Here is a 121,896-nt window from a genome sequence, read left to right as displayed (position 1 = left end):
TCTGCCCCTCCTCCCCCCCCAAATAAATAAATAAATCTTTCAAAAAAATCATTGTGGGGGCACCTGGGTGGCTCAGTCGTTAAGCATCTGCCTTTGGCTCAGGTCATGATCCCGGGGTTCTGGGATCAAGCCCCACATCGGCCTCCCTGCTCAGCGGGAAGTCTGCTTCTCCCTCTCCTTCTGCCCCTCTCCCCTGCTCGTGCTCTCTCTCTCTCTCAAAATAAATAAAATCTTTTAAAAAATTAAAAAATCATTGTGTTTAATCCACATGTCTTCACAACTATCCTAAGTAGGAATAGGATTATTCCCATTTTACTGATGAAGAAGTGGATTCTCAGAGCAATTAAGTATCCTTCAGTGATCTGCCCAGTGTCACCCGGCTAAGAGTTACAGAGCTGAGACACAGTCCAGTTGTCTTGACTGCAAATCCAGAGCCACCCCAACCACTGCGGCAGAGAAAGACTCAGCCTCATAGGTGCACACCCTTGTGATTCAGGTGGGGAAGCTGAGTCCCCAAGAGGCCCAAAGGGAAGTACTGGCATTTATTAAGCATCTACTATGGGCTTGGCACCATGCTAGATACTTCATGCGTGATTCAATGCTCACGTCAATTCAGGGAAATTTGAGTCTTGATCCCCATTTTTCCAGGTGAGGAACCTGGGGCTCGAGGTGGGAAGCGGCTTGCCGTGATCACAGGGCTCAAAGTCGCAGGACTGCTCGTCAAGCTGGTCTGGTTGCAGAGCTTTGTCCGAACTGCCTTGTCCCCCTCCCCCAAAGCTGGGTACGGTCAAGTCTGCTACCACTAACCGACTGCTTCCGGGAAAGTTACAGGCACGTTGAAGACAGACCACAGCCTCTGGCTCTTGAACCGCCCCTCCTATAGGCAGAGATGCTGCTCCATAAACACGTGTCTCCCGGGAGCTCTAGGAAAGGATCCGAAGTCTGAAACCAGAGGTAAAGGTGCTGGTGGCTGGAGAGGCCAAGTCAACCTAAGTGAGGTTTGGACTGATGAAGAAAGAGACCTGAAGACGATCAGTCCCCGCTCCCTCCCCATTTGTCCTCTGGGGCTGGGCTCTGAGCCCGGCCTTCCTTGACCATTTAGAGATGCACTGGACTCCACTATTGATCTGGTGGAGCTGTAAAGCGAAGGAGCAGATGGTCTAGGAAGGGTTGGGTGGCCCTCAAGATGCCTCTGGGGGCACACCCTCCAGGGGCCACCACATGTTTACAGGCAAATTAGTGACTCATTTGATGAGCCACCTGATCATCCTCCACTGGCCCCTCTCTGCGCCGTCTGGGGGCCTGTGGGGACTCGACTCGGGGATACGGTGTCCTACTCTGGGCTACACAGAGACATACTGATTAGCCACAGAGGGGAGAGGTGCCCCCTAAGTCAACTAGTGAGGATTCCGGGATCTGGCAGATGCTAAAAGAGAGGAAATTGTCCTGTCCCCAACTTTGACCCCTGCCCCCACCAGAAGGGCAGTCGCTGGTGACTGGAGGACACGGCATAGTGATTAAAGCACGGATGGGATGCTGGGAGCAGACCAGCAACCTCTGCTTCTCCGATTGTTCACTGTTTACCTTGAGCAAGTTCCTTAACCTCTGCGGGCATCGTGCGTGAAATGAGAACAATGATAATGACACTTACCCTTCGGGGGGCTAAGTCAGATGAAGCACTCAGCACAGCTCCTGGCCCATTGGAGACACTTGAATTATTGTTAATAATGTATATAATGATTAATAATAATATTATGAAATACTTTCGTTATTACCAGACAAATTGACCTCACAGGCAAAACTCAGCCTGGACCCCCAAACATCTACCCCATTCTCTCCTCAGGAGCAGGAGCACCTTAGAAGCTGGCAGTGAGGATCCCCAGGAACCCCCAAATCCATCAGGACCAGGCTCAGCTGATGAAACAGGCAAGAAGATGAAACTTTGGGAATTGTCTCCCCCCATCTAGATCTCAGCTTCATTAAGTACTCTTGCTTGTAAGTACTCAGTAAGCACTCTCGCTGTGGCTGCAAAGCCCCCCTGGGACGGGCAGGCAGGTGGCAGAGGAATCAGAGAATCTGAGACCCAAGTCACCGGGCTGATCTGATCCGGAGGGAACTGTGTCCTTCCCAAGCACCCAGCCCTCACGGCAAGGGCAGCAGCTGTCCTAAAATAGAGTCACAAAGACAGCTGTCTCAATCGAAAGCAATCCTTGCAAGCATTTCCAGACCCTCGGCCCCTGAGTCAGCCCGTCCCCTGGCCCATCAGCCCCGCGGCCACAGACGCACCATCTCTTCTCTTGGCAGCCGGTTTCTGCTTGGAGAGAACTTGAGGCCCTCCCTTCAGAGCCCGAGTTGACCTGCATGGCCTCAGAGGGCAAGGCTCACCTCAGATGCTCAGGGCTGACATGCCAGCCCTAGGGAGACAGACAGACAGACAGACAGACAAGGACAGTGTGGGCAGAGGCAGGAAAGGAAAGGACATCCCGGAAGGGATGAACAGCACAAGTTCCCTGAGAAGCGTCATCAGCACGATCAGATGTCTCTCCGTCAGGAACAAAGAAGACCCTGAGCTGGGAGAGCCCCTCGGAGCGGAGCAGAAGGGCGGGAGGGGAGAGCAGATGGGACCTGGGCAGGCATTCTGGACTCGGAGTCTGGGCAGCAGAACCTCCCCCCTTCCACGTCCTCTCCTTTTTCGGGACTTCTCCCTCAACCCAGGTCTGCCCCGAGCCCCGGCGCCCTCCCCCCGCCCCCAACTCCGGAAGCCACGGAGCTGTGTTCCAGGCTTGGCAGGTCTGGCCATCTCAAACTCCGAGGCTGGCCTGGCCCAGCCAGCTATTTCAGCATCTGGACCTCTCCCTAGTCTTGCCGATGTGAGCTGGACAGCAGGTGGAGCAGAGCGGGGAGTGAGACGACAGCGACAGCCTGACAGGGCTGACTGCCGCTGCGAATGGCTGTACCTCCACCTCCAGGCCCCAGCCTGCCCGGGCGCAGCCCCCCACGTGATAGGAACAGAGCAGAAGAGGTGTGCCACTGACCTGGATGAGCACCTAGCCTCTCAGCACTGGCAGGAAGCTTGGCCGTCTTTAACCCCTTCACATTACCAGTGAGGCTCAGAGAGGGCAGGACACGTAGCCGAGCACACACAGCCAGTCCGTAGCAGCGCCCAGACTACCCTTCAGACATTCAGACCCTCAATCTAGTGACCTCTTCATGACCTTCACACTGCTGGTTGATTAAAAATGGGCTTGGATCCATAAGTACTGATGTGGAAAGCTGTCCAAGATCTATTAGACAGTTTAAAAATATTTTGCCAATCATGCTGTAGTGTGCGATCCCATTTTCATAAAATAATACTAGTAACCCACATACTTACATACATGAAAATAATAAACCGGAGGCACATAAGTCAGATTTGTTAAGGGACTTTCACTATCTATTTTTAAATTTTCTCTAGTGTGTGGATATTGTGACAGAGCCCTGTTACTTTCATAAGCTAGGGGAACAATAAAGATGAACCTGTGGGGCGGGCAAAGGAGGGCCCCTCCATCCCACTTGCCCCGCGCAGCAAGCTGGAGATTTCTGATCCGGACGCCTGCCTGCAGTAAGGGGACTTCAGGGGGAGGCGAGGAGTTTGCCTCCGTGGGTGTCCAGGGCTTGAGGAGCAAAAGCCACTTTCTGCTCGCGCCGCACCGCACCCCTCGCGGGCCCCTTCGGCTCCGGGCTGGGCAGCGATAGGGGGCTGGGGCAGGCAGGCAGACAGCGCCCATGCATTATGGAAGACGCGGGCGCCCTGGCTTGCTCCCTGGTCCTTAAATGACAGCAAATGAGGTAAAGCCAGAAGGGTGGGGACGGGAAGGGGGCGGGGGGGGGGCAGAAGGAAGCCATCTCCGGGGCCCCCGAGCGTTGGCTGAGGACCGAGCCAGCCAGTGAGCGGAGCCTGGAAGAGGGAGGAGCACATCGTGATGCAGAGATGCTGCAGTGGCTCTGGGCGGGCGCGCACACACACAGGCGCCCTCGCCCGCCGCCGCCGCCGCCGCCGCCGCCCCCGCCGCCCCAGGAGCGCGGCCCGCGGCCGAGGGGAGCAGGGGAGGAGAGGAGGGCGGCCCCGGGGGCCAGCGGCCGGGCTGGCTCCGGCTCACCGCCTCAGGCAGCGTCCACCTGCCCCAGCCAACACCCTTCTTTCTCCCCAGGTAGGTGCCAACAGCTTTTGTCTCCCCCAACTCCGGGGGGGAGGGGAGGGGGGCTTCCCGGCGCTGCCCCGGCTCAGGGGCTCCGGCTCAGTTTCCTTGCAACTTGGGAGGGGGCAGGGGCAGAGCAGGAGCCCCGGCCCGCAGCGGCTGCGGCCAGTCTGACTTCTCGCCCAGCCCCTGGGGGGCCGGCCACCGGACCGGAGGTCCCCTCCACCCTGTCTACGTGGGTGGCATCCTCAGGGGCCTGGCAGGCCGAGCCTGGCCGGGAAGCTGGACCCCAGTGGTGTCCAGGTGTCCAGGAATTCCAGCCGGTACGGACACCTGCCTACAGAGAGGGCAGGGGCCCCAGGGCCTGCCCGGCACCCAGGGCCAGGACCAGACGGTCCATGAGGCCAAGCCCCAGACTCTGGCCCGCACACACACCCCCCCCCCCGCCGCCGCCTCCCCCAGGAGTCCCTGGGTGGAATTGAGCCTGACCATCCAGACCTGAGGTGGCCTTGGGTCTACCTCTGTGGGGTGACCCCTTTGCAAAGTCTTGCTTCAGTTAGAAGCTGTGGAAGAGAGAGGGGGGAGTGGAACTCAAGTTTGGGCAAAAGCTTGTCCAGGAGTGGGGACTTAGGGAGGAGAAACTGAGGCAAGTCACATCCCCAAGGGTGAGAAGCTGGGAAGCCAGGGCTGAAATTCCTTTTCTTCCCCACCCAACCTTGCCTTCTCCCCAGATCCCTCCCCTCCTCCTCACTGGTGGGAGGGAAGGATTGGCATCAAGTTTGCCTTTCCCTAGAGGAAAGGGGCCTGGGGAGAAGGGGGGAGGGCTCATCTTAGAGGGTCCAGAAAGAGAGAGTACCATGGGGCTTACATCACCCATCAGAGAGGTGGGGGAAGCAGCCTCAGCCGGTGTCCAGAGCTGAATCCTGTTGCCTTCCCCAGGAGGGATTCCCAGGTATGGGAAACAAGAAAGGGGGTGAGATGACACAGCGCCTGTGGAAGGGGACAGTCCAGGTGCTACATGGAGACAAAGTCGGGACCCTTCAGCCACACAACACTGGGGGCTGAGCCTGTGTCCCGGGAGGAAAAGCTGTCAGTCAAGGTTGTCTGGAGGTTTGGGAATCCAGGCAGACCAGGAGAGGGTGGCCCGTGAGAAGGGCAGGTTCTCTGGCCCCCAAAGTACTTGCCCTTAACGTTCCCCCTTCTCCAACAATCAGCCTGTGACTGGTCAGACCCCATTGCCCTTCCTTTCAGCCTGACTCCCCCAGAACCCCCAGCCCCCTTCCCAGCCCAGGTAGCATCCTTTTCCCTCTGTTCAGAGGGGGGCAGAAGAAGAACAGCCCGAATAACCCAGTCCCTCAGGGGGCTCCCAAGATCTCCTTCTGGGCTGCAGCCTGAGGCTCCTCCCCTGACCCTCTGGCCAGAGAGATGCTCTGTCCACTTAGCCTGCCGTTCACCCTCGGAGGAACCAGATGAGCCACTGGAGATCAAGGGCAGCAAAGAGTGGGCCACCTGTGGGAGAGGCTGATGGGACCCTGGCTCCTGAGGGTGGAGCAGGGAAATGGTACCCTGACTCCTGGCCTTGGGAGGAGGGACCTCTGCCCCCCACCCCCAGAGCCGGCAGCATCCAAGCCCCTCCCCAGGGTGCCTCACCAGTTAACCCCTTTCTAGCCAGGCTGCAAAACTACTCAAGCAAGGCTTTTGCCACAAGGTCAGAGTTATTCCTAATTTCCCATGGGATCTATCGGGAGTCCTCAGCCAGCAGAAGGGAGGCGGGAGACAGATGGGAAGGGGGCATCAAAGTCACATAAGGTTCACCCGTCCTTCTGGTGCTCCCCAGCGGGAAGGGAAGCAGAGGCACCCAGGCGGACAGGTGCCTGGAGCTGGGTCCCCTGCTCTTTCAACTCTTACAACTCGTTCATCTTCTACTCCCCACCTGGCCAAGCTCTTCGCTCACACTCCCTTCCCTGGCCGAGTGTACCCCTCCAGCCTCAGGTCTCAACCTCCCTCCACACCATTGCCCTGCCAGATTTCACTCCTTATGCAACTCTCTTCCAGCACCTTCTCTGCCGGCAGTTGTTTAAATAGAGACACATGTAGGTTAGGCTTCTGTGTTCAATGGGATGGTTGTACATATTGTCTCTGACTGACCAAATTTAGTCCTCAGGAGCGAGTACGCAGAATGGGGTCTCCCCAGGGCACCCTCTCGGACCCTGAGGCCATGAGGGAAGCAATACATTTGGGGTGGGTGGGAGGATGTATGTGTCCTACCCCCGCCCCCACATCCTCAAGCCAAATGTTTGTGAGAAAGCATATCTCAAAGATGATCTCTAAACCTGACCGTGGGTGGTATTTGTGATCTAGGGAAGATTCCTAGGGCAGAACCAGGGGGCTGAGGAAGAGGTGGGCGATACACAGGGAAAGAAGAACCAGAGCAAAGAATATGCCAGTGGAACAGGAGGGATTGAAGTCAGACTGCTATAGACACCTCCTAGCCAGGAAGATGAGCCATGAGGAGGAGGGGCAATCTCCTCTCCAGGGACTATTCAGAGGGTTTGACGACTGGGGTCTGGTCCACAGCTAGACAGCCCTGACTGGAGGCAGATGTGGGGTGGACAGCCCTCTAAATTCCTTCCAGCGTCGGGTTATGTTCTTTCAAAAGGTAACGGGGTGACTCATAAGAAGATAGACATCCTTTTCAGCCCCTTACGCAGGCCGGCCATCTCTCATTCTTCTGAACCACCCTAATCTAGACCAACCTCTCCCACTTGCCTCACAGGGGCGTTTGCGAACCTGGAAAGTTCATGGGAGTTTCTGTGGACTCTGTGCCCTGATGGTAACCATCTTGGAGTAGAGAAGTCCTTTCTTTGGCTTAATGACTTCTCTTGGTGCAAAATGAGCCCATGTTTCCATGTTTACCCAAAGATGATGCAAAGGTGTGACGCTGTCACCCAAAACTGAGCGCCCCCTGCCCCAGGACACGTGCAAGCCCAAGCGCACCTCAGCACCCTTCTCATCTAACGAGCCCGCCCCCACCCCGCAACCATCCAGATGAACCTGCTGGATCTCCTCAAGCCCTAGCCCACATCCTCTCAAAGTGTGCCGGCCTCCTAGACCAAGAGGCCCCCCATCCTGCGTTTGGCTGGAAGGCAGACTTCCTGCAGTACTGCCCAAGAGACACGGTTAATCTGGGCCCCGGAGCAGAAACCAATCTGAGGGGAGGAGCAGGTCCAAATGCACCCCCACCAGGCTTGGCTCTGAACCAGCCTGCAGGAAACTGTCCAGGAATTGGGGGGAGTCTCCCCTCTGCATAGGGAAATTGGTCCGCTGATTTCTTCCTAATATGGTTCTTTAGAACCAAGCTGAAACAATCGTCCTACTCCTGGCCTCTCAAAAAGGGATGGTCCTTCCAAAACCCTTGCTCAATCTGTCCCACTCCACACTAGCAGGGGAGTAGGGAAAATCTGGGTCTGGGTATGGCTTGCCCCTTACCATGAGCTCCTCCCAGGAGGATGCAAAGCTCTCCCTTCTTCCACTCCCCACTCTGAGGGGTCTCTCCAGGGGAGAGAGAGCCAGGGCAGGAGAGTCAGAGACTCCAGGCTGCAGAGGAAGGGCCAGACTCCCCTGGTGCTGAAAGCTCAGACAAATGCGGGAGCCTGGGGTCACAGCTCCCCCCAGAGGGCACAGCAGTGCCGTGGCTAGGGGCTCGGAACCAGCTGCTAGTACAAAGAACCTGCGGAAAAAACTGGGGAGTGGGAAGGGAGGGAGCACATAGAGGGGCCTGGGGAGAGACCCAGCTGCACAACTCCCCTGTCCCCACCCAGTCCCTGTCCCCCACTGGGGACTGAGGAGGTCCCCATCCCACCCAAATCTGTCCTAAGGACCTCCTCCAGTTCAGGGCACCAGCCTTTCCCACCGAGACCTTTCCACCACTACCCTCCTCCCCCAGCAGCTCCGGCCCTTCCTGGCCTGTGGCCCCACCAGGCCACCGCACACCCCTGTCCTTCCAGAGAGGTGTGGAGTGGTTCAGACGTTCCTGGAGGACGGTGACCTATCCCGGGTGGCTGTTCCCTCCCTAGGCAGAGTGCCCCTCCCATCCTGGACCCTGCAGGCAGGAGGTGGGGGTGGTCAAGGAGCAGGGCCTGCTGGGAGCGCCCATGTGCATGTCCTCACCAGGTGCCCTCCTGAACACACGCGCTCTGGGTGTGATTCTATGTGCTTGTGCCCTCGTCTCGGGTGGTGTGCTTGCAGCTACCTGCCCGGGCCTGTTGCACGTGTGGGGCAGAGCGGAGGAAGGCACCTGCCCAGGGAGACTGTGGGAATCCGTCAGCGTCCCACACGTTTGTGAGCGCCGCCCGAATGTCATGACCGTGTGGGAGTGAGTCTGCCTCGGGCGGCGTCTGTGTGTGTCCCTCGGTGTGCCGGGGCCCATGCTGGAGGTCCCGGGAGGGTTCTCAGCGGTAAGATCCGATCTTCTGAGTACTCGCTATGGCCAGGCCTGCTGCTGACCTCCCCAGGGCCCCTTCTCATCCCCATTTTGCAGGTGGGGAAACTGAGGCTTGGAGAGGGTAGGTAATGAATGTAAGAGGTAGGGTTATGCTAGTTAGTTGTATGCGAACTAGTAAGGGCCAGGCCGGTTGGCACAGAGCCCACGCTGTTAACCACTGTGCTGCACCGCAGGATGGAGGATGGTGGGTAGCCGACGGGCTCCCGCAGTACTTCTTGGCTTATAATAAGTCACTTAGTCTCTGCCCTGAACTGGGCTCCAAACTTCCCCTTATCCTACCAGCACCCATTTGAAAGTCGCCAAACCCCTCAATACTCAAATCTCCATTATCCAGGGGAAGAAGAGACAGAGTCAGGGCCAGGAGCTGGGTGTCCCAAGTGGTCGCATTCAGGCAGAGTGTATCTGTCATTTTCTAGCTGGTTCTGTGCAGGGGTCCTCAGCCCAGAAAACCCTGTCGCGTGCTGGAGTCTGGCTCACAGCTTTCCGTCCTGCAGCTCTCCCCCAGGCCCTTTGTTTCCTGCACACAGCAATTCAGCCCACTTCCCCTGGTGCCCCCGAACCCCAAAGCAGCCCATTCCCTCACGTGCTGCCGCCGCACAGGACCAGCCCCTGACGGTGCCAGCCTGCACCCGCCTGTGCCAGCCTGCGCCAGCCTGCGCCCCTGCACCCCTGCACCGGGGCAGCTGGCCTGGGCCAGGCTTGGCTGGCTCCGGGCTCAGAGGGCCGGCTCTGGGCCTGGCATAGCTCCACTCCTGCCTTGCTCCCGACAAAAAGGCCTCCTCCCCCCTGGGCATTCTAGAATGTGTCATAAGGCAGATGGTATAGGGAAATGACTGGGCCACTTAGTGGGTCAGGAAGCTCTGCAAAGGCTGTGTGTTCATCACTCTCTCCCCAGGGCTTAGCACCATGCCTGGCACGTGGTAATACACGCTGGAAGGGAAAGGGATGTGGGGCAAACCTGGACGCCGGCTGCGTCACCTTCAGGGAGGCAAGAAGCTCAAACTTTGACCCAGGTTCCGTGTGTGTGTGTGTGTGTGTGTGTGTATTCACACAAGTCCTTGGCACACAGTGGAGTCAATGTACATCTGATTGGCCTGACTGGTCTCTAGTGCTCCCCAAAGGCAGCCCCAGGAGCTCCTCTATCCCAGCCCCTCCCCAGGCCATGTCCCTTCTGAGGCAGGTCTCAGTCCCCAGGGGGTGCCCAGGGCCGTCAGCCCAAGGTAACTGATAAAAGTCTGGATTAAACTGAAGTGTAGAATGAGCAGTGGGATTGTGTTATTCATGATGTACGCCTGTGGTAAGAGCTAACAGGTAATTCTGACCACTGCGGTGAGAAGTGCTCCAGGGTGAGTGGTCCTCCTGGCAGGTCACAGAGAAACAAGGCAGGAACTGGGTTGTCATGCCCCGTGCTGGGGACACACACTCACACACACACACACACCAGACATACGCGTAAACGGACACAGACCCACGCATAGACACAGAGACCAAACCACACATATACGCAGGGACATCGAGACACAGCACACAGATGGAATAAACATCACACACCTGCGTGTGCTCACATGTGCACACCCCCCACACACACACTCGCCAGCACTGCTTGTGGGCAGCACCGGACTCCTGCCCCGGAGCCCCCAGCCCCAGCCCCAGCCCCAGCCCCAGCTCCCTCGGTCATCTGCTTCTGCTTTGCTCGGGCACACTCAGGATGAGCGCACACTCAGGATGAGCCCGGAGCCCAGCCCAGGCTCCTCCCCGCGCGCACCCTGCCCCCTCCCTGAGCTCCCAGGAGTGGCAGGCAGACAAAGGGCAGGAAGCAAACGATGATGGAGCACCTTCTCTGTGCCAGACCCCAGGACGCGCCGCACCAGCACCGAGGGGCGTTTTCAAACTTTTTGGAACCAAGGAACCCTTTGTTTAAAGGGAACTTCCAGGAGGTGAAGCGGGTACAAGTGGACCTGCTCTGGCTGAAATGGGGAAGGGATCTGGAGCCCCATCCTCTCTCCACTCCCCCATCCGAACCGTGACCCCAAGGCAAGTCCAAACAGCCCCGGACTTCTGCAGGGCGCTCCATCACCTCCTTTCCCATTCAGAATAGCTCTGGAACCTAAGTGTTAGGACGTCCACGTGGTAGATGAGCAGACCGAGCTTCCCCCGGGAGGAATAACGTGTCCGGGCTCACAAAGCTGTGAGGAAAGGAAGGCATATCACTGACTCTTATCTGTGGATTCCAAAGCCTGTGATGGTTTGCAGTGCCCTCGTGGCTCCCTATCAGGAGCATAGCATCCAGGGCCATACTTCTAGATTCTTCCATGACAAAACACCCTGCTGACCTTAGAGACCTGAGTGTGTGTGAGAGAGAGTGTGCGTGTGTGTGTGTGTGTGAGGGTGTGTGAGTGTGTATGTGAAGGTGTGTGGGGAAGAGAGTGGGAGTATGTGTGAAAGTGTATAAAAGTGTCTGAGAAAGTATGTGAGACGAAGAGACGGAGTGTGCGTGTGTGCATGTGAGAGGGTGTGTCCGAGACAGAGCGAGTGTGTCCGTGAGCCTCTGAGTATATGAGAGAGAGAGTGTGTGTGAGGGTGTGTGGCCTGGGGAGTTGGCCCTCGGGCAGCCCTTGGGGAGCATGAAGGCTGGCGCCCCCGAATCAGCTCTGCGGAGAGTGGGAGCGTGCGACAGCTGCGTCCACTGCTGGAGGAGCTGGTCACAGCTGCTCGCCATCAGTTAAATGTGACCCACAAGTCACACCTACTGTTCGCGGGGCACTTTGCTGGGCACCGGCCATACCAAGATGAAGGAGCCGGTCTCTGCCCTTGGGGAGCGACAGGCTCTGAATGGAGGCAGCCGCACCTCCACGGGTGGGCGCCAAGGGTCTAGTCGCGAGCAGAGCTGCAGTCTGTGTGCCTGTGGGGGCCTCTGAGGGCCTCTGAGGGGCTTCCTGGCCAGTGCAGAATTTCTGTGCTCCAGTCTGGAACTGAAAGTGGCGAGGACAGAGGGGGTGCCTGGGCATGGGGAGGCGGCACCTGGGCGCCTTCCTGACAAAGGGAAGTGGATATGAGGCTGGCCGTGGGGCAGAAGAGGGAGTGCCAGATGTTTAAACAGCACTGCCCCACTGCCACCCCCACCAACACCCAGCTTCTCAGCCCACAGCCTCCCTGACTCCCCCTCCCTCCCCCAGCCTTGGCTGTAAAGGAGGCTGAGAAAGGCTGCAGGCGGCCAGATGTTGAGGTTTAAAGGGGTTTGGGAGCCCTTTCTTTCCAAAGGACTAGAGCATGAAGTGAGACCGGGAGATCCTGGGCTTGCCTTGGTCTTTAGACCCTGCACTGGCCGTGGCGGCAGACTCTGAAGTCATCTGCAGCCTGCCTTCCCCTTTCCCCGCCGTCCCCCCTTCAGGGGACAGCATCCCAGGCCCTCAGCCACACTGCATTCTCTGGGGGCACTGCAGTTTCAGAGCCGGCAGGGACCTTAGAGCACCCATCTTACAGATGAAGACACTCAGACCCAGAGATGGTGTGGATCTTGCCGCCGGGCTCTCCCCCAGTCTCAGCCCCCTCCCCCTTTTCAGGCTTCTGGAAAGGCACAAGGAAGAGAAACAGAATCTGCATCTGGGTTATCTGCTCCCCGTGGCAGCTCTGACGGGGAGCCCTGGGAGCCCAGTGACCCAGGCTCCCTCTAAAACCGAAAAGCAGACCCCTGAGATTCCACACTAGCCCCAGAACTCAGAACGCCAGCCTGGAGATGGGGAGCAGATGGAAAGGCTGGGCCTGCCCGCCCCTCTCAGGATGAGGCCCCATCTCGCTTCGGGATGGAGGGGAGCTCTGACTTGCTCTGGGTGCCCCCGCCCAGGGAACAGGTTCTCCAGAGCTCTAGGATTTAACCAAGCCTCTGTATAAGAGGAAGGCTCCTCTGGGAGCCACATTAACTCTTGGATCCTAGAAGGCCTGTGGGGGCCCATCAGCCCTCCTAGCTGGGGAGCACTGCTGATGGGGCCAAGGCTAGGGCTCCATGGTGCACAGAACATAAGTGCCTCACCTGGGGCCCAGGTGAGAGGGTATGAATAAACCAGTGAAACTCCTCCTCACTGCTAGAAAAACAAGGAAGACCCTGACATTTTTTTTTTTTAAGATTTTATTTACTTGACAGAGAGAGACAGCAAGAGAGGGAATACAAACAGGGGGAGTGGGAGAGGGAGAACCAGGCTTCCCGCTGAGCAGCGAGCCCTATGCGGGGCTCGATGCGGGGCTCGATGCGGGGCTCGATCCCAGGACCTGAGATCATGACCTGAGCCAAAGGCAGATGCTTAACGACTGAGCCACCCAGGCACCCCGACCCTGAGAGACTTAATGCAGCTTCCAGAGGGGCTTATCACCCCCAAACCCTGGCAGCTGTGGGGGAGGGGCAGGGGAAACTGGGGCCCAAACCCTGGAGGAGGAAGATGCTCCCCACCACCCAGGCAGGGCCCTGTTCTCTTCTGGACCCTACATCAAGAGCTATTACCACTGAGGGGCAGGTGGGTTCTTGCCTCCCAATTAGTTACTGCTTTTACTTCCCGAGCAAAGCCCTGCTGGCTGCGGTGGGGGGGGGGGGGGCCGCATATACAGGGCAGAGCCAGACTCCCAGGGGGCCCCTTGTAGGCACGCAGCCCGGAAAGAGCTCCTCTGTAACAGCCAAGCCCCTTCCCCTGGGGGCTTGGGGAGGGTGAGTGCGGAGCAATTCCGGCCTCGGCCTCGGGGAGAAGCACTGCCTACTTACCGGGGAGCCAGGAAGGAGCCGGGAGGGGCTCTCCTCGGCTCAGAGTCCTCCCCATTCTCTGCCTCCTCAGGTCCTTCTCAGCCTCCAGCTGGACTCTCCCCGCGCTGGGCTGAGCCTCCTCTCCTCTGCCCCCCATTGCCGCCCAGGACACCCACCATGGGGACACCCACCAGGAGGAAGTCACACCTGCTGCTGCTGGTCGCTGTGGTCCTTGTCTCCTTTCCAGGTATGAGGGTTCATCTGGGCTCCAAAGCCCAGCAGGATGATTCTATTGCTCTATCATTGCTATTATTTTAGTGATGACTTCAGAAATCATTGACCCTGCATTGCTGTGGCACTTAGATTTTTGAGGCCATTTCCTTGCTAAAATTTTCCCATTTGTGGATCTTACCTTCCCTTCGAGGTCAGAAGGAATGAGTCTCCACCAAAATATAGATGAAAGAAGCACGATCCAGAGAGGCTGAGACTTGCCTTGGGCCACACAGCAAGATTATGGCCCGATCAGATCTCCATGATCTTGTCCTCCAGCAGCAGCCCCTAGCAAGCCGTGCTGTCCAATAGGGTAGCCAAGAGCCACATGGAACTATTAAAACCGAGATTAAATTAAATTTTACAATTAGTCCTTCAGTTGTACAAGCCACATTTTAAGGGCTAATAACCATATTGGATAGCACAGATTATAGAACATTTCCATCATCACAGAAAGTTCTATCGGATCCTCCCACTCTAGCGTCCTCTGACATGAGGAGACAGGGATCGATACCACAAAACTCTAGGAGGGCTCCCCAGGGCCACGCTGCGGCCTGACAGACAGACCAAGTGCAGGACGTGAGAAGACATGAGACAGAGCACGGGGCGGCCGAGGCTGAAGGCCGGAGGGACCCAGGCAAGAGTTCTCTTGCCAGGGGAGACGTGAGGTAGGGAAAGCGTTGGAGGGAGGCCGGCAGAAGAGGGCAGTTGGGGCCCAGACCCAGGCTGGCCGGCCCCTGGGGAGCATGCGGGGAAGGAGGCGCCGGAGACCCAGCCAGTCCAAGAGCTGGAGGGAGGTCCCCCGCTACCTACTCCTGCCCTGGGGGGCCTGTTGGGACTGCCTGGCCTCTCTGCCCTGACCCCCAGCCCAGATCAATAGACGCCTCTTTTCTCCGTAAAGACCTCCATGGGAGGAAGCGTCCCTGTCCTCCACCCCTTCCAGAGTTCTAGCTGCTTCCACTCCTCCTCCCTGCCCCACGCCCCTGCAAGACTGCGGCCGGCCCGTTTTAGGTTCTGTCTCACCCGGGAGGACTCCACTGGCACATTTCCAGATGTTCTCATTACCTCCTAACTGCCTCCCAGGCCTGCCCCCAAATCAGTGAGGCTGCAGGGAAATGGGGCTGACCCAAAGGCCGGAGGGAGCCTCCCAGCCCCTCCCATCCCTACCCAGGGCCAGAGGAGCCGCTGGGGTGGGGAGCTCAGGCTGCACAGAGCAGCAGACAGCCACCCCCGAGAGAGCAGAGGAGAGGCACCGGGGGTCCTCAGCACTGTCCCCCTGTCGGGGACAGCTCAGGCCGGGACCACATCACCTGAGGCAGGGGGTGTGGGTAGCTGCTGGGGTGTTAGACCCAGGGATGCAGGAAGGCCCAGGGAGAGGGGACCCGGTCTGCCACATCCCCGAGCCCCAGAGACCCGAGTGGAACATCCCATCACTGGCTCTCACCCCTCCCAGAAAGGTGTCTCCCCTCGGGGCTCCCCTCACTAACCTGCGCTGGAGAAGCAGCCTTGGGTCCCTGGCATCCAGGCCAGGAAAGGCAGCGAGGAGACCCCTCTATGTTCGCGTCTCTCTAGCCTCTTCCTCTGAGGCTTCCAGATGCCCATATTTGGGGGAGCAGCGTTGCCAGAACAGGGAATCAGAATCAGAGAGGATGTGGAACACGGGCAACAAGGGAGGGGGCGTGTGTGTGTGCGTGGTGGGCGCGAGTGCAGCCTCAGAGGAAGGTGTGGGGTGAATGAGAGTGTGTTTGTGGATGTTTAAGACGGTGCCAATGCCAGCGAGTTGTTGCGTGGACCGGGTGCTACATTTGGGGGGATGACGGATGTGCCTGGAAAACCTTCCAGCAAGAGTGATGGCTCTCCGCCCCCGCTGCCCTCCAGAGGAAGCGCCCACATGGCACCTCTGGGCGGGGGGGAGGACAGGCGCCTGATGGGGACTGAGGGGAAGAATCATGACCACTGTGGCTGAGGACACCGGCTACGGGTGCGGCTGGCCAGGATCCCAATCCCTGGATCTGCTCCTCCTCGCTGTGCGATTTGGGGCAAGTTATTGAACTTGCCTAAATCTCAGTTTCCACGTTAGGGAAGTAAGGAAATGTCAGTGCCTGTCTTGTAAAGAGGGTAAGAGAAGAAATACGAAGTGTGGCATCCGATAAAGAGCAAGCACTCAATAAATAGCACCTGTTTTTATCAGTAGGAATACGTGCATGTGTATAAATAAGCGCACGTGGACATTTGTAGCCGGGTGTGCGTGGAACAGATGTGTGTGTGACTGTGTATCTGACGGGATAGCTCAGAGGTGAGTACGTGTGTGCACGCGCGCGCACGCGTGTCAGGAAGTATGTGTAGGTGAGAGAGGTGTGGGCGGGTATTGGGCCGAGGATGCCGAGGACAAAGCTTTCTCAGGAAGAATGCCAGTCTTAAAGCCTCAGTGCGCCCCAGGCCCCCTCGGCCACCCCCCATCCCCACAGTTCCTGGAAGCGGCTATCATCCAAGGTGGCTTCCAGCTGCCCCCGCCGCCCCTCCTTGCCCGCCCATCCTGGCAGTCCCAGCTGGGGCAGGGGTCCGTCCCCTCCACCACCGTCATTAACTTGGGATTAAGCTGCGCTCTCCGGCCGAGATCATGCTGGCACCGCTGCTGTGGCCTCTGAGGCCTGGGGCGGCAGGGAGGGAGAGTGATGGGTGGGCGGGAGGGCGATGGGGGATGCCATTTCAGGGAGCCCTGCCTCCTTCCTCACTCTGAGAGCTGCTTAACAGCCGCCCTCATTCCCTGGGGTCCAGGGCTGGGCCTCAGCTGTGGCATGGGGTGCACCCCCCACCCCTGGAGCGGGGCCGGCAGCTGGATGCGCGGGGAAAGGAGGCACTAATTGGTTAATGGGGAGCCCACCCCCCCACAACCCACCAAGGAGGGCCTGAAACCAGCTGCACTGAGGGGTAGGAGCCAATTAGGGGTGGCCTGGTTCCTGCCCAGCACCACAAAGGCAAAGCATGACGGACCCCGCGAGTCAGCAAATGGAGCCCGCCCCCCAGCCCTGTGGGAAGGCAGGTGTGAAACACTGCCCTCTGTGCCTCAGTGTCCCCCCCGCCCTGGTGAGGTTGAACAATGGGGCCTGGAGAAAGAGGCAGCCGCCCTGGCAGGAGGCCAGGCATGAAAACTCCATTTGTACCAGGGATACCCATTTGCCCAGCAAACTCGGGAGACGGGAGTCTGGACCTGCGTGTGCCACAGAGTTGCCTTGTGACCACAAACGAGTCATTTCGTCTCCCGGGCCTCTCTTTCTTGAATTGTCCCACTGGCACTGTATAAAGATGCCTCCAAAGCAACCTGCACATCCCTCCTCCCCGCATAAAGCCTTCCTTCTTCCCCTACCCTCCACCCTGCCCCATGCTTGGGCCCCGCAGACATTTCCAGAGCACACGCCCTGTGCCAGACTGAACAGTCCTCCAGACCCAGGGGGGCGGGTTCATATTCTTTCCATTTCATAGGTGAAGCTGCTGAGGCTCAGAAGGGCTCTGTAACAGCTAGTAAGAGGCCGAGAGCCGGAGCACTTGCTGTTGGTCCAGAAGGAGCATCAGGCCCCAGGGACACACATCTTCTCTCCGCCTCTTTAACCAGTGACTTCGTAGGCCTCTCACACCCTGCAGATCAGCAGCTTCCGCCCTGAGGGCCCCTGCATCTAGAACATCAGCTGCTTTTCTTTTTTTTTTTTAAGATTTTATTTATTTACTTGAGAGAGAGAGCGGCAGAGGGAGAGGGAGAAGCAGGCTGCCTGCTGAGCAGGGAGCCCGATGCGGGGCTCGATCCCAGTACTGGGATCATGACCTGAGCTGAAGGCAGTCACTTAACCGACTGAGCCACCCAGGCACCCCCATCAGCTGCTTTTATAGCTCTCACCACCTTGTCCTGTCCTTCTCTGTCTCCCTCCTTGGACTGCAGGCCTCTTGAGGAAGAGGGACTGTGTCTTATTCATTTTTGCAACACAGTCTAGCCCGGTGCCAGGCATACAGCAGGTGCTCAATACCTGAGCGTAGGAGGGGTGATTGACTCAACTAACTTGGCCAGCTGGGGCCTGCCCGGCCTGCTGACATTCAAGTTTTAAGTAATTTAAATTAAATAAAACTTAAAATTTGGTTCCTCGGCTGCACTGGCCACATTTCGAGGGCTTGATAGCTGGGGCTCATGGCTACAGTATTGGGCAGTGCAGAAAATGGCATCTTGCCATCCTCACAGAATGTTCTATTGGACAGCACTGCCCTATCGGGCCCTAGGCCCTGAGGCCTCTGGTGGTGTCCCCCATCTACAGCTCAGAGTTCAGCCCGGGGAACCCCGGCCACCTTTGGGCCAGTCTTTGAAGATCAGCCCCTCGGTCTGCTATTCCCAGAGGAGTCCACGGAGGAGAAGGTGACGCTGGCGTGCCGGGCCCGGGCCAGCCCTCCAGCCACCTATAGGTGAGACCCCTCCCCCCATGGCGGGTGCTGGAGGCCCCAGGTAGCCGTGCAGCTTTTCCTCACTCCAGCCCTGCCCCCAGGCTGGGTCCAGCCAAGTAAGACTCAGGAGGGTCTCCCCTCTGCCCCCTGCTGCAGGTGGAAGCTGAACGGCACCGAGATGAAGCTGGAGCCAGGTTCCCGCCACCAGCTGGTGGGGGGCAACCTGGTCATCATGAACCCCACCAAGGCCCAGGACGCCGGCGTCTACCAGTGCCTGGCCTCCAACCCAGTGGGCGCCGTCGTCAGCAGGGAGGCTGTTCTCCGCTTCGGCTGTGAGACCCACGGGGTGCTGCACTTCAGGGGAGGGCAGTAGGGGGCTGGGAAGAGCGCCCAGGAAGGGCAGGTGACCACGTCCCGTGAAGGCTTGGAGGACGGTGCCCGAGTGCCTGGTCTTTATCTCCAGTTCTGCAGGAGTTCTCGAAGGAGGAGCGAGACCCGGTGAAAACCCACGAAGGCTGGGGGGTGATGCTGCCCTGTAACCCGCCTGCCCACTACCCAGGTGAGTCGGGGCCCTGGCGCACGGTTAGACGCAGGGCACAGGAGGGCCCTCCAGGCACGCAGGGATGGAATAAAAGGTAATGAGTGGCCCTTGGAAGCACGGACCCCTGGCTCCCCAGCTCAAAATGATTTTGTGTTTCCTTCATGGGTCTGTCATTTTCTAACTCTGTGCCCTGCTTCCGCCTTCAGACTGGGAGCACCCCGAGGGCAGGCGCCCCGTCACATCTTTCTTTTTTTTTTTTTTAATTTTTTTTTTTTTTAGATTTTATTTATTTGAGAGAGAGAGAGAACAAGCAGGGGGAACAGCAGAGGGAGAGGGAGAGGGAGAAGCAGACTCTCCACTGAGCAGAGAGCCTGATGTGGGGCTCGATCCCAGGACCCCGGGATCATGACCTGAGCCGAAGGCAGACGCTTAACGACTGAGCCACCCAGGCGCCCCGTCACATCTTTCTTCTAGGGCTCCCCTCAGGGCCAGCTCAGAGCCCAGGGCCTCAGGACTACGTCTAGAGATCCCTAGGGTCTGCATGCTGAGGGGCCCACCCACGGCTGCCCCCTCAGCCCAGCGCCCCGTGGTTTCCTCAAACTCCCCACGTCCTATAGGCCTGTCCTATCGCTGGCTCCTCAACGAGTTCCCCAACTTCATCCCGACGGACGGGCGTCACTTCGTGTCCCAGACCACAGGGAACCTGTACATTGCCCGGACCAACGCCTCAGACCTGGGCAACTACTCCTGCCTGGCCACCAGCCACATGGACTTCTCCACCAAGAGCGTCTTCAGCAAGTTCGCTCAGCTCAACCTGGCTGCTGAAGGTCAGGGTCGGTGGGCATGGTGCGGAGGAGGGAGCTGGAAGGGTCGGCGGATAATAGGAAAAGAGAGTTCCCCTTGGAGGTTGTGAAGAGCGGCTCACAGAGCCCGGGGTTTGGGGCCTGAACCCCGGGTCCTCCGGCCGCAGGGCCCCAGACCCTTGCCAGGCCCCCAAGGGGGAACAGGGGTCAAGAAAGAGTCGGCTCTGAGCTGGGCTGAGATCCTAAGCCCAGGAGCACCTGGCCTGCATCCCTTGTGTCCGATCTGCAAAACCCCTCTCTTCGCAGACACCAGGCTCTTCGCACCCAGCATCAAGGCTCGGTTCCCAGCAGAGACCTATGCGCTGGTAGGGCAGCAGGTCACCCTGGAGTGCTTCGCCTTCGGGAAGTGAGTGGTGGAGGAGGGAGGGGGCAGGCCAGGGCACAGCCTATCAGAGCCCCTCCGGGGCCCGGGTCACCCCAGGGAGAGGGCAGGCAGGGTCTGGCAGCGCGGTGGACCCACAGTGGGTAGGGACCACCCCTCACTGAGCACTGTCCCTCTGAGTGAAGGGGCCTGACACATTCTGGGTGCTCCCAGCAAGGCGGGACAGGCTCAGGGGGCTGATGCAGCACCCCAGGCTGGAGGCACGTAGCGCCATGCACGAATCCCAACCTGGCCGGCCTGGTTCAAATCCCAGTTCTGTCACTAGCTGGCTGCGAGGCCCTGGATAAACTACTTAACCTCTCTGTGCCTCTGCGTCCTTTACTTGTACATGGTAATCATCATAAATAGTACCTGCATCACAGGCAGGGGAGAGGCAAGAAGTGAGGTCAGTGGGGTAATACACATGACGTGCCCAGAACAGTGTCCGGCATTTAGTAAGTGTTCTATGCATGCTAACAGTTCTCTTTTAAAAATTGCAATAGAAATCCTGTTCTTCCAGAGAAAGGATTCGTTGGAACGGGGCTAAGCAAATAGCAGGTGCTCAACAAATGTTTGTAGAACAATGTGATTTGCACATTGGTCTCCTCTTCCCTCAGGTCTCCTGTGGATACCTAGGATGTCCCTGCTCTGTGAAAAGTTATTGGGCTTCCAGAAAATTCATATTTAAAGCATGTGGGGGGCGCCTGGGTGGTTCAGTCCGTTAAGCATCTGACTCTTATCTCAGCCCAGGTCTTGATCTCAGGGTCCTGGGTTTGAGCCCCATGTCGGGCTCCAAGCTGGGAGTGGAACCCACTTAAAAAAAAAAGAAAAAGAAAGCACATGGAAGGTTAATGTATTAATCCTTTCAGACTCACTGATACCTTAGTCCATTTTAGTAAACGAATCACTAATAAGTAGAGGCCTTTTGAAAAGTAAAGGCAAAGCCTGTTGGGGAGAGGGGGAAGGGGACCCATAGAACCGCAGGTCCCAGGCCATTGCTGAGGAAGGCAGTCCCAGACTCGGTGGCCAGTGCAGGGTGGGGGAAGGGAGGGCAAGCCAGCTTCAGGGTACAAACCACAAGGAAGTTCACTGGTGTCACAATTACTGCAGGGGAGACAAGAGGAGAGAGGAACCCTACTTCTAGCCTCTCCCCTACCTGTGCTCTGAGCCTACCTGGGGGAGAGGCCCCGCCCTTCCCCCTTGCCCCTCTCCCTCCCCCCCTCCTCCCCATCCCCACCCGCCCAGCACGTCAGGAGGGCATGAGAATCTTCGAGCAAGAGCTGCGGGGACACAGGAGTCTGCCTAGCGCAGCCCACCCGCTCTGGCTTTGTCTCCCCTGCCAGCCCCGTCCCCCAGATCAAGTGGCGCAAAGTGGACGGCTCCTTGTCCCCCCAGTGGGCCACCGCCGAGCCCACCCTGCAGATCCCCAGCGTCAGCTTCGAGGACGAGGGCACCTATGAGTGTGAGGCGGAGAACTCCAAGGGCCGCGACACCGTCCAGGGCCGCATCATCGTGCAGGGTACACAGCTGGGACACCCTCCCCCGCCTTCACTCTTACCCCTGAGGAAGCAGATCCAAAAGTCAGGGAGGGGAGGCCCCCTTGCTTAAGCCTTCCTGCCCCAGGATTGCACTGGGTGTGGAAACAGAAGCTCAGAGCTTACTCGGGGTTGCAGAGAGCACATGGAAGACTTTAGAATGCTTTCAGTTGCTAAAAGAGCCACTGGCACACACACCAAGTGCCAGCTTCCTTCAACCTGCTCCGCCCCCCCAACCCCGTCCCGGAACGCTGAGGGCGCCCTCTGCTGTCTGTCACAGGAACTGCAATCCCGGTCCACTCTGAGCGGGAGGCTCCTCCCAGCTCACCCCCGGCCTTTCTCCCCCTTCCTCCGGCAGCTCAGCCCGAGTGGCTGAAGGTGATCTCAGACATGGAGGCTGACATCGGTTCCAACCTGCGTTGGGGCTGTGCAGCGGCCGGCAAGCCCCGGCCCACGGTGCGCTGGCTGCGGAACGGGGAGCCTCTGGCCTCCCAGGTAGGAGACTTGGGGCTTCCCACACACCAGCTGTCCGCTGCTCACCTGGTTCCCTCACGTTCCAGACTCTCCTCCCTGACTCTGCACCACCACTGCAGCCTCTCTGGGACAATTAAGGCACCACGGGGCGGGTGGTTCTAGGTGCTTCTTTCCATCCCAGATACACACGGCCACAGGCTGGTCACCAGGATAGAGTCCTGACTGGAGGGTCCAGAGACCTGGATCCAGGCACAACTGAGTCACAAAATCACTCTGTGGTCCTGAGTAGGTCACCTTGTCCCTCTGGCTTCAGTGTGCTGATATGCAGGGGCCTGGGGAACCGGAGTCCTGGGATTCCAGGAGGTCCTGAGATGGGCAAATGAGCCCCCCCTAGTGGCCGCCTAGAGTCTCCACCTACCCAGCGCCCCCCTGCCCCCCGGCCCGTCCTCCAGCACTCCAGCAGTCCTCATGCCCCTCATGCCCCACCCCTGCTCTCTTGGGCACAGTCCCGTGTCGAGGTGCTGGCTGGGGACCTGCGCTTCTCCAAGCTGAGCCTGGAGGACTCGGGCATGTACCAGTGTGTGGCGGAGAACAAGCACGGCACCATCTATGCCAGTGCCGAGCTGGCTGTGCAAGGTATGGGCCCAGGTGGGCAGGGGCCGTCGGCAAGGACATGCAGGTAGGGGCTCCCAGCGTTCTGAGCTGCGGCGTTTCTAAACACACGAACACACGCGGGCAGCTTCCCGCAGTTTTCCAATGGCTTCTGAGCAGAACAGAGGGATCGAAGAAAGGAGATGAGACACTAGATTGGGAGCTTCCCGAAGACGGGGTCTCTGGCTTGTACCGTGTCTGGCACGGTTAAAGTAAGTTGTTGGCTGCTGTGAACAAGGGGGCGAAAATCATTGGCAACCAAATCAATTAGATTTGTGTTTAAACCAGCCCCTTCCGCTATGTGACCTTTGGCAACTTAATCTTTTGTGTCTCAGTTTCTTGATGTATAAAAGGTGGGCAATAACAGTCCCGCCCTTGTGCTGCTCTTTGGAAGAGGAGATGAGATAGAGGTAAAGCAGAGAGGACCTGTCTGTCACGGAACAGGTGCCCAATAAATGTCCGCTGGTGCTAGTGTTCTTAGTTATATGATTTGAGCTCACGGGGCCTTGGTTTCCTCATCTGTAAAATGGGTATAGTGATACCTACCTCATCAAGTTGTAGTGAGCTTAACTAAGACTCATTCTTTTATTCGTTCCTTCAACCAATATTTATTCAACACCTTCTAGGGAGTGAACATGAAAGATAAGGTCTCTGCCTTCAAGTATCTTACAATCCAGTGGAGAGAGAGGGACAATCACAAAATCATGTAATTAAATAATTTTGGACAGCCATAAGAAAATTACAGTATAAAGAAAATCCAGCAGAGTGGTAGGAGGAAGGTGGGCCAGTTAGACAGGGTGGCCACACCTCTTGGAGGAAGTCATACTTGGAGTGTGACCTGAGTGTTAACAAGGAGCCAGCCACGCAAAGATCTGAGGGATTTTTAAGCAAAATGTATGGCAAGTGCAAAGGTCCCGAGGCAGGAAAAAACGTTGGCATCCTCAAAGGACAGAAAATGGCCCAGGTGATTGGAGCATAATAAATGAAGGAGAGTGGTGTGAGAGGTGAGTGGAGAGGTGGGGTCGTATTTGTGAGCCCTTGTGAGGAGCTGGACTTCATCCTGAGTGTGTGTTTAAGTTTCTTAAAAGATATGCCAGGCTGCTGAGTGGAGGAAGAGATTGTAGAAAGAAAGTGCAAAAACAGGAAGACCGACTAGGGGGCTTTTCAGTAGTTCTGCAGGAGATTTGGTGGCTTGGGCCAGCGTGGTGGCAGTTGGGGGGGTGACCAGAAGGGGCTGGATTCTGGGTGTATTTGGGCAGTGCAGCTACTGCAAGTCACTCATGGGTTGGCCTCGGAGGGTACGTAAAGTACGTAAAGTGTGTAGCGTGGAGCCAGGGGACGTCTTCATCAAGGCAATGGGCAGTGTTAGGATTCCCTGGGTGACTGCAGGGCACTCCCCTTTCCTTCTAGCTCTGGCCCCCGACTTCAGGCTGAACCCTGTAAAGCGTCTGATCCCTGCGGCCCGCGGGGGAGAGGTTGCTATCCCCTGTCAGCCCCGGGCGGCTCCGAAGGCCGTGGTACTCTGGAGCAAAGGCACTGAGATTTTGGTCAACAGCAGCAGGTACAACCTCTACTCCACCCGGCCCAATTCCTGCTCCTCCTCATCCACCCTGAAGGCGAGTCCCCTTCCCGTGATGACGACAGTGTGACCCTAGGTTGGCCAGATCTGCTTTCTCCTTGCTGCAGAGTGACTGTAACTCTGGACGGCACCTTGATCATAAGAAACATCAGCCGGTCAGATGAGGGCAAATACACCTGCTTCGCTGAGAACTTCATGGGGAAAGCCAATAGCACGGGCATCCTATCTGTGCGAGGTGAGGGCTGTGGCTTGGCAGAGGGCAGGTGGCTCAGCTGCCACGGGGCGCCAGTCCCCCCTCACCACCCTGCTCTTGTGCTCCCACCTTCCTCCTAGTTTAGTTTTGAGGCTATCCCAGGATTGGACTTCATTTGGGACCACCCCCGTGCCACCATCCAGAATCTACTCCTGCCTCCCTCTCACACACTCGTGAGGCTCCTGGGAGGTCAAGATCCTGTTGGCCCTGCTGCCTCTTCTCTTTCCTGGGGCTTAGGGTCCAACCCTCTCACCCTGCCCTGCTGCCTCTGCCTGGGCCTCTTTCCTCCCCCATCCACCCCGGGACATTGTTTTGCTTGGCAGATGCAACCAAGATCACTCTAGCTCCCTCGAGTGCGGACATCAACTTGGGAGATAGCCTGACCCTGCAATGCCACGCCTCCCATGACCCCACCATGGACCTCACCTTCATCTGGACCCTGGATGACTTCCCCATCGACCTCGATAAGCCTGGGGGTCACTACCGGAGGGCCAGCGCGGTAAGGCCTGAAGCCAGAAAATTCTCGGCTCCTCCCTCCTTCTGACAGACAGGGGACCCAAGATGTCCTTCACTGTGACTACCCCCAGAGCCTTTCCCCATTCCCTCAGGAATGCATGTGTGGCAAGCTCATCCTTGGATTCAGAAGAACCCCCTACCTTAGACGGGCAGTTCCCTGGATCCCACCTGAAGGCCATACTTTTAGGAGAGGGTTAGGGACAAACCTGGAATGTCAGGCGCCCAGCAAAGCCTCCACTACTGTTCTTGTTTCCTGACCCCAACGCAAATGACATCATCAACTTGGACCACGTTTGACTGTCTCTGTAACAAACTGTTGTTTAGTCCCGCGTACTAAGAAAGGAGTAGCTGATTCCTCCCACTGAACAGACAGAAACCCCGAGATGCTGAGGGGTCCATGGACATAACGGAGCAGGGGACTCCAAGCCCTACCTCATGTCTCATGGCTCACTGCACTAGCCAGGGCCCCCTCCTCTGACCTGCCCCCCCACTCTCTGTCCCCCATGTGCAGAAGGAGACAGTTGGGGATCTGACCATCCTGAATGCCCAGCTGCGTCACGGCGGGAAGTACACGTGCATGGCCCAAACGGTGGTGGACAGTGCGTCCAAGGAGGCCACAGTCCTGGTCCGAGGTGATGGGGTTTCCCACCCCGCCCCTGCCCCAATGCCCTCAGGGGCCAGCTGGGCTACTCTGACCTTTCCTCCCTAACTCCCCTCCTCTCCCAGAAAGCTGTGCGGAAGGACTTCTGACAGAGAAGGGCTTCTAAGTCCCCGGAGCCGAACTTATCCCATGGTTTTTTGAAGGTCCCAGATGAATAGAATATTCCTCCTCCAGAGTCATAATTTTAAAGATCCACTTCCCTAGACAGGAGAACTCGGCTGAGGCCAGCACTTTTCAAAGCCTGGCGCTGGGAAATCTATACACATCTCTACGTGAGGGCCTCCGTGAGCCCCTCCAGCCTGGGACACATTTCTCCAACCTCCCAGCCCCCCATCTGCTGCTGCCCCCATTCCTGGCCCTCCCACCCCATACGTGTTTACTGCGCCCTCTGCTGCCCCCTCTGGGTACTGCACCAGCCCAAGCCAGCCGGGAGGAGGTTGGCTCAAATTTGAAGCTGCCCAGTTCTGACTCACTGTGCTCTGACCCTCTGGTGCAGGTCCACCAGGTCCCCCAGGAGGCGTGGTGGTGAGGAACATTGGCGACACCACCGTCCAGCTCAGCTGGAGCCGAGGTTTCGACAACCACAGCCCCATTGCCAAGTACACCCTGCAAGCCCGCACTCCACCTGCAGGGAAGTGGAAGCAGGTTCGCACCAGTAAGTGTGAGGGTCCACCCAGGTCAGTGCAGATAAGGCCTGGCTGAGCCGGGAACTTCCGAGAGGGACAAGCTTAGCTCCTCTGCCAGCAGGGAGCTCCCCGGCCCTTGGGGGAGGCGGTCCCATGGATGGCAAGAGAGTGGGAAGAGAGCAGGAGAAGGGAGCACTCAGTCTGTGCCCTTAGAACACTGACAGACCATCTCTGCGGCTCACACGGATGCACACAGCATCAACAGAGGCTCCCGGGCAGGGAAGTCTACTAGTTTTCCCATCCTTTCTAAAAGAGGTGCTGAGCACTGAGCGTATGGCAGGCACCAGCATGAGGGCCCGGATATGAGGTGGGTCAGGCCCAGTCCCTGCCCTTCCATCTAGACTAACAAGTGCCAGCACCCTGACTCCGGGTCCCTTGCAGATCCCGCCAACATCGAGGGCAACGCCGAGACCGCGCAGGTGCTGGGCCTCACGCCCTGGATGGACTATGAGTTCCGGGTCTTAGCCAGCAACATCCTGGGCACCGGGGAGCCCAGTGGGCCCTCTAGCAAAATCCGGACCAAGGAAGCAGGTCAGAGTCCTGGGGGTCCCAAAGAGAAGTAACGTCAGGGCACAGCCCCTAGCCCTCCTGAGAGGGAACCCCAGGGGAGCAGCAATTATGGGAGTTCCCACCCTGCTCACCAGGCTTCGGACTGTAACAAAACAGATGAGAAAGGGACACAGTCAGGGCAAGGCCGTTGCACCGCACGATGCATTCTGCCCTGGGCCATGGCCTGGGCCTGTCAGGGCTGGAAGAACCATCCGGTCCAAACTCCTCCTTTTAAAAAATGGGCCAACCTTACAACTGCATGTGAATCTACGATGATCTCAAAATAAAAGGAAAAATCAAAGTCTGGAGAAGAGAAGAGTCACATCGGCAGAGCCTGGACTTGAACCCAGGACCATGGGGTGATGGGCAGATGTCCTCCCTGGTAGTACATGAGCTGTTGAAATCAGTTAATGAGGAAGGTGTGTGTGTGTGTGTGTGTGTGTGTGTGTGTGTAGGGAAGCAGTCCGTGTCTCTAAATCCTTCAGAGCAGGTGGAATGGGACAATCTTCCCACAAGCCTCCCTGAAAGGCAGGTAGGTGTCACATCTTGAGTGGGGAAGGAAGGAGAGAGAAGCCAGGAGAGGCACCTGCCCACCCTCTGAGACTTTCACAGCTGAAGGTCCAGAATGAGAGCCTTGGGGTCCTGAGATGGGCAACATGGAATCAGGACCCCATCTCCCTTTCCCCCGCCACCCAGGCTTCCCCCCTCCCATGTGTAGTAAGGGTCTGCCTCCCTGTGTCCCTTAAACATGGTTTCCCATATGCCCCAGGCCAACTCTCCAATCAGTCAACATTTTTAACCGGTACCTCTCCAGAGTAAGGAATTCCAGAAAAAGCCCCTTCTTTGGTTGAACTTCTTAGAGAGACAAATGAAGGGAGGGGAGTGGTCTCCTTCATTCTGGTATCCCAGGAGTTGGTGAGCAAAAGACAGCTAGGGTGCAGAAGAAAGATGATGGATTTTGAAATCAGAAGAGTTGAGTTCAAATTTGAACTGTGCCATTTATTAGCTGTGTGACCTTAGGCAAGTCACTCAACTGCTCTGGGCCTTGGTCTTTCCACTTGACAAGGGTGATAAGAACGCTCACCTCACAGGATCACATGGGCAATGTGGTTAAGCACCCCTTGCACATTACAAGGCCCTAAACTACTGACATCAGAATCAAGTGGTAAGTTTCCCCTTGCTGGATTCTCTGTGGAACTATTTTGTCGCTCAGCCAAGTTACCCCCTGCCAAGACTCGTGATCTAATTAAATAGTCTTGTTTTAATATCAGTTTTGTTGAATACTAGAGACAATTAGAAAATTAAATCTGCCATGAAGAGAAAAATAATAATAAAACCCCCTGCAACCCAAAAGAAATATTTTTTGCATTAACTGCACTTCCAGATGATTTATTCCCCTCATTTTAGAACAAACTGGAGTTGGTCTCTTTTATTTAGTTTAAACTGACAGGAGAGAAGAAGACAAAGATCATTTATGGAGCATCAACTATTACGGAGCATGGACTGGTACATGAGCTAGGCACCATTGTGTTGGATTTTATTCTTCTTAGAGCCCTTTGAGAGAAACATTATTATCCTCATCTTACGGAGAGGGCACTCAGGCTCAGAGAGGTTAAGTAACTTGCCCAGGGACACACAGCTAGTAAGTGGCAGAGGTGGGACTTGATGTCAGGTCTCCCTTGACTCCAGAGCCCACGTCCAGAGAGCCTGTTGGAGGACAAAACTAGGGCCAGTGTGAAGGGGTGTCCCCATCCTAGTCTGCTGCACAGGCACGGGCGCGAGGCTTGTGCCCCGTCACGGTCCATTCACAAGCCACATCTGTGTCCCTTTGCCCTGACAGCCCCCTCGGTGGCACCCTCGGGACTCAGCGGAGGGGGTGGAGCCCCCGGAGAGCTCATCGTCAACTGGACGGTAAGCTGCAGGGACAGAGGCAGAACCGTGCCTCCAAGCTCTCTGGAGGGACACGTCCTGCCCCCCACCCGTCCCCACGCATCTCCAGATTTGCGCTGCGTGTAGAGAGGACCCAGACAGAGCCGCCGTGCGGGCCCGAGTGGGGACGGGCAGCATCCTCTCCCCTCCCCTCGCACTCACTGCAGGACTCCCCACCCCCCAAGCCCCGGGGCTGCGCCGCTTGGCCGAGGCTGCGTGGGGCCGGAGGCCGGGCAGGCAAACGCCCGGCGGCCCCTCGCCCACGCCACGCTCTTGCCCCCCAGCCCATGTCGCGAGAGTACCAGAACGGAGACGGCTTCGGCTACCTGCTGTCCTTCCGCAGGCAGGGCAGCGGCCGCTGGCAAACCGCCCGGGTGCCCGGCGCCCACACCCAGCACTTCGTCTACAGCAACGACAGCATCCGGCCCTACACGCCCTTCGAGGTCAAGATCCGCAGCTACAACCGCCGCGGGGAAGGGCCCGAGAGCCTCACGGCGCTGGTGTACTCGGCCGAGGAAGGTGCGCCCCTCCCCGGGCCCGCCCCCACCTCCGGGCCGTGGGGTGTGCGTGCGGAGGGTGCTGCTCACCCCAGGCGGTCGGGCGGGCCACTGGCCTCATTCCCAGCCCTGGCTACCCTGTCTCCCGCTCAGGCGGGGGGAAGGAGGAGGGGGGGGCTCTCTGGGAAGAGAAGCGGGCCTGGGGGATGCTGTGGGAACCCCCTCGTGGCCTTCATCCAGGGCCCTGCGCTCTAGAAAATCCTAAGCAAGGGCAGTCCCGGTTGGCAGCGTCTCTGTAGGACACAGGGAGGCCCCGGGGAATCCAAACCCATTCTGTATCGGTCCCCAGAGCCCAGGGTGGCCCCTACCAAGGTCTGGGCCAAGGGGGTCTCATCTTCAGAGATGAACGTGACCTGGGAACCCATGCAGCAGGACATGAATGGCATCCTCCTGGGGTATGAGGTGAGCACTGACCTGGGACCTGGGAGAGGAAGGGGGGCTGGGGCACCTCACAGCTCACTGGTCGCTCCTCCTGGGATCACTCATTCACTGACGTGGGGAATTGCCACAGTCTGGGCGGCCCTGGGGAGGCAGCCCTAGCCAAGCCCCTGTGGCTGACGCCCAGAGCCGAAGACTGAGCTGTGGACAGGCTTGAAGGGAAGTGCTTGCCTAGAGCCAGCCCTGCCTGGGCTCTCTGCGGGGCGCCAGCAAGCCGGCAGCGACGCGCACGTGTCCCTGCTGTCTTGGAGCTCATGACCTAGTGTCCGGGTTCTGAGACCCGAGACTGGGTCAGGAGGACCAGAGGGAGCAGGAGAGGAACAGGATGTCAGTGGCCAGGGCCAGGGTCAGGGTCGCCCTGAGGTGTGGGCTTGGCTGCTGACCCTAGGGGTCCCCCTGCCCCCTTCAGCTCCGCTACTGGAAGGCCGGCGACAAAGAAGCAGCCGCTGACCGAGTGAGGACAGCCGGGCTGGACACCAGTGCCCGAGTCACTGGCCTGCACGCCAACACCAAGTACCACGTGACCGTGCGGGCCTACAACCGGGCAGGCACTGGGCCCGCCAGCCCTTCTGCCAATGCCACCACCATGAAGCCCCGTGAGTCTGTCCCCTGGGGGTGGGAGGGCCTCTAGGACCACTCTCTCCCCTTTGATAAGACTAACGTTCTAGCCCACTAGCCCTGGGCTGGACAGATACAAGACAGCAAGACTAATGAAAATAGGGGTGCCTTGGTAGCTCAGTGGGGTGTCTGCCTTCGGCTCAGGCTATGATCCCGGGGTGCTGGGATCAAGCCCCGAATTGGGCTCCCTGCTCATCAGGGAGCCTGCTTCTCCCCTTCCCTCTGCTCCTCCCCCCACTCATGCTGGAATTCTTTCTCTAAATAAATAAATAAAATCTTTAAAGAAAAAAAAAAAAGACTAATGAAAATAGGGAGAATTCATGGCCTCTGAAGCACCTCTCCCTTCTCCAGCCTTTGGGTTTTCATGAGGTTTGTTTCTTAGGCAGCTGTGATAGAATGTTCTGGGTTTAACGGCTGTGGGCAGACACCTAGAAAAAGACCAGCTAAGGCAAGGGGGCGGCTGGGGAGGAAACATTGGGAACATTTCTCAATTTTCTCCCTCCTCCGGCAGCCCCACAGCGCCCTCCTGGCAACATCTCCTGGACTTTCTCAAGCTCCAGTCTTAGTATCAAGTGGGATCCTGTGGTTCCTCTCCGAAATGAGTCTGCAGTCACAGGCTATAAGGTAAGGAAGGGCTCCACCAGGCACTGAGTGGTCGGGCACAGCGCCTCTGAATTTCCAGGGGACAGAGGGAGCTGCAGTGTGGAGCAAGAGGGCTCCGAGTCAGACGTAAGCAGAGTTTGGGATTGTCGGAGACACAAAATATAGGTAGCTTGCAGCAGAGACAGAAGAAAAGGGGCTGAAGGGAGGACGGTGGGAAGACAGGGCTCAAGGGGGCGGCGATGGACTAGGTGAAGTCTGAGGGTCCTTCCAGCCTAAGGAGTCTGCAAAGATGGTTCAGCTGCTTGCAAGCTTTCCTCCCACCAGTGAGGAGCTTGCTCAAGAGCCTGGTCCGGGTCAACGGGCAACAGGAAAGGTGAGGACCAGCACCGAATGGGCACCTCCCAGTGCCCAGAGCTGGGGAAGAGAAGAATCAGAGGCTGTAAGTAAACTCTACCTTGGCTAACCTCCTCCCCACAGATGCTGTACCAGAATGACTTACACCCGACTCCCACGCTCCACCTCACCAGCAGGAACTGGATAGACATTGCCGTTCCGGAAGACATCGGCCATGCCCTCGTGCAGATTCGGACCACAGGGCCTGGAGGGGATGGGACCCCAGCAGAAGTCCACATTGTGAGGAATGGAGGTGCTGTCTCTTCCCCACCTTATCCCCCAGGAGCATCAGGGTCCATCCGGATGCTTGATGAAGGAACCATTCCCACCCAAACCAACCCCAACTCAGCCAGACCCCCAGGGGAAAGAGGAAGGGAGGCAGGAACTGAGTGTAACCGAGTCCTGGCACGGCCCTCCCCACCACCCGTCCCCCACCCCCACACATCCCTGAGGGCCAGGGAGGAGTGAGCTCCCTTCACGGGGTACAGGGCCGGTCTCGAGACTGCAGAAGCAAAGGTCTTACAAAATGCTGTAGGAGCAGGGCTGAGAACACCTCCCAGCCCTGAAGCCGCCCTCCCCGAGTCTCCTTAGCCAAGGTTTGGATCCTGTCCTGGGGGTGGGTCGGGGGCAGGCTGGCCCCAAGCCCAGGGGACACAGCCCCACTTTTCCACCTGCTGGTTTCAGGCACAAGCATGATGGTGGAGAACTCTGCAATCAGCCCGGCCCCACATCCTGGCACCATTCTCTCCTCATTGATGGCGATTCTGGTCCTCGCAGGCTACCTGGAGCTCTGATCTTGGCACCCCTCCCTCTCTGCCACAGCCGGACCCCCGCCTCTGATGGACACAGCCAGCTGGCCCTGGCCCCTTCCTGATGCCAAGGTGGCCCAACACAGGGCCTGAGAATGGCTGGCTTTCAGTACCTATTTTAAACAGTGCCCTTTTTTGTAGGAGGTAGGATATTTCATATTCTGCCACAGGATAGAACCCGTGCAAGGATTTCTTTTTCTTTAAATCAAAAGACACCAGGCAGTAACTTCCATGATGATACTGAACCCTATGCCTGGGCCCTCTGGGGCGCCTGGACGGAAGGAACAGGCCCATGGGAAGAAGGGGGTTTGAAACACGTATCGGCACATCGGGGAAGATGGCGCTCTGGTCCCGCAGACGCACTCCGCCCCCTGGGAGCAGAGTGCCTGGCCCAGTGGGAACACTGGACACCAATGGGCTGCAGTAGGACAAAGCATAAACATCAACGTCCCTTAGTCTAAGAATAGAGCCAGACCCAGGACCAAGAACTCCCCTACTTTCCCCAGGGGCCGCACAGCTGGACCCTGACATTGTCCTCGATGCCCCCTAGAGGCCCCTGCCACCTACCCACGTGGCTGAAAACCAGTGCGCCAGAGTCCGAGGCCAGGAGCCTGAGTCCCTGCAGCTTTGGGGGATGATACTCCAGACTGCTGAGGGTGGGAGCTCAAAGGGATTGAGAGGCTGGGACACTCGGTAGAAAGGGGCACCAGACTTGGCCTGAGGCATAGTCCCAAGGCAGGTGACGCTGCTGTCTTAGCCAACACTGCCAACCTGACCCTGTCACCCCCAGAGTGACAGAAGCCACCACCGGTGGCCGAGTGACTAAAGGGCTTATCTTGGGGAGGTCCCCCCACCCCACCAAGACCCATCCTGCACAGCTCCTCCAGGGTGTGGGCAGGAGATGGGAGACCGGGCTCATGCACCCACCCCCTGCCTCCCGCTGGGCCTGCGGGCCCCGGGCCGCCGCTCTCCAGCAGACTCGCGCAAGCCTGGGGACAGGGAGGCGGCCTCAGTTCTGTGCATTCTGCAGTCGGGAGTCTTCCCAGAAGGGCCAAGGATACCTGCGGCCCTGCCTGCTCCCAGGAATGCCCTGGGCCACCTGACCAGACCTGTCGCCCAGGCCACCTCCGACTGCTCTTTTGCATTTCCCCCGGAGAAAAAGGTATTAATAAATCATGCGCTCTGGGTACATTCCCAGTCACGGGACAACAGAGCTGGAGGAGGCTTTCGAGCTCGACCTGCCCTAGCCCCTCACTTTACAGATGAGGAAACGGAAGGGTGAGGGACTTCCCAAGGTCACACAGCCTGTCCTACCTTCCTATTCCGGGCTGTCTGTCCAGAGGAAGGGGGCAGCACCGAATGGCTATGGCCTGGTTAAGAAGGTCTTAAGAAAGGTGGTGGGCTATGACAATTCTGCTTCAGGAGGTTCAGGTGGGTCATCGTGGGGTGACCGGCATGGCTGGGTCCCCGCCCAAGGCATGGGCCAATGCCAGGAGACGTCGGTCCTTCGCCTTCCAAGCCGAACTTCTGCTGGGCCCTCGACATGCAGTGCTGGCCTGAAGCCCCCTGCTGCCCTTACCCTGGCTCCAAGAAAAGGGGCGAAAGCAAGGACAGGGATTCCCCAAACCCAGGCAGCAGTGGTGACACGACCAGGAAACCCCAAAGCCCATGCTCTGACAGGTGGCCCTTCACTTACGGGAGCAGCGAGACAGGCATCTCGTAAGGGACAGGCCCGTGGAGGACCCCAGAGCCTGGCTTCTGTAGTTTACAGTTAGAGCTCTATTTTGTTATGGGTTTTTAACTTTTAAGTCCTGCTCTGTTTTCCTGGGCAGGTTTCTGTTGATGTTTACCCGCTACAATTTTTTAAAAATGTCAGCTCACACCACTTCTCCGGGCCCCAGCCCGGGACCGCCTCCCTGGAGCCACTGACCAAACCCTCCTCACCTGCTCCTATCCATCCTCCCCTCCCCCTAGGCGAGGTGCTGGGGGCTCAGCTAAGTGACCACACGCTGAACACAGAGACCCCAAATGGTCTAGCACCCTTCCTGGTCCCCTGTGGCTGGGATTCCGCCTGTCCCCAGCTCTATCAGAAAGGGGATGCTGAGGGTAAAAAACAAAAAAAAAACCTTCTTCTAAGGCTTAGCTGAGTTTTTCCTCACTGCCTCGGGCTGTGGCAGGGGAAGCAGGAGGACGGGTGTGTAGATGCTGGGGCGGGAAGGATGAGCCGGTGTGCACGGGGCCCAACAGGGAGCGGGAGGCTGAGGTCCCTGAGCTTGCTTCAGGCAAAAGGCACTCGTGACTAAGAACCTTAGTTCTAATGAGGCCCCTTGGCAAAGGGGAGGAGAGCAGACCGTCTGGAAAACCTAGCAAGGGCTTTTAACTAGGAAAGCTCAGCCCAGGAAAACCTCACCAGAACTTGTCCGGGGGATGCAGAGCTGTCTGGAAACTCATGCACCTGCAGCCTCAGATGTCAGGCAGAGGACGGATTCGGGTTCAGTAAGACAGTGGGTGACTGCAGGACATGCAAGCGCATAAAATAGAATAGCCCCCAGCTGAGGTGGCTTACACAGAAGAGCCCCTTCCTGCCCGGGGGCCTCTGATTTCCACCTTCTCTGCTCACATAGGCTGAGTCTCGCCCCTGCTGTGGTCAGTACTCGATTCTGGATCTCTCCTCTCCCACACACCAAGCCCCAGAGGAGGCGACAAGAGGGACAGCCACAAAGAAGTCCTTTACCCACAGCTTAGTGGCCAGTAAGTGCCTTGAGGACTAGGGACAGAGACAGCCTGGAGACACGGCCTCAGGGCTGCGGGGAACAGTCTCTCCGTTCTGCCTACGTTTGGGCTCAGCCTACAGGGCCCTCTGCCCCCTGGTCTTGGCTACTTGGTCCTTGTTGCTCTAACAGTCTCGATGTATACCTTGCCCTCAGGCAGACAGGAGCTCTCTCCAGCTCAGGTCTTGGGGGCCAGCAAGGTCAGGCTATCCACTTGCATTCAGGTCGTCAAATGACAGAGATGGGCCGGGGAACGGAAAAGCCATGAGGAGGGGCTCTTTTTCTTTTGATAAAATAACAGAATCTGAGGTCCGACATCAGGAAGAGCTTCTGCAGGGAGAGCCCGGGATGAGGGATGAAGAGGCTGCTTCCTCTTCTAGGGGCCTCTGGGGAATTCTGACAGCTGTCGGTCTGGGGTCTAAGCCCGGTGAAGTCTGGAGGGTGAGGAGATGCTGTTGAGTGTCCTGCAGGACCACGATTCTGCGGTCAGCACAGGAAGAGTCTTGGCACTCCTCCCCACTGTGGCCCCTTCCCATAGGTGGAGCGACCACAGTCACTGTCACGAAGTGGGGAGGCTCACCTCGGGCACTCCTTGGCGGCAGACAGAGCCTCTTGGCAGCCCCAGGGGCCGTGGAGGCTCCTCAGGGCAAGAACCCAAGCTGGCTAAGGATGCTTCACTCCCTTTCATCTCCTCCCCACCTGGAAGACTCTCTTTTCTCTTCCTGGCTCAGAATGCGACCGCCAACCAGAGGGTAGTGCTGGCGGGCTAGGGGTAGCCTCAAACCTGGTTCCGAGGCCCAGGTATGGTGCCGTTTCCCCAGGTCAGACCTAAGCGGGGCTTCGTCCTGGGATGAACGAGGTTGCCCGAGAGGCTCCTGGAGGGGTGTGAGGGATTAGGTGGGCATCTGTAAGGGACTTCTAAAAGCTGCATGGAAAGAGGGGCCTGGTAGCTGTATATATGGTCATAGGCTTTGAGAAGGCAGGAGAATAAAGGGAAACTGAAGACGGGGGAAAAAATAGGCCAGATAAGTTTGCCTAGAGCCCCAGGGAGCCTAGCGCCCTTCGATGGGGTGCACCCTGCCTTGGCCCCCAGACTCCAACTTACCCAGCCCCGTCCAGGGCCTGCAGGCTCACAGGCTCACGGCTGGGCGAGGGCTCGGGCTCCATCAGACCCCCTGACTCGACCCCGTTCTTGTTGAAATGGAACCACTTCCACTGGCCTATTGTTCGTCTCCCTTGTACTTCTGATGGTAGTTATTTATTGACTCTGGTAGCAGGCAGTTCTTAAATAAAGATGATTTCTCAACGTGCTGGGCAGTGGGCACCTGCTGTGGGTGTTTATCATCAGGCTAGAGCGCACGGTCCGTCCTGTTCTCTGGCCCAGGCCGGTCGCCAGCGCCCGCCCCCCTTCACACGGTCAGCTCGAAGGAAGTCACAGCACACAGTCCCCTACTGCGTCACGCAGGCCTGGGACAGGGGAGAATGAGGCCAAGGACCTGTAAGGCAGGCCCAAGCAGAACCCATGCGGGCTCTACCCAGCACAGGGGCGCAAACGGGGCTTCAGGCTTCCCTGGCTTTTCAGACGTTTGACAGCGGTGACTCAACGGTACCAAAGGGAAGCCTTCCCCCCGCAGGGACACAGTGACCCCCACCTAGCAAGACGGTGCCAGGAGGCTGTGAATCCCTACTCACGTTTGACAGCGGCCACATTCTCTCCTGCACTCAACACACACTCATCAGGCCTCCCTTGCATCTGAGACACACGTGCACGGTGACACATGCGCGCAGCCCTGCGAGTGCTCGAGTCTCTCGGTGCAGAACAGGCAGGGTTCCGTGCCGACTGCGCCCTGGCGCCCCTGTCCGGGCAGAGGGAGACAAGGGTGAGCAGAGCCCCTGCCCCTCGGAGCTGAGCTACATGCCCAGAGCCGACCGGGAGCCCCCAAGAGGGGCCGGCCCGAGGGCAGCAGGACAGTGGGCTAATCCCTTCCACCTTGCACCCAGAGGGGCTGCTGGGAGCACCGACCAGTCTGGAACCCAAATTTTAGTCAGCATGTGGTTCACATCCAGAGGCAGATCACATGCACAGAATTCAATGAACTGGACGGAGTTCCTGTCTTTACTGACACATCGGAGGGTTTGGGGTGTTTGTTTTCCTCCTGCCTGTTCAATCCCTTTGCGGTCTCAGAGTCAAAATTTCAGAGCCCCAAGCACAGAGGGCTGTGAGCCCAGAGTTGCACAGGCTCCCATCGCACGCATCCTGCTGGCTTGCGACAGGTGCCGGCCGAGCTCCTCACCCCCTGCCTCGGGTCTGGCTCTGTGGCTGTAAAATGGGGAGCTGCCCCCGTCAGCGCCCCCCCCCTCAGCCATGCCGTACTGAGTTCATTAGATCAAAGACACTGCTTTATCCTCAAGACCAGCAAGTGCTCTCCCGAGTGCTTGAGCAAACCGCCCGGCCCTGAACTGAGGCCCTAGGTGATCCCCTCCCTCCTGCCCTTCCAGGCACAGCATCCTCTCGTCGCACCCTCCCACTCTGAAAAACAGAGACGCTCTGAACTCATGATCTATGTGTATCGGGGACACTGAAAGGGCCTAAGGGCATGACTCCCCAGTGGCTGTGAGCACACCTAGCACCCAGACCTTGCCTCCTGAATACTACTCCCCACACTAAAAGGGAACCAGAATCCCTTGGAGAAACAGCAGGTTTGGGTTTGGAGAAAACAAAGTCCAAATGTGGATCTAAGGCATCTTGTTGTTCTAGAAAGCAAGGACATGCTCCAGGTCAAATGGGACCACAACAAAAGGACGAAAAGAGCTGACTTGAAGAGATTCCTACCAGCCAAAATTGGGGACAACTTAAACATCAAAAATAGGACAACAGTCATGGATTATATATAATTCACTGAAAAAGAGAATCCATGGAGCATCCTCAAAAATAAAAAGAACAGCTGTTCTTTACAGAAAAATGCAGGCTAATGAATATAGTCAAGGAAGGGCATGTTAGCGTTGCCATTCTACAGTTCCCGGCAGGCAATAGGCAAGGATCATGAATGGATTCTAAGGCGTTAATGGTTATTAGGAATATCACAAAGTATCCCCCCCCAACAAATTACTAATTACAAGAGGAAAAAATATACACCTTTGAAGAGACCTGGCAGTCAGCACTGTAACCGAATCACCACACTCGTCAGCAGTGAGTCACCGTGCCACCGTGTGCCCGAGGTGATACAAGGAGCACACACCATTTGCGGGCGGCTGTGGTCAAAACTGTGGAAGATCTGTTCCTCAGGAATCTCATCGGGGGACAATCATGACAAACCTGGATGGTGCGTCACTATCCAAGACAACCGGCTTGACTCTTGGATGAAATCAGTGTCATGAACAACAACAAAAATGCAGGTCTGTTGTAAAATAAGACTTAAGAGAAACAACCAAATGTATCATGTGAAGCTTCACTTGATCCTGGATCAACAATGAAAAGGCTCTTAAGATTTTAGAAGCCAGGAAGATGAAGTATCAACCATACATAAGATTAGGGAATTGTTAATTTTCTGAGGTGGGATGAAGATACTGTAGTCCTACAGGAGAATGTCTTCATTAGCTGATGCGTACATCATTTTGGAGTAAAGGGTCACAAAGTCTGTGACTAACTCACAAGTGATTCAGTAAAATCAGCATCTATTTAGAGAGAAAGATAAACATAGAAAAACATTCACAACTGGTGAATCTAAGTAGAGGATCTATGGGTTGTCATCAAATTTTTCTTTCCACTTTTCTATGGGGTTGAAATTATCTTAACTGTTTTTTTAATTCAGTTCTACACCCAACATGGGGGGTCGAACTCAACCCCAAGATCAAGAGTCGCACACTCCAACTGAGCCAGCCAGGTGCCCCTGAAATTATTTTTAACAGTAAAATAATAGAGAGCCATTAGCCATAATTTAAACTGAGTTATTAGGATCCTCGGGGTTGGGGTTCAGGAATCTCATTCTTTAAAAGCTCATCCGGGTGATTCAGACACACAGAGGAAGGACCACTAGAGTCCAAGTCTTCACATCTACCCCACGTCTGCAGCTAGAGAAAAAGTAAGGGGAAGAAATGCTCCAAATTCTCTCAGAATTAGCTCAGCTGGTGGCCAAGAGCCTTCTCCTTGACAATCCCGAATAAGCCAATTATCATCTCACACAGTCTGAATGGCCCCTGAGGGTCTTAGGACTGATTTCCTATGGAGGTAGGAAGGTCTTAGTCCTTCCTTGGGCAGCCTTGGCTGCTCGAAGAAATTAATACACTTGATTCTCCAGGAACACATGCTTCAGGGCATTGGAAGAGCAAGGAGGATAGGAGCAGGGAGCAAGTCGAGGAACTGTTCCGGGGAAACCTACCAGACGTGAAGAATCCAGTGTTCCACCAGGAATCAATTTAACACCGCACACAGAGGGTTCGCCCAGGGAGTGCAGAAGGGGCAGACAACTTATTAACATTTAGTGACTGTTAACATACCCAGGTCAGATGTCATTACTAACAGCCCTGGCTCCACCACAAGAGGGCATATGCCCTCCTACAAAGCAATGTGTGCAATGTCTGTTCTAAGAAATCGGAGGAAAAGGAAAGCTGGACAGATTATGGGACAATTTAAACAGATGCAAGAGATTTTTAACTAAAGAGTAGAGAAGGTTAGTCTCCACGCAGCTACTATGAATGATTTTTATTGAAGAGGAAAAAAACGTTTCCACTAGAAAAGCTATTAACACGTCCTTCTATGTGATTATACTGCTCAGAAGGGACAGAGGTGGAGAGGCATCTAGTTGTAAGAGATAGCGAATGCAAACCCGGAAGCTAGAACTCTTCCCAGGAGCAGCAGCGGTGCCTACGGTTAGGCTTTCTGGGGGCCTAGTGGCAGGAAGACCAGGACGAGATCCATCTGGAGTACTGCCCATCGCGCTACCATGATGTTGCCCCTCTCCATGTGCCCCACTCACTCCTTTGGCAGTGGAAGCCCTCCCTCCTAGCCAGGCCACAATCAGACCACCAGATACTCCTTTAAAAAGCTAGCCTGGCTTCCTGAACGGGCCCAGCAGGTTCCTGGGCAGCCAGCCTTTCCGGAGGGAGGCTCTGAAGGACTCAAGGCCGGTACTGCTGTAGATCAGCCTCAGCCCACTGCCCAGGGCAATGATCACCAACACACCACCAGCTACTCCACTGGTAATCCCTATTCCCAAAGCTACAGCCACCTTCTTTTTCCACGGTGGGCCGTGAGGCTTAGAACCATTGTCCAGATTCACTTCCAGGCCCTTATCGACTAACTTCTGATGTTCAGTAAGGGACTGATGGAAATTCAGGTTCACCAAGTTAGGAGGAAGGACCCGCAGCCCAAAATAGAGCCTCTTGACAAGCCTCAAGTTTCTTAACAGCTGCACATCACACCGGTATGTCCCAGAGTCATACTCCTGAATAGACTCAAACCTCACGAAGTGCGAGCTGGCCCGGAAGGGTCTGAAGATTTCATCATCAGTTGAGATGATACCGCGAGCAAGTCGCCAGGTGAACCGGAAAGCTTCCCTCCCCACCTCCAGGATGTCTGAACTCAGGCAGCTCAGCTCGAATTCCTTCCCTATGAGAACGGTGAAATGGAGCATCCCACAGATCCAGTTGGTCAGACATTCCAAGCGCTGAGACGTACACTTCCTTCTCACGCCATCAGGGCCCACCTCGCAGACGGTCTCCTCCTTATAGCCAAGGCCACAGGTGACCGTGCAGCTGGTGGCATTGACAATAACCCTCCCCACGGCTTGCTGCAGTTTCTTTGGGATGGCCAGTGTTTTTGGTAAAGTCACCACCAAAGGCAGACCAAAGGCCAACACCAGGCTCCCGAGGAGGAAACCAGCGGCCGAGGTCCTCATGTCTCACCTCCGTCAGCCGGCACCCGAGGTTGTCCCAGCTGAATCCTCTATGGCGTCACTTCACTCCCTCGACACAAGCTCTCCTTCAGCGTCAAAACACAGGACGCACCCGTTGTCAATGAAACACTGCAACTCGATCAACACAAACCCAGTCCTTATGAACAGATGAGGCCACAGGCAGGGAAAAAGTCACCACGTTGCTGCTTTACTAGCTCTTGCTTGTCGGTGACCACCTCACCAGTCCCCATTCTGTCCACGCCCTTGTAATGAACTTAAATCCACCCTCTCGGGAAGACAAAGACGAAGAGATTTCAGCTTCTGAAGTCAATGTCCAAATTACTTCAAATGCATAGCAAAGCTATTCTTCCTCACCCCTGCCTCCCCTCTCCAAACTGTAGGATCCAAATTAAAGGGCTTCGAAACCCCAGTTAAATCTGGCCAAGAAATCAAATACCAGGTCTAAAAAAATAAATAAATAAAAGAGGATTACCTTGCATTAAGTTATTATTGACTTCAAAGGTTCCTAAACCCTTCTGTAAAAAAGAATTAAGAACTATGGACTGGAAGCCAAGTGATCAATCCTTCCTGAATTTCTATTTCCTCCTTTGTAAATTAAGACCACCTGGCCTACTTCAGGAGGGTCACTTTGGGCAATAAATGATAAACTGTACATGAAAACACTTTGTAAAGTGTGAAACACTGTTCACAGGTAAGGAATTTTAAATAGAAATGAAAAATTCATGAAGACAAGGACCGAGCTGCCCTTTTAGAATCCAAATGTTTACCCGCAAGAGGGGCGATACCCAATACAGCCCCTCTCCCCATTCTAGACACTCTTCCCTCCCAAGGGCACTGAAGGTATTTTTTGGTGGGGGGGATACATAATCCTGCCCACCTCTCGGCCTACTCCCTTACCTCCACAGAACAGAGGAGCTCATCAGTCACTTGGGTCAAGGTTGCTATGAAACAGCTATGACGTCAAAGACAGATTCTTAGTCCCAGAACAACAACAACAAAAAAAAATGAGCGGTAGACACTCAGATTTGACAATGATTAAAACCAAAGACTTAAATAGTCTTTGAGTTTGAAAGCAATTTAATCTAAGGGGAAAAAAAAAGTCAAATAAAGAGGAATTTAACAGTACTTACATTTTAAGAAAGATCCTTGGAAGGGAGGAATGCCCTCGAATGTGTTTTTGTAATATCCAGAATATCCCCCAGATGGCCTCTGCCGAGTACTTACACACACTTACGGAGTTAAAGAATCTGGAGAGAGATCATTCCTAGATGATCTTTGTGGTATAACACCAACTCTTTGCTTGATTCATTCATTTATAATCTTGTCCAGAACTCTGGACTCCCCGAGCACCCCCTACTCCTCCCAGGTCTGCATCTTTGCACAGAAAGATCTAACATCAGTAAACTGCATTTCCTGTCCTACAAATCAAAGGGGCTAGTGAGTTTCAGAAGCAGCGTCCACAAACCAACATCCACACCTATTCTTTAATAAACATCCGATTTTATTTACAAAGCATTAAAGCTTCAGCAAGAAGTAACCCAAGGCTAAGTCTCGTCTTGTACAAAACTATGGAACGTTAAAAAACGAAATGGCGGGATGGGGCGGATGGGGGGGAGGAATGACAAAAGAGAAGAGAATACGCATATATTGTACATATTGAGAAAAAAATCAAACTGGATAGGTTTCAGGAGCTGAAAAAAATTCCCAAAGCATAAATAATTATTAGGAAGTGCTGCCAGACACCATCTGGCAGGGCTGAAGCCGATCTTCTCAGGAGCCAGTCGAGGAGGTGTCCGGACATGGCAGAAACATCCCAACACACAGGCAGAGGACACGGAGCTACTCTGCCCCTGTAAGGAGGGCAGAGACCTTCCGTATCACAGTTTGTGCAAGATCGAGATCGCGGTGCATGTCCACAGAGAAATGGAATGGAAACAATGTGTGCAAAACAAAAAACCCATCCAGTGAGCCACCTGCCAATCTCAACCACTGGTAGGATGTGAAATAAGAAATGAAATTCACAAAATGAGCATTTAAGGAAAAAAGCCGAAAAAAGCCATGGCGGCTAAAAATACAAGCATTTTGCAACTGACTCAGGGGGAGCTCTTACTTCAACTACTGAATATTTTGGTTCTAAAAGATGGAGCAGGAGAAAGAGGCTCTTCCTGATGTAAGTCTACTTTGATTGCTATCCTAAAATCCCAAAGGTAACCCACTCGTGTGGGGCTGCCCACAGGAGCACCCAGCTGTTGGCGGGACTCTCCCCGGAGGATGCCGCACCGATGACAGCCCAGGTCAGCTAAAAGCTCTCTGCAGAGAGTCCTCTCCACACCTGGGACTCTGGGTTCAGAGAATTCTCAGAGAATTTCAAACACCTCATGTACACGTCCATCCTATCTGCTACTTTGTATATAAAGAACAGCAAAAGCAAGAAGCAGGAAGTAAAAAAATTTTTTAAAAAGCTAAGCAACCTTTCACAGAAAGGAAGAGACTGAAAACATGTCGTACGGAGGAGCGGGGATACAAGAAGGGGAAAATGTCACAACAAAAGGGAAGGGACAGAGATCCACACGCGATAAAAAAAAATTTTTTTCCTTGATCTTTGATTTGAACTGTGTTGTTGCTGCTTTGATTGTGGACGGTTTGACTTTAGTCCTTGCATAGATTCCCCCACCCCAATAAAAAAGAAGCTCGTGGAGAGACCCCTTGGTTTGTTTCCCTCTCTGGACACCAGCACAGGTGAAGCAATATGAACTACTGATGATTCTTTGCTGCAGATAGATGAAACTCGCTATCTTCAAAAACCATGATTAATGAGAATGAACCACTACCGGAGGAAAACATGCAATGGAAGGAAAACAAAGAAAAACCTTGACCCTCTTACAGCCCAGCTTCTTGAGCAAAATGGGGTATGTTAAGAAGAGGGGGCCTTTCTTATCTTTCTTCCCTTTCTGAAAACTTGAAAGCTTTCGAGCACTTTCTTTTCTGCCCATCCTCTGTACACAATAGGGAAATATAGGAGGTATCTGGTGAGAGAGTTAAGTTTAAAAATGGAAGACAGAATATGCAACAGAAGTTTTTCTAGGATACCGGCAGCAAAACTTCAGATGAGAGTAAGTCACTCGAGGACATGCACGGAGGATGGAAGGCAAATAGGATAGGAAATGTCAGGTCAAAATGATCCTGGGCACAATAGTTAGATGAGCAAAACTGGTCTCTTTTCTCCAGCCACATAACTAAGCATTGAAGTCTGAATGAGTCAAAACTCCTGTTTGATGTCTTCACAAATGCTCATTCCTGAGAGCCTATTTGGACTTATGCTTGAAAGGGAAGGGCCGTGTACTCTTCTTCCATAATTCACTTCGTCATTCAAATATACGATTCACTCCTTCCACCTCCTGGGTTGGAGGGAGAGGCCTTTGTTTTAAATTAAAGTCAATCTCAAATGACTGACCACAGTGTCCAGAGGCCACATGATGGCAAAGTGGGGAAGAACGAAGAACTTCAAGCGTCTTCATAACAGTTCTGAGATTGCTCCCCCTGCTAAAGAGATGAGACACAAAAAAGACGTCTTTTAGCATCAACCTGGACCAGCAGCGTGCATGACCAGAAACACTGACCGATGCTGGATGATGCCTGACACGCCCACATGCGCTAAGAATTCCCCCTTTAAGTTAAAACCAACGCAACTCCCATTTACTCTTTACTGAAGCAACAAATAATCCAAATCCCAAACTCCCATCCTACTACTTCCCTTAGTACTACCCCAAAGGGGAAAAAAAGGCAAAATGATCAGAGTTCTACACATTTTCTAAGCTGCTAACCATTCTCCAACATGTTGATAAATGCTTTATAATCCAAGGAGTGCAGTAAGTAGAGGAAAGGAAATTCTAGGGTGCTCCTTCTCTTCATCTTTCATATATTAGATTAATGAGTCACTAAATAATTAACAATGAGCAACAGACCCTTTTCCAAGCATCCCTGGGCCTTAACTGACATTCTCCTCACCTTGGAATCCCAATATGGTGAAATGTTAATGAAACCTACTGCCAGCATTTCTATGCGCCAATAACTGATCAGTAAATAAAATCCTCAATAGTAAAATCAAATGAACACTTCCCTGATTATTCCATAGAAGCTGTTCAACCTCTGAGGGACATCCTTAAATGGGCTGCTGTGAAATATTAACTAGGAAGCGTAAGAAGAGAACAAGGTGAAGAAAATCCTCCCAGATGTCACCGGAATTGGGGTGGGGGGTGGGGGAAATATGCCACTTGAAGGTATAAAATGGTTAAAAAATAATTGTCCCAGTTATGAAAGAAAAGTATCCACTTCTAAACTTTGCTTTTAACCTGATTTTTAAAGTAAAAGTTCAAGCACAGATGAAAACAGGCAATAAAAATATATTCCCATTTATCTGAGGACAGATGAGAAATTAGGAGATATAAACTCTTCTGGATGCTACATTGTTAAAAATCAAATTTAAACTTTATACATTTCAGTAAGAGAAAAAGTTTCTTTAGCACTTGCTTTTCAAAACATAACTTCTTGAATTGATTTTTTATTTTATTTTATTTATTTATTTTTTAGATTTTATTTATTTATTTGACAGAGAGATGGGACAGCGAGAGAGGGAACACAAGCAGGGGGAGTGGGAGAGGGAGAAGCAGGCTTCCTGCTGAGCAGGGAGCCCGATGCGGGGCTCGATCCCAGGACCCTGAGATCATGACCTGAGCTGAAGGCAGATGCTTAACGACTGAGCCACACAGGCGCCCCATTGATCCTTGCAGTGGGGGAATCTACTCCACAGGGCGCAACACCATGCCTTTAACGCATTAAGGCCAATCTGAGTGTTCCCACAGGTACCCTGACCAATCTTCTCTTAGCCGTTTAAAAATGAACACACCACTAATGTTTTAAGCCTAAATCACGACAGGAAAAACTGGTTTGATCACAAATCAATAGTATTAATAATGAGCACTCAAGATGACTAATGAGGTACATTATACTGACTATCTGAGGTCAGTTAATGTTTCAATATAGTTCTTATTCACATGGACAGACCAAAATAAGTAAATAAAGGCTTGTCAAGGCATCAGGTAACAAACCAAAACCACAGCCAGCAATACTACTATGAGTAGATAAAATACAGAGCAAGAGCAACACAAGAGAAGAGCTCCAGGCTATTTAAAATTCTGCCCCGAGGATCCACAGTATTTTGCTGCAACATAAAAGAAATCGCCAGTAACATAAAATTAAGAAAAACTGGGCTCATGATGAGCTGTTACTGGTCCTCCCGACGGCAGCCAAAGCTAAGGTGGCCTAAGAAAACGCTGGATATGAACTCTCAAATATTACCTTAGTCCGCTAGTAAGATCACAAAGAATGAAAAAGAGTATCTACTAGCTATCTGATTTTAGTAGGAGTTCATGAATTAGTCTTTGAAAGACTGATCATTTAAAAAAAAAAAGAGAAGAGGTGGGGAAAAAACCCCCACTCCCTACCAAGCACTCCAAACAATCGGATCGAGGAGGTGGCTCAGAGGCCTGGGGTCGTGGCCGGCACCAGGAGGACGGTGGCACAGCCACACGCAGGGAAATCCGCATGGCATCCACGCGCCCCCAGAAGTAGCACCTCTGCTCACTTGGGCCTTTGCCACCCCCAGGAGACCCAGGTATATACCAACCACTTCATGCCCACCTTTCCAAGAGCCCTTTAGACCATGTATGTGATGGGCCACAACTCTGTCACACTTGCTACTGATGACATTTACTGCCAAGAAGCCCTAATTCCTGGGCAATCCTTGAGCCCTCACAGACAACAAGGACCCTGGTGGTTCTGCTCAATGTCAAGTTTCTGTTCTGAGGACTGTACTCTGGAGAGAATCTAATAAGGAAATTTAGGGGAATCACAGAGATGGTGCTGATGTTGATCGGGCCTTTTCGAGAAGTCCCAAGCTCAGGGCTATCCTCACTAAGTAAGCTTCCACTGATGGGTCCTCATTCATCAGAGAAGGTGTGTCTTCATGGGTGTGGGTCCACTGGTGCTAGCTAAGACCAATGAGCTGTTTGATAGGGAAGAATTTTCTGTAGCCCCAGATTCCAGATGGCCAGATTATTTCTATAGCAGTCTAGGTGTCTTCCAATCTTCCTGCATAATCTCCTACAGCAACGTCCAAAAGACCGTAGCAGCTTTGTCAGGGCCGGTGAAGGCTCATGCAATAGCTCCTTCCATAACTGGTCAACTGCAGATTTTAACAAACAGTTGCCATTTATCTAGGCTGAGCAACAACACAGCCTGCACCTATAACTCCTTCAAACAATTTAGCTCTAGGGGCGCCTGGGTGGCTCAGTCGTTAAGCGGCTGCCTTCAGCTCAGGTCGTGATCCTGGGGTCCTGGGATCGAGCCCCACATCGGGCTCCCTACTCCGCGGGAAGCCTGCTTCTCCCTCTCCCACTCCCCTTGCTTGTGTTCCCTCTCTTGCTGTGTCTTTCTCTGTCAAATAAATAAATAAAATCTTTAAAAAGAACAACAACAACAATTTAGCTCTGATGGAAAAGTAGGGCACTGGGGCAGAGGCGAGATCCACAAAGCCTTGAATCTGCAAATACAACCTCCAGACGGAACTGATTCTTGAAGACGCTTCAACCTCAGGCATTCTGAATCAAGTTTTGCTTCTTACTATCTCCCGGAAAATCTACAATGACCGCATACCGCTTTTCATGGAAAATCTGAGGTGTGGAAGGATACAGAACTCAACTGCCGAAGAGGTTTTTTCACCTCAGTGGCCTTTGCAGGGAGAACCAAATGAAAATCAGCAGCATGTGCCAGCCAACCTTTGCCTGCTCTGGACCCTGCAGGCCGACCAAGGCCTTTGCCCCAAGAATCCCACACAAAAGATATGATAGGTTGTCCCAAAACTCAGACATCTGACGGAGTTATAAGACACCCAGTTTCACCGCCTGTGATGTGCAGCCTCCACAAAGCTCCAAACCACACTGCAGCTAGAGCACCACACAGGGTGCAGCCCTTCTGAGAAAGTCGTGGAAGCAAACCACAGTGCCCCCGCTTTGAGGTTTTTTTAAAGATCCTGCTCCTCAGCACTCTGGTTTAACCTGGCCACTGCAGTTTTGGAGATGTCCATTCAGGCAAAGGTCAAGGAACAGGGCCAGAGGAGCAAGGAGAAAATGGGAGGAAGGAAGTGTAGTTTACATGGGGAAGGATGCACTGCACACAGTCACGAGAAGCTGGTGGGATGTTTGCATCATCTACGCAGTTGCTCTGCGTGTGTGTCGTCAGAAAAGGTACCATCGCCCTGGCCTGTATGCAGAAGTCTCCTCCAGTCCCTGTGGAGGGTGAAGCTGTTAAAACAGCTGCCTCTCGCGCTCGCTTCGGCAGCACATATACTAAAACAGCTGCCTCTCTCTAAGGCTGATCAACTCAAGCACCCAATAAAAATAATGCACAAAGTGAAAGTCCAGTTTACAGCACCTGCTCAGGATACAGGTTCTAGCCTTTACTGAGGTCAGAACCCCATTTAATCTTGTCAGCAAAGTGAGCAGGAATACACTTCTAATAGGTCCTAGATCCTGGTATGCACTCTTGCTAGGAGCTTTGAAACACTGACTTCTAATGCTGAAGTATCTATTTCACATACAGTTCAAAATTTCACTGCGAGCTATTCAATATTTTGAGAATTTCAGGAAATAAAAATGGCTGAGTAAACTTCCCAACATTTGATTTTGACTCTCATTTAGACATTTTTGAAGTATAGCTGGGAAACACCACTGCTCTTACACTCTTGAGCTTAAAATCTAACAGCGGCTCATGGTGTCTCTGACAGAAACCCAAGTGGGGAAGGCCAGAGATACTTACTCACTGCTAGTGACTGCATCAATTATAATTAAAAGTTGAAATCACTGTATTAAAGAGAGGAAAATGTGAATTTTCAAAAACTTTTAAATGGTTTATATGCCATACACATACTGTTAAAAAGCGAATGATTAATTACTGGCAGGTTCTGAAGAAGCTAGGAGACTATGTCCTACAGTGTTTCAATCAATTCAGTATGTCTGGCCACATTTTATTTTAAGTAGGCCTCATGCCCAGGGCGGGGCCCAATGTAGGGCTTGAGCTCACGAACCTGAGATCAAGACCTGAGCTGAGATCAAGAGTCGGACACTTAACTGACTGAGCCACCTAGGCATCCCTCTGGCCACATTTTAAATCACCCTGAAGCATTTCAGCTTTTTAAGCCAGAGGAATCTACTGAAATTTAAACCGTGTTTTTCTGTAGTGGCACCAGCTTGTACAAAAAACAGGTTATAGAGGGATCATTTTTTTTTTACATATATCAATTACTGACCTGCAATCTTTGTTGGCAATGGCCATGTAACTCTTCTCAGCTATTCTAAAATATATAGAGAGCCTTAAGTGGACTGAACGTGGAGGTGCGAACTGGTATTCAGTGGAGCACCATAAATACTGCTGTTGAGGAAAACACGCTGGTGGCTCAAGTGTCATGTGTTGGCTGTGAACACCTAAAATCTAAATCCAGCGCATGTGAGGTGGAATTACTCTAAATGAGTAACTGAGTAGGCTTTAGCTTCCCAACCGAGGAGAATTCCCGTTCACACGATTAACTGCAGGTGTACCTCAAACAAGGAACTCAGTTTCACCGTCTAGTCATGTGTCCCATCAGCACACTGGGGGTCACACCCTGAAGTTGAAAATTTTAAAGCAAGAGGGAAAAAACCTGAATACGACCACTGGTATTTTCCCAGTCCTATGTCTGAGTCTACTGAGCTAGCCGCAGGAAATTCAGACCACTGTATTCACTAAAGTAGTGCTCATATACAGAACATTTTCCAAAAGCCCAAAATGTTTGAATACAAATGGACTCCATTTGATTACTGTTTTCCAAACAAGAGACCATCTAGCCTACATTCACAAGTACTTGATAGGAAATTCAAATTGTTCTCCGTCCCCCAATAAACTCCCTCCATCATATAAAAGTGACAAAACTCAGGAAGTTTCAAAGGTGTAGGTGTTAAGAAGCTACACGGATACTGTAATTGCTGTCTTTTTGGTAATAATCTCCTATATGGAAAAACATTTCACCTTCTTCTTTAACATGATGGTATTACTGACAAGTTTTTTGTTATTGCTTCTGACTACGGAGACAGAAAACCACCACCTCTGGGATTTGAATAGTTTAAAGAAAGACAAAACACTACAGTCAGGTTGTATAAAGCAAACTTCTATTTCTGGTAATCTGTCTGGCTCTTTCATTTGAGGCAAAACAAAACAAAAAAATCTAGAAGCAAATACAGGCAAAGAAATGAATTAAACCAGGGGTTCTTACCCTTTTGGGGGGCCATGGATTCCTACAGGAATCTGATGAAAGCTATCGGCATATCTTCCCCACAAAAATATTCACATAGTATTTTGTATATAATATCAGGGGAATATAGATCCCCTGAGATCTACTGATGGACCCAAGGTTAAGAGCCACTGAATTAAGCCAAATCTGGTTTAGCCTACCCTTGGTGGCAGCCTAACACTGCGAAAATCCACCAGCGGGAAAAGGAGGGAAGGAAGGAAAGGGTGCTGCAGGTAAACGGAGTCAGGGGCTGTACAAAGCAAGGCCGCGAAGCAAGCCAGACAGCGCTCCCAGTGTGTCCTTACCTGCCAATGGCTGGCTGAGCTCCGCCTGCACTTTACCCTTCGCTGATCCTTCCAGAGGTAAACCTCTGTCCCCTTTGTAGAGTTTCGGTTTAAATGGAGAATCTTTCTCTTTACCTTTTGATCCTTTAGGCCGGCCTGCTTGCTTCTTCTTGGATTTGCCATCCCCCTTCACACCCAGTAGTGGATGGACTTCTGTAAAAGGACAGAGAGGCACGGGAAGGGATCCACACGCCGCCCATCCCAGCGCCCCAACCAGGCACAGGCCACACACCGTGACTACCCGGGAGCAAAGAGTGCCGCCCTCATGTCCCAGACCCCTTAATACCAGGAGAGAAGTGTGCATTTACTAATTATAAAACTATAAAAGAGTGGCTATTGCAGGAGAAATCGCTGCTTGGCCACGGGCATGCAAGGCCTCCACGGCTCATACAACAGCTCCAAACCAAAAAGGCAGCTGAGACACAGTGACAACGGAGCACACTGAGCCGTACCAGGAACGCACACAAGCACACTGGCAGGGGAGGAGAGAAAGGGAGTGGGGCCTTGGATCCAGGCCACCCGGGGCGACAGTCCTGACTCCTCCACTCCCCGAGACCTTGGGCAAGCCGCCTGACCTCTCCAAGCCTAAATTTTCTCCTTTGTAAAGCAGAGAGAGTAAAACAACTTGCGGAGTTGATGTAAAACTCAGCAATGACACAGAAACACAACAAAAGTGCCTGAAGCAAGCAGGCGCACCATCAGCAGCATCAGGGGACACAGAGCTGCATCATGAACCGACTGCGGTCAGCTAAAAGAGGGGGATGGTCAACAGTAAACACACACATACACCCCCCAACCTATCCCAAGAGGTGAGAATAAAGGCTGCCCAGTCAGACTGCAAAAGCAGGGAGGAAGAATGAAAAGATTATCCAGGTCTCACCAGTACTTTACCACCTAGTAAAACCACTCTACAGGAAAAAAAGAAGAATGGTATAATGAAACAAACTCTGAGCCAGAGGTCAGAAGACGGCACGTTGTCATTTAGGCAAGTACTAGAAGGCACAACTTCTCCACTTTAGAAGGGAAGTGAAAGCAGATGAAATCGTTACAAAGTCATAAGGAGTTATTAAAAAAAAAAAAGACTCATGGGAAATTTCCTCTGAGGTAAAATCACTCAAATGGGAAGTTACCAGACTGTGTCGGAGAGTAAGAAGTGATGTCTATCGGTAACAGGGAGAAGACGCAGCCCTTACCATCATTAGGTACTCCTTGAAGTTCTATATTGGTTGTTTTGGGTTTCTTCTTCGGTGGCTGGGACCCATCCGCTGAAGACTGCCTCTTCTTCTCTGAACTAGCCCCTTCATCCATCAAGGAGGTTTGGACAGCATCCGGTGGGGGGCCATAAGGATTTTCTTCCGGATCTTCTACCTCAGGGGCAATGGGTAAATATAATAGAGCCTTTGAATCTTCCAGCTCTTCATCACTATTTGGAACAGGATCAGGCAAGGGATTGGAAAAAAGAGGAGACAGTTGCTTAAACCATGAACCCTTCCTCTAGGGCAGAATCACCTACATTAACCATAAGCAACAGGTATGGATCTAGAACTTTAAGAAAGCCAAGATGATTAAGAGAAAATCAGACAATATGAATAACAAAATCAGTAGTAAAAACAAATGGTATAAATGAATTATCTCAGTTTTCCTTAAGATTTTCTATCAGGGGAAAAGGGAAGGGATTTCTTGTACACCAAAGGACTTATTACTTTGAACTAACACACGCAGGGCAGCCGGGGGAGGTGAGCGTACACCAGAGCCTGAGGAGGAGGGGGAGGAGCGCCCCGCGGCCTCGCCTGCAGAGGTGGCTCACCTGCTACAGAAGGCAGCAATTGGGTCCACGCTGGTGACATCCACTTCCTCATCCTCGGCAGCATCAGCCCCTGCAGGAGAGAAATGGCACAGGTGTAAGAAGAAGGAAAAACACAGCTTTTTACTTGCAGCCTAATGATTTCCATAAACTAAAATTCAGCAGAAACAAAGGAGGACAGCCAAACAGTTCGTTTTACTCAATAATTCAACAAGTAGGTGCTGAATCTCCACCCTATGCTGGGCACTGGGGATACAGTGATGACCAAGAAAGCCGCACACAGTTCTTCAGTAAAAACTTCACAGCCTAACCAGGGAGACAGGTATCAACAGATAATTTCCATTCAAAAAAATTTTTTTTAATTTATTTGAGAGCGAGAGAGAGAGAGAGCATGAAAGGGGGGAGGGTCCGAGGGAGAAGCAGACTACCCGCTGAGCAGGGAGCCCGATGCGGGACTCGATCCCAGGACTCCGGGATCAGGACCTGAGCTGAAGGCAGTCGCTCAACCAATTGAGCCACCCAGGCGCCCGATAATTTCCATTCAATTCAGTAAGTGTGATATGCTACGAATATGAGAAGGAGGAACAAGTTATCTGAGCTTGGAAAGGCTTCACACAACATAATCCAGCAACATCAATACAATACAGAACAGGCCGCCTCCCTGGTGATCCTCCTAAAACACGGGGGCATATATGTGATCTAATATCACACAAGTGAGGATCAGCACTTCCAAACTGGAAGAACCAACCTCAGTCCCAATTCCCTGATTCCTGGCACCATCAAGTGGTCCAGCAGGCGATGACCTGTGTCATTAATTCCTTAGTGAGTAATTAACTTACAACCGGGTATACTAATAAGCATTCATACACACGAACCCCCATTAGATATAAAACCCTGTGTTAGACAACCATGGGGATTAAAAAGTCAAATCTTTATTCTAAAGGAGCTTCCTATCTAGTTCAGAAAACAAGATAAGAATAACAATGAGGGGCGCCTGGCTGGGTCAGTCGGTAGAGTAGGCAACTCTTGATCTTGGGGCTGTGAGTTCAAGCCCCATGTTAGGCAAAGAATTTACTTAAAAAGCAAACAAACAATGAGCACTATCACAATCCTAATCGAAAATAACATCTGAATGCTTACCTTGGCCTAGGTGCTACACTGGGTCCCTTACACGAATTACTCCCCACAACCCTAAAAGGCAGGTTCTATTATTACCACTATTTTACAGATGAGGAAATTCAGGTTTAAAGAGTAATAAGGGGCGCCTGGGTGGCTCAGTCGTTATGCGTCTGCCTTCAGCTCAGGTCACGATTCCAGAGTCCTGGGATCGAGCCCCGCATCAGGCTCTCTGCTCGGCGGGAAGCCTGCTTCTCCCTCTCCCACTCCCCCTGCTTGTGTGTCCTCTCTCGCTGTGTCTCTTCTCTGTCAAATAAATAAATAAAATCTTTTAAAAAAATAAAAAATAAAAAAATAAAGAGTAATAAGCATTTTGCCCCAGGCAGTTGGACTCCAGAGCTCATGCTGTTTACCTTTATCTTCCTGCCATGGGGGTGACAATACCTAATACAGACTGAGCACCCAGCATGTGCAGGTGATCAGGTGATCATCAACAATTCATCAGGAAACACAGTGACATAATAAGAGAGCTGTTAAACCCTAGTAAAAATGCTCAGAGGCCCTCAGTTGGTGCGTTCCACACAGAGACTCTCAGAACACCGTCAAAACTGTGTAAGCGTAAAGAAAAAGAGACTGCAGTCGAGAAATATTACCTGTCTGCTCAGGCTCACTCTTATCTTCATCTTCAATATCAAACTCTGATTCCCTTTCCTCATATTCTACATTTTCATCCAACTCCTTGAAGTCTGGGGCAAATGCACTCCAATTTTCCTATGCCGCAAACAAAATACACTACTTAACCGTATGAGAAAGCAATGGTCTGTAAGCTCGACATTACTGATAGAAATGAAAGATTGGAGCACATACAAGACTTAGAACTCTGAGAACAAATCTGGCAGATAACAAAAATAAGGTACCTATAGGTTTTACTGTCTTAAGGTATTTAGATCTTAAACGTTCCAAGTTATTAACTACAGTTCTCTCATGAGAACTGCCATCTTTAATCTTTTAAAGATATAATTATCAGGTAAAACACTGCATTTTCTTAGGAGTACACGGATTACAAACATGATTAAAGTTGTTCAAAATAAAACCAAGATATAAAACAGAAACTAACTGAGCTGAAAATAAGGAAAGCAAAAGAAAACTCTCAGGTAACAGAAAAATGTAACAGAAAGTACACCAGACTTTCTCCCTGAAGACAGAGGTAGTAAATCAGCTTTGGACCAAGACCTTCCCATCAAAATAAAGCAAAACTGAATCAATTTTAATTAGGTTACAAGAATCACATGCAAAAGAAATTAAATAGGTCATTTTTTGCTTACTACCTGTAAGGTTCTCTGATATAAAGAAAGGATATCTAGCTTCAAAGCAATTAAACCAGAAAAAATACTTACTACTTGATTTTGTGCCCAGATAGATACCACTCCACTTGAAATGGATGCTATGATGGGTCGAACAGGGTGCCACTAAATTTAAGGAAGGAAAGAAAAATCAGCTCTAAGAATGGATCCAAGATTATCTGTTTCACATCAGTAACAAGAGCAACCTCTCATTCTACTCACAGCTACATCCAAGAGGAGTTCTCCTCTCGTTCCATGGAGAATCTTCACCAGGTTGCCAATGCTTTTCTCCCAGATGTACAAGGCATGCTGCCGGGCTGAACCAGCCACTATGTATTCTCCATCCCCAGAGAAACAACATTTCTTCCACGGGGTCCTGAAGGACAAAGAAAGTACCCAAGGAGAACCAGAAGCTGAGCTCAGGTCATGTATTGCCCCATATTCTTCTAGGTGGTGATACACACCTATTTACCAAGTCCTGTAACTTCTGCATGGGTTCAGGCTCTCCATCTCTTCCACAAGTTAAGATTTCTCTACCATCATAAACTCGGATTATCCGATCTGCTGTGTTAATTAAAAAGCAACTAGAGAAAGGATAAAAATATCAACACAAGAGGTCAGAAATCTGTTTCTGTTAACATTTTCTATTAATATCTGTTACTCAGAACAGTACCATAGAACAACTACTCCACATAAGCTAGAACACTTATGTACTTACTTGTCACCTTTCAAAGCAAAATAGAATTTGAAGTGAAGATATGTTGTATACTTTGTGTATCCCTGAACCCTATATGCACAAACTGATCTTCAGTATTTATTTTTAATCTTTAGTATTTGATTGAAATCCATGACCTCTAAACTGAAACCAGCTTGCTGAATTCACAAACTTAGACGTACAATGCATACTTCATTTCTCTGGCCTATCTTATACATAACATATTCTTCCTAATGAGTTAATAAACTATGTCATTTTAAAATGTTCTTTTACTGTAATGACATTGGAAATCTGTCTAAAATGTAAGTTATTTCACTACCTTCCTACAGATTTCACTAAGCTTTCCTGAATTCTAAAGAATTTTGAACATGAATGTCCTCTAAGTACACATGCATGCTCCTATACAAGACAGAAGGACTGTCACCTCTCATCCTGACACCAACAATCTAATTCTTCTTGTTTCTGTTGACATATCTACTTCTAGTTGGGTAACCACACTTATCAGAAAAACATCTGAAAGTAAAAGGATAAATAGTTTTATGTAAATAGAGTGTATGTCCAATTACTATGTGAGTTCTGTGACATGACTTTGGATTATAAAAACAGGTGATCTTTACCCAGAGCGTACTATGTGGCAGGCATTTTAGTTCTAAGCATATACCACCCCGGTATCTTTTCTGCCTGATCATCTCCAGAAAAAAGAGGATGTGACTACTGGTTCAATGCAATAAATTTTATGAACGTAAGAACCAGATACTGACAGTTTCTAGTTATTTTTTAAGTAAACTTTCTTAAAGATTTAATATACACAAAAACTGTGAATCTCAATGTATTTTTGCATTCTACTCACTTTTAAAACTGTCCCTAAAAAGACAAGGTCTCACCTCCCCTTCCGGGCAAACTCTATGGACTTAATAGCTGTGGTATTGCTTGTTCCAGTTGTTACTCTGAAGGAAGCAACAAGATCCTGAGAATCTGTTTTTAGGACCAAAATCTAAAGTTCAAAGGAAAAAAAAAAAAAAAAAACCATTAAGTATTCTGATAACCTACAGTAATTAGAACTGGCTTCCATTTCTAAAACTGGGCAAAGACTAGGTAAAAATATAAACATCTCGGGGCGCCTGGGTGGCTCAGTCTGTTGAGCATCTGCCTTCGGCTTAGGTCATGATCCCAGAGTCCTGGGATTGAGTCCCGCATAGGGCTCCCTGCTCCGAGCGGGCTCCCTGCTCCATGGGGAGCCCGCTTCTCCCTCTCCCTCTGCCCCTCCACCCGCTTGTGCTCGCTCTCTTTCTCTCAGATAGACAGATAGATAGATAGATAGATAAATAAAATCTTTAAAAAATATATAACGTCTCATGTATTCAACCTGATTGACTGATACTGCCTTTTAATTCTTCAAATAAAGAACCATGTCTTAATCTATTCTCAAAATACAATGTTTAGTGTTATTCACAATAGTCAAAAGGTGGAAGCAACCCAAGGATACGTCAGATGTATCAGATGAAGGGATAAACACAAGGGGGGATGTACTCCAGTGGGACAGTACTCAGCCAGGAAAAGGAGGGAAATTCGGGCACATGCTGGGCATGAAGGAATCTTCAGGACATCAGGCTGAGTGAAATAAGCCAGTCACAAGAAGACAAATGCCATATGAGTCCACTTACATGAGGTACCTAGGGTAGCCAAATTCACAGATATAGAAAGTAGAGTGATGGTTGCCAGGGGCCGGGGAGGGAACAAGGACTAGGAGGTTCCTGCTTAACAAGTACAGAGTTTCAGTTTTATAAGATGAAAAAAGCTTTGGAGATACATGGTGGTGATGGGTACACAATAATGTGAATGTACTTAATAGCACAAAACTGTACACTTAAGAATGGTTAAGATGGTAAATGTTATATTTTATGTTATGTGTATTTTACCACCATTTCCAAAAATGGCCACTTTCTAAGGTAGCCATGAAATTATACTAGCCTATACACCCCAATCACCAAAAAAAAAAAATCAAGTTGCCTAATGGAACTACAAACTCTAACCTTTATTAAAGAGGCGCTGGGTAGCTCAGTCAGTTGAGCATCAGACTCTTGGTTTCGGCTCAGTTTGTGATCTCAGGGTCACGAGATCAAGTGGCAGGGAATCTGCTTCTCTCCCCCCCAACTCCCTCTGCCCCTCCCCTCCACTCGCACACATGCATGCGCGCACTCTCTCTCTCTAAAATAAATAAATCTTTAAAAAAAAAAAAAAAAAGTAAAACAGGACCTTAAAAGCCCAGCTAACTTCTTACTCCACAAAACTGCAGGTTAAGTGGGCTTAAATTATATAATATTTACAGAACTAGGTATTAAGACATTTTTATCAAATGTATTCCATTTTATACTATGACTTTTAAACTTTATAAATGAGGGGCGCCTGGGTGGCTCAGGTGTTAAGCATCTGCCTTCGGCTCAGGTCATGATCCCGGGGTCCTGGGATCAAGCCCCACATCCGGCTCCCGGCTCCCTGCTCCGTGGGAAGCCTGCTTCTCCCTCCCCCACTCCCCCTGCTTGTGTTCCCTCTGTCGCTGTGTCTCTCTGTCAAATAAATAAATAAAATCTTTAAAAAAAAAAAAGAATTATCATGAAGGCATGACAGAAAAATAGGCCACATTTGCCACAGGCACGAGACATGCTTAGTCCAGGGATAAAAGATATTTCAAAGGAAGCAGAACAAGTAAACATGAAATAAGCCAATACACAGGATGACTGATGCTTATTTCACTAGCTTCCAGGCTTACCTTGCCTTTTGCATTTCCTGTATAGATATATTCCCCTCGCCTATCAAAAGATGCAACCACGTTCAAATCGGAGTCATCGTCTACCGGCAGAACAACATGCTTGGAATCTGAAAGGGTCAACATGACAGGAGCAGATTTCATGGGACACACGAGAACCTTGTTCCTGTTTAAAAATATGAACAGTACATTGGCTGTTGCTTTGGTATCAGAAGCTGATCTCCTGCCCTCTTCCCTGATTCCTGTCACTACCTCCATCAGCTCTCCCAGCTCAAGCAAATTTAAAATAGTGAAAAAGCCTGAAGTCTAAATGTCTAACAATAGGGAAACAACTGAATATAAGCTATGGGATCCTGGTTTGACAAAATAAAATGTAGTCATTAAAAATAAATACGAAGAAGTAGCAAACTAGTAGAAGAAATATGTATGCAATAAAAAGGCAAAATGCTAACTAAAACTATGTAAAAATACGGAATTTAATACACATCTCATATGCATATAACTTGCTTTGTGGGCTATAAAGCACTAGATAACAAGCATTACACTTAAAGAACTTGACTAATAAAGAACCAAGAGAAATGAAGACAGTTATGTCTGGGTAATGGAATGGTGGGTAACTCTTTCTTAAATGTAGTTTTAAATGTAGTTTCATTTTTTTTTAAATGTGGTTTTAATACTCGAACTACTTCCCTCTAAAGAAATTCAAATAACCGGCGGGGGGGGGGGGGGGGGGGGGGGGTGGAGGTGTTGGTGTGGAAAGCTCCAGGTCAAGGACCAGTTGTTATTCTTCTTCCTACCTCTGCCCACTTCCAAAGTCTGAATACTGCCCAGTTTTTAATTATATGATACAATAACACTCTCCTTAAAATCTGTTCAGTAGAGACAACCTAGACAGAAACATTATTTTATGTAGAAGATTTGAAGAGATGTATGCTTTTGCCTCCCACAACCTTAAACTGCAATTGTCATGAGCCTGGAGCTAGTCCACAGAGAATGAGACCCTGCCCCAGGAAAGAACAGCACAGATTAAACATACTGATCTCGTGGATGGTACTGGACTTTTAGGATGGGTGAAGGGAACCGAAACCTCTGGTCGCAGTCGCCTGAAAGAACATCCCACTGTGACACTATGTTATCAGTGGAAGCACTCACGAGCTTATGACCATCTCGACTCCAGCTGGAAAAAAAAAGAGGTGGGTAATTTAGCACATATTCTAAGTTAAAGTAATTTAGCACAAATTCTAAGTACATTGTACCACTCTTAAGGATAAAAATGTCTGAGTCACACATCTGCCCTAGCTGCAGGAGTCAACAGTATTCCTTTTTTTATATATATATATACTCAAATCCACAAACTTTCCCAACTAAACAATGAATAAGAATATTTCATGACATTTCTGTAGGTAGTAACAAAAGCTCGTAGTAGTTCAAGATAACAGTAACAAGTGGCTCCAGGAAATAAGACTCAAACATTTAAAAGAGTCTATCATCAGCTTGCCCTTAAATGTTGATGTAACAAGTATTTAGGGAGTGGGAGGTGAGGGAGTATCTGAGCTTTCTGAGGTTGTCCCAGAAATAGCACCATCACAGTGTAAGCAAAACAATAAAAATAAGTATCTGTTATTTAAAATAACTAAGAAAGGAATTAATTCCTCCTGCTAAGTATAGCTAAACACCCTGGACATTACACATAAAACACAAAGACGCTGGCGGGCGCCTCGGTGGCTCAGTCGGTTAAGCGCCTGCATTCGGCTCCGTTCACGATCCCAGGGTCCTGGGACTGAGTCCCGCGTCGGGCTCCCTGCTCAGTGGGGAGTCTGCTTCTCCCTCTCCCTCTGCCTCTGCTGCTGTTCCTGCTTGTGCTCTCTCAACCTCTCTCAAATAAATAAATAAAATCTTTATTATAAAAAAAAAAAGACTCTGAAGGGCAGAGCAAAGACTGATTGGCTAGAGACTACAGGATATGAGGAATGACACAATAGAAAGTTCCTTGGATTTTCTTTTTTGCCTTATACATCCCAGACTGAGTGATGGAGAAGCCAACAGCCCAGTAACACCAATGGGCTCACACAAATAAAGCCTCAAGAAGAGCCTGCTTTCACTAGCCAAAGGACCAGGACTGGACAGCACAGAGAGACAGAAAACTTTTAGGCAATAATGACTCTTCCAGCAACCACCGTGAAAAAAACTGCAGCCCCACCTCCATCCCAGTCAACAAAATCTAAATAGAATCTAGACCTCCACCCTTGCCTAGTTACAGCAAGGTACCCTTCTCCACTCACTGCACTGGTGTCAGAGAAAGCTCAGGGGGCAGCCAGATTTCCATAGCCATCAGCCTGTAATAAGGACTCCCACTGAGTGTTAGTGGAGGCCACATGGAGAACAGGAACAAGGTACTCCTATCCTTCCCCACCAGCATGGTATCAGACCAGGAGGCCAGGGGGGAGCCTGAACTTCCCACCGCACCTAGCATAATGATGCCAAGTAAGAAGCTTGGACTTCTAACCCATCTGGCAATTAACAAGACAGTGCCCTCTCTTCTCTCCTCTCAAAGGAGGCCAGTTAAAACATAAGATTTAAATAAGCCCTACAGTCTTAGGATACCCAAAAAGCCCAAGTTTCAATTGAAAATGACTATCAATCCAAGAACAAAAAAATCTCAACTTGAATGAGAAAAGATAATCAACAGATACTAACGGTGAGATAACATAGATGTTAGAATTATCTGACAAGGATTTTAATGCAGTCATCATAAATATGTTTCAATAAGCAATTATGAACATGCTTGAAATAAATGAAAAAAAAAAAACAGAAAGGCTCAGCAAAGAAATAAAAGATGGAGAGAAGACCTGAATTTTAGAAATGAAACACACAACTAAAATAAGAAACCCAACAGATGGGTTCAGGAGCCAATGGAGAAAAAAGAGGAAAGAATCAGTGAACTGGAAAACAGAATAATAGTTATCTAATCTGAATAAGAGAAAAAACAAACTAAAAAAAATGAACAGAACCTCAGGGACTTGTGGGACTATAATAAAAGATCTAAGATCCACATCATCAGAGTCCTAGAAGAGAAGGAAGAATAGGGCTTCAAAGTATTGAAGGAATAATGGCTGAAATTTCCCCAAACTCGGCAAAAGATATGAAACCTACAGATTCAAGAAGCTGAGCAAACGTCAAACAGGGTGAGCTCAAAGAAATCCACTTCCAAGATACAGAGACAAACCTCTGAAACCTAAAGACAAAGAAAAAAAAATCCTTAAAGCAGCAAGAGAGGAAGGACATCTTACCTATGGAAACAAACAATACAAACAGGCAAACACACAAAAAACTCATGTGACAGCAGATTTCTCACCAGAAAGCATGGAAGAAGTGGCACACTCACGTGCTGAGAGAAAAAGAGCTGCCAACCCAAATTCTATTATCAGCAAAAATATCCTTCAGGAACAAAAAGGTAAATCAAGATATTTGGCCAGAAGATCTACCCTAAAAGGATGATTCAAAGAAGTTCTCTAAATGGAAAGGAAATGATAAAAGAAGGAATCTTAGAACATGAGGGAAAAAGAACAATGAAAAAGAATAAAAATATAGGTAAATAAGATCAATTTTTTTCCCTCTAGTTTTGACATTTGAACCAAAAATTGTAACATTGTCTTATGTGGGTCTCAATGTATATAGAAGAAATATTTAAGACAATTATATACAAAGAAGGGTAAATGGAAGTACGGTTTCTACACTTCACTTGAACTGGTAAAATGTCAACACCAGTGGACTGTAGTAAGTTAGGTGTACACAATGTAATACCTAGTAACCACCGAAAAGTTATACCAATACCCTCAAAAATACTATACAGTTCTCTCTTATCCATGGGGGATACTAAGACCCCCCCAGTGGATGCCTGAAGCCACCAATAGTATCGAATGCCATGTAGACTGTTTTCCCGTACATAACATACCTATGAGAAAGTTTCATTTATAAGTTAGGCACAGTAAAAGATTAACAACGACCAATAACAAAACAGAACAATTAACAATATACTGTAATTAAAGTTGTCTGAACGCGGTCTCTCTCAAATTCTCTTACTATACTCACTCTTGTGATGGTGTGAAATGACCAAGTGCCTAAGTGAGGACCGGAAGCACAGGGAGGGAGGGACACAGGCATCGTGATGCAGCCTGAGGCCACTACCGCCCTTCTGACATGTCAGAATCATCTGCTCCTAACTGTGGTTGACCACAGGTAACTGAAACCGCAAAAAGGGAAACCACAGGTAAGGGGGACTACTGCAGATGAAGTGGAATTCTAAAAAATGTTCAAGAAACCCACAGGAAGGCAGGGGAAAAAATGAAAAACAGAAGGGACAAAAATAAATAAATAAAATTTAAAACATAAAAAAAAAGAAACAGAAGGGACAGAGAAACCCAAAACCAGTATTTACCCAAATTTTACAATAAAGAGGAGTTGCTACTGAGGAACTTGGCTGGCTGTATACCTCCGTGGTTAAGAACATAGGCTCAAGAGTCAGACTTATGCTGAAGCCTGGACATTACCACCTTTTAGATGTGTGATCTTGGGCAAGTTATATATCCTTCTGAGCTTCAATTTCCTCTCCTATAACATGGGCTCAATAATATTACCTAACCAGCAGAAGACTGTTGACAGAATTAAGATCAGTATATATAAAATTCCTATCCCAATGCCTGGCACATAGCAAGTGCTCAAAAAACATTAATTATTTGTATCAGAGACAAGATGAATGTATTCCCAGACTTGGGACTCAAGGGGCAGAGGAAGGCAGGGGTAAAATAAGGAAGTGAATATAAAGGGATCAAGTTCAAGTCTGCATACGAAAGGACTCTTGTGCCTCTCTCCCACCAGCTCTAGAACACTTGCAGTCATGCTTACCCCTCAGAAAGGCAAGTAGAAGATTCTTCTAGAGAATGCGAACCTAAAAAAAAAGAGGCCTGAAGATGCCCTTCTGTTAGGATTCACAAAAAAAAGCCAGTGACCCACCCCATTTCAGTGAATGATAGGAGGGTAAGAGGGTGAGCTAAAACTTGCATACGGTGTTAACAATATGTCCATGGATAATTTCTGAAATTAACAAACCAAGAAAAAGTAACATACACATGTTATTTAGAAATATGGAGATAAATATCAGAAGAAACAGACAAAAAAATGAAAGCAGAGAGGGGACCAGACCATAATGGAGTGGGGCGAAACAAGGGACAGCTTTCGTTGCTGTTCTTGTAAGCCTTACAGCGCAATCTGACTACAGAACAGAATGTTAGCTATCATTCCATTTTTTTCTTTAAGCCCTTTTGTACTATAATATCCTTTTCTCTTTTCCCCACAATAAGCTTGTATTTCTGTTAAAATAGAAGGGACTCTAATTTTGAAAACGAAATTATTAACAAGTGAAAAGTAAAAGGGGCTCTCCCACTAAAAAACATAGTATTAATATATCCAACAATTCCAAACTCCATAAGCAGGCACAAAATTAGAAGCTCAGGGAAAAAAACAAACACAAAAACCAGAAACTGGGATTATAGCAGTAAAACAGCAAACAAGGTTCATAAATCACAGCACTTACCATCTCACAGGGAAGATACTCATAAGACAAATATTTGCAATAAAATAACAGGAGACACACAGCCATGATCTCAAACTTACATTTCCCCCCTCAATTTTACATTCGTATCTTCATGCAAACCAGAAGTCTAAGGACCATCCTAACTTCTGCACTTCACTCAGACTCCCCATCTGACTAATGACCAGGACTCTTACTTCTGCCCTCTCCCCTCTCCCCACCGCTCAGCCCCAGTCCTGCTGCCACTGTGCTCATCATCTCTAGCCAAGATCTCTGCATTTCCCTTATCTTCATTCTCTCTTCTTCAATCTCTTTAACATATGCTGTCCTAGAGATTTTTTTAAAAATAAAAAGCTCATCATATCACTTTCTTTCCTACAATGTCTTAATGGCTTCACAGTTACCTACAAGATGAAGTTCAAATTCATACTATGGTAACACAGCATCCTCCATGAGGATCTCAGTTTACTGGCTCTTGCCATTATCACATCTGCCACACCACAATCCAGCTATCTTGAACTACCTGCGGTTCCCCATCTTATCGTGCTTGTTTGAAGCTGATGGACCTTTGCCTGGGCAGCGTCCTTTGCGGGGAATACAACTGGCAAACACCTATATCTCACAAGTTTGAGGTTAGAAACTATCTTGCCTAGGAAGCCTTTCCTGACCACTGTTCTCCTCCAGTACATGGATCATCTCTTCCTTTGCACCTTCACCTCCACTAAATCTCAAACACAGTTCTTGTTTTTTTTGTTTTTTTTTTAAAGATTTTATTTATTTATTTGACACAGAGAGAGACAGCGAGAGAGGGAACACAAGCAGGGGGAGTGGGAGAGGGAGAAGCAGGCTTCCCACCGAGGAGGGAGCCCGATGCAGGGCTTGATCCCAGGACCCTGGGATCATGACCTGAGCTGAAGGCAGACGCTTAACGACTGAGCCACCCAGGCGCCCCTCAAACACAGTTCTTATATAGGAACCATAAAGCTTCAGTACCTGCACCTGCTACATAATTCATGCTCAACGTTGCTGAATGAATGTATAAGTGAAAAAGTTTATGCACAAAGACATTTACTAAACATGTAGCAGAGAAACTAGCAAAAAACTGTTAAATAAATTATAATTTATCCATGAGAAGACATATAGCCATAAAAAAGGTTTTTAGAGGTATGCAAGTAGGAAACTGTCCGGTGTTAGGGAGAAAAAAAGCAAAATATAAAACAGAACATAGCACGATTACAAATTCTGCCTTTTTTTTTTTTTAAAGATTTTATTTATTTATTTGACAGAGAGAGACACAGCAAGAGAAGGAACACAAGCAGGGGGAGTGGGAGAGAGAGAAGCAGGCTTTCCGCTGAGCAGAGAGCCCGATGAGGGGCTCAATCCCAAGACCCTGGGATCATGACCTGAGCCGAAGGCAGACGCTTAACGACTGAGCCACCCAGGCACCCCCAAATTCTGCTCTTTAAAAACTATATACAGAAACATACTAAAATCTTTACAGTAGGAATACTTGGGTGGTGGGACTATGGGAGATACTAGTAATTCTTTTTGCTTTGCTATATTTTCCATAAGGTTCTAAATGATTATGCATTATTTTATAATAAAAACAAATGCATTATTTTTAACAGGTGGGAGTGGCTGGTACTCTCATTTTGCATATTACAGACAAGTTTTGGCCAAAGCTGGTTCATTAGCAGCCAAACCTAGATTGGGATTCAGGCCTCCTCCCAATCTAGTGCTTTACAATATAGCTGCCATTTCCATTTACACAAAAGGAAATAAGCTTCATAAATCTAGATCTGATTACGGGGCGCCTGGGTGGTTCAGTCAGTTGGGACGTCTTACTCTTGATTTTGGCTCAGGTCCTGATCTCAGGGTTGTGAGATTGAGCCGCACATGGGACTCATGCTCAGTGTGGAGTCTGCTTGTTCCTCTCCCTCCCCCTCTGTTCTTCCCCCAGCTCGCTTGTGCGCACTTGCTTGCTCTCTCTCTAAAAATATAAAATAAAATAAAATCTTAAAAAAAAAAATCTAGATCTGATTAGGTGCTTTTTTTGGCCCCAAGTTCATTTAGAAGAGCTGCCCTAAAATAAAACTTTCCAAAGCAAACACAGTAGTCCCAGAGAGTAAGAAAGAAATCAATGGGAATTTATATTACACTAGATTTTACCTCAATCTATTTGACAGAAAGCCTTAACTATAATTTAGTGAAGGAAAAGACATGCCTGCGATCACTAAAACTGCTGGAATTCAAGAACCTGGACAAAGCTGAAGTAGAGGACTTCCAAGTTTCTCTCCTCATCAAGACTTTCCATTCTAAATGAAAGGTCAATATCACAAATACTACTACAGCTGCAAACCTTTGTAAATATCTCATTTCAGTACTGAAATATTCTCAGACAGAGCCTGATACAGATCCACAAGTACACTCAATTTCTCCCCCACAAAGGTATTCCAAGGACAGCACTTTTTTTCAAGGTCTACAGATGCTATGAGAAATTGTACTACTAATGACTGAACATTTAAAATGCTAAGTATTAAAATATCTAGTACAATGAGACTGGCAATTTCACAGTCACCATTCATCCCCCTAATTCAACTCATATTCAACACATTAATATTAAAATTCCTTACCATAAAGAACAAACTGGATGGATGTGCGCACTAATTATTTTAGCAATGCCTCTTGTCAAGAAATCCCAGATGACAATTCGGCCATCATTACAGCCAACTGCAAGCAGCGTGCCCCACCTGTTAAAGGTGCAAGTCAGGGCCATGCTGATACAATCCAAAGTTCCATCGGCTTCCTAAAAATTAAAATGAATACAAGAAAATAGACAATGCCACCAGGTACCCAATTATTTCTTAAAGATTCTCTATCACCTATGACACTTCTCTTTTAATTTAAATGACGATGTATACCAAAAGAAACTCTATGTGTGTTCTTATACCTATTAAACTAGCCAAAACAAGGAAATATTTGTAAACAGATGTGATAAATCCCATACATTACCAGTATGACTTTGTACCCACTGTGCATGGCAATTAGGCAAAATATAACAAGATTCATTGAAAAGAGTCATCCTACTGACCCAATCATCATAGTTCTTGGGATTTACTCCAAGAAAAATAATTTAAAACAAAACCCCTAGAACAACCTGTATGTGCAACATTAGGGAAGTCAAATACATTACTTTATATTCGTATCAAGCTATTTAAAATAACCATAATGGCTACACTTGAAACACATTTCAAATATTACAAAATATTTTTGCATTTATAAAAGTAAAGCACACTTAGAGCATACATATTATTACTATGCAAAAACACTGATTGAAACTAGAAAAGCACACAGAAAAAAAAAATCTACGTATAGGTGATGGTACTGTTTGTGAAAAATCCTTCAAAGTATTTTTTTTTAATTTACTGGGAAATGAATTGCTTAAGATTAAAAGGTTATGGTGAGATTTCCCACCAGTACTGCCTATCTATTTCCTCTCTCCTCAAAATTAAACACTGAGTTCTTTATTATAGCACTTAAAGCTTCTGTTGTCAAAGAAAATGGGCGGGGGGGGGGGGGAAAAAAAAAAAATTTTCCCCCAAAAAAAAAAAGATAGAAATTTCCCATACCCCAAATTTCAAAAAAAAAAAACTCTAAAAAAAAAAAAAAAAGACTATACTCTTACCTCTGGATAATTCTGCCCAAAGGACTCTGCAACAAAGCAAAGAAAGAGTTCATGGAGCATTTGCAACACAGCAGGAATCCTCCAGCTCTCGAATGGTGGATGCAATGGTTTGCAAAGTGTGGATGGCTGGCTCAGGGACTCCAGGGGGTCACACCTATTTTCATTATCATACCAAGATGGCATCTGCCTCTTTACTCTCCTATCTCCTAAGTTTACAGATGAGCTCTCCTGAGGCCACAGCACCAGTGATATTGTAACAGAGTGCATGCAAAAGTAGATGCAAGAATTCTGCCAACTTCTACTTAGGCAAGCATTAAGGACAATTTGTAAAACCGTGAAACAATGTTCTTCTCACTATTTTTATTTTAGAAAAGTTATTTTTCACAAAAAAAGTGTTATTTATGTAAACAGGTAATGGGGTTATGCTGGTTATTTTGAATTACAAACTTTTAAATATCCAATCTGTCAAACTATCTTAAGTTGGATGAACTCTCTAAAACCTTCATGAACACCAGCCAACCAGCAGTGCCATTTCCTTCCTAATAATGACATTTATATTGTCACATAGTCTGGTAGTTGATTAAAGATGCAATTCTCTATATTAATTTCTTAAGCAAATGACATTTGGGGGCCAACACCCCTGAATGCTTTTCCCGTATGAAATGCAGTGTTCACACGAGACACAGACATATCGAGCTGCAAATAACGGCATGATGCTACCCCCTGCTTCTCAGAAGTGTCCTGTCAGCAGTAACACTGTCTTTGTCAGGATGTACTTACAACATTACCTAAGTATTGTACTACAGTGGTTTTTAAACTATACTGAGAACTACAGATCCATGAAAGTTGTTTCACACATAAGGCACCCAAATCAGATTTCATTTGAAAAAAGAAGTCTACTGCTTAAAAAAAAAAAAAAAAATTATAAAAATTAACTGAAAACTAAAGAGTGGGGGCATCTGGCTGGCTCAGTTGGAAGAGCATGCAACTCCTGATCTTGGGGTCATGAGTTTGAGCCCCATGTTGGGTGTAGGGATTACTAAAAAAAAGAAGAAAGAAAAGAAAAACTAGAGTGAAAACATTAAAACCAATCAAGGGGCGCCTTGGTGGCTCAGTTGGTTAAGCAACTGCCTTCGGCTCAGTTCATGATCCCAGGGTCCTGGAATAGAGTCCCGCATCAGGCTCCTTTGCTCAGCAGGGAGTCTGCTTCTCCCTCTGCCTGCCACTCCCCCTGCTTGTGCTCTCTCTCTGTCAAATAAGATCTTTAAAAAAAATAAATAAAAATAAAACCAATCAAAAAAAAACACCGGCCCTACAACAAAAAACACTAAAAGAAAGATGAAACTAAAGGCAAATGTCCCCAAATTATCCTGATGTATCTAATGTGAACCAGATTTAAGATGGCTGACTGCATTCAATTATGAAAGAATGAACTGAAATGCTGAAACCAGATAGAGAGGTTTTATTTTTTTATTTTTAAAGATTTTATTTATTCATTTCAGACAGAGCGCAAGAGAGTGAGTTTGGGGGGGAGGGGCAGAAGGAGAAGCAGGCCCTCCACCAAGCAGGGAGCCCGGGAGATCACGCCCAGGTCAGAAGGCAGACACCCAGCCCAACCGACTGAGCCACCCAGGTGCCCCAGATCGAGAGGTTTTTGAAAGAAATATTCTCAAGTTACTGAAGTAATACATGTAATACAGAAATGTGTAATCAACAAATGATCGTTTCCTCCCTGCAACCCACCACCAAGGTAAAAGCTTCCATATGTTTCTATATGCTTATTTGTATAAGCAAATATAGAAGCATATATTTGTATAAGCATTCAAATTTATAGTTGTGTTTTTAAATAAAACATTACACATAAAATGTGACTTGTTTTGTTAGCAATTTAGCTTATACATCTTTCCAAATCAGTTAAGACAGATCTATATTCACATGGTTGAGGAACAAAGAAGAAAAAGAAAAAAAACAGCATTTATCAAAAATTAAAAACAAAACAAACAAAAAACACAACCTGAAAATATAAAGTACTGGGGAAGGAGCAGAGTGCGACGTGCTGTGTTGAGTGAGATAAGGGAAATCCACATAGACGATTCTGAGCAAGTCCAGAATCCAGGGACCATTTTAATGTATGATCACCTCTCAACACAGACTACCCCTTGTATTTCTGGTTTATGTTTTTAGGGTGGGTTTTTCTTTTTTGTGGATCATCCTAGTTAACAGAATTACAATAAGGTGTTTAAGGAGCACAAAGAAAAAGTGACACATAAGAAAGACTAGGCTAGGGCGCCTGGGTGGCTCAGTTGTTAAGCGTCTGCCTTCAGCTCAGGTCATGATCCCAGGGTCCTGGGATCAAGCCCTACATCGGGCTCCCTGCTCAGCAGGAGGCCTGCTTCTCCCTCTCCCACTCCCCCTGCTTGTGTTCCCTCTCTAGCTGTCTCTCTCTGTCAAATAAAACCTTTAAAAAAAAGAAAGAAAGAAAGAAAGAAAGACTAGGCTAATCTGAGGCAGTTTTGTTGGAGGGCCTGAGCAAGACTGCTGTTAAGCGGGATTACAGGAACGCAAGGCCCTTTCCTCAGAGAATGCTCAAAATCACTTTTATATTCTCCATCTTGCCACCATCTACCATTTTATGTAACAATTAGATTTCTTAGGTTTTAAACACCATGCTGGGGGGAAAAAAAGATGCCCAAAGATGTGGATGCCAAGGAGAAATAAAACCTTCGCCAGAGATTTAACTTCATAACACACTTGATAAAAAAAACATGAGCGGCTTCTATAGCAAAACACACATTTCCAAAACTGATTACAGAAGAAAAATCCTTGACTGGATCAATGAGTAAAAAACACATTGAAAGGTTATTAAAAACATACCATTCAAAGTGGGGGGGGGGGGGGGGCGAGCAGACCCATAAGGATTTTGTGAGCAGTTTCTCCTAACCTCAAGCAGCAGATAATTACTATGTTATTCAAGCTATTCCGAGCAGAAAGAAAAAACACTAGTGTTTTATAAAGCGAACATAACTGACACCAAACCCTCAGAGACAATACAAAAAAGAAAAGAATTTTCTCAACATAAATGGTTTCTCACTTTTACACTCTGCAGACTTGCAAAGTAACTTCTAACAGCATATACAATTATAACCAAATTCTAAACACAAAGCATCTGAAGTTTGTTATTGTACCTTGTAAGAAGACATCACTATATAGCAGGAAAAACAAGGAACAGGGTTATGGCAAGGGCACTCTAAACAGCTTCATGGCACAATGCATTCTAATGTACATCCTTAGTCAAGAATGTTTGTGTAACGGCCACACGATCCTATCAGTAGATACTGAAAACACATTTGCTAAAACTCCATAATCACTTCTAATGAAAGAGAGGACTACAATAAATGATAAAACCTATCAAAAACACAATTATCATTCCAAAAGGTGAAATATTAAAACCATTTCAATTAATATCAGCAACTAGGAAGGGATATATCATTAGTTAATACCATCTTGGTGGTTCCAGTCAATGGAATAAGAAAATGAAATAACTGGCTTAACCACTGAATATAAGGAGATAAAACTATTTCTCTTTTGCCATCATTGAATACCCAGAAAACACAAGAGACTCTAATAAGAAAACGATTTAAATTAATAATAAAATACGGAAGGGGCTCCTGGCTAGCTGAGTCAGAAGAGCGAGCAACTCTTGATCTCAGGGTCATGAGTTCCAGCTCCACGTTGGGTGCAGAGATTACTTAAAAATAAACTTTTTTAAAAAATAAGAAAATAGGGTAAGGTGGCTTACTACAAGAAAAATATTCAAACATTAATAGCTTTTCTTTACATTAGCAATTACTATCCAAAAATGGAAATACAAGGCAAAATTCCATTCAGAATGGCTACAAACATATAAAATATTTAAGGAATAGTAATAAGGTAATAAAGAAGACAGACATGTATGAAGAAAACTATAAAATCTTAGGTAAGGCCATAAAATCTAAATAAATGAAAAGACAATCTACATTCTGGGATGGGAAAACTTAATGGTTTTCCCTAAAAATTAATAAATTTTACATAATTCCAGATGGAATAAAGACAAATGTGAAAAAAAATTCTAAATGTACTGTAAGGCTGCTGATATATAATAAAGGTGGCATTTCAATTTAGTGGAGGATTTATTTAACATATAGGGAATGACAAGTGACCATCTGGAAGGAAGAAAAAGTTATAATTCCTCTCATATTACATATAAATTTCAGGTAAATTAATGTTTTTATTTTTCTTATTTTTTAAGATTTTATTTATTTGACAGAGAGAGACACAGCGAGAGAGGGAACACAAGCAGGGGGAATGGGAAAGGGAGAAACAGGCTTCCCACCGAGCAGGGAGCACAATTAGGGTCTCGATCCTAGGACCCTCGGATCATGACCCGAGCCGAAGGCAGGCGCTTAACGACTGAGCCACCCAGGTGCCCTGGTAAATTAAAGTTTAAAAGAACAAAAATCTTAGAAGAAAATCTAGGGGACTACATACATGTATAATCTAGGGCAGGGAAGACCTTAACCAAGTGAGGAACACCAAAAGAAAAGAGAAATAGGTTTAATTAAATAAAAATTGAACATTTTGCATGGCAAAAGCTCCCATAGGGGCGCCTGGGTGGCTCAGTTGTTAAGCGTCTGCCTTCGGCTCAGGTCATGATCCCAGGGTCCTGAGATCGAGTCCCACATCGGGCTCCCACATCGGGCTCCCTCCTCAGCGGGAAGCCTGCTCTCCCTCTCCCACTCCCGCTGCTTGTGTTCCTGCTCTCACTATCTCTGTCTCTGTCAAATAAATAAATAAAATCTTTAAAAAAAAAAAAAAGCTCCCATAAACAGTCAAGATTTAAAAACAAATTTTCAAGGCAGATGACTGATAGGAGTTGATACCTGTATTACAAAGCAAGTTTATACATCAGTAAGAAAAAAACAACCCAAAAGACAAAAAGAACATGAATAAACAAGTCACAGAAGAACAAAATCAGATGGCCTCTAAACAGGAAAATGTAATCAAACTCAGTTGTAGGTGGAGAAATAAAAATGAGATGCCACTTTCATCCAACAAACAGGTAAATTTAGGGACACGTTGGTGGCTCAGTCGGTTAAGCATCTGCCTTCAGCTCAGGTCATGATCCCAGGGGCCTGGGACTGAGCCCCGCATTAGGCTCCCTGCTCAGCAGAGGGTCTGCTTCTCCCTTTCTCTCTCCCTCTGCCTCTTCCCCTTCTTGTGCTCCTGCTCTCTCTTAAATAAATAAAATCTTTAAAAAAAAAAAAAAACAGGAAAATTTAGGGAGAGAACACCTGGGGGTGGAGGGGAGGGCAAAGGGACATTTTTACACACTACCTGTAAAAATGGGAATTGTTATAGCCTTTTGGAAAATGGATCTGACAGCATCTATTAAAAGCAAAACATAGGGGCACCTGGGTGGCTCAGACGGTTAAGCATCTGCCTTCGGCTCAGGTCATGATCCCAGGGTCCTGGGATTGAGTCCCGCATCGGGCAGGAACATCAGGCTTCCTGCTAGGCAGGGAGCCTGCTTCTCCCTCTGCCTCTCTCTCTCTCTCTGACTCTCATGAATAAATAAATAAAATATTTTTTAAAAAATAAAAAAATAAAAGCAAAACATATATAGTTCTTACTTCAGCCATCCTACAATTGGAAATCTAATCTCCATAGATGTAAACACAACAGTGGGACAGAAGTACAAATATTTCAAGTATTGTTCTTGGTGGCCAAAAAACAAAGAAAACCTACCCAAACTGGAAACAAAGTAAATATCCATTAATAGTGGAATGGATGAATAAATTACACTGTATTCAAATATAAAAATACTAATAAATTATGCTAATTCTTAGAGAAATTTGCATTGGTGTTACTAAGTAGAAAAAAAGGCAAAACACAAAGTGTATATTATATAATCTCATTTTTTATTATCATGTGCACGTGCGCATGCACACACACATACAAGTATATATAAGCACAGAGAAAAATATGGTAGTAAATACATGGGATTACCAACAAAAAGGAGGCGGCAAGGGAAAAAAAGACCACTTTTTTTTTAAAAGCATGGAAATTTTACCATTAAAATTATGTATCCTGTGTGTGTACCTACATGAATGCATTAAAATCTATTTTTAGATCTATTATCTCCTAATGTGTAGGAATAGCATCCTACAGTGTTAAGTGAATAAAGCAAGTTTCAAATAATGTGTATAAAAAGGTTCTATTTCTGTAAAAAGGCAAAAACAAAGCCCTAATAAATTTGTTTAAATGTTTGTGTGAGCAAGGAGTAAGCTATAAAAGGATAAACTCTAGACAGTTACAATTTGGGGAAGGAGAGAAAGAAGTTTTTTCTGTATGCGTGTTTGAACTGTTTCCACTGTTGTGATAAATATGTGCCATATTTGTTCGTTTGAAAAGCAAGAAATTAAAGAACCACAATGAGATTTCCAGACTTAAACTCACAGTGGCTCATCATTTCTCTCAAGTGCTCAAACCTGTATTTATCATTAGCAGCTACCACTTATTGAATGCTGATGTGTCCGACTCTGTATTAAGGTCTTTCATATATTCCCATTCAGTCCTCTCAATTCACTAGTGACTACTGCTGTCACCAGCTAGACCCCAAGACCTGACCTTTACTGCCCACCTGCTTGTACTCACCAACCTCTGTCCCACATTTTTCCTTAAGCTCTTCTTTCCCACTGATCTCTTCACTCAGGCAAATGGAAACTGAAACCATCGCTCAAGCAGCAGGGACCAGACCACCCAGACCAGTTTGAGTATAACCCTTGCCTGGTGCCTGTGCAGAAGGACCACGGAGTGACCTCCAACTACCTTTACCTCATTATAATACTAAAATCTCCGCCAGACGAGGAGCACAAGCCTCATTTACATAACAATGGATGTATAGCAGGTTTCCTTAAGGCGCTCATGTGGCCTTCTGTTCACCTCTATGGGCAAGGACAAGACTTCCCAACTAAATATTCATCCTAACCCTAAATAGAAGGAACCCATTCACGCTTGCTCAGAGAGTCATGGTTTTGGAAGTTATTCCCCATGATCTCCTTACTTGCTTCAAATAAAGTTTATTTTGTGCACCAACTCCATCTGGTATATCTGTGACTCACCAAGGAGCAAACTCCCATTGGTTCAGTGACACTATTACATTCCATTTCACAGATAAAGTTAGGCTTCAAGGTTAAGTCACTTCCCAAGTTCACACAGTTAAAAACCGGCAAAATTGGAACCTGACCCAGAAACCATACTCTTAACTACACTAAAAAGCCTCTAGAATCTTGCCTGAATCTGACCTCAAGGTTATTAGTCTATCATCTGTAAAACACAACACACCCACCCTTTATTGAAAGTCAAAATGTGTCCATCTGCTTTCCTTCAGTACATCTCCCTTTCTCTCCACAAATCTCAAAGATCACCACCAGTTACTCCGTCACGGCCAAGGAATGTAATTCAACCAAGAGAAGTGAGCTAAGTGACCTACCTAAAATCTCCACCTACTGAGGGTTTTTCTTGGCAACAACCAGTGTTCACTTTATTTGTTCCAAAAAACCATCCTTTTCCCCAGAAAAGACAAAAGAAAAATTAGAAGCTTCCCACTTCCCCTCTGCCAATAAAGCCCACAGGCGGCACACGAAAGGTCTTTGCTGAGCGCTGAATGAGTAATTTTGGTATTACACCAACCAGCCCAACCAAGCAGGAAACTTTTTTTACTCTTCACTCTCCACATAATGTTACAAACCCTTCCTAGTTGCCTCACTTTTACAATCTCGGCCTTGGACCACACTAATTTTCCTGACACTGTTCTTCAAAGCCTGTGCTCAGGCCTTCACTTCAGCTACGCGCCCTTTCTTTGCAGCTGCCCTTTCTTTGCAGCCGCCCTTCCGGAACCCGAGTTCACACTGCTTCCAGCACAGCCACACCAGCTTCCCCAGGGGCCTCCTCCTTTCTGTCCTGTGAACATCCTTCCTCCAACCGCCCTTCAGCTTGCAGGCCTTTCCAGCCTTCTTCCTCCTGGTCTCCTGACACGGAATAAGGTCTATTCTCCACACTGCGGAACATCCACCTCCTTAAAGACCTGACTATCATGAGCTCTAAAACTGCACGGACCTTTTCTCCCAATGGCCCTATTATTTTCGATTCCAGCCAATTCCTCCCTGTTGTAACGGTTAGGTGCGGAGTAGCAGTCTCCACTGTTTCCTCAATCTAACAAGTGAGGACACAGTCGGTGGCGTTTCTTTTAGAGAAACGCAACTTGCAGGTGTCTAGATAACGGATCCCACCCCGCCCTCATCCGATGCCTTCACTACCATAATTACTACATGTCCTTGACTCCAGTCTCGCCTCCATCACAGAGCTGCCACAGCCAACTTCCGAAGACCCAAATCTCACCTGTCACTTAGTTGCTTAAAAATCTTCCTCACCCCACATATATTAAACTTTTAAGTACAATTTTTAAAAAGTGATTTCATTCTGGCCCCAACCAGTATTTTCCACTGCATGTTGAGCTAACTTCCCATCAGCACCTAGTACAGAACCTCGCATAACCCACCCTAAGCACCAGCTGTAGATTACTGACCATTTCTTGAACATACCACATGCAGTCATGCCTCAGAACATTTGCGTCAACGCTTCTCTGCACTGATTACCTCTCTAACTACTTCCTCTGGAAAAACCCTACCCTATCTGTACTGTCTGGGTTAAATGACGCTTATCATCCCCAAATTCTACCGCCAACCTCAACAATGCAGAATTAATTGCTTTCAGCTGAACTCCCATAATGCATTCACTTATTACAGTTCCATATTAGACACAAGTATTTATGTTTCGCTCCCCCTAGTTCTACATATTTATTCAGGGCAAAGGCTGTATCTTATTTCAGTGTTTTTCAAGCAGTAGGACCCAACCCACCATAAGTGGATAAATCAATTTAGTGAGCCCCAACAAGGTTTTTAATAGATTAGAACAGAAGACATCAGAGGACACTGGGCATAACAGGGATTAAGTATAATTTTGAGAAACTCAGTTATATATATTTGAATATATAACGGGTTGTGATAGAAAACAGATTTCTTGGGCATCTTGGGTGGCTCAATCAGTTGAGTTTCTGACTCTTGATTTCGGCTCAGGTCACGATCTCAGGGTTGTGAGATCGAGCCCCCGCATCGGGCTCTGCACTGGGCATGGAGCCTGCTTAAGATCTCTCTCTCCCTCTGCCCCTCCCTGCCCTCTCCCTCAAGAAAAAGAAAAAGAGATTTCTTACTGTGAGTTGTAGTAAAAATAGTTCTGAAAAACTCTTATTTAACTTTGTAACTCCAGTGCATACTGTCGGATACATAGCGAGGGCTCAAAAGTGATTGCAGAAATAAAATTAGTATCTTGAGTTCACATTAGGAGCGTTATCATTCCTTTCCTTTATCCGGCCAGATATTCTTTCATATGCATGCTCCCACAATCACTCACTTCTGCTCCTTCGAGCTTTTTATCTGCAATCATTAACTTTCTCCTTTAAACCTCAGTCATTTCCATAGAAATGTAGATTTATGGGCCCAGCCTTCTTTTAAATTGTCTAACCTTCCTTGGGTGCCTGGGTGGCTCAGTCAGTTAAGTGTCGACTCTTGATTTCGGTTCAGGTCATGATCCCAGGGTGAAGGGATCAAGCCCCACATCAGGCCCCACAGTCAGCATGGAATCAGTCTGCTTGTCCCTCTCCCTCTGCTCCTGCCCAGCTCCCAACATGCTCTTTCTCAAATAAATAAAATCTTTAAAAATAAATAAATTGTCTAAACTTCCAATGCTAAATATTCCTAAATTTCACCCTCCCAAATCTTCTGTATCATTCAAGAAAAACCTCTCCCATGACTATTTCTTTCAATGTACTAGCCTATCTATCACCTTTCCTCCATCCTGAAGTTTTTAAAAATAAGGGTCGACCTCTGGTCTCCACTCCGCCTCCCACACCTTCCTAAAATGACTGTAATCTGGCTTCCACTCAAGTTGCTGAGGGGTGCCAAGTGCCTAAGGACTATACCAAGCAGCCCTTTCTCAGCTCTCAGCCTCAAGTGCTCTTCACCTGGCTTCTGAGAGCACACCAACGAGTATCCTCTTCCACCTCTACATGGATAAATATATAGAAGCATGCAAAAACTTGCCTAGCTCATAATAAGTACTATATAACTCTTAATTTACTATCATTTATTCCTCCTCTTAACTCCAAAATATAGGTAATTGTCCAAGATTCTGCCCTCTGCAGTTTTCTCTTTCTGCCCCTCCCACCTTTTCCCCTGGTCTTGTCACCCACTCACAAGGTTTCAACAAGCCCACCTGCAGGAAAAGTACACATCTCTCTCATAAATCTAAACCTACCTCCTGAACCCCAGGTCCACACTCAACATGCCCAATGCTCTCTTTTCCCAATTTCCTTAAAAGTTTATCAGTAATACCACCATTGGCTCCCATGATTTTCACTTCATAGTTCCTCACCACCGGCACTACCACCAAATGCAATCAATTCTCAAATTTTGTGAACTCTACCTCCTCAGTGTCTCTTCGTTCCATTTCCTAGCTCAGGCCTTCTTTATCACTCATTTACTCTAGCCCTCCAAACTGGTTTGACACCAGCCAAGACTCAACAACATGTTGCTGTCAGATAAATCTTTTTTTTTTTTTAAAGATTTTATTTATTTATTTGACAGAGACAGCGAGAGAGGGAACACAAGCAGGGGGAGTGGGAGAGGGAGAAGCAGGCTTCCTGCTGAGCAGGGAGCCCGATGCAGGACTCGATCCCAGGGCCCTGGGATCATGACCTGAGCCGACGGCAGACGCTTAACGACCGAGCCACCCAGGCGTTCCACTGTCAGATAAATCTTTAAAAAAATAAAAAATAAAAATCATAGCTCTGATTAAGTTACTTACCAGGTCAAAACCCTTCAATGGATCTGCCCTACCTCCCTTAAAAAGCACAAACTTTTCAGCTGGGCATTCAAGAGCCTCCACAGAACAGACAGCATCTCTTGGCCTTCCCTTTATTCACAGTACCCACAACCTGGCCAAGCAGGAACATTCTTTAGGTGTTTTCACACTGATGTCTTAGCTCAAACATTCCTAACACGCACTTCTCCTTATACCTTCATGCTTCAGTCTTTCACTATTTTACTAATCTTAAATGTCCACTCAAAACTCCCAACTCCACAGATTTTTTGTTCCTGGATACCCTTCTTCCCCTGCCTCAAAGACATTCACTCCCTCTTCTAAATGTTCTTAGCGCTTGGTAATGACCCTTAAAGGCCTATGTTCTGCAATATACTATGGCTATTTAGATAATCACCTTAATCTCCTTGCTTTACAAAAAGCTCCTTAAAGGTAAGGACGATTTCTTTAAAATCTTTGTAGCCCTTTTAACATCCAGTAGAACTTCTGAGTTTTGTTTGTGTTTTTTCTTTTTTTAAAGAAACTTAACTTTACAGCAAGTCATTTAGGAAATCTGGAAAACCTCAGACATCCCTAGGCTATCATGCTAAACACCTAATGAAAACCTAGAAGGGCCTAAGTTTTTAAACAACTTGGATAAGGGATAGGGAGGAAATGACTCACAGAGAGGTTGACAAAAAGCAACTGCTTCTGTAGTTCTCAGTGTTTTACACACCGTCCCCGGTAGTTGAGGGGTTAAATAGAAAGTCAAGATAACTGGATTCCAGTGCCAACTATGCCATTTACTCAGTGCCTTCCAGTCACTACCCACTAAGACTTTTTTCATCTGTCCAATGAGGGACTTCAACTAGAAGATCTCCAAGTTCCCCTCCTTAGGCATCCTGTATTTCTACAAAACAGTCTAACTTTTCCAGGCACCCAAACCCCTGACAAGTCTTCCAAGCTTCACCTCAAGCCTCACATCCTCAGATTCCTTCTTCTCCAAAAACTCTGGTCCTGCCTGCTCTGGGCTACTTCAGCACCTTCGATCCTTGTAATCAAACCGAAGTCACAAACTGTGCTTGCCGCTCCACCACTGATATGAAAGTAGCCTCGGGATAGGCAATGCATTCTGCTTAGGCAGAAGCTGGGCTTCCTCCTCCCGTTGCTGTTCCGTAACAGGAGCGCCCAATGATCCACAGCAGAACTATGTCCCTAAGGTTGCAGCCTGAGTCTCTCCCGCCCGGGTTCCCTCCTTTCCAGGACCAAAGGGTTTTCTAAGACGCAACCATAGCCCTCCTCACCCAGCAACTCGAGGTTCATCCCTGAGGACTCCGGCCGCCTGGTCTCAGCTCCAGGAACGACGCCTTTTCCCCCCGCCTGTTTCTGAGACCTGCGTGTAAGTGGGGGGCGCCGCAAATAGCTTAGCGCAAGCTCCGGAGACTTTCTGGTTTAGAAGACCCCGCGGCTTCCGCTTTCTTCCCCCGCCTTCCTTGTTCGTTTCGAATGGGCTGTCCATATAAATGCCTAATCAAAAAAAAAAAAGACCAAACTCCTCGGAATCATTTCAGGACGCTATTGACTAAGGGACAAAAATGTTATCGTCACTTCGTACTTTAAAAAGTGCAAGAATTTGAAGCCGTTTTCTCCCAAATCATCTAAGTGAGCTAGAAATTTCAGGCATATAGCTAGACTACTAGTCCTTGCGGTGTTGTGTGTTCAGGGGCGATGTCCGGGCAGGCTGCTTCCGATGCCGCAGGAAAGGTTCCGGGCAAAGTCCGAGGGATGTAGGAAAGCGGGAAGGGTCCGCCCGCAGTGCTCCGGGGTGGAGCGGAGCTATTAGTCCTCAAGGCGCGTACTCATCAGTATGTAGGCTTCTTACTGTGTATGTTTCAGTCTCGTGAAAATTACTTCATATTTGTAAGGCTATGCCTTTGGTCCCACGGAAATGTACGATAGCATTTGTTAGGCCTCTATCTAAGGGTTTATAGTGTACCCAGCATTGAGCAGGACGCCGAAAACGAACTGGAATGAGAGGTGGGCTGAGGTCCCCGGAGCTCTATCAGACGGGACTGTGATGAGATACACAAAGCAATCAGAGAAGGCCAGTTGGTGGTTGCTAACGAAGAGCAAAAGCTACATAAGCAGGTTTCGACTATGGGTTCAGTGGGCTATCCTAAGAAGGAAAATAATGGCGTAGGCTTTCTGGAAAAGCAGGACTCGAGCTACATGTCCCTGTGTAGATTTAATGTCCGTAATCCCAGCTCCACTCCTTGGTAACCCCGCCCCTTGGGCAATGTTTTATTTTATGTAAAAATGTGGGTGATACTGAGAGGACCCGCAGGATTATTGTGAAGGTTAGATGAGCTAACATATACGAAGCCCTTAGAACAGCAAGCGCCCTGTAAAATGTTAGCTATTATTATTGACAAATCACTTTACCCAGAATTATTTCACTTCCTTGAGGCCCTTAAGGTAGATATCAGCCCCATTTGACCAAATTCAGTAATTGAGGCTCAGAGACAGGAAGCAGTTTGCGTTTGCTCACAAACCCAAAACGTGGCGAAAACGACGTCGCAAAATATTGGACTACCAACAGCCGTAACTAGGAGTACTTCTGCACGCTCTTGTAATCATTCGTTACTATCAGTTCTCTCAAACTCTGCCAGTTGGATAGGGGGAAATGTCTTTGTTACATTTATTTCGTGATGAGCATGAGCAACTTTTCACCTGTGTCAATGTGTATTTTTCTCTTCTGTGAGGTGGCCTGTTCATGAACTTTGCCTGTTTTTCGGATGCAGTATTTGTCTTGTAGGATATTTAAGCGAGGAATAATGTGATCGGATCGATGTTTAAGAAGGAAAACAAGGACAGTGTGAAGTAGGATTGATTCAAGGAGTAGAGAGCAGGTAGGAGATCACTGCAGTAATCCCGTGGAGAGATGAGGAAGACCTGACCCAAAGCCACGACAGAGGGAAAGAGGAAGGCAGTGCTTTCAAGAGAGGGGTAGGGGACAGAACTGATCGAATGGGGAGGATCTTTTGTATATGGAAAGCAAAGAACGTCAGGAGACTGGCTCAACTTCCATGTTTCTAGTTTGATGGGGGACTCCGTTTGACAGGGCAGAGAATGCAGGAAAATGAACAGCTTTGGCAAGGTAGATGGAGAGTCCAGACTGGGACATGTTAGGTTTTTGGGTTTTTTTTTAAAGAGGTATGCTCATTTTTTTTTTTAAGATTTTATTTATTTATTTGAGAGAGAGAGTGTGTGTGCAAGCAGGGGGAGGGGCAGAGGGAGAGGGAGAAGAAGGCTCCCCCCTGAGCAGGGATCACTATGATGCGGGGCTCCATCCCAGGACCCTGAGATCATGACCTGAGCCAAAGGCAGACGCTTAACCAACTGAGCCACCCAGGTGCCCCATGGGACATGTTAGGTTTAAAGAGCCTTTGAGGCATCTCTGTTTTCAAGTGACTATCCTGACTTGGAGTTCAAAGAAGAGATTTAGGCTAAAGATCTACTATACTTCATCAATTCTGATATGGACATGTCCCCACATTTAAAAATCTCTTCTATTCAATTGTATCTCGTAATTATTTAGCAATGGGCTTTTTCTTATTTAGTGTTACATAAGATAACTGTGTGTCCTATAAGTCATGGTATTTTTGATTTGATGAAAAACAGTATAACTAGTGGGCTCTGCTTTACAAGTGTTAGTTGGAGCTTATTAATACTGCCAACTACAAAGGAAGGTACCCTGATTTGTGTGTTGAAGGGGAGAAAGGAAATTTAACATTCTTCCTTCTTGGCCTGAAGCAACTTGTCACTGTCATTCAGACTCTATATGAGAAAAAACTTATTTTTGTTTTTTAAGATTGTATTTATTTGACAGAGAGAGACACAGCGAGAGAGGGAACACAAGCAGGGGGAGTGGGAGAGGGAGAAGCAGGCCTCCCATAGAGCAGGGAGCCCGATGCAGGGCTCGATCCCAGGACCCCAGGATCACAACCTGAGCTGAAGGCAGATGCTTAACAACTGAGCCACCCAGGCACCCGAAAAAACTTATTTCTTGGCTAGGTTGAAATTCCATCTCACTAAAGACTTTTACAGATCTCCCTAAATTAAGCCAACTGATACTTACCTCTCCTCCAGGTAAAAATCAGGAATTCTCTGAGTGGAACACCTCCCAAGTCAGCCAGGATACACTCTGGCAGCTAGTTCAAATCACAGGAAATATGGTAAGGGCCAGGAGATTTTTGTCACATTTCAAGGATTTAACCCAGTGGTTCTCAACCTGAGCTGCACATTGCAATTTCTGGGGCACCTTAGAATAATACAAATGCCTGAGTCCCACACCCAGAGATTCTGCACCTAGAGCATTCCTAGGCACTGATATATTTAAAAGATTCTTAGTGATTCTCATGTTCAGACAAGGTTGAGAACCATTTCCATAATACAAGACTGGGGGTGCCACCCAAATTATTGGCCTAGTCAGGGAATGAAGACTTTCTGAGAAAATGTACTCATGTACTCATGACCACCACCTGTGCTTACTATCAGAGATTACAGACTTCAAAGACCATGGGAGCTAAGAAACAAAGCATGAAAGAGACAGTAACATCAACATAGCTCTCAGTTCTGGCCAGAAGGACTGGAAGGAAAGAAACAGATATATGTATATATGTATCTATGACATTCCCTTGAAGATACTCTCGAACAATGGGGAAAAGGCACACACAGAAGGTTATTCGTTGCAGTATTATTTGTAATTGCAATATTTTGGAAACAATCTAAGTGTTTGTACATTTATGGTACAATACACAATGGCATACTCAGCAGCTGTTAGAAAAAATGAGGAAGAACTCTGTGAATTGATGGAAAGTGGTTGCCAAGACATATTTCTAAGTGAAAAATGCAAAGCACAAATGCCGCCCTAAGAAAGAAGGGTATATAAGAAGATATGCTGCATTTGTCTGTTTGTGCAAAAGAAACACAGTACAGGAAAGATAAACCAGAAACTAAGGAGATTGGTTTCCTGTAGGGGATAGGTGGGAAAAAGATGCAAAGGGGGGTAAATGAGAATGGGGTAGCAGGAGTGAGGAGGTAGTGATACTCAGAGTATATATTTGTGTAGCTCTGACTCTTAGAACAATGGTAGTGTTACCCATACCCCCAAAATAAAGAAATAACTAAAACCAACTGGGACGTGGAGAGAGCCCAAATGGAATAAAAAATACTAAGTGAACCTCCTGTAAGTTAAAAACATAGCTACACTAAAAAGGATGGGAAGAACTAACTGAGCCCTCGGTTGGATACCACAAGCCTAGAGACAAAAAAAAAAGAACTGCAGAAAACACTTGCATTAGCTAAACACTAGTAATTGTTGCACAAAGGGCCATTGAAGAGTGCAAAAATGAGTGGGCAGAAGTTTGAAGAGAAGCAGAATTTGCATAGTCTCAGAATATCTCCTGCAAGGTATCTATTAACTACAAAGGGAAAGATAGTAGTTCTACAGTGCAAAATCTAGCAGAAGCCACCTGATCCCTTGGTCCAGTGATAAAGGTCAACATCACCAGTAACAAGACAAAGAAAATCATGAACCTGATACAATGCACTGAGGACACAATGTTACCCGTAACATTCAGCTTAATCATAAGAAAACGTCAGATAAACCCAAATTGCGGGACATTTGACAAAATAACTGATCGGTACTCTTCAAAAAAGTCAAAGTCATGAAAGACAAAGTCAAAGGAGCTTTTACAGACTGCATGAGACTAAGGAGAAATAACTACATGCCGTGTGGGATCTGGTCAGGAGCCTAGAATAAGAAAAAGTCATGAGCAAAAAAGCTGGTAAAATTCAAGAAAGGTCTTTAGTTAGTAGTATTGTACCAAAGTTAATTTTTTTGGTTCTGACAATTGTACTATAGTTATGTAAGATGTTAACATTAGGGGAAGATGCAGGAGGGATGTATGAAAACTCTCAAGACTATATTTGCAACTTTTCTGTAAGTCTAAAATAATTCAAGGTAAAAAGGTGGGGGGGTTTTTTGGTAAAAAGGTTTTTTTTTTAAAGAAGGACATTAACTCCTTCTTTATCAACTCTTATGAGGATGACTAACCCAAGTCAAATGCACACTTTGTACAACCGTCCAGATCATTGCCTCATAATAGAAAGGAAAAGACAGAAGACTTAAAAATCCAACTTATTCACACTCAAGGCATTCCACATAAAGTTACTGGATCTGAGAAGGAGATAAAGAAGTGGTGGGAGGGGGGAGGTGGAAAACATAACCCTTGTCTAAGTTATGAATTCCAAAAACAAGAATCCCTCATTCCAAGTCTCGACATATGGGGTCTAGAAATTCATTTTGGAGGTTCTTCCTCCAGGTCCAGAGCATGGAGCAGCCTCTTGGCACGAGACCTGTGCAGTCATCCAGGGCCCTACACTTGGAAGGGTCCCACCCTTGGTTTACTGTTCTGCTGTTGCAATCTTGAAATCCTTAATAATCTTTGAACAAGGGAGCCCTGTATTTTCATTTTGCACAGGGCCCCACAAATTAGGTAGCTAGTTCAGTCTGCCTCCACTTGTCAACCATAATTTAGCAGAAAGAGAAGCCTCGTTCACATGGTGCACCCTGTCCCCCCCAGGCCACAGTTGATTGCTCTGGGATAAGCCCCTGACCCAAGATGAACCCAATTAGATTCCTTCCCAAGAATTTGGAATGTGGACTAAGTGGCCCCCATAGTCTGGCACATCTGTTGAAGAGAGCAGATATGAATGAGAGGGCTACCGGCGTCCAACAAATGGAAACCATGGTAGTTGGCTTCAGATTGCACAATAAAGCAGAGGTTCAGAAGCAAATCAAAGATAATACTTTCTGCACCCAATTTGTTCCCAAGAACATACTGCATTAACATCCTCTCATTCTGTTAAATATCCTTGGACCTTTATAAAAGATAACCTTTCTTGCTTGTGCTATTCCAAAACATGTTCTGTCGATTACAAAAGTCCTAACGCATTCCAATCCCCAGCAAGGCAGAATGCTCAAACCCCATTTCTGTTGGAAGGGAATAGGGAAGGGAGTATCATTTCAAACTGAAAAGATTTACAAAACCATTTCTAAAACCAAAACAACCATTCAAAGTTGCTTTAAATAAAGAAAACCCACAGTTGCTCCTTGTCAAAAACAAAGGAAAACATTGCATAAAGGAAAAAGCAACAAAAAAATATTATATAAAGACAACACATTGGTTTCTTCTCAATTCTCTGAGTCTCCAATCCAATGTAGTCATTTCAGTCGTCTTTACTGGACTGGATGCTAATACACTTGATGAAGTTCAAATTCAAGCCCTTTAAAAAAAAAATTAGATAAAACACCTGATGAGGTTTTCAGTGTAGTTTTTTCCCCCCATTTACCTATTTTTCCTTCTATACCCCCTATTTTTACCTTTTTTCTTTTTTTAAAAGATTTTATTTATTTATTTATTTTAGAGACAGAGCATGAGTGGGGGAGGGGGGCAGAGAGAGAGAGGGAGAATCCTAAGTAGACTCCCCACTGAGTCTGAAGCCCCAACACAGGGCTTGATACGGGGCTTGATCTCACAACCCTGAGAGATCTTGATCTGAGCCAAAATCAAGAGTCAAACGCTTAACCAGCTGAGCCACCCGGGCACCCCTTACCTTTTTTCTTTTTTAAAGAAAACTTACATAACTTGTTATACAAGTCAGACTTCAAGCTATGGGCACTTCAAGGAAAGAGAACTGTTCTGTTTGGCAATAAATCTGTATAGAGGGAAGGAAGAAGAGTTTATTCTCCAGTGTCTCCCAACCTCAGTGATCTATAAACAGAATCTGAGGTCTACCTCATCCCAGGCCAGAATCCAAATACTGAAGAGTGTTCATCTGCTATGGGGTGTGGAAACTTCTGATGTAGTGCTCCCAGAAATTGGGAGGTTCTCTTGTAGAGGCTTATTCATCCAGAGAACCTCAAACGGGTTCACGTCCAGAATATATAAAGAAATACGGGGGCACCTGGGTGGCTCAGTCATTTAAGCATTCGACTCTTGGTTTTGGCTCAGGTCATGATCTCAGGGTCTTGAGATTGGTCTATATAGTTTTCTTAGGATCTTTATCAGGTTTTGCTATTGATATCACATTAGCATCATAAAATGAGTTGAAAAGTTAGTAATTCTTTTTTTTGTTCCTACTTTAGTTTTTTTAAGTAAAAAATGAATGTCTTTATTTTTTTAATACACTTTATTTTTTAGAGCAGTTTTAGGTTGACGGCAGTATTGAGCAGAAGGTACAGAGATTTCCCATGCACCACCTGCCCCCACACATGCATAAACCTCCCATTATCAACATCTCCCACCAGAGTGGTACTCTTGTTACCTTTGATGAACATACAACAAATGACACATCATTATCACCCAAAGTCCTTAGTTTACATTAGGGTTCACTCTTGCTATTGTATATTTTATGGGTTTTGACAAATATATGACATATATCCACCATTATAGTGTCATACAGTGTAATTTTACTGCCCTAAAAATCCTTCTGGGCTCTGCCAACTTATCCTGCCCTACCCGCAACTGCTGGCCTCCAGTGATCCTTACATGATCTCCATAGGTTTTTTTGCCTTTTCGAGACCATCGTATAGTTGGACTCATACAATATGTAGCCTCTTCAGATTGACTTCTTTTACTTAGCGATATGCATTTTGTTAATAATTCTTTTAAGATTTTATTTATTTATTTGACAGAGAGAGAGGTAGCAAGAGCAGGAACACAAACAGGGGGAGTGGGAGAGGGAGACGCAGGCTTCCCGCAGAGCAGGGAGCCCGATGCGGGGCTCGATCCCAGGACCCTGGGATCATGACCTGAGCCGAAGGCAGACGCTTAATGACTGAGCCACCCAGGCGCCCCAGCGATGTGCATTTAAGTTTCCTCGATGTCTTTCCGTGGCTTGACAGCTTATTTCTTTTTAGCATCAAATAATATTCCATTGTCTGGATGTACCAGACAATGTTTATTTATCCATTCATCTACTGAAGGATATCTTGGTTGCTTCTAAGTTTGTCAATTAGGAATAAAGCTGCCAAAAACATCCATGTGCAGGTTTTTGTGTGGACACACTTTTCACTTCCTTTAGATAAATACCAAGAAGTATGATCACTTGTTTGTGTGGTAAGAATATGTTTAGTTTTCTAAGAAACCATCAAACTCTCTTCCAACGTGACTGTACCAGTTTGCATTCCCAGCTACAATGAAAAGTTCCTGTTGCTACATCCTCATCAACATAAGGTGTTGTCAGTTTTCTGGATTTTGGCCATTCCAATAGGTGTATAGAGGTATCTCTTGTTTTAATTTGCATTTTGCTGGTGACATATGATGTGGGGCATATTTTCATATGCTTATCTGCCATCTTTGTATCTTCTTTGGTGAGGTGTCTGTTTAGATCTTCTGCCCATTTTTTAATCAGGTCATTTTCTATTTCTTGAGTGTTAGGAGTTCTTTGTATATTTTGGATAACTGTCCTTTACCAGATATGTCTTTTGCAAACATTTCCTCCCAGTCTGTGACTTGTGTTTTCATTCTTTTAACAGTGTCTTTCACAGAACAGACCATTCTAATTTTGATGAAGTCCAGTTTATCAATTCTTTCTTTCATAGATCCTGCCTAGAGTTGTATCTAAAAGTTATTACTCTGTGCAAGGTCATCTGCATTTTTCCTATTTTAACTTCTAAAAACTTTGTAGTTTTGCATTTTATATTTAGTTTCTTTCTTTATTAATTAGAGAGAGTGGGGGAAGGGGCAGGGAGAGGGACAAGCAGACTCTGTCCTGAGCGCGGAGCCCAACGTGGGGCTGGATCCTACAACCCTGAGATCATGACCTGAGCCCAAATCAGGAGTCAGCTGCTTAACTGACTGAGCCACCCAGGCACCCCACATTTAGTTTTGTGATCCATTTTAGGTTAACTTTTGTGAAAGGTGTAAGTTCTGTGTCTAGATTCATTTTCACTTAAGTAAGTTCTATGCCCAACGTGGGGCTTGAACTCAAAACCCCAAGGTCAGGAGTTGCATGCTCTACTGACTGAGCCAGCCAGGTGCCCCTAGATTCAGGTTTTTTTTACAGGTGGATGTCCAGTTACTGCAGTACCATTTGTTGAAAAGAAAATCTTCCTCCACTGTACTAACTTTGCTCCTTTGTCAAAGATCAGTGGACTGTATTTAGGTGGGTCTATTTATTCTTTCACCAACACCACACTGTCTTAATTAGTGTAGCTTTATAGTAAGTCACATAATGTCAATCCTCTGACTTTGTTCTTTTCCTTCAACATTGTGTTGGCTATTCTGGGTCTTTTGCCTCTCCATATATTAACATTAGAGTCAATTTCTTGCTACCCACAAAATAACTTACTGGGATTTTGATTGGGATTGCATTGAAACTATAAAGCAAGTTGGGAAGAACTGATCATGACAATAATGAGTCTTATCCATCAGTATGGAATATCTCTCCATTTATTTAGTTCTCCTTTGATTTCTTTCATCAGAGTTTTGTAGTGTTCCTCACATAGATCTTAGACATTTCTGTTAGATTTATACCAAAGTATTTCATTTTGGGGGTGCTAATGTAAATTGTATTGTGTTTTTTTAATTTCAAATTCTACTTATTTCTTGCTAATAGATAGGAAGGCAATTGACTTTTGATATTCACCTTGTTTCCTGCAACCTTGCTATAATCACTCACTAGTTCCAGGAAGCTTTTGGCAATTCTTTCAGATTCTATACATAGACAATCAGGTCATCTGCAAACAAAGACAGCTTTATTTCTTCCTTCCCAGTGAGTATGCTTTTTATTTCCTATTCTTCCCTTACTGCATTAGTTGGGACTTCCAGTACAATGTTGAAAGGAGTGGTGATAGAGGACATCCTTGCCTTGTTCCTGATCTTAATAGAAAAGCTTCTAGTTTCTCATTATTAAGAATGATATTAGGAGCACCTGGGTGGCTTAGTTGGTTGAGCTTCTGCTTTTGGCTGAGGTCATGATCCCAGGGTCCTGGAAGGGAACTGCGAACTGCATTCGGCTCCCTGCTCAGTGGGGAGCCTGCTTCTCCCTCTGCCTCTGCCCCTTCTCTCTTCTTAGTTAGCTTAGCTGAAGGCTTATCAACTTTAGTGATATTTTCAAAGAACCAGTTTTTGGTTTTGTTGATCTCCTGTTTTCAATGTGAGTGACTTATGATGCAATATGAATTTTTATTATTTCTTTTCTTCTGCTTACTTTGGATTTGATCTTGTGGAGTTTTTCTTAGAAAATATATTATAAATCCTAAGGAGTGGTTGTGGAAGCAGCTGAAACATCAGCAGTGTTCCTGTTCTCAGGCTGTTGAACGCAATGGCCCCGTAGGAGCAGAATCCCATGATCCCAGGGGCAGGGCATAAGTTAGGAGCTATGAAAGAATGTAACCCTCAGTCTCCCCTTTCTGCACCTGGTGATTGCCAGCCCAAACATCCCACTCCTCCCTTATCCCATGAATGATTCCCTGCATGCCTACGCATAGGGGAAAATGCAAGCCTGCTTCATTTGCCATCCCTTTGTACTCCTTTCCCACGCTTGGAGGCATCTGTCCTTGCTTTTCTGATAAAAAATAAAACAAAAGCTATGTGTGGGGTTCAGCTGCTGCAACTCTCCCTTGCAGAGGCCGCCCTGCAGAGCCGTTCGGACTGGTGTCAGAACTTTACTTCAGTGCGCGGTGACAGATCTGCTCTTCTTTTTCTAGTTTTTCTTAAGGTGGAAGCTTAGATGATTGGTTTTAGAGCTTTTTTCTTTTTTAATATATGCATTCAGGGGCATTTGGGAAGCATCTGACTCTTGACTTTGTCTCAGATCATGATCTCAGGGTCATGGGATCAAGCCCCACATCGGGCTCCTCACTGGGCTTGGAGCCTGCTTAAGATTCTGTCTCTCCCTTCCTCCCTTCTTCCCTTCTTCCCTCTCTCCCTCTCTCTCTCAATAAATAAATAAAATAATATATGCATTCAGTGCTATGAATTTCCCTCTAAGTACTGGTATATTAGTCAGGGTTCTCCAGAGAAATGGAATATGTGTGTGTGTGTGTGTGTGTGTGTGTATGGAATATATATGAGAGATTTATTCTAGGAATTGGCTCATGTGATTATGAAGGCTAAGAAGTCCCATATGATGCCTTCTGCAAGCTGGAGAACCAGGAAAACTGGTGGTGTAATTCAGTCTGGGTCCAAAGGCCTGAGAACCAGGTGGGACTGATAGTGTAAGTCCTGGTCCAAAGCTAAAGGCCTGAGAACCAGGAGTTCCAATCCAAGGGCAGGAGAAACGGATGTCCCAGCCCAAACAGAGAAAGTAAATTTATCCTTCCTCTGCCCTCAGTGGATTAGATGATACTCACCCATACTGGGGAGGGTTGTTCACTTTACTCAGTTCACCAATTCAAATGCTAATTTATTCCAGAAACACCAGCCTCAAGAGCTCAATGGTGGGGTGCCTGGGTGGCTCAGTTGGCTAAATGGTTAAACGGGTAAATGTCTGCCTTCAGCTCAGGTCATGATCCCAGGGTCCTGGGATTGAGCCCCGCGTCGGGCTCCCTGCTCAGCGGGGAGCCTGCTTCTCCCTCTGCCTGCCACTCCCCTTGCTTGTGCTCTCTTTCTCTGTCAAATAAATAAATAAAATCTTTAAATCTTCTACCTCCTTGGGCCAGGCCTTACCTTCTAAAATTTAATCTCTTACCTCCCCCAGCTCAACAGACCCACCAAAGACAAATGGAAACCTTCTCAAGCTGCCCAGAGCCCTCATTCTCTGCTCTGCCAGACCCTTCTTTTCCTGCTGTCGTGGCTCTTCTGGATCCAGCCTGTAGTGTTGTCCAGCCAAAGGTCCTCCTCCTCGGGTCAGGGGATGGAGAAGTTACCTGTCAAACAAACCCCAGCCCAGCTGGTGACCCCCACACCTCAACTCCACAACTTGTGAGCACCTGGCAGCATCCTCGGGCTGCCTCTCTGCTCACCTGCCCTGGCCTTCATCCCTCACCTCAGTTTCTGGTTCAGCAGCTCTTCTTCCAAAGCTCTTCTTGTATCTCAGGCCACAAACTCCTCCTTCGTGCCTGAAATTGTATGGGGATTCCGTACCTGAGACTGCCAGACCCCACGGCTGGAAGGGAAGTAAAGAAACCCGTCGGCCAGCCTGCTCTTCAACTCAGAGGGCCAGTGGGAGCCATAATTACGAAAGGAGAACCGGCCTGGGGATCAGGAGACATGGGTGTTAGTGTTGTCCTACCCGCCAACTAGCTGTGCGACATCCTTACTTCTCTGCATCTCCATGTTCTTTGCTGTCACAGAGGAGCTTAGATGGGATGCTTTATTTTTTTTTTTAAAGATTTATTTATTCATTGGAAAGAGAGAGAGAGAGAGGGTGTGAGCGAGCAGAGGGCGGGGCAGAGGGAGAGAATCTTTCAAGCAGACTCCATGCTGAGCAGAGCCTGATGCGGGCTCAGTCCCACAGTCCACGAGATCATGACCTGAGCCGAAACCAAGAGTTGGATGCTTAACCGACTGAGCCACCCAGACACCCCTAAATGGGATGCTTTAAGTGGTCTTCCCAACTCCACTTCTGTCTCTGAAAGCCTCCTGATCTGCTGCCCAGGGCTCACGTGTCTCAGGAGAGAAAAAGGTAACAGCAGGGATATTTATCGCAGCTTCTCATTCTATTTACTAGGTCTTCCCGAGGCCACATGATGAAGTATGCCCCAAGTTGGTGAGGGCGCTAGAAGCTGGAGGGGGAGAAAGTGCAAGTCTGGGGGACCAAAGAATGCAGGCTCTAAGATCTGCCTCTGGTTCCAGCCCTGGGGCCAGAGACATGGGCTGTGCCCTCTCTTGGGTAAAACAAGCCGAGACCTTGGATTTCCTCCCTGCAGCCTCGAGGTGGGACAGGTGGGAAGTGTTGTCTGCGGCCTGCAGCTCTCCACAGGCCGGCGGAGGCCTGCTTGGCCACTTCCTACGCTTCAGACGCCCCTGGGCTCCCTCATGCTTCCTTCACTCCTCTCACTGCTGATCCAAGGAGGCCCGAGGGCTCCCCGCTACTTCTTGCGCACGGGTCTCTGCCTCGGAGTCTGTGGCTCAGGACCCCGAGCTCTGGGAACGTGACACGTGGCCTGCAGGGTCCTTCGCCCTCGGGCCCCTGCCACTCTTTCCGGTCTTCTTTCTCTCCAGGGCCGCCTTGCCCGCTACCCCTCGGCCTCACCAAACTCTCAGCTCCCCAGACACCAAGTGCCCTCTTGAGCTCTGTGTGACTCCGTGCACGATGTTTCCACATAATTTGTTCAACACGCATTCATCATGCTACGGTGTCAACCACAGCAAAGAGAGGGCGCACTCGAAACGGGGAACTGAGGAAAGGTGAGGCAAGGGCCGTCGAAAGGACGGAGGCAGGGCGATGGGCGGCCGGCAAAGCAGCCAAGACTCCTAGCCGTGGAAGCCGGGAGAGCGATGGGTAAAGGGAGGAGCGGCGCGTGGAGGGTGCGGGGCGCGGGCTCCGGGCGCGGGGCCAGCTCAGTCACCGGAGCGCGCCGCACCTGATCACCGGGTCTGAGTGCGAGCCCCATGCTGCGGGGAGAGATTCCTTAAAAAAAAGAAAAAAAGAAAATCTTAAAAAAAAAAAGAGCTGTAGTTCAGACAGGAGCGCCATCAGACAGGAGCGCCATCAGACAGGAGCTCTGGCCTTCAGGGGGAAGGCAGCCGTTGCTGAAGGTGAGCTAGGGTGAAAAATTCTGCAGCCTTCCTCCCGCCACCCTCCAAACTCCCACGAGAGCAACGGAAGCCCACTGGAAGCGCAGAGCAAAAGATCAGGTGCACAGAGGCCCGGGAGCTGAGCGGAGAGGGGAAACAGTGGGTGTGGAGGGGCAGAGAGAGCACTCAGCGCGGGCCCTGCTGTGTGCGGGACAGGCGGCAAAACAGAAGAGCATTTGCCGTCCTGCCGTTCCCAGTCTCAAAGAGGACACTGGACTCGCATCAATAAATCATAAAAAAGTAATGAATATACCCAGTACTTTCAGGAACACATAAAACACTTACAAAAATTTACCACGAGCTAGCCCGCAGAGCAAGTTCCAACAAATTTCTAAAAACTGGCATCATACAGACCGTTCTCTGCCCACAATGTCGTTGTTATAAGTCATTAACAAAAACACAAAGAAATTCTTCCTCACACTTGGAAATTTAAAAACATACCCACGTAAAACTCAGAGCAGAGAAGAAATAGTAACAGCAAACAGAAAACCCTGAAACTGAATCATAACAAACATGTTTTCATAGTAAAACGTAGGGGTTGCAGCAACAGTTATAATTCAAGGGAAATTGGAAACATCAGCATTTGTGTGAGGAAGGAAGAAAATTGAAAATTCATGAGCTAAATATCCAACTTAAGAAGATGGGGCAGGGGCCCTGGGTAGCTCGGTTGAGCGTCTGCCTTCAGCTCAGGTCATGATCCCAGGGTCCTGGGATCGAGTCCCTCTTCCTCATAGGGCTCCCCACTCAGTGGGGAGTCTGCTTCTCCCTCTCCCTCTGCCCCTCCCTCCACTCGTGATTTCCCTCTTTCTCAAATAAATAAATAAAAATAAAAACTTTAAAAAAGATGGGGGAAAACAGTGGACTATGGAACTCACCCTTAAAGGGAGAACCAAGACGATAAATAAGACAGAAGGAATTAGTGGGCTAGGAAACAGAGGTGCAGTTAGAGAAACAAGCAAACCAAAAGTGGGTTCTCTGAGAAAGGGGCCACGTCACAGTACATTCACACATTAGAATGACCTCTCATGGTGAGAACAAACTGCAGTGACAGCCAATTAGCTTGGATAAAAGTCAGACATAATGATTGAAGAGAAAAAAGTTATAGAAGATGAAATACAAGTAACACCATTTTTTAAAAAGATTTTATTTGAGAGAGAGCATGAGCGGAGGCGGGGGGCAGAGGGAGAGGGAGAAGCAGGCTCCGCACTGAGCAAGGAGCCCGATGCAGGATCGATCCCACCATGACCTGAGCCGAAGGCAGACGCTTAACCGACTGAGCCACCCAGGTGCCCCGGTAACACCATTTTTAAAGCTCAAGAACATGCAAACCAAAATTATATATTGTTTAAAATGCATGTATATTTGGAAAAGCTTTTTGTTTTTGTTTTTTTTTTTTTTTAAAGATTTTATTTATTCATTTGAGACAGAGAGAATGAGAGAGAGAGAGCACATGAGAGGGGGGAGTGTCAGAGGGAGAAGCAGGCTCCCCGCCGAGCAGGGAGCCCGATGCGGGACTCGATCCAGGGACTCCAGGATCATGACCTGAGCCGAAGGCAGTCGCTTAACCAACTGAGCCACCCAGGCACCCAAGCTTTTTGTTTTTTGAGCAAGAGAATGACAAGCACAACGGTAACCATGGAGCAGGAGAGAGACACAGGGCTGGCGTCTGGAAGAGCACACAGGGGCTTCAACACTGTGGTAAGTTCACATGGTTTTAAAATTATCATGGTCCATAGTTTGCAAGGATGTTATGTATATATTTTTAGCAGGTATCAAATAGAAAGTAATAGTTTTTAAAAATTGTAAGCAAATCCTGCTAAGAGGTCTCCGACTAAGCATTGTTTCTGCACATTCCCAGCTTGGATCTCAGAGCCTGAGGCTTCACATTGAGCCTGGCGTTGGCCCATCCTTCTACCTTTTCAACTCCTGGATTCTACATATAGAAAGGCTGTCATTTAGCATATTCTTAGATGCTTGAGCATCTTTAGGATTGATCTCCTTGGGACGCCCTGCTGAGACAACAAGGAAGGGAGAAGAAAGGAAAGAGAAGCCAAGGGGTCTTCTCTTTAATGTCCTTCCCAGAGCCCCAGCCATGACCCCTCCATGCTTGGGCTCCAATCTGTACATCTACTTTCACCGCCTTGCCTCCCAGTAGTGCCAGAAGGGAGGGGGTGGATGCTGAGCAGCTCAAGAGGTGAACTATAGTGGACATACGTCATCTGAGCCTGCCCTGAACATAGGTCCCTTTTCTAATGGTTCTTTGATTTCCTTTCAGGAATTACATCTCCTCCACTGAATGCGGTTTTGACGGGCAGACAGGTCTAGATGCCTGCCTCCCGCCATGGAATCTGGAGGGGGCAGAGCCTTCCAGCTGCGAGCCAATACAGCTACGAGATGGGCCTGGGACCTGTGCTGGGCCAAGTGAGAAAATTCTCCCTGACTGTCGCCTCATGAGGGAGTGAAGGGGACTCTTCACAGCCACAGTGAAGCCCTTGGCAGCTGCCTGCAGATCTACCAAGGTTCCTACCCACTGGTCTGTGGGCCTGTAATATCTTTCCAATACCTATTTCCTTTCTCTTGAATTAGCCATTCCACTTATTTTCTTAAATTGCAAGAAAAATAGATGTTCACAGCAGATGAACAAAAGAATAACAGAAATGCAATACATTGAAGTTGGAGTTCTCTCCCCAGGAAAACCACTGTTATTCGTTTGTTATGTATCCTTACAAACCTTTTTCTAGCCATATACAGAGAGAGAGACTAGATCTCTAGAGAATTTGGGGTTATGGGAGATGGGAGGGATTATTACCCCAAAAAGGGATCATATGAAATATATTCTTATTTATTCTTTCCCTCAGTGACCTAGTATAAACATTGTCAGTACATAGCGATCTGTGTCATTCCTTTTAATGGCTGCATAGTATTCCATTGGGTGAGCACAATTTAATCCTTATCTGTTGCCAGACATGAACATTGCCTCCAACTTTCTAGTATTACAAATAATGATGCAGTAAATATCCTTATACTTACATAATTTTGTATAACTGTGAAAATACCTCTGTAGGTAAGGACTGCATAGAAATCATTTCAGGAGCAAAGGATATACGCATTTAAAATTTTCATAAAAGACACTGCTAAATTGTCCTTCTGCAGTTACACCCACTTCCCAACAACGTAGGGAAGTACTCATTCCCTGCTCACCCCCCAGTTATAAATAGTTTAATATATTTTAGTAATTCGATAGATGGAAATCTGTTTCTCATATGCATTTCCCTATTGATAAGGATGCACATCTTTTTCAAAAATGTATTAGCCAATTTGCTTGTAGATTTTTTTCTTATTGCTTGATTTCTTCATGTATTAGAAATGTGAACATTTGGGGCGCCTGGGTGGCTCAGTCATTAAGCGTCTGCCTTCGGCTCAGGTCATGAACCCAGGGTCCTGGGATCGAGCCCTGCATTGGCCTCCCTGCTTGGCGGGGAGTCTGCTTCTCCCTCTCCCACGCCCCCTGCTTGTGTTCCTGCTCTCGCTGTGTCTCTCTCTGTCAAATAAATAAAATCTTTTTTAAAAAAAGTGAACATTTTATCAGTTATATATTGCAATTATTCTCTCCAAATTAGTGATTTGTCTTAAATCTTGGTTTTGGTGTCTTTGGCTGCATATACATTCTTTATAATTTTTAAGATTTATTTATTTTAGAGAGAGAGGGGGGAAGCAGGGGGGAGGGGCAGAGGCAGAGGAAGAGAAAGTCTTAAGCAAACTCCTCGTTGAGTGCAGAGCCCAAAACGGGGCTCAATCTCACAACCCTGAGATCATGACCCGAGCTGAAACCAAGTCGGACACTCAACTGACTGCGCCACCTAGGCACCCCTACATTCTTTGTAATTTCTATAATTTTTTTCTTTATGGCTTTTGGGTTCCTGACCACACTCAAGAAAGTTCTCCCTGTCCCCAAACTATCCATCAACATACTGACACGCATTTTCCCCCAGAGGCGGCATGTTGTAATGGTTAGTTGTAGAAGTGGAAATTCTGGAGCTAGCTGCACTTCTTAGGTTCAAATCCTAGCTCTGGCAAATCTCTCTGTGCCTTCATTTTCTCATCGGTAACATGGGGTTGTGGTGGTGGGGATTAATGAGTTAATATATGGAAAGCATTTAGAATAGCGCCTAGCAGATAGAAAAACTCCTTCCTTTATAGTTGTTTTTTTTTTTTTTTTACATTTAGATCTTCACCTTTTCTGTTGCATGATCTTTTCCTCAGATGGAGAGCCAGTTTTATAAAATAGTCTGTTTTCCCACTGACTTGAAATGCTACCGTTAGAATAGACTGAGGAGCAGGTCATCCCGAGGAGGGCCCTACAAGGCTTGACCAGCGCGCAGCCCCCCATGATAACCGCACTTGAAAGGAGGCTAGTCAGTGAGTACTTGGGGGCCTCCGTGGGATCCTGCTAAAGGCAGACGTTTTGAAGCTGAATTAATAATGTTCAGACACTCGGTGGCCTCTCCCCTCTGAGCCCCACCCAGACACAGGACCGGGAAGGTCACCCCGGTTACCCTGCGCGGTTGCCTGCTGAGGGAGGTGTTCTTGGGAAAGCAGGCCCAGGCTAAAGGTGTTACCACCAGCTACGTTCTCCAAAGTCGTCCTGGTAAGAGAGGAAGTGAAGCGAACTGTCCCGCTGAACTTGACACGAGGAGAAGAGAGAACGTGCCTCCAGGACGGATGCATTTAGCTGTGAAGGGCGGCTGGAGCCGGTGGGAGGTGTCTCCGGGGGGAGAGGCTTCTGTGCAGGAACCCTCTATGGTGGTGGGGCGGGCTGGCAACCGCCCGGGTTCCACTGCGGCTTCTTCTGGAAGACTCGGGCACAAACACAGCAACTGTCTGGGGTGTGCTGCCCCCTCCTGGCCGAACGGGTGGGGCAGTCGGAGCACCTGCTGTTGCAGCAAAAAGCGAGGCCGCCATGCTAGCAGGGTCCTGTAACTCAAAAAAACCACCCCTCACACCCCGTGCGAGAGCTCGGCAGGCTGCCTGCTGACCTTCCACGGTGGCGGTGACGGCCGGTGGTGGCCCTCGGCTGCGAGGGGCCGATGCTGGTGCCCGCCAGGCAATGCCGAGCAAGCGGATCCCAACAGTGGGGTGAGCCCAGATAGAAAATGCAGATGCGCCATCGTCAGATTCTCTCACAGCGGAACAGAGAGTAGTCCCGCTCGTGCACGAGCTCCCAATGCGGCAAGTCCATGCTGAAGAGAAGCTGGGGAAAAGGGCGTGAATCCGGGAAAGGCTCTGAAAAATAAACTGCTCTCACCCTACCTGCCCCTCCCACCCTCCTGCCCCAGCCTCTGGTAGCGGTAATGTCAAGCACCCAGAGATCCGGAGCAGTGTCCGGGGGAGGACGGTGCTCCAGCATCCTTCTGACCCCAGGAGGGAAGGGAAACAAAGCCAAAGGGAGGTAAGCTTCAAACGTTAATGTGATCTTTATTCTACAGCACGTGTGGTATCTGCAACCCCACAAGGATACAGAACACTCTATAAAACCAAACCCAACCACCCAAAACGACACTAGATGAAGATTTAACCCATAGGTATGACTCTTAAAAACACAACACAGTCTTGTTTGCCGTATTATGGGAAGAGCACAGGAAGGGAGAGTGAACGACTGAGGTTTGTGCCAAGGTAACTTCCTCTTGTTATTGCACTTTTATTCTACACACTTAGTATGTTACACTTTTATTAACACTGTAATAGACATTAGTCCTTTAAAACAAACAAAATATTACATAAGGATAAAAGACAACATGCTGTCCAGACCGGTTTCCTTCTCAACCCTCTGAGTCGGGTGGCCAGGTATTCCCATGGTCTCCACGTGCATCTCGACAGGACTGGATGTTAACAAAGCAGATGAAGTTAAAAATAAAACCCTTTTAAGAACAGCAGTGTTCCTTGCAACCTCCAAAGGAGTTTGCGATGCAAGTTTCTGAAGGTTGCTCCCTCCTCACCCACTTAAATACAGCGCTAGCCCTAACCGTCCCCCCCTATATTTAGAAGGATAAACCCACTTTTTTCTTTTAAAGAAAAAGTGGGTTATTTGATCCAGCAAATCCAGAAGTCAAACTTTGAAAACTCAAAGAAAGCAACTACTCTTTTGGCGAAGGACTCTTCAAGGGCCCTTTATCCTGCTGCGAAGCAGTCTGGGCTTCGGAGACTCCCTGATTAGCCAGATGAACAGCGAGCCTACCTCCTCTCCAAAGCGAGGCCACAGGGGACCTCTGCCCCCTTAGTGCTACTATAATCACCGATCCCTCTTGGCTTCTCAGTGCTAAATAATAAGCCAAAAAAAAAATAAAGTGTCATTCAGTGCAGTTACTACTTTGGAGCCCTGCCGCCCCAAACCCCTTCTCCCGTCTGGAAACAACTTCCAAGCCATCTTTGGTAGCTCAGCAAAGATGCACCAAGATGCACCGGAGAGCTGACACGTACTGGGGGAGAGTTCTACCGGTCCCCCCGTTTCCATCTGTGGCAGTAATATGTCCTTTCCTTCACTGTTTCCTTGAATTTTAGTGTTAAAAATTAGGAGAAGCTGCTACATAGGCTCTGTCCCCTTGAAATTGATGGAGTCACAAGTGATTCTCTTTGGTCTGGGAAGAACCCGCACAGCCCTCCTTCCTAGAGAAGTGGAAGGCTTGCTCAATCAATGAGCCACTCTCTACAGAGGGTCAAGGAACTAGGGCCCACCCGTGGAAACCTCAGCCAGACAAGCATTCCCCAACTCATGCCAGACTGACCTCCCTGCCAGCTCCCTAGGCATAGGGTCAGCCGGTCCGGGGCCCCACGTTCCGCCATGTCTTGATTGCTCTGCAAGAAGGTCCCTCACTCAGTTCTGAAGTAACGCAAGTGACTGGACTTCAAGCGTGTTAAAAATGGCCAGGTGATCATTTTCAGGCTGGGGTAAGTTGCCCTAATGAAGTTGATTAGAAGGACAGAACACAGTAAGGGTAACCCGTCCCATCCTTCCTCTTCCCCCAGCCACAATCTCACCTCACCACTCGGGAGCACATACAACCAAAGCTAGGAGGTAAAATCTTTAGGACTTTGGTCTTGTTGAGCCCGCTACAGCCCAAGTGCCCCCAGACTTCTTTGAATACCTAGTGTCTTCCCAAGTAATATACAGTACAGTACATTTCATGGCATTCCATCACTTTAGTAATAATGGGTGCCAAGGAACAAAGAATGCCAAATTAGCTGACAATGTTATAAAACAAAAGCAAAGTATGTACGTGTTATATATATGTATTCCCACACTCAGCCCGCTGAGTGTTCAAATAACACCTCCAAATATCTCTACATGGACTTTGGCTGGCCTGGAGATCTTCAGGAATATCTTGCACCTTTTCTCAAAATACTTTTTTGTAATGAATTGTTAACACAACTACTGTCTTACTTAGCATTAGTCCCTCCCATCCTCCCTTCTCACTCAGGCAAAAAATGTGGGAATCTGCTAGGAAACTGGTGCCTGAGAGCAGATTAAGCTGCAGGGAGGGGACAAACTGAAAAGGGACACTGGGTAGAGGAAAACCTACCCCCCCCCCCCACCAGCCCCTGCATGAATGGGGGTAGGAACTAAGACTTTGGAAGAATGTTAGAAATGTGGCTTCCACAACGTAAGCACGGACTCCTGATTTGAGCTGGAGTAAAGGAAGAGTCTCTGGGAAAGGGAACTACAGAAGATCTTTCCTGAAATTTCGTACAGAACAGACTGATTTTTCGGCAGGTAGACACTATTCACCTCTCCTTTTTAAACTGGAAAACCTGGCTTCCTGGAAGCCCCATCATAGTCCCCAGGAGGACAAACAAGTTAATGCAGACAAGAATAGAGTGACTTGAAGAAGTAAAGCTACAAATGGCTGTTAACAATTCTAAGAGATCTACTGAACATTCCACCAGAACAAGGCTGGAGCTCATATAGAACCCAAAAACACTGGGTCGGTCACTTTATTGTTTGCAAGTAAAAAGTTTCTTAGCACTATACGGAGTTTCTAAAGGGCTCCAAGTGCTTGGAGGCTTACTACGCTCAAGTGTATCATCATCAGAGCCCAGCAGAGTCAAAGAGTGAAAACTGAACTTTAAGAGTTATATGAAAAATTTCTTGTAGATGCCATTTATACTCAATGTTTAAGAGATGGTCATTCTCTCAGAAACAACCCTACAAAATTCTAGCAGCAAATCTGCCCATTTCCTTACACACCTACTCAGGGACCTGCTTCACAGACTTGGGGGCCAGGCACAGGGGAGAGACCACAGTGCTTGGAAATTAGGCAGATGGACGGAGGCTACTCACCTCCACTGTCTATTCCTTCACCCACCTGGTGTTCTAAATCAAATGGACCATCTCGGTTGAGTGAGGCTTTAAGTCAAGATCTGAGATGCATCAACATGTAAATTGTCCCCCTCCAGAATTTCCCCACCTAGGCACACTTCCTGACACACGCTCCAAAAGCCCACCAGCACGCCTCCCAGCCGAAGGGGAGGGGAACCGTCCCAGACGCGCACACACAGATGTGAGAGGAACACACAGAGCTACAAAAAGCATTCTCTTTCATCTGGTGCTTTCCTTCTCAAGTTATATTCAAAATAAAGTAAAATGAAGGGACGAGTTGCAAAAGAAATCTCGGTTAAAAAGCTCATTGATGGAATTTAAAAACATCAGTGTGTTAGATTCAAACACAAAAATGGGAATTTTTGATTCTTCTAAGTTTTAGAAACAACCTGGTATCCTCCTAGTAGGTTTGCAGGGAAGCCCACGGCCTCCAGATCACTGCCCATGTCTCCGGTCTCACCAGTTACTCCGTACCGGTCAGTTTTACTCAGATACTCATCCCCAGATACCATGTTAACTAGAGTTTCCCCATCTTGAGACCAAAAACGGGGGGGAAAAAATCAAGACCAAAGGGAAGAAGAAGAGATTCTATCCTGGGGTTAGCAGTAACTCAAAATCCAATCACATATGTATATATATACATGTGTGTACACGTTTTTTTTTCTTTTTGTGGCCTCTTGGTGATGTAACCGTGACACCCACCCCCAGAAGTCAGTCCTCTAAATGTAAACACACTGGCACCAGAAGGAACAGACAGCTCTGTTTCCAGCCCCCTCACTGGGGCCTCTGGCCGCTGCAACCTGAGATCCGGGTGCGGGGAGCAGCAAGTCGCTGTTTTGCTCCTATGTTCTCACAATCCCGGAACTAAGTTCAAATTTCCTAAGGGTCCTGACGATGCGATAGAACCAAACTATTCCTAGCTAGAGCCAAAATTACGAAAATTATAGTTTTTAATACTATCGCCACTGCAGTGCCCCGCCTGTCTTAGCAACATACAGTGAACAGACAATTGGTACATTTGCCTCCTTTTCAGTTCTGAGGCTGGAACATTGCATTCTTCGGCGTTTACGTGTCCTAGACAATCTTTTGCTAATGGGATGGCTTGGGGCATCAGTGAGCTGCTGAACGTGACCCACAGCCAGCCAACTCTTCACTGTCCAGGAGGCATCGCTGCCTGGGAAGGTCTCAAGCTGCCCAGCAAGCATCAGTTCCCTCGGGAGCTCTCTGAATAAATGTCAAATTCTTCCCATGGCCAAAAGGTGAGGGGAAGGAAAGAAATAGAGAGTAAAGGAGAAAGGTCTTTGCTTTCAAGTAGAATCATCGAGTCCTCTGTTTGGCTGCTCAGAATTTGACTTGCATAGCCGGTCCATGATGCCCTGGAGCATGGGCTGGACGATGCCCAAGAGAGGTCTCTGAGAGGGGTCCCCGTCCCAGCAGGCCTCCATCAACTGCCAGCACTCCTCGTCAAACACAGGAAGACGCTCTGGTCGGGCCCCTGGAGAAAGGCACATGGAAACAAGGCCAGGGTCAGTGAGAGGGGGCCCGTGCCACGATGAGGCCCAACCAGCTTGCAGACTGATCGCCCAAGTGGGGCTCCGGAGTTCTGGCTTCAACTGCAAACACTGAGGTCAGAACCTAGTAGTAACGGTGACAACAAACTGGAATGCACTGGCATAGGAAGTTGAAGAATTGGAAATGTTCAAGAAAAAAGCCTTCTTGAAACAGTTCAGTACAGGGACGCCTGGGTGGCTCGGTCGGTTAAGCGTCAGCCTTCGGCTCAGGTCATGATCCCAGGGTCCTGGGATCGAGCCCCGCATCGGGCTCCCTGCTCAGCGGAGAGCCTGCTTCTCCCTCTGCCCCTCCCCCTGCTTGTGTTCCCTCTCTCTCCCCACCTCTCTCTCTGACAAATAAATAACTAAAATCTTAGGAAAAAAAAAGAAAGAAACAAACAGTTCAGTACAGTACTGCCTGAAAGCGAAGGCCTGACTTCAGTGTCTTTCCTGGATTCCGTGACGGTATGTGGTCCCGCTGCTCTCAGCGGTGGTGATGGTGGGGGTGGTGGGGAGTCAGGACAAGGTAGGGCTTGTGGCTCTTACCTCTCCGCACGTTGTTCCAGAGATGGTCTTTGCTGGCACACCTCTCAAATGCTTCAGGGAGCTTGACAGAGCCCGAGCAGATATACCAGAAGAGAATGCCAAAGGCGTAGACATCGACGGAATTATCGTACTTCCCTGGAGCGAGAAGGGGCGAGACAGTGAGCCAGGGACGGAGAGCAGCTGCATCCCCACTCACGGGGTCTGCAGAGGTCTCCACACCTTTTTTCCTAAAGCTTTTAACATCCATTGCCTCCCCTAAGAACCCCGGTTGGCAGGACCGTTGACAACGCCCATCTTATTACACCCCAAACCACAGCACGGGGAGGGCAGCGCTAGATACCAGGAGAGCTGAGGCTGGAGCCTGACAAAGGAGGAGGACAGGCCTTTGATTTTGATGGAACACTGCTCGCTTCGGCAGCACATAGACTAAAATTGGAATGATTTTGATGGAACAGCCAAAAAGACTCATCCTGAAAGGTCGGATTAGGGAAATAAGGCTGGGAAACAGGTGGGTGGGTAGATTGGAACCAGAAGGTAAAGATTTTTAAAAAGTCAGACAGAAAAGTCTCGATTCGATGGACAGCAGGAAGTCCCTTATGTTTTAGGGCAGCAGGTGACACAAAGAACGTATTTTGGAAAAGATTCTTCTGTCAGCAATAGGACTGCAGAGAAACAATACAGGGAAATGAAATACGAAGTCGCCAAAAGAAAACGAAAGCAGTGGCTACAGAACTTCTTTAAGAAGTAAATCCAGAGGAAGAGACACGCTGCGTGCGCGCTCGGCTGCGCTGTGGCTCCAGCCAGCCCCAATCCTTCGGTGCCCGACTCCGCGGAGGGCCGGGCGCAGCGCTGTGCGCGAGGCTAACGAGCGGAGGCCGCGCAGGGCGCCGATCCCAGCTCCTCCCCGCGCCGCCGAGGGGCCCGCCGTGACCTTCGCGTCCGCCTCGGCAACGCCGCAACCATGCCCCGTCCGTGAGGCTCGAGCCCTCGGGTCCTCGCCCGGCCCCTCTCCGCTGCTGGTCGCGGGTGTTCCGTTGATCACACGATCTCGCCCGCTCCCCGCCGGAGCTGCCCTGGCACCCGCCGCATCACCAGCAGCCTGCTCCCGGACACGAGCCCCACTGCTCTGCCCACTCGAACCCCTCCACCTCCCGCTGCTAAGCTAACCTTCCACGAACGTGTTTTCTGCCCGCGCCTGCGCACAAGCTCAAGTTCCTCACGGCCCCCACACCGAGCCTTCGCTCCTCCGCGCAGAGTTCAAGCTCAGAGCATCTCATCTCCAGCCTTGTCTGCTGTTACTCCCCACCTGGATTTCCTTCCTGTCGTGCTGATGCTGCAATTTTCCTATTTCCCTTTCCCCAGCCTCCAGAATGTTCTCTCCTTCGTGACACATGGTTAGATTCTAGAGCCAGAAAAACCTAGATTCCAATCCCAGCTCCATCATCTCTAGTGTTTTGGGGTGGCTTTCTGAAGTTCACCAATCTGGACTCGACTTTATCTGTGACGTGGGCATAAAAATCCATCACCACCACCACAGAAGGGCCGTGAGGATTAAATGGAACAAAATATATGAAAAAGCATACTCATGCTGCCCAGCTCAAAGAGCACACTTCCTACGGGTTCCCTTCCCACAGACCAATTTTTCCAGACCTGACTCAAGTTCCACCCAACATCTCACTTCTACACAAAACTGTCAAACATTTCAACCTTCATCACCTGTCTGAACACCGTCACGTTAGGTGGCACCCATTTTAGTGCCTTGTCACACACTGTCCTATACTGCTTCCTAATTATCCTACCTCTCTCAGTGCATCTCTGTCATCTGCAAGTTCCTTAATGATCAGGGCCAACTCCTGACATATAGAAACCATTCAATCAGTATTTACTGATCAACCAATTGGCTGATTACGGCAATTATGGCGCGAACAGCCGGAGAAACCTGCACAAGAAGACCTGGTGTCTCCCGTGTGCATTTTTCCTTCTCCCCTGCCCTGCCTTAGAGGTCTCCCTCCTCTGCTTCTCCCTTGCCTGCACCAGATCTGCCAGGAGTACTTATGGATACTACTTAGCCCAAGGGGTAGCCCTCAGGGTTTAAGTACGGAGCCCTGCTGAAGCCCACTCCCTGCCCCACGGCTTACCTGTGAAAAGTTCAGGAGCCATATGGATTGGCGTCCCCACAATGCTGCCTGACATCATGGCCTCTGGCTTGCAGAATCCTAAGTCAGTGATCTTGGCACGGTTCTGCTTGTCCAGCTGCCAACAAAGCAGGGCGAGAGTGAGCCTGCGTCGGATCCTGCACACAGCTCTCAGATGCACAGTCAAGCTCAGAAGCAGGCGTCTACCTTCAAGTAGCACTTAATTAAGCCTTCCTGTCTCCAGATTTGTTCCCACTCCTGTCTTCTCCCCAGACTGTCAGCAACCTGGATGGCAGGGGCTATCTTCTTTGCCTTTGTATCCCTCGCCCTTAGCATAGTGCCTGGCACATCACAGAAACTTAGTAAGTCTTGGAAGAATGAATAAAGCGAAAGACACCGAGGAAAGTATTTCAGTTCCTGATGATTCTCCTCGGACCTCCAGACCCCAGGGCAGAAAGTCACGAAGGAAGAAGGCTGAGGTCCTCTGGTCAGCTGAGGAGAGTTGCTTGAATTCCCTGCAGTTTCCTTTCCTAAAGGCCCAAGAGAATAAATCTGTGCCTCATTTGACTATTGATAAGCCTCTCAGGTTTCAGCCTATGATTTTAGGGCAATCTCTCCCTTCCCCCACACTGCTGTCATCTTTATATATATCATGTACGTGTTGCCAGAGACACCTTGATGATATCCAATACAGCTTCAAGAGGAGTAGGTCAGAAGATTCTTCAGAACTGAGATACCAGGACTGGTGGGTTCATGATCACCTTCCCTTTGACGGTGCATTTACCCATCTCAGCCCTTATCCAGAACCTCTGACCAAACTCTAAACAACAACCAGACCTGGAATCCTCAAAAACATCACAAAAGCAAAAAAGGGCAGAAGGACTATTCTAGATTAAAGGAGGACAGGAAAACATGACAACAAAGTACACTGTCTGATCCCTGGAGTGACCCTGGATCGATCAAACAAACGGACTGTGTCTGGGTAACTGGGAAATGTTAATATAAACTGTTTGTTTATTAACTAACAGTATTGTATTGACGTTAAATTTCTTTGGTGTGATAATAGCATTTTTATTACACAGAAAAATGTCCTTTATAGGAGATACGAGCTCAAGTATTTAGGAGTACTGTGCTATCTGTAACTTACTTTCCTACAGTTGAGTAAAAAAGTGTGTGTGTGTGTGTGTGAGAGAGAGAGAGAGAGAGAGAGAGACTGAGGAACAGAGAGAGATGAACCCCGGAGAAAGAGACCATGAATCAGATGAACGATATGTGGGTCTCCATCAGACCACTGTTGTGTACGTTTACATGTCCACAACAGTGTTGGGAGAAAAAACTTTAAGCAACAGAAGCCTGGTCTAGGAGGCAGCCTGACACTCCCCAAACCTTACATCCAAGATGCCATCAACCCATCTGCTGTCAACTCCAGTGCGTTCCCGGCAGGTGCGCCCCGCGATCCCACTCACATGTAGGAGGACCCTCCGACAGCCACTTAAGCCACAGAGACAGGGCGTTATCTCGGGGAAACAGCTCTACTTACCAGGACATTTTTTAGCTTGATATCACGGTGCACGAGTCCCTGGCTGTGCAGGAAGCGGATCCCTTCCACCACATCTAGTGCTATCTGCAGACGGGTCTCCAGCGTCAGCCCAGCCTTGGGGAGACAAAAGGGCTCACTCACACTAACAAGACAACTCCTCAGTCCAGCGTGCTTAAACCCACTAAGAGCTCCTTCTGCGGGGCGCTGCAAGGCAGCCGGTGCTGGGGCACACAGAGGACAAGGGCAGAGAAGCAGGCGGGAAGAAAGGAAGAGGAAAGCAGTTAGAAGGAAGCCGAGGGAGAGCAAGGAAGGACAAGCTGTGAGGCCCGATAACACTGCCTGGAGGCCGCATGCAGCGGCCGGATGACCCCACATGGCACTAGAGGGGGCGCAGGCCAACACCCGGAGGCGTGAGCTCATTTCCAAGCCCCGAACAGACTCCGGAACTGCCCTTGAGGCTCAAAGTAGTGCTAGGTCTCGGGGCGCCTGCCCGGCTCAGTCGGTAGAGCATGTGATTCTTGAGCTCGGGGTTGTGAGTTCGAGCCCCATGTTGGGCGTAGAGATTATTTTTTAAAAATTAAAAAATAAAAGTATTAAAAAAAAAAAAAAAGGATTTCTAGGTCTCTCGGGCAGAATGCCTTCCACTGCTTTGTAGGCCTGGTTAGCCCAGGTTTGGCTTTATGGATTCAAATATCAAAGTCACTCATCTTACTTTTACCATGCCTCCAGCTTAGGGCCTCTTGAATTCCAGAGAACATTACATCACTCATCCAGAAGCTCAGCGCACTTGTGGGAAAGCATCAGACAGTGCTGAGCCTAACTCCTCTGAAATGAAGAGGGTGAGCCAGCGGGAGAGTCATTTCCTCCATCCTACTGATTTCTCATGGCTCTTGCAATCATTTCTAAGGATTCCTGTCTTCTATCCAGAAGCTTCCATGTAATCTGTGAGAAGGGACCTACCCAGATACTCTGTGATTAGCTTCCCCCTGTCCCACCCAGCCCCCATGTAGGGACCAGACAAAGGAATGTCTCCACGTCCCTTGTGGTTGCTTTGGGTGAAGGAAACTCGACATCCAACTGAGGGTACTTCACCTTCACTCAAAATCTTTCAACAGCGGGGCGCCTGGGTGGTTCAGTTGTTAAGCGTTTGCCTTTGGCTCAGGTTGTGATCCCAGAGTCCTGGGATCGAGCCCCACGTCGGGCTCCCTGCTCGGCGGGAGGCCTGCTTCTCCCTCTCCCACTCCCCCTGCTTGTGTTCCTGCTCTCACTATCTCTCTCTCTGTCAAATAAATGAATAAAAATCTAAAAAAAAAAAAATTTCAACAGCATTTCATGGTGTACAACGGAATTTGAAGTCTATGGAAATTCTTAATTTTGGTGTTCTGTAATTTCTTCTCAAGATTTTTTTGCACATCATGCCCCTCTATTCCCAGACAGCCGCTCCAACATGACTAGTGTCCTTCAAATGCTCTGGGCATTATGCTATTCCTTCCTGCTGGTACGGCCTCTTCTTTCTACCTGCCCAAATTTTACCCATCAAGGTGGATTTATCACACTCAAACACCAAATCTTAATGAAATATTCACCGACAGGAAGTCTCTTAAAAGCTTCTGGCAATTACACCTTTTTTTTTTTTTTTTAAGTAAGCTCTATGCCCAACATGGGGCTTGAACTCAGGACCCCAAGATCAAGAGTCACATGCTCTACCGACTGAGTCAGTCATGTGCCCCTGGCAATTTCACTTTTTGATATCCCCTTATAGTGCTTAACACAGGGTCTTGTACAAAGTAGTCACTAATAAATATTTGTTGACTAAACAACAAACACTCGCTGTACCCATCAAGAGCAAAAAAAGAGGAAAAATAGCAAAGTTACAGGATGCTTTTCTGTTCTTCTGAGTTGTCTAGATTTTTACCACCACCACAAGAGGTAAAAGTGGTGAACTGGCAGTATTCTGGATATAAACTGGGCCAAAAAATCGATTCTGAGAAATGTTTAAGGTTTTTTGGAAATAAGGGTAATAAAGCTTGATTATTGCCAAAAAATGTCTTGTGAAAGCCAGCAGGTCTGGCTAAACAAGAACAGAAGGCCGGCCAGAGAGGAGCCCGCGGGTGTGGCTCCGGCCGCGCCCAGCCCCCTCTTCCTGCCTCACCTTCAGCCCAGTGTAGAGGTCCCGGTGCAGCCGCTCCATGATGAGCAGCACAGCAATGCTGGAGCCGCCGCCGTAGCTGTAGTCGATGACCGAGCCGTGCAGATCCACCAAGCGCTCGTGCTTCGGCAGAGACCTGGTGCGAACGAGAGAGGCCGGGGCTGCAACGCTCCGGCTCCAATCGCGACAGCGTGCTGCCACATAGGCAGGAGTCCCCTGAGACCACTCTTGTCCAGGGCCAGACGTCGTGGCCCTCAGTGCAGAGGGAGGGCCAAGAGAGTGGCCTCTCTAACAAGGAGTCGGAATTACGGAATCTAAAGACTGACAGGCCTTAAGGACTAAGAAGTCAAACGGAAGGCAGAGTCTGAGAAATCGGGATGGTAGGGAAAGGGAAGAGACCATGAAGGCCTGCAAGAGAGCACATTTCTGGGCCCAACACAGAAACACTGGCTACAACATCTGGGGACACAGGAAGGGAGAGACACGGCGTGCTGTAGCTCTTGGTACATGACCTTGGTACAAAAGCCAGGCTTCTGGCTTCTTCTCTGGATCTTCTCCCATAGAGATGAATGACAGGAGAACCTACCTCATGTAGTGGAACTCCAAAGCCAGGTCATTCCAGTGCTTCTCATCTGGAGGGACGACCGACTTGAGGGCACAAGGGAAGTGTCCTCCCCAATTGTCACACAGGTACACCACACCATACTGGCCCCGGCCTAGCTCCTGTCCCAGTTTAGGTTTACCTATCAAGTATGGACACAGAGATAAGGCAGGAGGAATGAGAACTTGCTGGGCAACCTCCCTAAGACTCTTAGACATGTGGGGCACCTGGCTGGCTTGGTCAGTGGAGCACGTGACTCTTGATCTCGGGGTTGTGGGTTCGAGCCCCACATTGGGTGTACAGATTACTTAAAAATAAAATCTTGAAGACTGCAGATGAAAAAATATATAAAATATCTTGTTAAAAAAAAAAAGATTCTTAGGGTGCCTGGGTGGCTCAGTCAGTTAAGCATCTTCCTTTGGCTCAGGTCATGATCTTGGGGTCCTGCGATCATGCCCGACGTCGCGCTCCCTGCTCAGCTGGGAGTCTGCTTCTCACTCTGCCCCCGTGCTCGTGCTCTCTTGCTCGCTCTCTCTCTCAAATAAATAAATAAAATCTTTTAAAAAAAAAAAAGATTCTTAGACGTGGACCTAGGAGTAGGAAGTCATAATTATGCTTGGGGAAGAAATTCTGATGCTACTGGAAACTAGGAGAAAGTAACCTAACTGGTCCGATTTAAATAAACTTCAGTCATGTTGTCTGAATTGTATAAATAGCAGGACCAGACTTTAGGAATTCAGAAACACATCAGGGGGTGCTGAGGCAGCTTTGCAAGGAAGCAGCTTTAGACACTGGGATTTTCCAAGGTAGAACATGAGAATGTCAGGTATCCAGAACCTTCTTCCCATTTCCTTGGGAAAAACAAGGACTCACGATGCAGCAAGACGTCCTGTAAAGAACGGCTTTCCAAAGAAAGGCGAGCCAGGCGTGGGGCATGATCTTTCCGAACCTTCAACCACAGATCTTCTGTTTTCTCCAACCGGCCTGAGTGGCCAGCTTCTAGCTGGGAGGGAAACAGAAAAAAGTCATGTGACTTATCAAGTCCCCAGCTTGGCTTCCTCACCTATTATATGGGGTAATAACAGCTACCTCCTAAGGGTAACTGTGAGAGTTACACAAGACGTCCATAACGTGACTGGTACACAGTGAGCTCTTGGTAAGTAATAACTGTTCCTCCTGGATGCATACCCACATCCCCATACCCCACACTCTACACACATGTACACATGACCTTGGCACATGACACATGTACACATCCACCCCAAGGGGACAAGCAGATGTCACATAACTGGATGCATACCCACATCCCCATACCCCACACTCTACACACATGTACACATGACCTTGACACATGACACATGTATACATCCACCCCAAGGGGACAAGCAGATGTCACATAACTGTGAACCAGTATGAGAGTTACAAAGTCATCCTTTTTCTGACTCATTCCTAAAATACTAAATAACTTAAATAAAATTCCTACCCCCCATTTTTTAAAGATTTTATTTATTTCTTTGACAGAGACACAGCGAGAGAGGGAACACTAGCAGGGGGAGTGGGAGAGGGAGAAGCAGGCTTCCTGAGGAGCAGGGAGCCCGATGCGGGGCTCAATCCCAGAACCCTGGGATCATGACCTGAGCTGAAGGCAGACGCTTAACGACTGAGCCACCCAGGCGCCCAGAATTCCTACCCCTTGATTTTCATTCCTCACTCAGTGAAATGGGGAGAAATTAACTGAGTTCCCTCCATGTTCCCTGGAGTTAGAAAAATCTCCACATGAAAAATGTACTGATGAAACTTCCCATAACATAATATTATCGTTTAATAGCTAGGAAGAAAATATACTGATAATTTTATAAAAATTATATGAAGAGCAGTGGGCAAAATATTCCCCAGCAGGTAGGTTCTTCTCTCTCTCCCCACACACCCACCTGCCGTAATGAGGCCGCAAAAGCTTCGTGAGAACTGTTGAGCCGGGTCCGGAACTGGCTACAGATGCTCTTGGCCAACTTGGAGGCACTGAGGCTCTCGATGGCTTCCTGGGCCACCTTCCTCTTCCATTCCAGCGTGATGGCAGGTGGGCTCACCCACGTGATGCGCTGGATGATCTGCAGGATGAGGTCAGTGAGAACACTCACGGGTGGGAGACAGGAGCCACCAGAAAGAACCAACACCCTTCCCCTCGGGCCTAGCCACTCGTTAGGAGCAGGCTATGAAGAATGGAGCCACGTGATGGCCAAGACTCCTCGCCAATTCCATCGACCTCAGAATCAGGGCTCAGACCAAGGGAAAGCATCAAGGAACACTAGGCCTAGTCTACGTGCTCACAAGCCCTCACTATGTACAGTTAGTGCCAGGGTGCCTGAGAATTCTCTTTCTGAACCTGGTATGGAAAAAGAGCCACATCAAATTCAGGAAAAGAAACCACACAAATGGCCTCTGGCAACAAAGCTTGGGTCTGAGAAAACATTCAAGCTGGGAAAAAGGAATATGAAGAAGCTGGTGAAGGAGAGTTTTATGGCTGCATAAAATTTCATTTAAATGCACTATTTTAAGCATTAAAGGGGCACTGTTCCTAATTATTTCAGAATAGGTGCAAATCAGAACTCTCCCGGGCAGACAAACCAGGACAAATGGCCACCCTACACCAACAGAATATCCTAGACATCAGTCGCTATTAGTGCTTAAGGTTCATCTGAGCCAACGAGGGGCGGAAAATGTTTCTCTACGGAAGCTCCACCTGTTTGATTTGCTCCCATAGCATCCTTGTAACCGAGGACCCTGAGTGAAACGTAACTTCAACGTGATAGGCGGCATTTAAGATCTGAAAGAGAACACACAAAAGAAAATCAAGATGCCCTGAGCAGAGTGGCCGATTAAAAAATGTGATAAATAATATTTACTTAAAGCACAGAGTCCTGTTTCAAGGTTCCCAAATATATCCTTCCATAAACGTGCAGGGTCTACATGGGTTGATCATTTATTTTGTGACTCTTTGGGCCCCTTTACTTCCATCTTCACCGCCCTGCATGTTGCCTTAACTGCGATTTTGCAGTTCACAAGCACCTCTGATGGGCAGGGGCCATGTGACGGGAAAACGAAATAAAATTCCAATCGGATGGGCAAAAAGGTGAAAGGGAAATTCTTGGCTAGCTTGAGGTCAGGCTTGCGGGTGGGCTCTGTTTCCTGTGTTATCTGTGACGTGGCGTCTAACCGGTCTTCGAGTACCTGTTTGAGATAATTACTGGTGATGTGAACAGAGACGTCCTGGGACTTCTCCAGGCTCTGCAGACAGCGTTCCAGGGTCCCGACGAAGCTCTCGCGCAGGTAATCCACTGAGCTGATCAGCTTGCTAGCCACTGCCTGATTGAGCCGGGAGATGATGAGCTCCTGGATCTGCCGGATGCAGCATTTGATTTCTCTGGTGCCCACTGCCTCTCCATTCTCGGGGACAATGACATCTGTGGAGGCAGAGAGAGAAGCCAGTTGGCTGTGAGGGGAAGGGGCAGGCACTCAGAATAAAGGCCTCTCCCCATCAAAGCCACGGAGCTGCCATGACGATGGCTATAAAACACACGGCTGGCTGGCGAACTCTGACCCTCGGCGTGATCCGGGGCCACGCGGTCCTCTACTAACTAGGGCATCTAAGGATCCTGAGAAGGAGCAACTGTGTCTAGAATGAGCCTATTGATTTTGTCCGCTTTTATGTCACTTTTATAGGACAGGTGGAATATTTATTGAGTGCAGACTATTTGAGAGGCACCATAATAAATATTTTATATATGTAATCGAATTTAATCCTCACGATAACTTTGTCAGGTGGGTATTACTGGTCATATTTTATAGGTCAGGAAACAACCTCAAGGAGAGGACAGAGGGGGCACTGGGAAGGGGACGGTACAGTTAGGAAGGACGACAGCTAGCATCTAAAACCCAAGCTTGTGGACTGCCTTGGATCTTCGTAATATTTCACACTGCAGAACTCCTGGAAAAATCCAAGAGTTGGGGATTTGATGTTAATCAATTACTAAATAAAAAGAAAACCTGAAATGTTGTGGCCAACCTGCTACTACCTCCCAGAATTAGAAATCCGTTCTGCAAGTCAGAGGACAGAACTTAAGAGAAGACAAATTACCTGCAAAAACTCCACTCCTAAAAAGGCACTCTGATGTCTACTGTGCGAATTTAAATTGGTGTCACCTCTTTAGAGGAAATCTCATAATATCTACCAAAAAATTTTTTTAACCAATCAAAATTTTATTTTATTTTATTTTATTTTTTTAAAGATTTTATTTATTTATTTGAGAGAGAGAGAATGAGAGAGAGCGAGCACATGAGAGGGGGGAGGGTCAGAGGGAGAAGCAGACTCCCTGCCGAGCAGGGAGCCCGATGCGGGACTCGATCCAGGGACTCCAGGATCATGACCTGAGCCGAAGGCAGTCGCTCAACCAACTGAGCCACCCAGGCGCCCAACCAATCAAAATTTTAAACTAACCAACCAACAAACAAAAATATCTACATACCCTTTGACCTAACTATTCTGCTTCTAGGAATTGTTTTTCTAGAAATATACCTTTACAAGCCCCAAAGATATGCATGTAAATGATAATGCAGTAGAGTTTGTAATAGCAAAAAAGAAAAAAGAAAGAATGAGCCTAAATGTCCATCAGTAGGGGTATAGTTGAATAAAATCAGGTACATCTATTAGAAGAAGACAAATCCATGTGTACGTTTATGGGAAGATCTCTAAGATGTGAGTTCAGTGAAAAAGCAAGGGGCAGAAGAACATATGGAGGAAAACTAGGTGGCTGGAGGACAGTATCTTTATATCTCTGAGTGAAGTACTATGCATGTAGGTATTATCTTTAAAAAAATGTATTTTCTGAAGTATGTATGTAATGCATTACCTCTATTTTATTATTTTTTTAAGATTTTATTTGAGAGAGCGAGAGCGCGCACGTGCGCATGAGTGGGGGGAGGGGCAGAGGGAGAGGGACCAGAGCCTGCCATGGGGCCTGATCCCAGGACCCTGAGATCACGACATGAGCCCAAGTCAGATGCTTAACCGCCTGAGCCACCCAGGTGCCCCACGTTACCTTTATTTTAAAACAAAAACCAATACCAGAAATCCAGCTCCTTAGGCTATGTGGTAGCTCTCTTCTAAATCTACTTACCATTGCCTCAAGGATCCCCAGAAAGAACTTAGAACACGGTTAGTCCTATCTAATACACAGCTAACTTGGAAAGTGGCTTCACAAATCCACCATGTAGTTAATAGAGCCAGATGTCTGATCTACTTGTTCCCAGTTCCCCCTGCGTCTGTTGAACTAACCACTGCATCCCAGGTACCAGACATGGTATCCCTGGCACATAATAAACAATCAAATATTTCACAGACTGCCCAACCTCCCTGCCCTGCCCCCTTTATCCTGTGCGCTATGATGCCGACACTGAGGCCCCAGCATCCCAAGTTAGTCAAAAGCCTTCTTAGGATCTCCACTGCAAGTCCTCCCCACACTGGGAATTCACCAGAGTTACCTTTGCTCATCTTTAGAAAGGCCTATAAGAAATAAGGCTTCCTGTGCTTGCTAAAGTGGAGTCCGTTTCCTCTGGGTAAGTGTGACACAGCCATATACCAAAATTCACATACTCATTCAAACTCCCACGAGGTAGTGTACACATCTCTGTGTGAACTGCTGTAGGAGATATGATGATAAACAAGACCCTGTTCTCCTCCCTCTCTCGGATTTTAGAAAACACTCAGAAGAACATAAACAACTGTAATAAAAGAAAATGAAATATGCCAGAAATTTCAGGTACGCATGAAATGCAGTGGGAGTTCAGATGGATGCGATCACTATTAGCTAAGAAAATTAAAGACACCTTCATGAAAGATGTTATTTAGAAGAGGCCTTGAAGGGTAGGTAGGATTTGGAAATTCACAAATAAAAGACTTTTGGGGTTTAGGGCAGGGCGGGAGTAAAGAAAAAGTAAAAGAAGAGATGGAGGACAGCAAGCAGCTGAGAGCAAGAGAAACTTAGCAGAAGGTGCCTAGTGGGAAACAGGACCGGGAAAGTTGGTCAGGGCTAGGCTTTGGAAGATCCTTACCACTAGGCTAACGAGTCTAAACTTAGTCTGTAGGAACACAGAGCCAATGCAGATGAACTGGATAAAGGACAGAAAGATGTCTGGGAGAACAATAGGTAGCTAGGAGCTATACGGAGAGCAGTAGCTCAGGTGGACTGAGGAAGAGGGAACAGAAAAGCAAAGGTAGATATGATATATGGAAAAAGACACATCAGAACTTGGCCGCTGACCGGATGTGGGGACAAGGGAGAGCAAAGAGCTGGAGACCATGCTGAGGTTCCAAAGCCGGTTACTAGGAAGATGGCGGCGGCAGTAACCGGGAAGAGATTCAGAGTCAGTAAAGCATGGAAATTCAGAGTATGCGCTCAGGAATCAGACTGCTAGTTTCAAACTCTTGCCTTTACTCTTCAGTAGCTGTGACCTTGAGCAAATTACTTAACCTGCCTAAGCCTCAGTTATCTCATCAGGAAGATGGCAATATGCAGAATCCATGGAGGGACTGAGAAAAAACTGATGCGAGGTCCCATATCAGAAATTCTGATTAATCGGTCTGGAGTGCTCTGGGGTGATTTCAAACATCTATTTTCAAAAAGCCCCCCAGGAAATTTGGATGTACAGCCATGATTGAGAACCTCAAGGTAACTTGCAAACCACATCACTGTTCTTAATGGGTGGTGGGGCTAATGTTCCTGCAGGGAGGTTTACAGAGTAGTCAGTATACAAAGTCAGCCACATCAAGACCTCAACCCCAAAAGACCTGACGAATCACTTTGGCCCAATCTTGTTAATAGCCACTCATGAAGAATGGACTTCCAGAAAAGTTGTAAACACAACTTTGGGAAATACTCCTGAGCTGGGTTTCAGGAGCAGCCTGGAAAGAAAATGAGACCAAAGCACACAAAAAAAGAACCAAAAAGGAAGCACAGGCCATGCTGAAGGTTAAAGCCAAAGTTAAAGCATGACTTAGTAATGCTCTTCAGGCAGCTCTTTTCCAGCTCCGTCAAGGTCAAGGGGATATAGATATAAACTGGAAATTTAAGAGCGCTATTAGGATGAACTTACCAGAAGCTGGACTACCAGTCCCGGGAAGGAATGACAGTGGAATCTTCCAGGAAAGCCTCTGAGAAGAGAGGCCACTCTGGCTAAGTGATTTAAGGTGGGCTCCTACTCATGACAGTTGGGTAGACGAGATGTTCCTGAGCTGCCTTTGGCCTTCTGAATTCATGGGACTCAGTTTCCAGCTAGGAAAGGGTTAAAGAATCCTGTGGTCCCAGCAGCCCACACCAAGCTCTCTAGACTTACCTTTAAATTCCATGTTGGCAGCATCATCCAGAAGTTCCTCCTTCATGGTGTTAAGCGTCTCAACAATCATGTCCTTCATTTCCTCCTGCTTTCGGTTAGCAATATTCATCAGTGATTCGTACAACTCATTTTCCTTTTTTCGAGTATATTCCAGACGTTTGGGAGTGATCTGTAGGTCCCGCTGCATGTCAAAGGCCTGGTTAATAAAGATGTCGAGGCAGAGACAGTGCACCCGGTTCAGGGCCTTGGCTGCGTCCACCAGGCGAGTCTGTAGCACCTGCTGGGAAAATGTGCTCAGGTGCCTCAGTTTCTCACTTTGCTCCACCAACATGCTCTGAGCTTTAGTGTCTTGGCCAGGGGCCCCACAGTTGCAGTGACTGCTGCTCAGGTAGCCCAGGCCCATCAGCTGATGATGGAGGGCTGATCTTTCACTCTCTATTCTTCTGGTACACGAGGCAATGATCTCCGAGCCCAGCTGCGGCACTTTGAAAAAGAATACGGGAAAGGAGAAATACTTCCGGATTTCCTGAAGCTCCTGCTCGTCCCTCTCAGACAGTTCGTCTTTGTGGAGTGCATAGGTTATCACAGGCAAGAAATCGTTCACCAAGTCACCCAGAACATCCACTGCAGGCCGGAGGCCTTGGCACGGTGCTACCACAATGTCCACGTCCTGGAAGGGGAAGGGGGGTCATATCAGCACTTCGGGGTCAGAACCAATCCTTGCTTCCCCAAAGTCCCACAATGAGACCAAAATCCAGATCTGTGACGGGACAGTGGGACTTTGGTACGCCCCAATGACTTGCCCACCTCCTTCCCTGAGTTCCCAACACTCCCTGCCACAGCCTAAGAGACAGGCACTCATCTAGAGAGAGTGAGAAAACAGTCTGCAGAAAGGCTGGCAGATAAAAAGACTTTAGTTCCTGGCTTCCTTCGCTGTTTGGAAACCCACTGATGCCCTCCGATGGAGTAAAACAAATAATGGAAGGAGAAAGAATTGATGTGGACATGATCAGATCGGGATTGAGCCTGCCTGGAACATTCCTCCCACTCTCCTCTTTGCTCATCTTCCCAGCCCCACCTTTCTAAGGTGGCTAACTCCCAAGCAGCCTTCCAATCTCCCTGTGTATTCTTGTCATGCTCTTAGTGAGTCCTTCCTAGTACACAATCCCAAGCACTCTCTACTTCTCCTTTCCTTAATGTTCAACACATTTAAAATTTATTTATTTCGAACCCATTTTTCGGGGTACCTGGCTGGCTCAGTTGGTTGAGATTCTGCCTTTGGCTCAGGTCATGATCCCAGGGTCCTAGGATCGAGTCCTGCATCAGGCTCCTTGCTCAGCAGGGAGCCTGCTCCTCTCTCTGCTTCTTCCCCTGCTTGTGCTGCGCCCCCCACCACAAATAAATAAATAAAATCCTTTAAATAAATAAATAATAAATAAATAAATAAAATCCATGTTTCCCCAACAGCCTGTCAACCCTTTGAGGGCAGGGACCATGTCTACCTTGTTAACTATGGAAACTCCAGGGCCTAACACATAGCCCTCACTATTGTTGAATCAATCAAGCAGCAAACTAAAAGCCAGGTTTGCCAAACATTACTGTCCTTTTCTAAAAGTTTGCAGGTATCCCAAAGTCTTAGCCACCAAAGTCCTGGTAATACCTTTATTCTCATGATCATGTGGTATGACAGAGACTAAGGTTTGCCTATCGGATATTTAGCCTCTGCATTACTGAGAAGGCAATAGCCTTTACAGACAAGGCTGCCCGATAAGTGCACTGGGCTTTCAGAAAGGTTCTTTAGAGGGGGTTCGATTCTACTAGGAAGTATGCTCTTTGGCCTCATCCTTTTTGCCTTTTGAACAAGAAGGTCATCCTACAGCCCTAAGACAAACCTGAGGGTAGAAGCCAGCACTGAGGATGATGAAGCAAAAAGAAATAGGGGGCCTGGGTCCCTGGTGACGGCAGAGCGGGCACACCAGTCTGGCTTCAGACTTCTTTCATTTGAGGGAAAAAAAATTAACTTCTATCTTGTTTAAGCAAGCGCATTTTTCTGATCGTCTGTTACATATGATTGAACCCAATCATAACTCATACACCCAAGATATTTTTTTTTTTTTAAGATTTTATTTATTTATTTGACAGAGAGACACACAGTGAGAGAGGGAACACAAGCAGGGGGAGTGGGAGAGGGAGAAGCAGGCTTCCCGTGGAGTAGGGAGCCGGATGCGGGGCTCGATCCCAGGACCCTGGGATCATGATCTGAGCCGAAGGCAGACGCTTAACGACTGAGCCACCCAGGCGCCCCCATACACCCAAGATCTGAAAGTGAGTTTCAAGAATGATCTTTGGTTTAGAAACAAACCTCCACAGGTCCTTTTCTAGCCAATAGTTTTTGCTTTGTGTTCTACTTCTTTCCTGAGGATCCTGAGGCACTTAGAGAACAGATGTTTTCATCCACGGCATAGGCTGCTCTTGTCTATCTTTGAAATTGTCTACTCTGCCTGGCATCCCAGACCTAAGGGTGGACAAGGAGACTCATACCTGTATCACCATCGTAAGCACACCAAGGGGATGTCTTCAGGGACCCGCAAACTCAAAATCAATCCTGCACAGAATTCTAGCACATTTTAGAGAGTTGTAAAAGAATTCAACACAAACCTGTTCAAGTTTGTGTCCTTAACATTTATCAGATGTTACAAATGTACTTTATTTGAAATGTAAAAAACATGCAATTGTTTGTTTTCTTTCAGGCTCATATTGTTTTCATTCCTTACCCTATTGAGTAGCAGTTATTTTTGATGAAAAAAAATTTTAAATAAAAACCTGGGACCTTTTCCTTTTTGATCTCCTTGCCTAGATAAGTAAGAAAGGGCTGGGAAATGCCAGCCTATTGTTTCTTGTACTGTGTGTGTGTGTGTGTGTGTGTGAGAGAGAGAGAGAGAGAGAGAGAGATCTCCCATCCCCAGAAAAGCTTTACAAAGATCTCATCTTTCCTAATAAAGAATTAGTAAGTTTAATTCTCAGGTAGATCACATAACTGTTATTTGGCCACTCTGAACTCTCTAAAGCTAAAAGTGCTTTTAGCATCTCACCATTTCTAATTTGAGCAAACACTGAAAATCCAGCTACTTTCCATCCAAGCCTAGGCCAAGAAGAGATCTGCTATTTCATCTGTGCCTTGAATTGCATGAAATGTTTTCTGATTGGTAGACTAGTCGACACTCACCCCACTGTTCAAGACAAACCTCCTTCACTACCCTGAGTCACACTGCTGGAGTATGAATCACTTCGTGAGGCATATTCAGAAAGTAGGTAAGAACTTTTATGGCTTAGAGTAGAACACACAAATGCCTAAATACCAACATTATAATACATATAATAATTTAATAAAGACTAGGAGAGAATCCCAAGAAATGAAAAGTTATAGTAAGATAGAGAATTACAGGTGAACATGTTTTTAAAAATATTTATTTTAAAGTTGCAAACCTCTCTTAAATATATACATTTTGAAAGATATAAACCAACCAAACTTATTACAGGAATATCATGAGAAAAAAGCCTAAATATGCAAAACCAAAGTAAGAGTTCTTTGAAAATCGTCAGGAATAATTTTGTTTGCTTGTTTATTTATGATGGATTTTCTTAAAATTCTAAAATAAATTCACAGGGTTTCCTCAAAGAACCATTTTGTGTGTGCAAGAAAACCAAAAGCTGCGGGGTCCACTTGCAGAACGAATATCCTTCCTAGGAGACTGCTGACTTCATTTGCTCACAGGTGCAGATTCATTTTTTAAAGGCTTCAGGGCTTTCTAATGGTAGATACCACCTGATATACTGGCAAATAGAAAGAAGTTGTCCACTCCTAAATATATCTTGTACTAAACAAAAATGGATAGACAACAAGTACGACGCTCTCTCTCCTCCATTCCCCAGTTAGTTAGCGTGTGCAGGTGGTCTCCCCGCGCCGATGACCGTGCGTGCGGGAGACAGGCAGAAAGAGCTGCCTGCCTGACATCCTGGCGGTGGTACAAACCAGGCTGGAATGTGCTGTGTGATTCTGTGACACTTACAGTGAAGGGATGACTCATCTCTGACAGTTATAAACAAAAAGGGAAGCCAGCACTGTCTCCCAGAGACAGGGAGTGAAAAAAGTCATCAGTAATATAGAGAGGAGGAGCCAGACCCACTGTGGGCCCTATTCTGGCCCCCTGAGAGGGAAGTCTGACCTCGGACGATCTCGTGGAAGGCTATCTGCCTTCCTAGGACCTAGAATGGCGCTTGGCACTTTG

General features: G+C 48.3%; 4 protein-coding genes across 7 annotated transcripts in view; 1 reads left to right on the top strand and 3 right to left on the bottom strand.

Annotated features, from left to right (window-relative positions):
- Positions 1-4,049: 4,049 nt before the first annotated feature.
- CNTN2 (contactin 2) lies at positions 4,050-36,203 on the top strand. Its single transcript, XM_032422217.1, has 23 exons — positions 4,050-4,190; positions 13,503-13,658; positions 17,983-18,127; positions 18,263-18,438; positions 18,570-18,665; positions 19,265-19,474; positions 19,757-19,856; positions 21,215-21,390; positions 21,765-21,901; positions 22,387-22,516; positions 23,942-24,092; positions 24,218-24,345; positions 24,687-24,862; positions 25,391-25,511; positions 26,037-26,195; positions 26,608-26,757; positions 28,616-28,686; positions 28,989-29,223; positions 29,551-29,663; positions 30,109-30,295; positions 30,829-30,941; positions 31,398-31,566; positions 31,998-36,203. Exons 2-23 carry the CDS (start codon positions 13,589-13,591, stop codon positions 32,105-32,107), a joined length of 3,123 nt encoding a protein of 1,040 aa, XP_032278108.1. The 5' UTR covers positions 4,050-4,190; positions 13,503-13,588; the 3' UTR covers positions 32,108-36,203.
- Positions 36,204-39,689: 3,486 nt separating this feature from the next.
- TMEM81 (transmembrane protein 81) lies at positions 39,690-41,232 on the bottom strand. Its single transcript, XM_032422393.1, has one exon. It carries the CDS (start codon positions 40,788-40,790, stop codon positions 39,939-39,941), a length of 852 nt encoding a protein of 283 aa, XP_032278284.1. The 5' UTR covers positions 40,791-41,232; the 3' UTR covers positions 39,690-39,938.
- Positions 41,233-42,291: 1,059 nt separating this feature from the next.
- Positions 42,292-79,960, bottom strand: RBBP5 (RB binding protein 5, histone lysine methyltransferase complex subunit). 3 transcript variants are annotated; one of them, XM_032422231.1, is made up of 14 exons: positions 79,815-79,960; positions 67,555-67,580; positions 66,503-66,675; positions 59,316-59,456; positions 58,283-58,445; positions 56,397-56,506; positions 55,262-55,381; positions 55,020-55,173; positions 54,852-54,923; positions 54,108-54,225; positions 52,342-52,411; positions 51,728-51,957; positions 50,496-50,687; positions 42,292-44,351 (listed from the first exon to the last, which is right to left on the bottom strand). In XM_032422231.1, exons 1-14 carry the CDS (start codon positions 79,831-79,833, stop codon positions 44,323-44,325), a joined length of 1,617 nt encoding a protein of 538 aa, XP_032278122.1. In that variant the 5' UTR covers positions 79,834-79,960; the 3' UTR covers positions 42,292-44,322. The 3 variants fall into 3 exon arrangements, with proteins under 3 accessions (XP_032278122.1, XP_032278123.1, XP_032278124.1); XM_032422232.1 differs by having other exon boundaries at positions 50,610-50,687; XM_032422233.1 differs by lacking the exons at positions 66,503-66,675; positions 67,555-67,580.
- Positions 79,961-98,682: 18,722 nt separating this feature from the next.
- DSTYK (dual serine/threonine and tyrosine protein kinase) overlaps positions 98,683-121,896 on the bottom strand; it is a 61,330-nt gene continuing 38,116 nt past the window's right edge. For both annotated transcript variants that reach the window (XM_032422191.1, XM_032422190.1), the window contains exons 3-13: positions 117,608-118,277; positions 113,447-113,679; positions 112,959-113,042; positions 112,150-112,326; positions 111,092-111,221; positions 110,204-110,360; positions 109,621-109,753; positions 107,469-107,582; positions 105,932-106,046; positions 103,794-103,928; positions 98,683-103,192 (exon numbers count right to left, since the gene is read on the bottom strand). In XM_032422191.1, coding sequence (XP_032278082.1) covers positions 103,005-103,192; positions 103,794-103,928; positions 105,932-106,046; positions 107,469-107,582; positions 109,621-109,753; positions 110,204-110,360; positions 111,092-111,221; positions 112,150-112,326; positions 112,959-113,042; positions 113,447-113,679; positions 117,608-118,277 — 2,136 coding nt within the window. In that variant the 3' untranslated portion in view covers positions 98,683-103,004. The remainder of the gene's footprint in view (positions 103,193-103,793; positions 103,929-105,931; positions 106,047-107,468; positions 107,583-109,620; positions 109,754-110,203; positions 110,361-111,091; positions 111,222-112,149; positions 112,327-112,958; positions 113,043-113,446; positions 113,680-117,607; positions 118,278-121,896) is intronic.

This window comes from Phoca vitulina, unplaced genomic scaffold, assembly GCF_004348235.1.
Source record: "Phoca vitulina isolate PV1807 unplaced genomic scaffold, GSC_HSeal_1.0 scaffold26, whole genome shotgun sequence".
Lineage (NCBI taxonomy): Eukaryota > Metazoa > Chordata > Mammalia > Carnivora > Phocidae > Phoca > Phoca vitulina.
The sequence above is the reverse complement of the archived record's forward strand: the minus strand, read 5'-3'. Positions and strand labels throughout refer to the sequence as shown.

Coding starts and splice junctions, on each gene's coding strand:
- TMEM81 (XM_032422393.1), bottom strand. CDS start 40,790: ATGAGGACCTCGGCCGCTGGTTTCCTCCTCGGGAGCCTGGTGTTGGCC.
- RBBP5 (XM_032422231.1), bottom strand. Junction 58,446..59,315: donor CAGTACCATCCACGAGATCA/GTATGTTTAATC, acceptor ATTTTTAAACAG/GAACAAGGTTCTCGTGTGTC. Junction 54,924..55,019: donor AACTCCTCTTGGATGTAGCT/GTGAGTAGAATG, acceptor CCTTAAATTTAG/TGGCACCCTGTTCGACCCAT.
- CNTN2 (XM_032422217.1), top strand. CDS start 13,589: ATGGGGACACCCACCAGGAGGAAGTCACACCTGCTGCTGCTGGTCGCT. Junction 29,664..30,108: donor GCATCCTCCTGGGGTATGAG/GTGAGCACTGAC, acceptor TGCCCCCTTCAG/CTCCGCTACTGGAAGGCCGG. Junction 30,942..31,397: donor CTGCAGTCACAGGCTATAAG/GTAAGGAAGGGC, acceptor TCCTCCCCACAG/ATGCTGTACCAGAATGACTT.